At 56.2% G+C, this 141,219-nt stretch overlaps 2 protein-coding genes across 5 annotated transcripts; both read right to left on the bottom strand.

Moving 5' to 3' along the window:
• Nucleotides 1-21,550: 21,550 nt before the first annotated feature.
• RIPK4 (receptor interacting serine/threonine kinase 4) lies at nt 21,551-50,233 on the bottom strand. Of its 3 annotated transcripts, none has more exons than XM_072739960.1 (8): nt 50,012-50,233; nt 37,986-38,277; nt 32,799-32,947; nt 31,238-31,287; nt 28,878-29,036; nt 28,006-28,109; nt 25,474-25,735; nt 21,551-24,082 (listed from the first exon to the last, which is right to left on the bottom strand). In XM_072739960.1, the coding sequence occupies exons 2-8, from the start codon at nt 38,241-38,243 to the stop codon at nt 22,923-22,925; spliced, it is 2,142 nt and encodes a 713-aa protein (XP_072596061.1). In that variant the 5' UTR covers nt 38,244-38,277; nt 50,012-50,233; the 3' UTR covers nt 21,551-22,922. The 3 variants fall into 3 exon arrangements, with proteins under 3 accessions (XP_072596061.1, XP_072596062.1, XP_025839162.2); XM_072739961.1 differs by having other exon boundaries at nt 49,969-50,195; XM_025983377.2 differs by lacking the exon at nt 50,012-50,233 and adding an exon at nt 49,399-49,655.
• Nucleotides 50,234-73,390: 23,157 nt separating this feature from the next.
• On the bottom strand, nt 73,391-138,920 carry PRDM15 (PR/SET domain 15). Of its 2 annotated transcripts, none has more exons than XM_072739959.1 (24): nt 138,838-138,920; nt 118,937-118,982; nt 118,128-118,221; nt 116,170-116,323; nt 113,949-114,201; nt 108,407-108,508; nt 106,840-107,064; nt 104,877-105,006; nt 102,813-102,994; nt 102,589-102,683; nt 102,154-102,241; nt 99,305-99,472; nt 96,597-96,691; nt 94,507-94,638; nt 92,767-92,901; nt 91,992-92,155; nt 91,026-91,105; nt 90,654-90,773; nt 83,966-84,097; nt 83,420-83,503; nt 82,771-82,946; nt 79,259-79,339; nt 78,003-78,212; nt 73,391-76,901 (listed from the first exon to the last, which is right to left on the bottom strand). In XM_072739959.1, the coding sequence occupies exons 2-24, from the start codon at nt 118,971-118,973 to the stop codon at nt 76,422-76,424; spliced, it is 3,417 nt and encodes a 1,138-aa protein (XP_072596060.1). In that variant the 5' UTR covers nt 118,974-118,982; nt 138,838-138,920; the 3' UTR covers nt 73,391-76,421. The 2 variants fall into 2 exon arrangements, with proteins under 2 accessions (XP_072596060.1, XP_072596059.1); XM_072739958.1 differs by having other exon boundaries at nt 138,842-138,913.
• Nucleotides 138,921-141,219: the final 2,299 nt, after the last annotated feature.

Here is a 141,219-nt window from a genome sequence, read left to right as displayed (position 1 = left end):
TTTAAATCTTTACCTCTGCATTTTTAACTAACTTAGCCTAACATACTTAGCCTATGATTTCTTGGTTTTTTAGTTTAAATTCACTTTCACCACCCTCCACACACACTCTCAACCTCCTTCACCCTGTCCACCATCTTCATAATTTACTTATATCACAATCTTTGACCAAATCAACAATTAGTGTCGGCATGACTATGACTCCATAAATATTGCTGTGAATCAGCCAGTTAGAATACTCAAATGGCCTTTTCCTTTTTTGTGCAACCTTTTTGTTTTTCCTGGACTTCACTATTGCTTCTTTTTTTTTTCATACACTTGACTATTTATGTACTACTTACCAATTATTCCCAGAAATTATTTGATAAATCTGAAAAGCTCCTCTCAACAAAGTCACACACATCAGGTAATCATTCAGTTTTGGTTTTTTGTTTTTTGTTTTTCCCATAGAGATATCCCCTCTGGAGACCTCTGCCCTCCTGTATGTATCTGGACTGGTTCATCTCTTAGCTTGTGGCACACAGCTTCCCCCCTCAGAACTCCCTTCAGCTTTAGCAAGACCCTTTTCTTACTTCTCCATGTTAGCTATAGCATGTCTTGTGCCCTTTGTCTTTTTCTTTCTGGATTTACTTTCTTGCTCAAGTGGAGAATATCCTCCAGGAACTTCCTGGAAAAGGATGCATGCAGGGTAGAAATTTTAAATCTCATCTACCTCCAAACATCTTTGATTGTGTGTAGCGACACCCTATCAATGGCTCAACCAAACAGCATTTTAATTGTCTTACCAAAAATAAGCAATCCATGGCTATTACAGAGGCCCATGATGTTAGCACTGTCCTGAGCTCCTTCTATCTTTCTGCTCTACCATGCTTCTTAGGTGCCTCCCATCCTCAGAGTGGTTTCATGGTCACAAGACAGTCCCCTGCACTCCAGCCTCATGTCCACATTCCAAGTCAAGAGAAAGAAAGAAAGAAGAAGAAAGAAAGAAAGAAAGAAAGAAAGAAAGAAAGAAAGAAAGAAAGAAAGAAAAAGGAGTGACATTCCCCCCCCCCCCCCATATCAGGAATAGGATTTTCCTAGAGTCTCCAGCAGACTTCTGTTTACACGGAGTCATGTGGACATCCTTAGGCACGAGGGGTGGAGGGAAACAAGTTAATTAGAACACTATCGCCCCTACTGAAATTGGGATGCTGTAGGCAAGGAGGAAGAGGGAGTTTGGGGAGGCCATTGGTGTGGTCTATCACAGGCCGGTAGTCCTGACTATAGGAATTTTCGTGGACAGCCCTTGCCTGTTGCCTCCTGTCCCTTCCCTTTGTTCTGATGCGTTGACTTCTGACTTTTCTAGTGCTGGTGTTTTACAGGATTTCTTTTGAAGGATCAGAAATCAATGTGTACATTCCATCTACCATGTTTAATCTGAAGCCCAGGAAAGATCAAGGGACATGGAGCTAATCTGTTTCCTCGAAAGTGGGGATACTTCATATCTTGAGTCGAGGAGAAGGCGCAATCTCACTCAGTTACTTTGGGTTTTATTCTTCCTCTCTGTTCAAGGAAGAGAGCCTCCTACCAGAGCTGAGAGTGAGTTCTCAACCCAGCTGTGCTGCTACTGAGCAACTTCTAACACGTGACACGACCTCTTTGGACCTGACTTTCCTCTTCATCTTTAAAGTGAAGAGACTGGGTGAGGAAAACATTTTCCATGGGATACTCCAGCAAAAAACAAAAACAAAAACAAAAAAAGCAAAACAGGTGCTCCTGGAAAAGATGAACAAGCAGCAAAGAGGCTCAGGAAAAGACGCTCAATCATTAATTATTAGAGAAATTCAAATTAAAACCACGGTGAGATCCTACTACACACCCAGACAAAGAAAAAGAAGAAGAAGGAGGAGGAGGAGGAGGAGGCGGAGGAGGAGGAGGAGGAAGAGAAGAATCTCACAAAACCAAGCACTGGCAGAGCAAATGAATGACTCGTCAGTAAGAACGCAAAGTGGCACAGCCCCGTCGGACAACAGGTTGGCAGCTTCTTACAAAGCTGAACATATATTTAACTGAATGACCCAGAAATTCTAATCCTAGGCATTGACCCGAGAAATCCGAACTAGTGTTTACGCCAAAACGTGTAGCCAAGTGTTCATGGCAGCTATGCTCATAATCGCCCCCAACTGGAGACAACCCATATACCCGTGAACCGGTAGCTGAATAAGGGGACTACGGTAATTCCAGTGATGGATATTATTCAGCAGGAAGCAACAAGCTACAGGTACACACAACAGCGTGGATAAAACTCCGACGCGTGTGGCTGAATGAAAGAGGCCAGACACTATACGACTCTGTTGAGACGTCATTCTGGAAAAGGCAAAGTGGGGGAGACCCGGAACCAATCGGTGGCTGCCGGGGGCTGGGGCACAGCGGGGTGGGGGCACTCTGGGGCCGAGAGCTGGCTTCTGTGTCTAGCCGGCGGGAGCGGTTCCCCAGTACGTGCCTCCGTCAAACCTCACAGAGCAGGACACTGAAGAGAAGGAGTCCGGCTCGGCGTGAATTACGTCTCCGTAAACCTGACTCTTAAAAATAAGTTGAAGTCAGATCCACCCGGGAAATGCTCACGGCTCACCGAGGCCCTGAGCGCGTGGGCACGGCCAAGGCCCGGGGAGGTCCCGCAGACCGTTTAACCAAGACGATTCATCCTCCAAACCCTTTTCCGAATGACAGGCTTTGGCGAAACTTCCAGGGAATGATGCGGAGCCCCTCGGTGAAGTAGTCAGTGACCCGGGGGCGCTTAGGACCCACGTCCTCCCTGCGGGTGACTCCGGGAAGTGGTCTTCGGGCTGGGCATTTAGGTCTCTTTGAAGACGGCCACCTCCTCTACGCTTTCACGCGGCCTCTCCTGCAGCCCCCCAAAGGGGAAGCAGGGTGGGCCATTTGTGGATCCACACCCTCTAGGAGAGGGGAGGGATGCTGAGACCAGGCCTGGGGACAGTGCTTGTGGCCAGCCAGGGGACGGTGGCCCCATCAGAACGGCGAACGCTGGCTGGCCAGTCACACGTGGCCTAGGACACTGGGTGCCCGCTGCGCGTGACCCCCTTGAAGGAGGTGTGGCCCCTCACCGCCTGCCTTGAGGCCTCCTCGGGGCTCAGAGCCCAGCACCAGCCAGGCCAGAACCATCTTCTCCAACAACGCAGATCTTTGTGCCGTCCTTGCTCGCCCCCAAGCAGCCACCCCAGGGGGCAGAAGGAAACTTTGAAAACTGGATGGTAGGCACCAGAACTCACACGGTGGCTCCCAGAGCAAGGACGGCCAAGGTTATGGTATCAACCAAGTCCTGGGACAGGGACTGACCTCATGCACTTTTTTTTTTTTAAATGCCGTAACATTTAAACAACGAACATGAGTTTGTTGTTTCTGAGCAAAGCAAGCCGGTGACAATATAGATAAAATAAGTGTATCCAGGTGATCTGCAAAGAGGTTCTTTCTTTTGCAAGACAAGTTCTTTTTTTTTTTTTTTTAATTATGTCTTTTTTTTTTAAGATTTTATTTATTTATTCCTGAGAGACACTCAGAGAGAAGCAGAGAGACAGGTAGGGGGAGAAGCAGGCTACCTGCAGGGACCCTGATGCAGGACTCGATCCCAGGACAACGGGGTCATGACCTGAGCTCAACCACCAAGCCACCCAGGAGCAATGTGGGTGATGGGACACTGCACCCAGGGTGCATAAAAGTTGACCAGCACCCCACTCACCCCAGCCCGCTGCTCTCACTGGGTCTTCCCCCTCCACCATCTGCATCTGCACTGGGGGGCTCCTTCCCGTTGCACCTTGGGGTCCCTCGCCGTCCTGACTGGCACCACCCAGGACAGCAGCTGGTCACTTCAGGCTGACAGCGACGGCCTCTTGCCCGCCGCCTCCCCCCAGGGCCCCTGCAGCAGCACCCCCTGCTCACCAGTGCCCCAGATGACTTGGCTGAGCAGAATCCATCCCTCCCTGAGGTCACAGATGACCCAGGCCTGTGCCCTGGAGTCATCGACTGACCCCCTGACATTCCATGAGAGGAGCTTCCCACTCAGCTCTCCCAAACGAGCACCCACGCAGCCCGTGGTTACAAAGAATATGCACCATTATGCACCTGCTCGGGGCCCAAGACTCTTCACCCAGAATTCCACTCGTGCCGCCAGAACCCCTGCAATGTAGACATTTGCTAGCTCCAGTTTTGGAGGAAGACACAGGGGCTCGGGGGGCTGGCATCTCAGCATCTCACAAAGCCCACGGAGCTGGGCAGCGCGGGGCCGCTTCGGCACGCAGGGCTGTCTTCTTTCTCACAGCAGCAGATGGAGCCTTGACCTGGTTCTCTGTGCCCTGTCAACACCTGCCAGGACCCGCAGGGGGAATGCTCCAGACGGATGCTCCTGTGTGTGTGTGGACGTGTGTGCACTCTACCTATGTGCACGCATCCGTGAGTGTGTGAGCTCTATGTGGGTGCCCCTGGGGATGCTGTCCCTGGGCTCCTCTCCCCCTCGCATGGCCAGATTTATGGAGGGAGAATGATGCCCCCTTACATTTGAGCTTGAGTTTCAGATATTGAGTATTGAGTATTGAGTGGGATATACTTATACTAAAATACTCCTGGGGCGCCCAGGTGGTTCAGCGGATGAGCGTCTGCCTTCAGCCCAGGGCGTGATCCTGGGGTCCTGGGATCGAGTCCCACATCGGGCTCCCCGCAGGGAGCCTGCTTCTCCCTCTGCCTGTGTCTCTGCCTCTCTCTGTGTCTCTCATGAATAAATAAATAAAATCCTCCCCAAAACCCCACTCTTTGTGGTTGATCTGGAATTCACATATAACTAGACGTCCTAAGCTGCCCCTGGCGTCTTACAGCCGCTGCTTCTGCTGCTTGCTCTTGGGCCGTTAGGAAACGCATGAACTGCACCACGTGCTGAACATGGAGAGAGGCCTCGAGGTCCTCGTGGGGACACTGGACACACACACGCGGAACGTTAATGGCCTTTGTCTCCCGTTAGTGGGCTTGCAGGTCGTTTTCACTTCCTCCTTGGTCCTTGCCCGCGGTGGCTAACGGGAGGTTACAGTACCAGCTGCTCCCTCCTCCTTGGCTCCGGAGTCTCAAAGGGCAGCGTCTGCGAGCTTGGGGGCGGGGACGGGGGGTGGACTTTGGCAGCTGTGGGTCCCAGGGCCACGTGAATAATTAACCCTCGTGGGAGGCCTCGGGGGGCCCATGAGGACCTGGCACCCACAGGGATCAGAGGTCAGGCCGTGCCGGCAGCCGCTCCAGGGCTCATGGGGTCACGCTGTGCCCCGGGTCTGAGACTGGTCTGTGAGCAGGTAGCGAGCCCCACCCCCTGGTTCTGTCTGCACCCACCTTTCCAAGGCCACCTCGCAGGGTGCTGGTGGTCACGGTCACTGGGGTCACGTGCAAACCTAGCCCCTGACTGTTTGTGCAGCCAGACGCATCCCCACCCACCCACCCACCGGCCACTCTGGCGTCCCCTCCAGGACCCTCCACAGGGAGGGCCCCTGCCCAGCTCCTCAAGGCCCCGCACCCCTCCCACCGGAGCTGGGGTGGGACCTCCCCGCGGGAACTGGGGACACTTCTGATTTTCTATAGCTGACCCCACTCTACCCAAGGGAACAAAACGGGACAGAAATGCACCGAACCCTCCGCAGCCCACATCTCGGGCTCCTGGGCTTAGAGGACGTTTCTGGGATATTCACTGCAGACATTGGAGCTTCAGGAAGCCCCCGACCCTGCTCCTGTTTCTTTAAAGGGCTTGAATGTCCAGCAGGGGCTCTGGGACTAGCTGGCCGGCGAGCAGGAGGGCTTTGAGTTCTGGAGGGTTAGAATTTTTTAGGAAGCACCAAACACACACGTGTGTACGCACGCACAGGCACACACACACACACAGCATCCTCCCTTCCCGCTCCTCAACGAATGTGAAAGTCTGCTCAAAACAGTCTGCGTGAACGTCCCCTGCCCTGGCTCTACCCCCAGGCCCCGGGCACCTGATACCTCCATCTGCCTGGCACCTGCCGGAAAGAAAAAGACCCGTCTCCCGCTGGGAGGTGGCCCCGCTGTGGGATTCTTTGGTGCTTTGGGGGAGAAATGTCCAGGAGGACGACTCGCTGGTTCCTCCGGCGCAGACATGTGGGAAAGTGCAATCAGGTGACCAAGTAGAGCCTCCTATAGGGTCCGATGTGGGGACAGGACACACCTGGGCATGGGGTGGGGAGGCTTCCTGGAGAAAGTGGCCGTGCCGGTCCAGGAGGAAGGTGGGTGGGGCTGCAGGCCGGGCCGGATGCACCAGGAGGAGGGGATGGATGTGGGAGCTGCCCTCCACCCCGGGGCTGGGATGGAGGGCGGGGGACGTGACCAGGGGGCAGGTTAGAGGAAGGGGGCCTTCATGGGGCAAAGAGGTTTGCAGGGGCCTCGGGCCTGGGAGCGAGAGTCCAGTTCCTTTAGGGTCTGCTGGTCGCTGTGGGGCGGGGGGGGACAGACCCAGAGGGGTGAGACAGAGGGATGCCTGGAGCCTGTGAACCTCTCCGAGGGACCGTCCTGACACCCTCAGGAGCTGAGTTCCCGCAGGGCCCCAAGCAGATACCCCTGGCCAGCAGCTAACAGGAGCCAAGTGCTCGCTGCTGGCTTATGTTATCCAGCACACTTCGCACCCAGGACCCCATGGGACCCTGCCGACACTCTGGCAGAGTCCATCCTCACCTCCTCTCGCCCTCTCCTGGCCCATCGGCCACGTGGTCAGGCTCAGGCCCGGGGTCCCTTCCCAGTGATCTCTGGCAGCCTCTGCACACAGGGGCCACGTCTCCTCGGACCCCATCGCATTGACAGCACCCCCAGAGTCCTCAGCCCGGGGTGGCCAAAGATAGGAACAAGCCACTAAGGGACTTAGCATTTTTTTAAAAAGATTTATTTATATTAGAGAGAGAGAGAGAGTGAGCGGGGACGGGGAGGGCAGGGAGAGGGAGAAGCAGGCTCCCGCTGGGCAGGATCCCAGGACCCCGGGGACCATGAGCTGAGCCACAGGCAGATGCTTAACCAGCTGAGCCACCCAGGCGCCCTGAGACTTAACATTTTGGAAAGAATCCTGATCCCCTCATTTTATGCCCATTTTTGCAAGTAACGAAGAATGCATTCCTCGTAATGTAGGTAACGTAACTTCTTTGCTCACACAGTTATCCTAGGTGTGTGGGTTACGGCGAAGCCTGTAGCATAAACCTCCTTGGAAGAAATCCACATTCTGGAGCACTTAAAAACAAAGCGTTAATACTTTTCAAATCACCAAGCGTTGCTGCGAACATGTTGTATAAATAAAGTGGCCAGATAAACCACGAGGCGCCCAGTTAAATATGAATTTCAGATAAAAAAACGATTGTCAGCATAAGCATTCGTAAATAATAAAACTACAGGTATAAACTCTGAATACTCATAAGCTAGTTAGAAACTTTGAGAAGTCCCATGCAACATTGGGGATATACTTATGCTTAAAATTATGAATAATTTTTAGGACAAATTTCAGATAAGATGTTAGTAGAAACAAGAGTTTTCAGTTTTTTTTTTTTTTTTTTGAGTTTTCAGTTTTAATAAAAATTAACTATTTTTACGCATGACTTTCTGATATTGTCTTATGCAACATGTAGGACATACGTACAACTAAAAAATGATTCATCATTTACCCAAAATTCAAACGTAAACCGGGCACCCTGTACTCTTTCCCGTCCTGTGTTTTTATTTGCTCGGCCCCCAAGGAGCTTTACCAGGCCAGGGATGCTTGGGGACGGGCCTGCCCTTTGTAAGGACCGGGTGCGTCTTGCCACCTGCCGCTCACACATTCCCATGGGGTGTGCAAGACGACCCAGTGGCCAAGCGCTGGACGACGCCACCGGAGAGTGGTGGTCGGCTGGTGGCAGGTGGACGGAGCTCTGTCCAGGCTCTGGGCCTTGGGCTTTGGCCTCACTCTTCTATGGCCTTGGTGTCAGCACCTCTAAGGTGGGGGCACCGGTTCCCTCCCGGGCTCGCTCCCCACACTCCCATCTGCATCCCCCACATGCAGATCGGTCAGGAGCTGTCCCAATGGGAGAAGGGTATGAGGTGGAGCTGTGCACCCCGGGGGAGGCAGCCCCGGACGTGCCACGTCTTGATGCTGGGGAGACACCAGCGGGTCCTGTCCCTTCGGGCGGGGGGGGGGTGCTTCCTTCCGTGACCAAATGCCTAGCATGCCGGCCACGGCTCACGGCCAGTCTGAGTCTGTTTTCCAACCCAGCACCCTTCCTCGTGATGCATGCTGTTCTTTCCAGAGGCTTCTGGAGCTCAGAATTGCTTTCCTCAGTTTCCCTAAAAGCCCGTGTTGAACTGGCCACATCAGAGGCATCGTGGAGGAGGGGGGCGTCTCTAGGCCAGGGCTGCCCGGCAGCCAGATGTCGGGGCTCCGTGGGCCTCCCTCCCTGCACAGAGCAGGGTCCTCAGCAGCCCAGCCAGGGCCTCCCCAGAGGAGTCGCTCCCCTCTCCAGGGGCGGAAGGGCCCCCACCTGAGAGCGGAGCTGGGAGCCCAGCGGACCCGCCGTGATGACATGGTTACATCCGTCCCCCCAATTCCGAGAATGAAACAGCCCTGCGCATGTGGTCCGAGCCCCATGCCTTCCCTCCCGCTCGCCTCCCCTCTCCCTCCCTCCATCTCCCTGCCTCCCCCCTCCGCTGCTTCTTCTCTTCCCTTTCCTCTGTTTCCTTTCTTTCTTTCCAAATGTAACCACGGCAAGAAGCAGAGTGAGATTCCGTGCCCTAGAGAAGGCCTGGCGGAAAGCCGAGGGCTGGTGCCAGAAGTTAAGCCTCAGAGGGGCAGGAGGGCGAGGCCGAGGGAGGTTGCAGGGGTCCTAGCCTGGGCGGGGAGGAAGAGGCAGGTGTGCGGGGAAGGGAGGCCGGGAGACCAGCACAGCGGACGGCCCTCCACGGGGTCCCGTGTGCCACATGGGAGTAGCCCCGGGGCTCCCCAGCACCCGGCCCCATGCCCTTGACCGCAGTCCTCCCTGTGTGTGAGGAGCCGAGGCACACTCAGCCTCCCAGGTGGGGTCAGACAGGGGGCCCTCCCAGGGGACGAGGGGTGGCACCGGCGTCAGGGCAAGGTGGCCCCCGGCTGGACTGCCCTGACTCTGGCGGGAGCTCGGAGGCTTCCCTCCAGGGGAGGTGGGACCCCGGGGAGCCCTCCCCCTGGGTGGACAGTGCAGAGAGGCTGGCCGTGAGGACGCTGGGGAGGCCACCAGAAGGTTGAGGCCGGCCCGCCCCAGGAAAGCCTTGCTTGGGTAGGCCGGGGTGACAGCTTCCTGTGACAGGTCCCAACAGGCCACCGCCAGCTTTGATAAATGACGGAAAAATGTGCCCAGATAAGTAGAAGCGGTTCTGGTGACTTGCATCCCCAGCAGCTGCGTGGTTATCGGCATCCACCCCTCCCTCCTAATGCTCCCCCGCAGGTGGGAGGCGTGGCCCAGCACCAAGTGGGGCCACCCAGTCACCCCACGTCCCCGGGGCAGCCGGGCCCCTTGGCCCCCTTGGTCCCCTTGGTCTCCTGGGCTCACCAGGATGCCAAGTGAGGACAATGACGTTCATCCAGTGGTGGGGAGGGGGATGCCCAGGAGGAGCCTGGGTGGAGTATTTAGCCATCCCGGGCCACCCTCAGCACCCAGGGCTGCTCCTGAGGGTCAGGGGAACGGGACTGTTAATCGTACATGTCAGCTTGGCTGGGCCGGACTGCCCAAACATTCGGTCAGACGTTATTCCGGATGTTACTGCGAGGGTGCTTTGGGATGAGATAGGTGAACATTTAAATTGATGGACTTTGAGTCAAGCAGATTGCCCTCCATAACGTGGGTGGGCCTCGTCCAATCAGTGGAAGGACTTAATGGCACTAAAACTGATTCCCCTGAAGAAGAGGCCACGCTGCCCGCAGAGGACCTTCAGACTTGAACTGCGGGCTCCCCTTGCCGCTGTGGGACACGCCAGCCACCACACTTGTGTGAACCGAGTCCTTAAACTGAACCTCTAAATATTTATATATCCATCTCCTCTTGTGCTGTTTCTTTGGAAATCCCCAACAAACAGGGAGTCTCAGGCCGGCTGAGCGGCTCCTTCCCCCACGACCAGGAGGGAGGCCACGCCCTCGGCACTGTTGGTGACAAGCATCAGAAGACCCCCTCCTTCCTCCCCCAAATTGGCCAGGGCCCTCCATCCTCAACATCTCCACGGCCGGAGTGTGGGGACCATGACTGTCACTGCTCCTCGTCACCAAGCCCCTTGCAGCCACACTGTGCTTCCCACCCCCCCAGGGCTCCGTGCCAGTCTCCTCTGCTTCCCTGGGAGTATTTCTGTTTTTCTGTTTCAGAAGCACTCCCACAAAAGGTGTGGTTTGGGGCACAACTACCTGAGCTCCCCCTTTCCCGGAGACGAAGGTCCCATCATGGGGTTTGCCTGGGTGGAGACAGCAGGAGCGCAGGCGGGGGACGGGGAGACCTGAACAGCCACCTTGGTGGGAGCCCATCCCTCCAGCCCAGAGAAGCCGGGTCCTAGGAGCTTATTGACCGGTTGGGGAGAGTCCAGAAAGGGCCAGGAGGCTCCCTCCTCATGGACACCCCATTCATATGCTGGAGCCAAAAGAGGGGACGGTGTTCTCAGCCACTGCCCGGCTGCTCCAGGAAGGGTCCAGGATCTGCTCTGGGGGTGACCCCAGGCTGCTCCCATTCCCCACCAGCAGCAAGGTGAGACCCACAGCCTGGCCCCGACACACCCCAGCATGCCGGCCTCCCAGGACCACCAGCCAGCGGCCACCCGAAGTCTCACTCTCCAGGTTGGGGACCTCCGGCTTCCTCCATTTGCTCCCCCCCCCACCCTTGAGGCCAGCTCTCTCCATTACCCACTGTCCTTCAGAAAGTGGACAGAGGGATGGGGAAGGCAGTGGGGCTTGGCTGCACTGCCCTTTATAACCAAGAGGTCAGGAAATGACCCACAGTGCTCAACAGGAACACAGTCCTGTGCGACAGACACCTATCCAAGGACAGAGGACATGCATGATGAGTGAAGGCTCCAGTCCGGCTCCTTCCTCCTGCATAGCTGGGGTTCTGTGGCTTTAACACGCCTGTAAAAGCAACTGGGCAAATCATAAAAACAAGAAGAAAGTCTATGCAAGAAATGGGAGCACCCGAGCTCCGTGCCTGGTGAGCCGCTTCACCACCCACTTTGTTAGCGGGCTGGCGAGAGGGACGTGAACCACGGTGTCCTCCGACTTGCCTCTGGTGAGGAGCCGACGTACATTGCTTTAATTTATCGAGGTGAAGTGCACACCGCATTTCCAGGTGAACCATCGGGGCAGCACATTCACAACTTCGGGTTACCACGGCCCCGTCTAGCTCCCACATCTCCGTCCCCCAACGTGACACCCTCCACCCATCCAATGGTTTCTCCCCCTTCCCCCTCCGCCGGTGCCTGCCAGCCGCTGGTCCATCTCACAGATCTGCCCATTCTGGACATTTCACGTACATCGAATTGTATAATATGTGACCTTTCAGCAGGACTCCGCTTCTTTTATAGCTGATAATATGCCAGCGTACGGATGGAGCACATTTGTCTATCCCTCCACCCACGGATAGACGTCTGCTTGTTACCTCCTCTGGGCTGTTATGGGCGGTGCTATGGTGTACGGGAGCTTATTTAAGTCCCTATTTGCAATTCTTCCAAGGTACGGACCACCAGTGGTGTTTCACACTTCATCAAATTTCAGACCTGCTCAGTTTTCAGGCATCACGACCTGATCAAGGACACCGGTCAGGCATGGTGGGGCCAGGCCTGGGACTCAGCTGTCCTGACCGAGCGCCGTGCTTTCTCTCTGTGGCAGCCACCTTCATGATAAAGGTCCTCGTGCAAGGAAATGGGAGGTGTGTTTTACCTGCCTTAGTAGGTTGGCCTAACAGCCACCAGGTCGGCCACAGGCATTGTCATCAAATGCCAGCCCCGTGGCCTTCCACCGCCCACCAAGGCCACGTGAAGTAGCTGGGTTTGCCCACACGCCAGAGCAACTGGAAGAGCCCTGGTTGGGGCCTGAGTGCAGGATCCCATGGTCCGAGGCAAAGGCCTGTGCTTCCTTGGGAGGCTAATCCTGAGTCTGGGTGGAGGGAGGCAAGCAGGAGGAACGAGCTTATGAGGGAAGCCCCACCCAGTTACTCAGCGCCAAGTAAACATCTATTATTCCCACTCGGGGCTAAAGGGATGAGAAGGAAAGTTTCCTGGTCATGCTGCCTTCCCAAGAAGCCACTGTGAGCCTTTGAGGCTTATCTGCAGGGAGAGGGAAAGCGCGTGTGGATTAATCACAAGACCAGGCGACCAGTTCTAAATCAATGGGGCAGGTCTTGGGGTCAATTGCGATGCACATCAATGAGGGCTTCATGGTTGTGCACCCTCCCTTCTCCCGCATGATAGCGCTGAAGCTCTCCATGCCTGCCCCAGTTGTTGGCGCTGGGGGAAGCGAGAGAAAGCTCGATGCGTGGATGGTGAAAGTCATGGCAACTGCCCTAAAAGGTGAAAGCAGATCGCCTTGATTCTGGTACATCGAGACCCCACAGGGAGAAGGTGTCCCCTGCTCATGGCTGGCCCACCCCACACCAGCTCTCTCACGTAGTCAGCTGTGGTCAAATCTTGCCCCCGTTTCTTCTAGGGCTTGTTCATCACATGTTTACCCCTCTGTTGGTTTGCTTCTCCTGTTTGATATTTTAGGCATTAGTTTCCAACTGTGGAAGATGGAGATTTAGCTTGTTCACAACAACCTCGCCCATGCCCACAGCCACTCGGTGAGTCATACCGCCACTTACAATGAAAGCAAAATTCACTGTTTGTACATCACTGTGATGGTCAATACGATGAGACCTGCCCCTTGCCCATATGGGCACAAATGAGAACTTTCCTACCACACAGTGAGGAAGGTCGGATAACAAGTGGGTCTCCTTTTACGTGATGCTTGGGTTGAGCATCTCAGAGGCAGGAGGTAAGGCCTGGCCCATGGCTGGTGGTGAAACCCTTAAAGGCCCCCCAAGCAGCAAAGGAACAACACCCAAGAGCATATTGATCTTGGCCGGTGCTGTGAATGGAAAAAAAAAAATCCCCCTTGAGAGTTGGTGGGGTTGGGCCTGGCCCCTTCCCAGCCCTGAACTCAGCACAAGGCTGATCCCAGGCTGACAGGACAACCCCAAGTCTGACAACCACGAATCCTCAGCCCAGGCACCACAGGTTCCCACGGTCACCGCTCTGCCAAACATGAGCTCACAATCCAAAATTACAACGCACAAGGAGGACGATCCCCCTGCAGGTCCGGTAAAGAGGGAAATGAGATTCCTAAGAATCTCAGGAAGTCAGATGATTGGGTAACAGCTTTAGGTTAAACACGTCTACAGTGATCACAGATGTAAAACAGGGAGTTGGAGACAACTTTTGAGGACTTTTAGGAATTAAATGCACAGGGACTGAGAGAAAAGTGCTGGTGGGCAGGCTAGCTGCAGATTAGACGCAGCCTCCTCACGGCCGGGTCAGATCCACTCAGCGACGAGAAGGTTCGGCCCCTGTGTGGCCGGCGGTGCAGACAGTAGCACGGGGAGGTGGGAGGTGGGAATGCGGCCGGGATGCTGAGATTTAAGGAGAAAATTAGAGCACTGTCCTCAGAATGTCGATGATACCAGTGGCTGTTTGCTGGCTTGTCCTTTTCTGTCTAGAAGTCTGACGCAGTGGATTTATCCCCCAGCCCCCGGGGCTGTCAGGTTGGCCCCTGAGCCCCGCCCTGCTGTTCCAGGGCACCGTGGGTGGTAGGCGCTGTGCTGCCCATGGCGCTCTGTGCACCTGCTGCAGCCTCCACTGCGGACCCCTGACCTTCAGCTTGCCCTCTGTTGCTGGGACGCCTGTCACGGGGATGTTGGGCCACCTGGCATGATTCTGACCTTCCTTCCTTCTTTTAAGAGTTTTATTTCTCTCATCACATTTCCGAAGTTTCCCATTTCTGCTGTGTAGATGTCGATAGGCACATGTGCACATGCAAACTCCCGTTCTGCTTGCCATTTATTTAAAGTGTCCTGTTTTGGGGCACCTGGGTGGCTCAGCAGTTGGGCACCTGCCTTCGGCTCAGGGGTCCTGGGATTGAGTCCCGCATCGGGCTTCCTGTGAGGAGCCTGCTTCTCCCTCTGCCTGTGTCTCTGCCTCTTTCTGTGCGTGTCTCATGAATAAATAAAGAAATCTTAAAATAAATAAAGTGACCTGTTTTCTCGCTAAAATCATTGTAGATTTTTAAGAACTTTTCTCCTGGTCCTTCATCTGCACTTTTTTCCTCCCTGCTTGTTGGTGGGTTGGGGTGGTGTCTCTCTCCTGCTGTGAGGGAACATTCTTTGCATCTAGTGAGCTCCCTGCCTATCTGGCAGATGCGAGTCAGTGACTGAGGCCCTGGAGACCCTGTGTCCTGGTCTCTGCAGGATGGTGGGGGCGGGGCCTCTACCTTGTCCAGGCTGCAATCACCTCCCCCTGGAGGAGCTGGGTGCTGAGACAGGGAAGAGGGCTGGAGAGCCAGCTGGAGAGCAGGCTGGCGGGTCCCCACCTTCTGGAACCGATCTGATCTTCACCGAGCCCCATCCCCAGCCCCTCTCCAGATGTCATCGGGTCCAGGCACCTCCAGTTCGAGCTGGTCCCGTCTTAGGAGCGGGCAGGGAGAGAGCCGGCGGCGGCAGTGCAGGGCAGGGTGGGCAGAGGCTTAGTAAACCGCTCCCCGACAGCTGGTTGGCAGCCCCCACCCCCGCCCCGGGCTTCTCCTCGACCTCCAGAAGCCGGTGCCCTCACCCCTGAAAACCCCCTACTCTTGCCGGGTGCAGCGGTCACACGACTGCTCCATCACCCGGCTCCACGTTTCCTAAGTGCTCGTTCTCAGGCTCTGGGCCTGTCTCTGTGGACTGGGAAGGCCGAGCTTGCAGACCACGCCGCCGGCAGATGGATCGATGCCATCTCCACGTGGCGTCGCCTGGCCCGTGGTGTCACCTGGCCCGTGGCGGGTCTGCCGGTGACAGCATCCAGGCCCCGGCTGGGATGTGCTTCCCCGGGCGGAGCAGGTGGTTCTCGAGACAGACACATGGGTCTCCTTTGTGTTGAAAACACACCTGGTGCTTCGAAGCTCCTTTCTTGAGGTGTATCCATTGCTTCCCCCTCCTCCCGCCCCGATCCTACCTTCAGGAGGAAAGCCTCTGCTCCCCACCATTCCTTCCCACCCGCCGTGGAAAGTCCAGCTCAGGCTGGCTCCTGTCTCCCTCTCTGAGCTCACAGAGCCGGTGCACTGGGGCCACACCACCTTGCACGGGGCCACACCGCCCTCCACGCCTCTCCGTCCCCCACGGGATTGCCACTGCCCTGGGGGCAGGGAGGGGCCCCCCACTCTGTGCCCTTCCAAGGCCCAAGCAGCAGCCCCCACAGCGAGTCCCTCCTCCTCTCCTGGCTTTGAGGTGGGGGAGGGGTGGGGGAGGGTGGGAGTGGGGGGGCAGGGGCTCTCTCCTGGGGAGCTGGTTGGCCCTCATGAATTAGCAGGGCTTCCACCGTGTGCCAGCCTCTTTCCCCCAGCCATCCAAGAAAGACAGAAAAACCAGGTCCCGTGGCCCAGCCACCCTGTGATCCACGTTCTGTCCAAGGGCCACCTCCGCGCCGACCCCACTCGCAGTCCCCTCCAGGTGCCCCCTCACCTGGCCTCGTTTTCCAGTGGCACAGCTGGTCCAGGCAGGGAGGAGGAAGAGGGTCACCTGCAGGGAGACCTCAGTCTTCTTGTTTGTCACAGAGGGGACAGAGGCTTGATGAAACCTCCAGGCCCCATCCCAAGTGGCAAGGTCTGACCTAGATGCTGTCATATAAAAAGCGGGGTGCCCCCAGCACCCCGGGTCCCCACTCTCTGGGGCAGCACCACTCACACTTGAGGAAAAACCACACACAACTCTATCTGCGTTGTTTTAACTGTGCATAGCCCTGCGTGGGGGTGACGAGCAGACAACACCCCTGCCCCGCAGCCTGGTTCCTCCCCCAGCATCAAAACACTTTCTTAAAATTTGTGCTTACTTCTTTTAGTGCATTTTTAATATAGATTTTAGCACTTTTCATTGTTCGGGGAGACAACTTACTCTGTGTTGGTCTTTTCATCATCATGACCCATGGCAGCTACCAACCCAGGAGGCTCCAGAATGTTCTTTCCCTCCTGCGCTCGGTGGAGTGGTTGCCCTGAGCAAGGGAACTGTTCCTAAAGCCTTTCCCCCTTATTCAGTGGCTTTGTCCCTCCAGTTAGGTGGGTGATCTTTTAGGTGCTGCTGGGGTTGGGAACACTACCCCCCGCCCCCTGCCCCCCACCCACTCATGCCCCCATTGGGCAGCCTGGCTCCTGCAGGGATGCTGGCTCTGTGCCTCCCCTTCCAGGCAGAGCTCAGTGGCTAAAGAGAACTCTCTTCCCCATCTAGATGTCATTTGGGGGCTCCCCTGAGCACTGGCCCCCGGATCTCTTCCCCCATTTCTGATGCATCTAGCAGGTGATCCCAGATTCTCTCTCTCTGACCCACTTGCTGCACCTTCAAAGCCATTGGGCAGTGGCTCTGCTGCCTGACTCCCAGAAATAGCTTTCCAGAACATGCACTGTCCTTCTAGCAGGGTTCTGAGGGGGAGTGCTCTGGATCGGGGAGCCTACTATCTGTTTTCCTGAGAAAATGCAAACACACACACCCCGCACAACTCCAAGCACTCATAGGTGGCTCCAGGTGTTCTGTGGACTCTCCACAGAGGGTCCCCCCATGTGGCTGTCACTCCCCAGCCCTCAGTCCACCTTTTACAGTGAGAACATCCTGATTTTCCTTCAGGAAACTGCCAATCCCACGTTTAGGGGTAAGACCAACCAGCCTGACCCACCCCACCCGGTTGACCAGAACATTCTCTTCCCCTGGCTGTCATGCTGGAGTTTAAGGACGGGCACAGCCAGGGCAGATGGGCCACCACCTTGCAAAAATTCTGAGACACCAACAAGTTGTAAAATGTACCATTATCTCAAGCATCTCCAAAGGAGAAAATACACTGCCAAGTTCAAGTGTAAGAAGCCCTCATCTCTCACAGTTGTTAAAACATGGGGGTGATGGGGGAAGGGTGGCTAAGAATCTAGGAATTATGTTCCATCCGGCCTTTGGGAAAACCAAACTATTGGAAGAAAAAGTTTCTCTATTGGAATCCTTGAGCCAAGATTGTTCAAGGTTGGAGATGTCAGATCATGTTCTGCTCATTAATAAAGCCAACATCAAGGTAAGGTGACACTGGGAACATCTGGAACCAGCCATTCCTGACACTGGCCTTTCATGAGGTAGTACACTGTCTGCCAGGGCGCCTAAATCAGTGACTAGTGCCATTTCATGGAAGGGACTGCTCATCCGGTGCTTCTCCTCATGTCATAATCACTGTCGGTGCCACCGTGCGCCTCTTCTCAGATGTTAGTGCACAGAAAGCAGAAGGCCTAGAGCTCTCACACCTGAGAGCATCCAGTGCAGGGCCTGTGAACTCCTGACTTCACAATGATAATTAATAATCAAGGGAGGTAGGGAGACAGGGAGGGCAGGAAGCAAGGAGAAGGAGGGGAGGAAAACCCGTCCAGGGGTCCAGGGTTAGGAGCCACTGTTTCCAAGAACCGGCCACCAAAGTGTAAGCTTAGGGGCAAGGATTCTCTCTCCTCTGAATGGCATCTCCTACAATCGCCCGCTCCCTTTCCGCCGCGGTGTCAACAGGAGGCCTTCATAACACCGCCCGCCACACCCACGCCTCTGAAATAAGCAGCTAGAGCTGGGCACGGTGAAATGCCTCCGGCAATCAGAGTCCCTGAAGAACTGGATTCAGGTTCAGTGACCTGGATAAAGACGGTGACTCTTGGCTAATCAGCGCCGGGAGTGGGGCAGGCAAGTGGTGAGCCAGTTGTTTGCTGAGGAAGCCCGGTGCCCAACCTCTCCGGGGCTTCCGGTGCACATCAAGAAAGGAGATCCGCTGGCAGGAAAGTCACGATGCACCTGAGCCCAGAGGCCCGCACCTCTCATCCGGCTGGAGGTGAGCAGGGGCAGGCATGGGAAGAAAGTGGTGCTCGGACTAGGGTCCTCTGTGCCCGGCTCTGCAGAGTGGGAACCATGGCAGCTCTGAACCCAAGGCTGGGGTTGAGGCCTCTGCTACCACTACTTGCCAGGTAGTCCCCAACCTGGATATCTTGGCCAGTAACAAGAAAATATCTGGTGCCCTGTCCCCCTTCTCCTAGTTCTGACATCATCCCAGGGTGCTGTGGGTGGGAGTCTGTGAACCTAAATGTCAGGGCATGAGGGTGCTGCCCTGTACCTGCTCCAGCCAGGGGCGAACCACTTCTCTTCCAGAACCTACTACCATCTCCATGTCCCAGAGCTGCTGAAGAAAGGTTGGCATGTGTTTCTGATGCTGCTCAGGGGTAGGGTGCAGGAGGGACCAGCTGGGGGTGCCCTAAGGGACCCTCGGTCCTAGAGCAACAGCAGAACACACGAAATAGAAGACTCCCCTTTGGGTCCTCCCAGGATCAAAGGGGTAGCTTCTTCTTACAGCAGAAGGTCTAAAAGATTCACGCAGTCCTCAAACAGAAACAAGCTCCTAAATAAAAAAGCATGGGATAGGGATCAGAGGAAACAGGGGAAAATGCTCAAGTTCTCTGAGAAGCAAAGAAGGAAACATGTAATGTTGTTAAACTATCACTGCCTCAAGGCAGGACCTGAAATGACGTGCGTACCTAGGGAAAAGAGGAAGGAAAGTTAAGCCCAGTGGCAGTCTTAGTAAGTAAGGGTTCCTAAGTCTTGATCCCTGGCATAAAACACTTTTAAAAGAATCCTCTGCCTATGTCTCCACCCCCCTCTGTGTCTCTCACAAATGGATTTTTTTTAAAGGGGGAATCCAGGGATCCCTGTATGGCTCAGTGATTTTGGTGCCTGCCTTTGGCCCAGGGTGTGATCCTGGAGTCACATCGGGCTCCCTGCATCGGGAGCCTGCTTCTCCCTCTGCCTATGTCTTTCTCTGTCTCTCATGAATAAATAAATAAAATTTTTTAAAAGGGGGGAATCCTCATTTTAACCCTCATTTCTGCAGGGCCAGAGAACTTGGCTGATGCACCATCTCTGCGTGGGACTGAGTGAATCCTGACTGGCTGAGCCCAGGGGAACGGGCACAGGCTGAGGCAGCAGCCAGCATGGCAGGGAGGTTTGTCACACAGGCAGGGGCTGAGCACAAGTGCACATGCGTTCAGGACAATGGGAACTAACCTTCTCACCATCCAGGAAGTAGACACAAATACAGATGAAACCCGGGGATGTTGGATTAGAATTGAAGGCACTGACACGAAACCACGCTCCCTAATAGGATACAGAGATTTGTGTGTGTGTGTATATGTATGTGGGTTACATCCACTGTTTTCCAGATCTGTCTGCTGAAGCCCAGAGGTAATGACAGCCCTGGAACAATGAGCCCATCTAAGCCCCAGATCTTGGTATCTAAACACCACTGACTGAAAGAAGCCACCTTCCTTGGAGAACTGACTGCATCTGAGGCTGGGGTGGAGGAAGGACAAGATGAGTCTGAACTGCCATTGTGTCAGAAAAGAAGAAGAGCTCAAAGGACAACAGGGACGCATGAAAGGGACACAAGAGTCAGCATGGAGGCACTGTAATTGGCCAAATTGGGAATCATTTGAACATAAAAATAAATGACCATAATGGACTAGAACCCACTGATTAAGTGGGACTCCATGACTGCACACTGATATAATATAAATTAAAATTAAAAAGAGGAAAGGAACAGCTACCCTTTATATCCCATATCATGTCTGTGTTATTTGTGCCAAAAATATATAACAAAAGCAAATCGTGAGAATTAAGGCAAACCTATATTGAGGGCATTCTACAGAATAATTGACTGTGTTTCCCCCTCAAAAGGCAAAGTTATAAAAGATAAAAGAAGACCGAGGAACAGAGTCCTGAAGACTCTAGAGTCAGGACAATAAAACACGGTGGGGTCCTGAGCCAGAGAGGGGAAAGGAAGATTCACTTGTTGGTAGTTTTTTTCTATAAAGAACATTTTTGAGACAGTCAACAAAATTTGAAAGGGATTTGTGGATTAGATGGTAGTATTTGCAGCAACGTCAATTTCCTGATTCTGATGGATACACTATGGCTATATAGTAGACCATCCTTATTTTTGGGAAATACATATTGAAGTATTTAGGGGTCATGGGGCATACTCTGTTCAACCTACTCAGACAGATGGATGGGTGGACAGGAGATGGGTGGATGGGTGGATGGATGGATGGATGGATGGATAGATGGATGGGTGAGTGGACAGGTCAATGGAAGAATGAGTAAATGGGTGGGTGAATGGATAGGTGGATGGATGGATGGATGGATGGATGGATGGATGGATGGATAAGTCAATGGATGGATAAGTGGATGGGTAAATGGGCAGGTGAATGGATGGGTAAATGGGTGGATGGGCAGGTGGATGGATGGATGATGGATGGATGGATGGATGGATGGATGGATGAGTGGACAGGTCAATGGATGAATGAGTAAATGTGCGGGTGAATGGATAGGTGGATCGGTGGATGGATGGGCAGGTAGGTGAATGGACAGATGGATGGATGGATGGACAGGTCGATGGATGAATGAGTAAATGGGGAGGTGGACGGATGGATGGATGAATGGATGGAAGGATGGATGGATGGATGGATGGATGGATGGATGGATGGATGAATAGATGGATGGATGGATGGATGGACAAGTCAATGGATGGATAGGTGGATGGGTAAATGGGCAGGTGAACAGATGGGTGGATGGGCAGATGGATGGATGGACAGACAAGTCAATGGATGGAGATAGGTGGATGGGCAGATGGATGGATGGACAGACAAGTCAATGGATGGAGATAGGTGGATGGGTAAATGGGCAGGTGAATGGATGGGTGGATGGGCAGGTGGGTGGATGGGTAGATGGGTAGGTAGGTGAGTAGACAGACGGATGGATAAATAGGTACTTGGGTAGGTGTGAAAGAAAAGAGAATGATCAGGCTAATGAGGTAAACATAAATGAACAGGGATGCTAGGTAACAGGTACACCACAGATCTATGTATTATGACTTCCCTGTAACTATTTCAAAACCGAAGTTTAACACGTAAAATAAGAATTGTAAGCTCTTAAAAAGGCATAAAAAACACTGGTGTGAGGAGCTTCCTCTGGGAAGGTTATGTCATCTCTGCTGGTTCACACACGGGGAAGGGCCTAGCTGAGGGGCCGGGAAACCTGGGGCCACCCCTCCCCTACCTTAGTCCCCTCCTCATGTCACAGGTTAATTCAGTGCCCCCAGACTACCCTTCCGGAAGGTCACCTCCAACCACATGACTGACCGAAATCTCTGGTTTTCAAAAATCAGATTATTCGTATTCTTTCATAAAAAAATAATAATAATAAATCTCGCTGACTCCCAAAAAGGTAGAAGGGGGCTTCGTTTTATTGACATCAAACAGAACTATTCGTCTTCCACACATCCTATATACAACGGTGGTACAGTGTAGTGAAAGCACGAGGCATATTAAAACATAGCCAGTTCTAAGCAGTGTGGATATTTCCTGTCATAGAAAAGAAGTATCCTGTCCACAGATTCACATTAACATACACGGTACATTAATATCAATCTCTGTATTGTACACCAGGCCACGGGGTGTGTCTGCGCACAGGGTCATGTCCCGCAGCAAACCTACTTAGAGGACCGCATCAGGGGGCGCCACGCGGGACACACGAGCCAAGGAAGGAACGGGGGTAAAAATCAGTCTTTCGTATCCAAGAGTGTGCTGCCCCGGGGGCTACACCCCAAAAGCCCAAGGCTCCCCCGACGGAGTAGGTGCTCGTCCGGCAGCTCAGAAAAGCCCCGGAACCCCAGGACGGCAGTGCTCTGCACAAATAAGCACCTCAGCAAACCTCAGGGCTGGAAGGAGACCACCACGGACGGTGGCCCATCTGGCCGGGAACGCGGATGGCCGTCCAAAACTGAAACGAGCAGAGTCTGAGGTTTTTAATGACTCTTAATCCATTTTGCTCTGGAGTTCAAAAACCATCTCGGGCAAGCTAGAGGTGAGCAAGAGCTGACACTGGTGTCAGGGCACGTGTGCGGCCTCCTGCACGAGCACCGAACCACCAGAGGACAAACAAATTTGGGTATAAAAGAACTGGTTGGATGACCGTCCGCTTGCTTTTAAAAACCAACCTTCTTACTTTACACTCGATCTTCACAGACTACACGGCCCAATGACGTGAACGTTCTTGACAAGTTTAAAGCAACTGTGGATCCCATGTTCATCCATGAAAGACACGCTGTCAAACAAGAATTCCACTAAAATGTTCCGAAACAGGCTTTTTGCAGCCTGCCGCCGGATACGAAGATAGAAGACACAGCCCCTTCCGCACCTGCTGCCCCACGCGGCTGTGCTCCGGGCCATCACGGGCAGCGTGGCTCACGGCAGGGCGAACTCGCTCCCGTCCACGTCAGGGGCAAGGAGCCCAGAGAAATGATTCCGACCCATCGTCCCTCTGAGAGCGGGCATGCCGATCGGGGGAATGGGTCGACTGCCAAGTGCATCCTAACCAACTGCCTCCGGAGAGTAACACGCCCACGCGGATGCCACGCACACAAAGAGTCAGCAGCCACCTGCCTCTTGCTGGCCCTTGGTCACTGTTCCGCCAGGCCACGGACCAGGCAAGTGGAGCCGACCAGCACAGCATCATTCTGTCCCCACAGCAGAACGCGACAACGGAACAAGAACCCCACGCGGGCCCCCCATCCCCACGGGCAGTGGGCTAGGTCTTGCTTCGCCGGAGGAGCGCGGCATCGGGGCTGCGGCCCCCCTGGAACTTGAGGCTCTGCAGGTTGACATGCGCCCCGTGTTTGAGCAGCGTCTCCACGGTCTTGGTATGCTTGCCCTGGGCCGCCAGGTGCAGCGCGCTGAGCCCCTGCTCGTCGGACAGGTCGAGGGCATCGGCACTGACCAACTCCTCCACCACCTCCGAGTGCCCGCGGGCAGCCGCCAGGTGCAGCGCTGTCTGGTTCCGGGGCCCCCGGGCCAGCACATCAGCCTTCTCCTCCACGAGCAGCTTGACGGTCGCCAGGTGCCCGTTCCGGGAAGCCAGGTGCAAGGCGGTATAGCCCTCGGCCGTCACGGCCTCCTTGTCAGCGCCCCGGTGCAGGAGCAGCCTGGCGGTGCTCGTGTGGCCCGTCTCTGCAGCCACGTGCAGGGGCGTCTGCGAGAGCAGGCTGCAGACGTTGACGTCGGAGCGCAGGTCGATGAGGACACGGGCCACGCGGTAGTGCCCCCGCTGGGCGGCCAGGTGCAGCGGCGTCCTCCCGTCCAGCGTCTGCGCGTTCACACTCACCCCCGGCTGCTTGGCCAGCAGCCTGACGATGGGCAGGTGACCCTGCCAGGCCGCATAGTGCAGCGGCACCCAGGCATCCTTCCCCCGCAGGCTCACGTCGACGCCACGGCGCAGCAGGATGCGCACGATGCCCTCCTGGCCGTGCTGGCAGGCCACGTGCATGGGCGTCCGGCCCTCGCAGTCCACCTCGCTCACGGAGGCATGCTTCTCCAGCAGCAGCCGGGTGCTGCACTCGTCCCCGTTCTGGGCCGCAAAGTGCAGGGCCGTCCACTGGTCCTCGTCCGCAGCGTTGACGCTGATCTTGCGAGCCAGCAAGAGCTCCACGACGCCGCGTACCCTCTTCTCCACGGCCACGTGCAGGGGGGTGGAGCCCTTCCTGTTGGTCAGGTTGGGGTTGGCATTATTGAGGAGCAGCCACTTGACACACTCCTCCTGGCCGGCTTCCACGGCCAGGTGCAGCAGGCTGGCGCCGCCGTCCAGGACCAGGTCGACGTCCTGCGGCTGCAGGATCTTCATCAGTCTGCTGGTGTCCCCGCTCACAATGGCGTCCACGAGCTTCTTCTTCTGGATGTCGGTCGTGCCGAGGTCTGTGGGGAGAGAGAGGTGGGGATCAGGCCGCTGGCCACTCCCGAGGCCTGGCAGGCGCCCGGCATTGACCCACGCCTCCCCGGAGGCCCCCGGGGTCGCCGTGTGCCTGAAATCACTCAAGAGTCACCTGATACAGATGACACTATAGTGTCTGGGTTCTGGCTTGCATGGAGCAGGACCCCTCGCTCACATGAAATGCTCTCAAGGGGACTTGCATTTGGGGAGCAGGGGGTTACAGGTGGAATTCCAGAAGATACAATCCTCCCAATCTACGTGAGTGTCTCTACACAGGCTTCAGAGCTGAGCCAGGAACTGGTCGCCTGCAAGCACAAGGCCATCTGAGAGCATCAGACCGAGAGAGAGTTCTAGAACATGTTTCTCCCCGGAGACGGGGTTTCTCTTTCCTGTTCAATCTCATCGCCCTGTCAAGCTCTCCACATGGGCCTTCCCCACCGACGTGTCTTTTTGAGCCATCTCCTTAACCCAATATGCCCTCTTTTGCCCCAAATATTCCTCTCTAAAAATCCCAGGAGGCTCACAGCCTGTAGGAGGAGGCTTCCTTTCCAGAAGGAATTCCCTGACCCACCAGGAAAAGCCAACTTCCCATCCTCCTGGCATCTGCACCCTTCCCACAGCCCTCTGGCACTCACCACCCCTCTGCCACCGCTGCCCTGAGCGTGAACATCCCTATTTTCCTCATGGGGCTGCAGCGAGCACCAGCTGCACCCAGGGACCAGCATTTGGGGGTACAGGCAGGGAAGAAGCCGCTTCCAAAGGAAAACCCATCAAAATTAACATAAAGATAGAAGGTGACCTGAGAAGGACCCCACGCCAGCAGGTGGTAGAGATGGGACCAGTGTGTTAAATTGTCTAGGGATAACTCACGCATTACAACGCATGGCTCAAATAAACGGGGGGGAGGGGGGGAGGTTCACAAAAGGGAAAGGGATTCGGAGAAAGGGGCTATGGGGTTGGCCTCTACAGAGACAGAGCTCGAGGTGCGGGGTTCCATTCACCTGCTGGACTCACTTGATGAACTCAGGGTTTCAATCTGCAAACCTGAGGTCAGACCCACCACCTGGGGTTGGCACAGGTAGGACTATTCCTCCACAGCCAGGTAGCCCGGCCCGGCCCCCTTACTCTGAAGTGACACCGCACGGAGCCCCTTGGCCGGCCACTCAGCGAGTACACCTCTCCAGACCTGCGCTCAGTGAGCTAGCTATGCTCTGACGCCCCAAAACAATTGGGTACATGATACAGGAATGAAGAATTGGGGCCAGAAGCTGGGTGCCTGGTCCCTTCGGGTACACGCGGACTTCTACACACACTGCCTGCCCCCCAGCCCCGTGATTAAGGGCCTCACTTCCCAGGGTTTGGGGGCCTCGCTTACCTCCTGTCGAAGGCTCCCGCTCAAAGGACAAAGACAGCGACCCCCTGGAGGAGAAGGCAGAGTCGACCGAGGACACCCCCGAGAGCCTCTTGCCGCTGCTGGCCGACGGCAGCCTGGATTCCGAGCAGCTGCGGCTCAGCTCCTCCGGGCCGTCCAGGGTCTGAGAGGTACCCGAGTCCAGCTGGGACAGGAGCTCCGAGAGGCTGTAGTCACTGTCGAAGGTCGGCGCGGAGGCTCGCTTGAGGGGTGTGCACACAGGCTTCTGCAAACGGAGCAGAGTGGGGTAGATGAGACCCACCCAGGGCACAGGGGGTACAGGCGGAGGGCAAAGGGTGTGCGGTGCCAGGACAGCCACACGGGGCACTCTGTCCAATGCCACGGATACAGCACCAGGGCAGCCCAAAGCCAGGAGACAAAGATGGATCGTGAGCCAATGCAGACCATCGTGAGCCAACGCTGACCATTGTGGGCCAATGCTGACCATTGTGAGCCAACGCTGGGCATCACAAGCCAACACTGACCATTGTGAGCCAACGCTGACCATCGCGAGTCAACACTAGCCATTGCGAGCCAACGTTGACCACCATGAGCCAACGGTGACCATTGTGAGCCAAGGCTGACGATGGTGAGCCAAGGCTGACGATGGTGAGCCAATGCCGCCATCATGAGCCAACGCTGACCATCGCAAGCCAATGCTGGCCATCGTGAGCCAACATTGACCATCGTGAGCCAAGGCTGACCATTGTGAGCCAATGCTGGCCACTGTGAGCCAACACCGACCATAGTGAGCCAACACTGGCCATTGTGAGCCAATGCTGACCATAGTGAGCCAACGCTGGCCATTGTGAGCCAACACCAACCATAGTGAGCCAACACCGACCATAGTGAGCCAACGCTGACCATTGTGAGCCAATACTGACCATTGTGAGCCAACGCCAACCATGGTGAGCCAACGCTGGCCATTGTGAGCCAACGTCGACCATAGTGAGCCAACGCTGGCCATTGTGAGCCAACGCTGACCATTGTGAGCCAACGCTGACCATAGTGAGCCAACGCTGGCCATTGTGAGCCAACGCTGGCCATTGTGAGCCAACGCTGGCCATTGTGAGCCAACACCGATCATCGTGAGCAAACACCGGTCATCATGAGCCAACGTTGGCTATCATGAGCCAACGCCAACCATGTGAGCCAACGCTTGCCAGATGAACATGGGAAGCCTGGCACCATGCTGCCCTCGCCCATTGCTAGAGTGGCACGAGCAGCGTCACCTAGATAACAGGCAGGACGTGAGGGTGCCGGGAGGGTGTGAAGCCTGAGTGCTGGGCCATGCCCACCCTGGCAGGCCAGTGTGGTAAGAAACGAAGGAAGGACATGCGACTGGGACTGGGGCTGGGCCCCCTCCTGCCAACCACCTACACCCCCTCCTTCTAGCCATGCGAATCGGGCCGGGGGGCTGTGTGGGGGCCACACGAGGGGCGGCCCTGGCAGGCCAGTGTTGGTAAGAAACGAAGGAAGGACATGCGACTGGGACTGGGGCTGGGCCCCCTCCTGCCAACCACCTACACCCCCTCCTTCTAGCCATGTGAATCGGGCCGGGGGGCTGTGTGGGGGCCACACGAGGGGCGGCCCAGCTGCAGCGACAAAGGGGCACTCCAATATAATGTGCGCCAATGCGGCCTCTCCCAGGGCCTCCCTCACGGGCCTCCAGGAAGGCAGACTTCTGGTGAATGATTAAGCCCCAGGTGGCCTCCGACTCTCCCCGACCCAAGCCCACGTGCTCCCATCCTCCCTTCTCCTTGGGAACTGCAGATCTGCTCTGATTTGGTGGCTCGGTGCAGAGTCACACCCGTGCACTGGGTGCCTGGCTCTTCCTCACCAGGTTCCTCACCCCGGGCACCTTTGCCCCCCAGCCTCACACACACACCCCTCTATGTTCAGACAGCAGGCGCGCCTTAAACAATGACTTATCTCCTAGCCTTACGCGGCCGGCAGCCGGGGCTAAACCGCCCGATAGCAGATAACACATTGGGCTTCGCCTCACATGTCTGCCACAGCCCCGTCACCCCGTGGCCTTGGTGAGCCCCAGCCTTTGGAGTTAGTTATTGCACCTTACATAACCCATGTGGCCCTCCCAGAACAAATCATTTATGGGCAGCGGTTGGCAAGTGGCAACCCAGTCAGGGGAGCAGAGAGAGCTGGACCAGCAGAGCCCACATGGGCCTTGTATCCCCCCAGCTCCCAGAGCATCCAGCCAGCGGGCCCACGCTGTCCACTCTTAACCACAGACAGGAGGTGGGGACAGGATGCAGCTGGACAGGATAGACACCTGGCGCTGCGACAGCTGGCCACCGACCTGCCCTCCTACTCTGGGACACAGGACCCTGTGGCTGGCTCCGGGACACGAGGCCAACCGACCTGGGACAGGCCTCTCTCCGTGTGGGGGTGACCCCAGGGCCTGGACCAGGCTGGCAGGCCAGTCTGCAGGAGGGGAAGGGCCCCCCAAGAAATGGCCTCCAGGAAGGTCGCTCTTACCGGGCTCTTGGGCTCGGGGGGCTGCTTCGTGTCCAGATCTTGTGTCGTCTCCTTCACGTCACTGTCGGGCTTCTCACACAGGTCCTCGGTTTCACAGGTAATTTCTTTTGGGGAGAAAACAAAACAGGGCAGGTCACTCGGACGATGACCTCCACACCCACTCCTCACACGTGTAGACCTCAGGCAGGGACAGAAGAGGCAGCAGCCGGGGCGGCTGCACCCCAGGGGACTGGCCAGCACCCGACTTCCCAGGCTGCTGGCTCGGCGGCGCTCGCAGAGGATCCCCCGCAGCCTCCACGTGGGCCACTCTGGGGCGTCCTGTTAGCCACCATTTGCAGTGTCTTGCAGACGCCAGGCAAGGCCCACAGCATTCCAGTTTCCCAGAGAAGCCCTCCCCGGGGGGAGCCCCGTGCCCACGACGGCCCCGGGTGGCTGGCACTGGGCAGGGGAGGCTCCTATCGTCTCCTCCGTGTGTCTTCAATATAACGACAAATTCTGATTTCATCAGAATCACTTTCCTACCCCGAGGATACATCCATCCGAGGCGGACAAGACCCCAAGAGAGATGCAAAGACAGCCTCGGGCGAGCGGTCTCATCAGACCCCCAGTGAGGCACCGCCGTACCTGAACTTGCAGGACGGCAGCACATACTCCTCCGGGGAGCAAGGTGGCCCTGGACTGGAGCTGGGGCAGGCGTTGCCACCGACCCCTGAGCGCCAGTCGCCCATCCCAGCCCTGGGTGCTGGAGGGCCACGGGCACCTGTGTCTGCACCGCCTGCCCCATCTGGGCAGCTGCCCCCCCTGTCCTGCTCATCAAGCCTTCCCCGTGCCCCCAGCGGCACAGTCGAGCAGCAGGTCCCCTGGGCACTCACCCTGGAAGGTGGGCCGCTCCCGGGGATCTCCGTGCCAGCACCTCTGCATGAGGCGCAGGAGGGCCCCGCAGGCCCGCGGCCGGGCTCTGCACACGGGCGGCAGCTCCGGGCGGTGGCCCTTCACCACCTTCACCATGATGTGCAGGATGTTCTTCTCATCTGCAAAGGAGAAGTGCGCAAGTCAGGGCAGCTCCGCAGGGCCGGGGTGGGGGGGCCATGGTTTTCACCCTCCGGGGGAGGGGCACGCGTCACCCACACCGTCCACACAGCGTCACTGGGGGGCCACCTCGCTTCCTTTGCAAAGCACAGAGCTCTCTCTAATCCTTATCCTTGCGGGGCATGTCCGCGCTCCCTTTTCCGGGTTTTACAAACGCCCTGCGATGCACCAAATGGAACCAGCGCGCCCTATCACAGGGCGGATCTTTCGGGGCCTCAAACTCAAAGGAAAACAGGGTTCAAAGAAGAAAAGGATCTGATGAGACATGTTCCCAAGTGTCCCGTGCGTGCCAAAGAGAGGCAACACGTATAAATCACGAAGTCACGTGGTGCAGCCTCCAAGTGAACCCAAATCTCCCTGTGATGACGCAAAACCCTTCCTAAATTCTGATCTGGACACTGAAGCGCAGGCCCTGGGGGGCCCCGAGTGGGGAGCGGCCACCGCCAGCACCGGCCGGGACGCCTGGCCTCCTCCACACGGGCTCAGGCCTGGGCTGTGTAAACGGGGGATTTTTTTCTGGCAAATTCATAACGTGGGGCCCTGCCTGTCATCCTTGGCGACCTTCATAAGCATGACGGACCCATGACCAGCATCATCATCATCTTGCTCACAGACCAAGAGGCCCAAGGTGACCCCCTGGGAGGCAGACTTGCCCCCCTCCCCCGACTCAGCCTGACACCACAATGTCCCATTGGGCTGGACCCCGAGCTCCATGTTCCCAGGCCCCTCGCCCCGCCCCGCAGTTCCCAACATGCCCACGGCCAGGGAGCTGTGCAGAGGCAGCTGCCACATGTCGGCAGGTGTGGAACTTTGGCCCAAAGTCCCCGCCGCCCACCAGGATGCGACTGTGTCGCTCCGACCTGCCTTCCCGTTAAGTCTTGTGCAACCGCTGTCCCAGGGAGCCACACGTGACTTCCACAGCACAGACTTCCAAACCCCAGCAGGCCCTCCCAATAAGAGGCAAGTAAACACCAGGAGGATTTTCTGCTGCCAAACAGATGGAAAAAATGCAAAAAACACCTTCCACTCCCATACCTTGAACTCCCTACGTCCCCAGCAATAAAACACGTGGGCGTCGGCTCTTGACATTTATGTCATATACCTGCCTCGGGCGTCGGGACTGTGGGACAATCTCAGGTCAGAGTGACACGCTGCCACACCACGGAGGCTTCAGACCACAGCCTCCATGGAAAAGGAGGAGGAGGAGGAGGAGGAGGAGGAGGAGGAGGGGCCAGGGAGACCAACAACACAGACACAGACCCACGCTGGCTCCCACTCGGAGCCTCAACCAGAAGGGGATCCCTGACCTGGGGCCACGCGCCAACTCTGCTCTGAATTTTCAGATTTTTCTGATCAAACCACAGAATAGCGTGAATGACCCACACATGCCTGTAGAGGTCAAGGCATTGGCACTTTGAGGACAGACGTCAGGACAGCGGGTGTGTGAAGGAGGAAGAGACGTCACAGCCCTCGAGCGGGGTGCTGGTGACCTGGGTGCCCAGAGCTGTGCCAAAATCCAACCAGATTTTGGAGAATGGTTGCACAGCCGTGTGCATGTGCGTCACACCACTGAGCTATATGTTTTAAAATGGAGAAGATGGTCCATTTCATATTTTACCATATTTAAATTAAAAAAAAAAAAGAATTGGCTGGAAATATCCACAGTTGGCAAAGCCTAAAAAGGGGAAAGGAGCCAGGTAGTCGTCAGGGGCTGGGGTGGGGGTAAGGGGGAGGAACTGCTGCGTGGGCCTGGGGTTTCCTTGCAGGGAGATGAGAATGTGCTGGTACCAGGCAGTGGTAGCGACTATACGACGGCCGATGCACTTGATGCCACCGAATTATACACTTTAAATGGACACGAGGGTTCATTTCATGTCGTGTATAAGATCACAAACATGCAAGAATTAGCTGGCACCTAAGGAAAGAAATCCCCTGAACAGACCCCTTCAGAACGCCGCTTTTCTTGTGCGTGAATGACGCTGCAAGGGGCTCTGTGGGGACCACCCGCAGGATGGTCCCGTCAGCTTCACGGCCCAGAGCCACCGTGGGAACACAGATCGCAGGCACAGCTTGGACCCCAGATACCGCCCTCCCTTGCTCCGGGACACACGGATGCTCGACCCTCAAGCACAAGCCCACTCACCTGCAAATGGCTTCTTCTGGGTCAGCACACCCCAGATCACGATGGCAAAGCTGGAAGGAAAATGGGCCAGGTTAGTGTCTGTGAGCCTCACCCTCCAACAAAGCCGGACGCTCTCCCACACAGCAACAAGCTTGAAGAAAACCAGGGCCTTCCAAAGAAGGGGCGCGAGGGGGCGAGGGGACCCCTAGATGTTTTTTGTGGATTTGTTAAACGGGCGCTGCTCATGGGGAGCACGTCAGGGAGGTAGCTGAGATGTCACAAACAGACATGACCCTGCTGCCCGGGCTCATGCAAGCTCAGACAGCACCGGGGGGAGTGGGGGTGGGGAAGGGGAAGGATCGCCCCTCTGCTGCCGGACCCCAGCTCACGGGGAGAAGCGCCTGCGTGCTGGCAGGTGCAGGGCCCCCCGCTCCGGCGGGCCGCGTGCTTGCTCGCTGAGATGCCCCAGAAGGCCGGGCCGAGGACACGCGGGCCGGGCCGGTCCAGCCGACCTTCCCGGGGACCTTATAGGGTTGTTGGAAATTACACATTCACTTTCTTTTCTCTCTCTCTCTTTCTCTGTAGTGTATAGAGTTACTCTGAAGACACCCCAGAAAAGCATAATCTAATACATTAAAAAAAAAAACAAAAAACAAAACCAGGAGCCCAAACACTGAGCTGCCCCCGCATGGAGTGGAGAGCGGCTACCGACAGAGACGCAAGACTTCTCCGTTGAAAATGTACTGAAGTCTGCAAGTTCAAAAGTGGAAGCTCTCAGCTCCAAAACAAACACGGGAGTGACCTTATTCTCCTCCGCAAGCCCTACAAGCCGTGACTGGCCTCCAAAGTGCCACCCGGCAGGGACGGACAGCTCAGAGCCCGGCTGAGCGCACGCACGACGGTCACTGTCAAACCAGTCTGCCAGGCCGCCAGGCGCTGCGCTGCGGGTCACAGTCATCATGCATAAGAGCCACAATGAGGGGCTTAGGTGCACACCCCCCCTACCCTCCGCCCTCCTCTCTTCTCCTCCAACAGGTCTGTGTGATTAAGACTTTTGCAATTCGGAAAAGGCAGGCACCAATGACTTGGGGATTATTCTTGAGCACAAAAATCCCGCTGACACTCATTTGAGAACGGCTCCTGGCGTGTCTGTGCTCCTCGGTCACACATAAGAGACATTTGGAGGCCTAAGCAGCTGGGCTGGAGGGGCCTGGGTCAGGAGCCCACGTCCACCCACGTAGAGAGACATGGAGCACTTAGAGCAGCAGGCTCCTGCAGCAGACGAGCTATGAAAATCCCAATTTCATAAAAAACCCCGGAGTCCTTCCAGCACAGGGCTGCCAGCCTGGTCCCATCACTGTGTCTGACGGGCCCCAACCACTGCCATTCTCCACCCGCGGCTGACCGCGCTCGCAGGGGACAACTGCCTTGTGCACCCAGGGTGGCCTGCACCTACCAGCTAGAGACCCCAAGCCCTTTCATCTGGACCGAACCTCATCTCTGACGGCACCACTCGGAGCACGGAGAATCAAGGTGCAGAGCCCCTGCGCGGCCCGCACGCACGCCTGTCACTCTCACACACCTGTACACGTCGTGCTTGGTGTCGAAGAGCCGGCTCTTCTCCCGGATGCGCTCTGGAGGGAGGTAGGCGATGGTGCCAAACAGGCCGTCCATGCTGAGGTCATGGGAGTGGGACAGCCCGTTGCACTTGGCCAGCCCAAAATCGGAAATCTGCAACACAGCAATCACACGGGGCTCAGCGGGCTTCCTGGGGCCTCGCCCGCTGACGCACAGCGAGTGAGGGCTGCCTTCCAGAAGCTGGAGCAACACCTCCCCTCTGCCGTGTTGCACGGCTCCGTCCCAACCCTGCTGTGCAGCCACATCCGGGGACCTGCACCCGAGAGCCGGGTCCTGTGCTCCTCGGGGTGGAGGGGGGTACGCAGGGAGGCACAGCCCGGGGCCACAGGGAGCCTGCTGGGCAGGGGAAAGATGATGCTCCGAGGAAGGAATTCGCCGGGAGAAGTTTTACAATCTCAGTCCTGGCAGGTGGCACCTCCGCCACTGGGGACGGCCCGAGTCGGCCCGAAGGGGAAAAGCGATCCTCGGAGTCTACAGGTTTTCAGATGACACATGAAAAGTGAGGCCCGGTGCTAAGGGTTATGCTGTGGCCCAGCCGGGGAGGCGGGCAAGTGGCAGCAGGTTCTTTAAAGGGAAATATGCCTTCAGACGCCCTTTAAAGCAAATAAAACACACACCGCGCAACCTCGAGGGGGATCTGCCTTCCACCTGGGACGGCGGTGATAAACAGGCACTGGCTGCTCCTTCGCCGAACACCAGGCACCCCCACGAGGTGTGCGTCACACCTCCTCCGTGTGCAGGGCCCACCCACCTGCAGGAGCACCTGGACCCCAGCTCCGCAGGCCCCACAGCTCTGCCTCCTGCTTGCCTCTGGCCCGATGGGTCCAGAAAGCTCTCGAAGCTCACTGAGCCCCATGGTGAGGGAGGGAAAGGCATCACAGCACCCCCCACCAGCTGCTCCCCAGCTCTGGGGTCAATTGGGATCCTCAGAAGCTGGAGGAAGGGCTGTGTGTAGGCTTAGGCCACGCTCTGGGGCCGTAAGGGTCCCGGGAACCACGGGGAAAAACTCCTTTATGTTCTCTTTCAAGGCTTAGGTATCATTTTGACTCCAGGGCTGCTCCTCAAACCAAGGATGGAGGGACAGGGACCCGGGCTGAGTGGGGCTGCCTTCTGGGCTCCCCGTGCCCTCGAGGGGAGCCCACAGGCTGATGTCCTCACTGCTGACACAGGGAGACTTTATGACTGTGACCCGGTCCTTGCAGGGCTCTCCGGCCACGGCTGCAGGGAGCTGGTGGGACAAAGCCCACGGGACGGGCCCAGGCCTCCCTCGCTGCAGCGGGCCGGCCAGGACGGCACAGGTCACGCCAGGAGGGCCGGCCTGTCCGTTCCCGGGCCCCCAGCTGCTCGCACTGCCGTCTGGCATCACCCGGCCCTGCAGATCCACGAGCGGCTCAGGGCCGGGACAGAGCCATGCGTGGCACCCCGCCAACAAGTCGATGAGGGCAAGTGTTTCTGTCCAAACTCAGCAGCTTCAAACTTTGAGGTCGAGGAAGTGGAGACCGACTGGGGGACGGGGGTCTCACCCCACACCTCCCACCCGCTCACAGCCTTTCCCTTCATGTCTGCTGTTTGCAGGTGCAGCCAGCTGGCTCAAAATGTGGGTGAAAAGGGGATCCCTGGGTGGCTCAGCAATTGAGCGTCTGCCTTTGGCCCAGGGCATGACCCCGGGGTCCTGGGATCGAGTCCCGCATTGGGCTCCCTGCTTCTCCCTCTGCCTGTGTCTCTGCCTCTCTCTCTGTGTCTCTCATGAATAAATAAATAAAATCTTTAAAAAAAAAAAAAAAAGTGGGGAAAAAAAAGAGCTTGAATTCCACATAAAAGCTACGGCATCAAAACGCAAATCCGAAATCCAAATTCTCTGGTGGCCTCTGACCCTCCGCCCCGCCGGGTTTCTCCTCCTGCCCTTTCCCACTTGTCCTGCCCTGATCTGGACACTGCGGCCCTGGCAGTCCCAGCGGATACGGCGCACACAGCAGACGCCCTAGAATCTGCAAACAGGCTTTCGCGTTCAGCATCCGCCTCAGTACGGTGCTCACAGGTGCCCCCGGGGTCATGGGTCCCTTCACCTTCCAGGCCCAGCTAGACAAGACCAAGGAAGGGCCCAGCCTGGCCACAGAACAGGGTCCCTCTGGATCCAGCCTGGTCTGGGCGAACTGGACCAGAAGCAGCCTGAGATTTTAAACTAAACCATTTTGAGGGTGGTGTGGGGTGGGGGCACCTGGCTGCTCAGCGGATGGAGTATAGGACTCTTGATCTCCATCATGAGTTCAAGCCCCAGGCTGGGTGTGGTGTCTATTTAAAAAAAAAAAAAAATACAGCAACAATAAACTAAGCCCCTTTTCACCTTGAAATGGGCTTTTACTCCATTGGTATTTAACTTAGTTAATACTGACATCAAGTATTGCTTTATTATTAAGTCTCTTTGATACTCTTTGCAAAGTAGGGGGTTGCTCTGAGATTCTGAGCTCCGCTCACCCTTGCTGCGTACAGAGAGGGAGACCTGAGGGGCCCAAGGGACTTAGGATCTCATTGCAAGATCCCAGATTACAGTTTCGTTGCTCCAAACAACCGCAGACTGCACAGCGGCCGGGAATCCAGAGGCCAAGCAATCAGCACGGAGCTTCCAGCCAACTTGGACCCAGCACTGCCCTCCACACCCCGTCTCTGAGAATAAGGAAATGTGCGATGGAAGTATGTTCTCTGTTTGTTTGGGGTCACAGAAAAGGGCCCCACCAGGGCCTTTGGGGGCGCTGGGGGTGTCACTGCGCTTCCCGTCTGCCGAGACCGGTCCCTGGGCTTCAGCACAGCCCCCTCCTCAGCCGCCCCAGGCTCCTTGAGACCCACTGGGATCTTCACCAGGAATCTTCACCCGTTTCCTAAAACTGCCATGAGCGCCAGGGCCGCAGGGCCGGGTGTGCATAAGGAGAGGGAGCTCAGAGCCAAAGCGGGATGAGCCACCGAGAAAGCAAGTCCCCAGCGTGTCACGCGGCACTCGCTTCCCTAGCGAGCAAATAGTGAGTGTCTACTGTGGATCTAGCACGCGAGATGCTCCCTGGGTGGAGGGCAATGTCCCCGGTGTGCAAAACACGGCTATCTGGCCACGAAGCACCAACTCCGATGGCCCCAGTGGCACTTCATCATCACCTTTGGCCCCTCCCAACAACACAGAGATACGACCCCCACCCCCCAGGTGATGGAGCCGGGGGTGGGGCTGTGCCCTAATATCCACATCCGTCGTGCACACCCACCAGCGGCCCTCCCTCAGAACGGTGTGTTCCCGGCAGCCTCTAGCACTACAGCTTTCCAGCACCCCCTCCCCTAGTCCAGCTCAGCCTCCTGCTCTTCCTCCCGCTAAGAAATCTAGAATTTTCCGCGACTCTTCTGTCTGTGGGCCCCCCCCCCACCTCCTGACAGCTGCAAAGCCTGATCTTCCCCGAAGAACCCAGTCCCACCCAGCAGCACCCCCACCGGCAGCTGGAGTGACTCCTCCCCCACCCCACCCATGGGTGGCCTGCAGGACACCTGCCCCCCGATGCCTCTCCCACCCTCATGTGACACCCCTGTGCCACCTACTGTGTTTGCGAGCATCTCGTGCCCAGCACAGAACCCGGATGTCCCCTCAGCTGGGTGACCTACGGCTGGGCCACCCTGGCCGCTGGTTTCACCCCTCTGAGCCGCAGCTTAGCAGGAACCAGGCCACCACCCAGGGGCCCTCATCCACAGGCGGGACCTCTAGCACCCACAGGGTCTGCTGTTGCCACCTCTTCCTTGTGTGTATTCAAGCCCAAGCTTAAAAGCTTCCCTCTTCACTTAGTGCCCAGAGGACCGCAAACTCCTCAACAACCCTGTAGCGTCGGTGGGGGCAGCAGGTCCACGCGGGAAGCCAAACACCAGCCAGAAAAAAACTGGGGACCCCATGGCACTCATTCAAACCAGACCTGCGGTGAGCAGGAGAGGACTCCCATCTGCCCGCTATGACCTGATTTCTGGGCGACACCCATTCAAGGGACATTTGCAGTCAGGGTCCAATGTGGAAATCGGTCTCCCCGTCGGCCTCAGGTTGGCCGGGCCTGCTGCTGAGCTGGGGCACAAGGAGCTGCCTGCAGGTGTGTGTCACCTGGTCGCACCTCTCCTTCCGGACAGAGCCCGGGGGGCTGGGGAGGGCTAAACTCAGGCCCCTCCTAACCCTCACCCAGCAGGGGAGGGGGTCCCTCGAGTGCTGTGCAACCATCCGGGAACAGCCAAGTGTCGGAGCACCAGGTGAGTCCCTTCCCGGCTCCCACGGGGGGAAGGGACTCAGGGCACTGCTTGTGGGTCCTTCTCACTCCCTCCTGGGCTGGGTGGGGGGAAGGGAGGTGGCAAGGGCATCCTGCCCTGGGCCTCCCCAGCGAGCGTGTGTGTGCCTCACATGGAGAAAACCCATGACATGTGTCCCACACACACCAGTGTCAACCACGGGACCCAGGACACGAAGGCAGTCCAAAGGAGAGACTTATTCAAAGAAATACAAACCGGACAATCTTACTATTTATAATTCCACATGGCTGGTGCTTGGTTTTTAGCTATTATTCCTCATGCTTTTCTGTTTTATAAACTTATCCCCCCCCCCCAAAAAAAAAAGAAAAGACGATCTCAGAGGCCTCACATGGTGAGGACAGAATGAGCCCTTCGGAGCCTCTTTCCGTGGAGCCTCCGTCTTGGAACATCCACCTGTCCCACCACCGCCATGCCCAAGACCACCGATGGGGACGCAGCCATAACCATGGGGCCCGAGGCCCCCCAGGGACAGCCCACCCACCGCCCACCCACGCGGTCTGACTCCCAAGCGGATTTCCTGCGACATCCAGCAAGACCGGGATCCGCAAACCCGTAAGCTCTTTTGTTCCCAGGGTGCCCCGAATTTAGATTCCTGCTCCGGGATCTAGAGGAGTGAGCCGTGCGCATAAAGGTCCATGTCCCAGCGACACGCTCCGTGGGGCTTCTCCCGACCCCAACAAGCCTGGGGGTCGCTGGAGCCCCTAAGCTGAAGGAGGCCTTGGCTTCGAGTGCCTTCCCCCAAGAACCGTCCCCTGTCCGCCCTGCGCCACCCCGGCCGCCTGGACCCCTGCATGTGGTGCCGGGCGAGCCCCACCTTGACGTGGTAGTGGGCGTCCAGCAAGATGTTTGCGGGCTTGAGGTCCAGGTGGAGGAGAGGTGGGGCCATGCAGTGCAGGAAGTTCATGCCCACGGCCGTCTCGTGGATGATGCGGAAGCGCAGATCCCACGGCAGCGGCTCGGATGCCAGCAGCTTCTCCAGCGAGCCCGTCTCCATGTACTCCATGACCAGGCCCACGGGCTCCTGGCAAATGCCGTACACGGGCAGGATATAGCGGAACTTGGCCATCTCCATCTTCTTGGCTTCTTCCAGAAGCTCCACACGCTCCCTGAAAAAGTTGGGAGACATGAGATGTGGGCGGGGCTCAGCCAGGCAATGACACAAAGCACCACAACCAGGGGCCACCGGAGAAAACCACCCCCACGCACTCGCATGATCCTATTTGGGGTCTCTCCAGGTCAGCAGCCCTATAGCTAACCAGACACTTCTGTGCACCCTGGGTCTGTTTGTTTTTTTTAAAAGATTTTATTTATTTATTCATGAGAGACACACAGAGAGAGGCAGAGACACTGGCAGAGGGAGAAGCAGGCTCCCTGTAGGGACGTGGGACTCGATCCCAAATCTCCAGGATCACGCCCTGGGCTGGGGGCAGATGCTCAACCGCTGAGCCACCCAGGTGCTCATATGCAGGGAGGAGAGAAATCCTAATCATCATCTGAAAACCCAGGAGCATCCATAAGCCAATGCCCTCTGGGGTCCGCGAGTGACACTGGCGACCCCTTCTCCTGGGACGAGGGAGGAGAGAAGTCTCTGTGTGATGGACGCTGTAACAAAGCATCCGTCCGAAGAACCCCGGTCACCTTCTTCGTGAAGGCCGACGCTCCATCTGGCCCAGCTGTCCCTGAACCCAGCCGACACGTACGTATGTTGGCGAATGTCAGCCGGCGAGGCCGGAGTCTGCAGGCTGCTGCCCGCCTTCTTCTAACCATTAGTTTAGTTGTAGTAAAATGTACATAACATGGGACCCCCGGGTGGCTCAGCGGTTAGCATCTGCCTTTGGCCCAGGGCATGATCCTGGGGTCCTGGGATCAAGTCTTGCATCGGGTTCCCTGCCGGGAGCCTGCTTCTCCAACAGCCTGTGTCTCTGCCTTTCTCTCTGTCTCTCATGAATAAATAAATAAAATCTTTTAAAAAATATACATAACAGAGTTTTTATTTTAACCATCAGTAAGCATAAAATTCTAAGGCATCGCGTGCACTCCTGGGGCTGTACGACCATCCCCACACTCTACACCCAAACCTCGTCCATCGCCCCAACAGGGACTCTGTCCCCGCTCAACTGGAGCCCCTTCCTCTCACTCACTCACCCCTGGGCTACCTGCCGTCTGCATGAACGTGTCTACGCACCTCACATAGGTACAATCACCCAGTGTGTGTCCTTCCGTGACTGGCTTCTTTCTGACTCAGCATCTCAGCATAACGTGTTTGTGATTTAGCCGTGTTGAAGTGTGTGTGCAACCTCATTCCTTTTTGTGGCTGAGTGATATTCCATTGTATGAACACGTCGCATCTTAGGTACCCAGTCATCTGAGGAGGGCCACCCGGGCTGTTGCCCCCTTTGGGCTACTGTGAATGATGCTGAACATCTGTGCACACTGGTGCACAAATATCCGTCCACGTCCCTGTTTTTGACCCTTTGGGCTGGACACCCAGGACTAGGATGGCTGGTCACGTGCTAGTTCTATGTCCAGCGTTTTCAGAAACACCAACCACTGTGCACAGCCCACCCTTGGTTCCTTTGTTCAGGCCGCATGACCTGACGGTTTTCCCACTCAACACAGAGACCAGCCGCCGTGGCACAGAGGCTACAGCCTGCGGGGCCGTCCACAGGTGATGCGCCGACCCTGGTCCAAGGTCACAGCCTGGTGCAGCTGCGGACTCACAGGTTAGCATCCCTGTATCCTGGTCTGTGTTAGCCTCGTGGGGCAAAAGTCCCAGCGTGCATCCAGGAAAGAGGGCTGAGTCGCATAAGAACGGGGCCTGACCAGGTGCCATTTGGGTCAGTGGTTGTCAAAACCAGACAATGTCAAAAGCATCCAGAAAGCTGGCTGAGATGAAGACTCCCGGGCCCCGTACCCATGTGGGCAACAGGTGCTCCAGCAGGATCTCAGCCCCTCTGCCCATACATCCAACCACTGTGGTTGGGAGTCTCAGGTGAGCACAGGCCAAGTAGCTGTACAGTGGGGGTCTCGGGGAGAGGATCCCTGAGTGTGGATCAGTGATTCTCACATAGGGGCAGCTGTGCCCTCAGGGACCCTGAGCAGCGTCTGGGATGTGTTGGGCATCACGTCTCGGGGCTGCTCCTGGCATCCGGTGGGTAGAGGCCAGGGATGTTGCTCAGCATCCCACAACGCATACGAGAGCTCCCAAGGCAAAGAATTATGCAGCCCCAAATGTGAATAGCACCAAGTCTGAGAACCCCAGGTATAGAGTGAGCTAGGTGCATCTCAGTCAAATTTAAAATAAACCACTACAGTCTGGGAATTGCCCACTTAAGTACTCCCAGCATATATTTTTAAAAGATTTTATTTATTTATTCATGAGAGAGACACAGAGAGAGGTAGAGACACAGTCAGAGGGAAAAAGCAGGCTCCCTGTGGGGAGCCCGATGCAGGACTCGATCCCAGGACCCTGGCGTCACGTACTGAGTCAAAGGCAGAGACGCTCAACCACTGAGCCACCCAGGTGGCCCCTCCCAACATTTATATTAATTTTACTCTGTTTCTATGGTCAACTAATATTCAACAAGGAAGCCACAAGCACCCAATACGGACAGGGCAGTCTTCTTGATAAATGGTGCTTGGAAAACTGGAGAAACACAGGCAGGACAATGATGCAACCCTGTCTCACATCGCTCACAAAAATTAACTCAAAATGGATCAAAATCTTAAAAATAAGATCTGCCACAGTAAAACTAGAAGAAAACATTGGAAGAAGCTCATTATTATCCATCTTGGTGATGATCTTTTGGACACGATACCAAAAGCACCACCAACAAAAGCCGAAATCAGCTAACGGGACTACATTCAACTGCAAAGCTTCTACACAGCAAAGGAAACAAGAAACAAAATAAAAGCCTACAGGATGGGAGAACAATTCTGCAAACCACATAATGGATAAGAGCTTAATATCCGAGGTAGGTAACCAATGAACACAACTTGGGACCCTTGGGTGGCTCAGTGGTTGAGCATCTACATTTGGCTCAGGTCGTGATCCCGGGGTCCTGGGATGGAGTCCCCATTGGGCCCCCTGCAGGGAGCCTGCTTCTCCCTCTGCCTGTGTCTCTGCCTCTCTCTGCGTGTCTCTCACGAATTCAAAAAAAAAAAAAAAAAAGAACACAACCTAAAGAAAAAAATCTGATTTAAAAATGGGCAGGAGAACTAAATAGACATTTGTCCAAAGAGGACATCATAATGGTCAACAGGCACATGAGAAGATGCTAAAAATTGTGAAAATTGCCAGCCATCAGGGAACTGCAAATGCAAACCTCAATGAGCTCTCACCTCACACCTGTCGGAAGGGCTAACATCAAGAAGAGAAAAATGGGCTGGCGAGGCCGCGGGGAGGAAAGGGCAATCCTTATGCGCTCTTGGTGGGAATGTAAACTGACTCAACCACGATGGGAAACAAAATGAGCGTTCCTCCAAAAAGTGAAAATAGAACTGTCACGCAAGGCAGCAATCCTCCATCAGGGTATAGTACACCCAAAGGCCACGGAAACAACATTTCCAGAAAATCGCTGCGCACCCGTGTTTATCACAGCGTTATTCACAATAGCCAAGGTACGGAAACAACCCCAATGCCCATCAATGGATGAGTGGATTTAAAAAAAAAAAAAAGTGTGGAACGTACACACAATGGACAATTATTCAGCCGTGAGAAAGGAGGATATCCTAGCAGTGGCAACAACAGAGATGGGCCTCGAGGACACTGTGCTCAGTGAGGTAAGCCAGATGGAGAAAGTACTGTACGGTCCCGTTTTTGTCTAAAAAAGAATTAAATGGTGGTGACCCCGGGGAAGGAGGATGGGGAGGTAAGACTGAGGTCGTTTAAGGGCACAAACTTGTAACAAGAGCTGACACAGCCACACGCAGTCGAATAAATGTGTAGTTTATTCTACACAGACAGTAAGTCCGCGCTGTGAGAAATATCCGCCCAATGGCACCACATCGCAATATAGAAACAGATCAGAGTTACACACCGTAAAGGTGCACAATGTCAAACTTATCCAATGAAAAAAAAAAGTGAATCTGTTTTTTCCTGGAGAATGGGTTCCAGGTGCATGCAGGGGAACATGCTTTCTAACCAACCCCTAAAGGAAGGGTCCAGAACTGCAGGCCAGACATGCCCTACTGCAGCTGGGGACTGAGCTGAGATCCAGCATCTGCATGCTGCGTGCAGGCAGCAGGCTGGGGTGGCCTCAGGGACTCCCCCAAAAATGCAGGTTCCAGCACAAGCGGTCCTGCCCAGAACCCTTCTGCAGGGGCTCTTCTGGAGCTCGCGTGTTCCTGCACCTGCGCTCGTTTGCTAGCCTGATGCGGAGTCAACACTGTACCAACCAAACAAGTCCATCTCTTACAGACCTCGGCTCCGAGACCTCAGGCCGCCACGCGTCCCGTACACGTACGGAAGCACTTCCCAGGGAGGAGGGCCCGCTGGCAAAGAGGAACCTCAGATTACACTGTTCATCAGACCGCAGCACCCAAACTCCACCTGCATGGAGCACCTCTGCCCCAGCTCTTAGCCACAGCTCTAGGTGGGGCGGGGCGGGGCGGGGGGGTGGGGAAACAGGGCAGACGCAGGGCACATTCTAAAGAAGAATCAATGAGACTTGATGATTGATAGGGATGGAGGAGAGAGAGGTAGCAAGGATGCCCCCATCTCCAGTGGGAGTCAGCGGGCGGCTCCTCACCTGTGCTGGGGGGGAACACCTCAAAGAAGGTGGAGAATTTGTTGTGGGGGTGGGTTTTTGGTTGGGTATTTTTGTTGTTGTTGTTGTTTTTGGTTTTTTTGAGAATTTGGTTTTGAACAAACTCAAGGAGCAAAGACTCCCAACTGGCCTCAGGAGCAAGTGAAACATGTATCAGGAATGAAGAATGAAATTATTATAAAGCAAACCTGAGGGGATCCCTGGGTGGCTCAGCGGTTTAGCACCTGCCTTTGGCCCAGGGTGTGATCCTGGAGTCCCAGGATCAAGTCCCACATCGGGCTCCCTGCATGGAGCCTGCTTCTCCCTCTGCCTGTGTCTCTGCCTCTCTCTCCCCCTATGTCTATCATGAATAAATAAATAAAATCTTAAAAAAAAAAAAAGGCAGCAAACCTGAGCTTGGCATGGCTTTGCTTTCTTAGCCCTCTGGTTACATGGCCCCTGAATGGAAAGCAAAATGCCCACCAGAGTGCAATGGTGCCTGTGGGGTGGTCCCTACAGGGGCGGGGGGTTGGGGGGGTGCCGAGGAGCTGCTCCCTCCCTCCGGTGGAAACTGTAGCCACAGGTTCTGGTGCCAGCCCAGGGCAGCCAGCCCCTCCCACACAGAGGCAGACACCCCCCCCACCCCCTGCGCCTGGTCTCCAGGGGCATCTAAGGGAGGAAGCGGCTGGATGCCAGCATGGAGCATCATGAGAAGAGAAGACCGGTCATTTAAAAGAGAGAGAAAAACGATCCCCCTGGGCTCTTCTTGTCTTCTGTCCTCCTCCTGGGAAGACCTAATTATCTGCACTAAACCAGGACAACCAGCACTTCTAACACTCCCCACTACCACTGGCTACGGCTTCTAACAGGATTCACGCCTAAGCTCTGGCAAGTGGACCCAGCACCAGCACCGGCGGCCGCTTCTGTTTCCTGTTTGGTGACGAATCAGTGTTAGAACTTGTCTGTTCCTACCCCTTTTATTTTCCTTTAATAAAGGCTTGTCGCCCCGGGCCTCCCCGTGTGCGTCCTCGGAGGGCACTGCGTCCACGGGCCCCCGTGTCCCGCCCCCGGGATGTGCAGAGGCCCACCTGCAGCGGGCAAGGCTCGGGGACTACAGGCTGGACGGTGACGAGGGAGGGTCACCTTCCTGCCCGAGACCCCCTGAGATGAGGCCTCCACCCCAAGCCTGACAGATAACAAATGCAGATTCTGAGAACAAAGCCAATTACATCAAGGCGCAGTTTCTCATTAACTGGAAGCTCCGAGCTACTCGGCAAATAAAATGTTTTCTTCCATTTGCCCAAAGGGCACAATGCAGAAAACCAGGGTGACTTCTGATTGTGGAGCTCATTAGAGACTTCACAGCCTGGTTGGCAGCAGATCACTCACTCCTGCTTCCCCACGGCCCCGGGGAGTTCAGCAGGTTCACAGCTCCCCCTGCCGCAGGCCCTTCCCACTGAATAGAGACCCCCAAGTACCTGAATTCAAAAAAAAAAAAAGTCAAAAAGGGCTCCCAGCGCTGGCTTGCTCCCAAATGCTGATCACAGCTTGAATGTTCCAGGAGCCCCAAGCCCTCTGTGAAGGAACACCAGGCGGGCTTTGCACAACTGACCACACAGGTAAGGACATTTCATCAAGGAAAACCAGCTGGCCTGGAAAATAAGTCTGTTTCCAAAGACAAATGTTCTTCAGGGGACCCCAGCCGTCACCACACGTCCCCCACACGTCCCCGGGGCAACGAAGGGGGTCCCGGGGCAGCCCCAGGGAGGTCTGAGGGCACAAGGAGAGGACACTCCTTGCAGGGGTCTGGGGAGTGGGGCTGACCGGAGCCCCCTAAGCTCTAGCACTGGTTCTGCTCAGAAGCATTGGCACAAAAATGCTTTACTATCTACTCAGGTCTCAGCCCAAATTCAAATGACCCCAACCTCTCAGCTTTTCTTTATTTGCCCCAGGGACACCCCCACCCCCAAACTTAGCCCCAGCAGGAGCCATGGGCTTAGGGAAGCTACACCCCTAGCCCAGCTGGCTAACCCTGGAGGCATGTGCAATGCAACGCACCTGAAATCAGGCCTCTCAGGGAGCCACCAGACAGGGCGCTCCTCACACAGAAAGAAACCACCAGTTGTTTTTTTGTCAACAGCAATTATTTATTTTAAATACGCTTTCCCTCCAAGCTGTGTTTCTGGCTTCCGTGGACGACGGAGAAACTCTAGATCCAGGGCTGGGTGCACTAGTGCTCCCGGAGGAGCCAGGCCCGTGGGACTTCAGCCTCCGCCTCCACCTCCACCTCCACCCGGGTCACCGTCCGCACCAGCAAATCCCTTTCCTGGGATGTCAGGAGTCAAGTTCGAGGCCCCCCGAATCCCCTGGCACCAGCCTCCGTTAAAGCATCCCAAGAATTGTGATGCACTAACAGTGTCTAAAACCAGGCACCGTTCAGCAGGGCTGGCGTCACCCTTCCCTCCTGTGATCATTTCAAAACCGGCCCCTTTTCTTCGCCACTTGAGGCAGGAATGGACAAAGCGCCCCCATCCCCAGGACCTCTTCTTGGTCCTCCGTGGAAAATCTCTGGGCATTACCAGGGCCAAGCTGGGGTTCAATGTGTCCAATACCCTTTTTCTCAATAGAACTTATATTAACTTCATTTTTTTTTTCCTCATTTAGGGCATCTGGACAGGGGGAAATACCAGAAATAGCATCAGACCATTTCTAAAAAGCCAGGGGCTCTCCTCACAGTTCAATCAGAAATTCCAAAGACAGGTCGTGGGGGAGGGACACCAAGGCTTCTCTTTCTGGAGCCATTTACTGGGGAAAAGAGGAAGGAACGGGACAAAATGGTTTTGGTCTTTTAAAAAACAAAAAAATATATATTTTATTTATTTATTCATGAGAGACACAGAGAGAAAGAGGCAGAGACACAGGCAGAGGGAGAAGCAGGGTCCCTTCGGGGAGCCCGATGCAGGACTCGATCCCAAAACCCCGGGATCATGCCCTGGGGCATGATCAGACGCTCAACCGCTCAGCCACCCAGGCCACCAGGTAGTGGGATCTCTTGATGGCAGGGGAGCAGTCACTGCAGGAGGAGAGGAAGGACGGGGTGTGGTGAAAGGGGGCCAGGACCCAGGAGCCAGCTTTGGGAAAGGCAGCAGAGAAAATGGGTGCTTTAATCATGTGTTAGCTGGTGCCTCTGGGCTAGGCCTTCCCATGGCGCAGGGGCCGGAGTCAGCTCCCAGGGAGCCTCCGAGGGTTCCCACACTGCTATTTTTAAAACTGACAAGAAACGGGCTTGTCAGATTGTCAGCTCTGTAGCTGCAAACCCGGGGTTTGCTCGGGCTCGTCCGGGCTAGCCAGTGCCGATGGCACATTAGCTGCCGGGGCCAGCACCCGGACCGGGCGCTCTGTTATTCAGGGCTTCCTCTTAGCCCAAGGGAGGGGTGTGGGCTGAAAAATGGGGCCTTTGGGGTCACTTGTGCTCGTCTAAATAGTAACCTGTCCATCCCTGAATTCCACCCGAGCCCTCATGACCCCCTAATCAGGGTGAGCCAGGGAGACCACCCATCTCCCCAAAGCCACCAGACATGCCCATAAGGAGTGGGAAACACAGATCAATAGGGTATCACTTGTGAAATCCCTGAAGACCCCCTTGGAAGCTCCTCTGGCAGGTGCTTCTCTGCCCCCGCGGACCTTCGAGGGTTGTCTGGGGCCCCTGACCTCCCCTGCACAGAAGTCCATGCCCACAGGCCTGAGGCAGCCTGCTGCTCCGAGGGGCGTGGGGCGGGTGCTGGGGTGGCCCCAGCAGCGGTGAGGGCTGCACCCAGAACCCCATGAAAATCCTATTCCCCACTTCAAGGGACATCTTGCAAATAGCAGGGTGGGGATGGGAGGCAGTTCATCAAAAGAGGAGAGGCCGACCTGCCAAAATTTGGCAGGACACGTCACACAGCCACCATTTCGAGGCCTAGACGCAACTCTGCAGGCCTGAGCACACCCGGCTCCTGCAGCACCACTGCGGGAGGGGATGCAAATTCCTGCCCAGAACCTGGAGCTGAGGCGGGGAGCCGGCTGCACCGAGAGCAGGCCTCAGCCATCTCCTCAGTCGGAGGAATCCGCCACTGCTGCAAATACAGAAGAACTCCAGCCTGCCCTACCGGGCCGGCAGAGTGCAAGAGGTGAATCTCTTCCTGTTGGGCGATGCTGACCTCGGCCTGGCCGCCCAGGACATGCCACCACCTGCCCGCTTCGGGCCGGGCAGGAAAGGCTTCCAGTTAAAAGACAAAACACTTTTCACCCAGGCTCTGCAATATCCTCAGTGATCCGCCTCAAGTGGAGAAACCCTACCTCCAGCTGGGCCACCCAGGGAACCAGGGCCTGGTGGCTGGAAATCACAGATTCTGCGGATGCAGGCTGATGAGTCAGCCCGGGGACGGGCTTGTGTACTTTTTGTTTGCTCTCCCGACACAAGAAGCCGGTGTGAAAAGCACTGCTGATGAATAAAGCTCGCTTTCATGAGCAGATTCCCTGTCAGTCACATGTCCCCAAGAGCACAAAAAGGCCTCTAGGGCGAGGGTCTTGCCTTTCAGGCTCTAACCCTGGGCTGCTATTCAAAGTGGTTTGGATTTTATCAAAATAACCACAGCGCCCCTCCCGGCCTGAGAAGTTCCCAGGCTCCCCAGCAAAGAAGGGAGGAGGGCCTTGCACACCACCTCACCTTTGTTGGTGCTATTTTTCCGGCACTTGTCACCACTCTACGGAGGTTTCCCAGGAACGCTGGGTCTGAGGCTTAGAGCAAGGAGCCCCCACGGGCTGCACTGTCTAAGCTCCTAGGCCGGGACACAAACAGCGCAGCGAGCACCCAGGGCCCATTTGCTACTGTAGGGTGCCGCCGAAAGCACTGCAATCCTTCTACCTTAGTCCTGGGGACCCAAACAGCCCCGAGAAAAGAGAGCATTGCCGCCAACCAGGCCACCGGTTCCGAGGCCCCAACATTCAATAAGCCAAGGATTAAAAACCAGGTGTCTGAAACAGCAAAGGCTATGTGGGGTTTAAAAGGAGGCGTTTGGGATCCCTGGGTGGCTCAGTGGTTTAGCGTCTGCCTTCAGCCCAGGGCGTGATCCTGGAGTCCCAGGTTGGGCTCCCTGCATGGAGCCTGCTTCTCCCTCCTCCTGTGTCTCTGCTTCTCTCTCTCTCTCTCTGCATTTCTCATAAATAAATAAAATATAATAAAGTAAGGGCAGCCCCGATGGCCCAGCAGTTTGGCGCCGCCTTCGGCCCAGGATGTGATCCTGGAGACCTTGGGATCGAGTCCCATGTCCGGATCCCTGCATGGAGCCTGCTTCCCCCTCTGCCTGTCTCTGCCTCCTGCCTCTCTCTCTTTCTGTGTATGTCATGAATAAATAAATAAAATCTTTAAATATATATATATATAATAAAGTAAAAGGAGGCGTTTGGGGGTCACCTGGGTGGCTCAGTGGTTGAGCGACTACCTTCAGCTCAGGTCAGGTTGTGATGGGGGGTGGGGGGGTCCTGGGATCAAGTCTCACATGCGGGGGAGGGAGCCTACATCTGCCTCCTGCCTCTCTCACGAATAAATAAAATCCTAAATAAATAAACAAGCTGACTTCCTTACGGCTGTGCGATCGCGGCTGACTCTGTAAGGAAGGGCAATCTCCACAGAGAATATTAACAGACAGGACTTCCACCGCCCGCCCGTGTAGAAAGCGAACTTTCACCAAATGAGCATTTGAATGGGCTCCGCCGGAGCTTACACGGAAATGACTAAAATGCAAACGTAAAAGGTGGAACAACAAAAGAGCTGCTGCTCCACACCTGCTTCTCCCACCTCCACCCCCCCCAAAATGATGCACAGATCTCAATGCAGCGACTGGGTTCAAGTGGTGGTGGAGGGGGCGGGGAGGGCACCCCTGAGCACCCCTGTTCTGGGGCAGCCGCTCTGCTGTGGCTTTGGGACCGGGGCGCGGGGGCGCAGGGGGTCACAGGGCAGGCCCCTCCCCGGAGGCTCCGGCTGCAGCGTGTGGCCAGGAGGAGCTGGGGGCCCGCGACCCCCGGGCCCAGCCCGAGCCCGCGGCGCCGGGGAAGCCCGGCCAAGCCACGCCAGGGCTTCCGACCGAAATAATTACCGTCTTACACCAATTTGTGCTCCGGCGTAAATTACTAAGTGAGTCGAGCGGAGCCCAACTCGCTCACAAAGCCCGGATCCCCACACGGCAATTTTTCTAAGCCGAGCGCAGACCGCAGCCCAGGGAGCAGCCCCCGGGGCGCCCCGCAAGGCTGACCCCCGGCGCGACCCCTCGGGGGATGTGCCCGGGGGCCCCGGAGGTGGCCCGGCCTCCGCGGACCCGGCCGGGGGCGCCCCGCTCGCCCTCCGCGCGCACCTGCGGCGACCCAGGTGGCGAGGGGACCCCCCTGCGCTGCACCCCCGCGGGGCCCGCCCGCCCCAGCGCCCCCGCCCGGGCGGCTCACCTGTCGTCGACGTGCAGGCTGGGCGAGCACTTGATGGCGAGCCACGTCTTCCAGTGCACATGGCGCACCTTGTACACCTGCCCGAAGCCGCCCGAGCCCACCTTCTCCCAGCCCGCGAACTCGCCCGCCTCGAAGGTGCGCAGCAGCCCCAAGGCCCACGGGCGCCCGCTCTCGCCCTCCATCGCGCGCGTCTCGCAGCCGCCCCGCGCCGCCGCGGCCGCCCAGGTGCCCAGGTGTGCGCCCCGCCCGCTGACGCCACTTCCGCCGCCCGCCGGCCCCGCCCCCCCGCGCCCGACCCACCCCCACCCCCCACCCCCCACCCGGGCCGGCCCGGGGCCCCCGCGGGAGTCCCCGGGGCGCGCGTGGGGTCCCCGCGTTCCGCGCGGGGCGCGCGCACCTGCAGGCCGGACCGGGCAGGTGCGTGGGCTCAGGTGGCAGGAGGGTCCTGCGCGGTGGTAAGAAGCGGGCGGCTGGGGCCGGTTCCCCCGCGGCCACCACCACTGGGCACAGCTTTGCCAAAAAAAGGGAAAAGGTAGCCAACCCCCCCCCCCCCATCCCCCGGAGACTGACCTTCCCACCGTCACGGATCCTGCCGGGAGGTCCCCGGGCTCACCTCTTCTCTCATCAGGGGGCCTTCAGCTCTGCACCTGCCGAAGCTCCCGGACCTGCCACCGCTGTCCAGATGGAGAACTGGTCCACCACCGAAGGACCCCTCCTGCACCCCTCTTTAGAGCTGAACCCCCCGAGCCCTGGCCCTCACGCGTCTTTTTCCTCTATTTCTAAAATGGTGTTATTTCGAAATATGTTAGGTGTTTGCACACAGGAATCACACAGCGAGGGATCTTTTGCAACTGGATTTTTTTTTTATTATTAAGATTTGATTTATTCATGAGAGACACACAGACAGACAGAGGCAGAGACACAGACAGAGGGAGAAGGCTTCCCTGCGAGGAGCCTGATGCAGGACTGGATCTGGGGACCCTGGGGTCACACCCTGAGCAGAAGGCAGATAGATGCACAGCCCCTGAGCCACCCAAGTGCCCCTGGAACTCGCTTTTTTTTTTTTTTTTTCACGAAGCATAACTCCCTGGAAATTAGTTGATTAGTTGTCTTGCTTTTTTCTACACAGAAGGTTCCGCGTTGGACGTAACTTTTTTTCTTTTTTTAATCACCCCAACAGCAAATCTAAAGCGTGCTTGAAAGACAGTAGGGTTCCTGCATCCTTTACCAGAGAACAGTATCTTTTGTACACGTGGAATAAATCGGAAGGAAAGATGTGTTTTTTTCCACCATTGGGAGAAAAAAAAAAAAAGTCCCCAGCCCTGAATGAGCTGATATCTGAGTCAGAGGTCAAGCAGTGTGACTGCAAACTTCCAGCCTAAAAACCACTGTACATTCAGTCCTGCAGGAGTATAGAGTGAGGGGAGGTTTGTTCTGGGCCGGATGAGGTGAAGAATGGAGGTAGGACCGGAGAGGGGGTCAAGGAGGGGGTACTCTAATGCACTATTTTTGTGTTACCCAAAGAAGGAGAACCTCGCTGGAGTGTGGAAGCCTCAAACTTATTTCTATGGGTTTTACCTTCCACGGGGCATATGCTTGTCTTATTTTACAGCCAGTAATGGAACTCTGGGGCTGCAGACTGCCCCCTCCCTGACAGGGGTGCTCTTCGGAGAGTGCTGGCCCCTCCAGCACACCCCCACACCCTCCCACCCACCGTGGGCCCAGGCCCACTCCTCCTTCTCCCCATGATCTTAAACTCAGGATTGATCTCCCGGAGGAGACTGGAGCGGCCAGTGGCTATGGATTGTAGCAAATGTAACTAAACATTTACACTCACATCTTAAAAATAATTGGGATTTTAAAGACACCAAGATCACGTGAAAGTAAACATAGTGGTTGTTTTGGTGGAGAAAAACAATGAATCGACAACCAGAAAATGAGTCACTTGGCGACATTGTTTCCGGAACTCAGCTAGAGGCACCTTTCTCCAGACTTCCTGTGCTCTAGAATCTTCCTGCAAGAGGTTCAGCAGCATAAGTGACTAACCGCCCACACCGTTCTAGTAATAAAATACAGCAATTTCATTTATTTAATCATCTGGTGCTTCACTTAACAAATATTTATGGAGTGGCTGCTGCAGGCCCCGCGCTGGGTCCCTGGGCCGACACCTGGAGCCCGCAGCAGCCTGGGTAGCCGGTCCCCAGCAGCAAGCCGACAGGTACAAAGATCAAGGCCAGAGTTGGGTGGGCCCGGCTGGCTCCTCCTTGGACTTGGCCGCGTTCCTCACGCAGGCCACTCACCCCAGTAGGAAGTTCAGTATTTTAATCTGTAAAAGGAAAATAAAGTAGCTTGCAGGATTGTGAACAGAGCCCAGGCTCTAGAGCCTATGGGATTATAGGGGAGTGTTGTTTATGGTAACGGTCGCTGGTCACAGGCTAGAAGGCTGGCATTTCTGAGTATAAAAGTAACTTTTATACTTTTATAAAAGTAACAGTTTCAAAAATTTAATGATTATTTTACTATTGTGTATTTTATAATGTGAGGAGACGAGCCTTGGTGGCTGCTCTGTGCCCATCGAAGAAAACCCCAAAGATAGTTGAGAAGTAGAAAATATCTTACCATTTTTGACAGAAAAAAAAAAAAACTTGCTTTATACTGAGGTATGGTGACACTCCAGTGCTTAAAGAGAATAAATATTTAGTTTTATTTTGTTGTGCAGATATTTAACACAAAAACATAGCAAGTACAAGTGACAGGTAAAAAGATCTAAAATGAACACGGCAAATCAATTAGTTGAGGTGCTCTAAATCACTGAAAGGACACAATAGAAAGATCGTCATTTTTGAGTGTTCTATCACTTAGAAGCTTTAAAAAATTAATACTAACATATCATTTTGGGTATGAGATTAAGCATAAACACATTGGAATTTAAAGCTTTTAACTTAGCTTTAAAATACAGTAAGTCGGGATCCCTGGGTGGCGCAGCGGTTTGGCGGCTGCCTTTGGCCCAGGGCACGATCCTGGAGACCCGGGATCAAATCCCACATCAGGCTCCCGGGGCATGGAGCCTGCTTCTCCCTCTGCCTGTGTCTCTGCCTCTCTCTCTCTCTCTGTGACTATCATAAATAAATAAAAAATTAAAAAAAAAAAAAAACATTAAAAAAAAATAAAAATAAAATAAAATACAGTAAGTCATCAAAATATTATTAAATAAGACAAAAACGTATATTAAGGTGAATTTTCCATCTTAATGAGGGGTAGCAATTTTCATCATCAAAAGGGAAAGCTTATCCGTAATTCCGTCCGCACACCTATTCTCCGAAATGATTGAATCCACTACGCGGTCAATGAAAACCTGTCAGCAAGGCATATAATATATTTGCCTCGCTTCTAATATATTTTAGGGAAAAATAGAAATGGACTGACAAATATGTGAGTGCACGTTTTGCAGCCCAGACTTGGAAGTGCCCCTGGGGAGGGTTAGTGGCCAAGGCTGCGCACAGCCCGGTGGCCCCCGCGCCCCCAAGAACTCAGCGCACAAGTGGGACCCCCCCCTCCCGGGGCTCCAGGGCGGGGGAGGGGGGGAGGGGAGCCCCCGGGGAAGTGACAGCGACCTGTCCCGGAGCTCGGGCGGCCGAGGCGGGCAGGGCCCTGGGAGGGAAGGGCGAGCCCCGGGACCCAGCGGCCCTTCCCCGACCGAGTGGCAAGGCTGCGGCGTCCTACCTCGGGGGCCTTGCAGCGCGAGGGGCGCCCCCCAGCCCCGTCCAGGGCCCCGGGGTGCCCGGAGGCCGGAGGTCCCCTTCTCCCCCTCGGGGGGAACCCGCCGACCCCGCCGCCCCGCAGCAGGCAGGTGCCGCGCTGTCCTGAGACCGCGGGAGGCGCTGCCGCCCTGGCCCCGCCGAGGGGGGCCCCTGCCTCGGGTGGCCGCGGGGCTGGGGGGGGGGGGCGCAGGGCGTGGGCCGGGTGCTGGCTCCCCTCTCCCACCCCTGCCCCCGCCCCCGCCCCTTCCCGGCTCCCGGGACGCTCCCCCGGGTCCCGCCCTCTGCTCGCCTCTCCCCTCCCCCTCCCCCGCCCCTCGCCCACTCCCCGGGAGGCTCCCCCAGGTCCCACCCCTCCCGCTGCTCGCCTCTCCCCGCCCCTGCCCCCCTCCCCCGCCCGCCCCTCTCCATCTCCTGTGCTGCCCCCCATGCTCGCCTCTCCTCTCCCACCCTCCCCTCCCCCAATCCCCGGGAGGCTCCCCAGGTCCCGTCCCCACCATGCTCACCTCTCCCCGCCCCTGCCTCCGCCCCCCTCTCCCCCCCGCCCCTCTCCATCTCCTGTGCTGCCCCCCATGCTCGCCTCTCCTCTCCCCTCCCCCTCCCCCGCCCCTCGCCCACTCCCCGGGAGGCTCCCCCAGGTCCCACCCCTCCCGCTGCTCGCCTCCCCCCGCCCCTGCCCCCCTCCCCCGCCCGCCCTCTCCATCTCCTGTGCTGCCCCCCATGCTCACCTCTCCCCTCCCCTTCCCCGCCCCCGCCCCCGCCCCCGCCCCTCCCCCACTCCCGAGGAGGCTCCCCCAGGTCCCGCCCCTCCCCATGCTCGCCTCTCCCCGCCCCTGCCCCCGCCCGCGCCCCGCCCCCTCTCCCCCGCCCCTCTCCATCTCCCGGGGGGCTCCCCCAGGTCCCGTCCCCACCATGCTCACCTCTCCCCGTCCCCGCCCCGCCCCTCCCCCACACCCCGGGAGGCTCCCCTGGCCCCGCCCCCACCATGCTCGCCTCTCCCCGCCCCCGCCCCGCCCCTCGCCCACTCCTCGGGAGGCTCCCCTGGCCCCGCCCCCACCATGCTCACCTCTCCCCTCCCCCGCCCCTTCCCCCTCCCCCGGTCCCCTCCCCCCCTCCCCCCTCCCCCCGTCCCCTCCCCCCGGGCTCCCCCAGGTCCCGCCCCGCCCGCCGTGCAGGCTCCGCCCCAGGAAGGTGGCCCCGCGCGCCTCCTGCTGCGACTTGCTCGGCTGTTCCTGAGAACTCCGGGCAGGATCTGGATGTTACTGGCTCAAGAGCAGGACTCGGTCCCCGCCGCCTTCCGTGTTCCTGGCTTGTGAGGGCCCCGGAGCCAGATCGCGCGCCCCCGCCCCCCCGCGCCCCCGTGGCCACCGCCGCACCCGACCTCCAGCTCCCAGCCCTCACCCAGTGCTGTCCTTGCTCTTAGTGGGAGCGCGGTGACACACGACGTTGCGTTCCAGGGTAGGCCGCGGTGATTCACCATCTCTGCAGGTCCTGCTGCGCTCAGCACAAGTGCAGCCACCAGCTGTCACCAGGCCACGCGGTGACAGTACCATTAGCTATATTCCTGTGCTGTGCGCTCAGCCCCTGACTCACCCGCCCGGGCTGGGCGCCTGGACCTCCTGCCCCCCTTCACCCATGTGTCCACCCCCTCCCCGTGCACCCCGGGCCCTGGCTGGCAACCACCAGTTTGTTCTCTATTTCAGCGTCTTTTTCTGCTTTTTGTTCCCCTGCTCATTTATGTTTTATTTTTTAGATCATATAAGTGAAATCATATGGTATCCGTCTTTGTTGACCTCATGCCCTCTAAGTCTATCCACGGTGTCACACGCGGCAAGAGCTCATTCTTTGTCAGGGCTGAGTAATATTTCATCGTGTGTGCACCCCACTTCTGTATCCAATCATCGGCACTGGGCACGGGGCCTGCGTCCATACCCTCCTGTCGTAAATACTGCTGCAATGAACACACGGGTGCTGGATCCCTTCGAAGTAGTGTTTTGGGGTAAATACCCAGGAGTGGAGTTACTGGATCATAGGGTAATGCTCTTTTTAACTTCTTGAGGAACCTCCGTACTATTTCCCACGGTGGCTGCACCAGCTTGCAGTGCACGAGGGTTCCTTTTTCCCAACATCTTTGCCAACAGTTGTCGTTGCTTGTGCTGTTGATTTTGGTCATTGTGACAGGTGGGAGGGAGCTTCGCAGTGTAGTTTGGATTTGCATTTCCCTGATGCCACGAGATGTTGAGCATCTTTTCATGTGTCTGTTGGCCATCTGGATGTCTTCTTCAGAGAAATGTCTGTTCGTGTCTTCTGCCCGTTTTTAGTTGGATTATTTGGGCTTTTGGTGTTGAGTTATATCAGTTCTTTATATGTTTTGGATGTTCTTTTTAAGTTTTTTTAGATTTAATTTATTTATGCATGAGAGACACAGAGAGAGAGGCAGAGACACAGGCAGAGGGAGAAGCAGGCTCCATGCAGGGAGCCCGATGCGGGACTCAATGCCACGACACCAGGATCATGCTCTGAGCCGAAGGCAGACGCTCAACCACTGAGCCACCCAGGCGTCCCATCGTCTTAGGGTGGAAATGGCCTGCCTCTCTAGGTTCAACCTCTGGAGTCTGCTGCTCTCAGCTCTCTGGCTGTTGCCCCCACCCCAAGTCATCTGACTCAAGCTCCACAGGGCCTTTGCACCAGCTGTCCTGCCAGTCAGGAAAGTTCAGCTGATGCCTGGTTTACTCCCACTCAGCCCACCTCAGTCAGATTCCTCCGTGACAAGCTCATGGGGCACGTAGCTGGGCGTATCAGCGTGTTTATTGGGTCTGCTGATGAATACCTGGCTCCTCCACTCTGGGCCGCTCCTCGGGCAGAAGCTCTTGTATGACACCCATCCCCTGTCCCTCCACTGCCGGCTGTCCGGGTTCAACACTGACCATCACACTTCCCAGTCCTGGCCACACCAGCCTTTTCGTTCGTCCACAACTTGAGCACACTCCTGCAGCTCCCCTCCGGGGATATGCTGGCACTCACCCCCAGGGGGCCTCACCTGCCTTCCCCTCTTTTGTGCAATGTCACCACCTCCCCCAGGCCTTCCCAGGTGACCCATCTAAAAAGCACCCATCCAGCCCAATTTGATGCCACACCTTGGAGCCTCTCGGAGGTTGGGAGGTTATTCTCTTTCTGTTCACAGCATCCTGAAATGCATGGCTGCTCCATTACTCCGGGCTGGGTGCTGGGTGGTCACTGAGACAGCGTCCCCAGGGCCTGGGCCAGCAGGATCAAGCTTTGTACCTCTAGGATCTTTCTACAGCAGCCCCGGGGACAAAGAAATGCCCAGCACTTCCGTTTATTAGGTAGTTCAGATCGAACAACTTTAGGGGGGCCTGGGTGGCTCAGCAGTTGAGCATCTACCTGCAGCTCAGGGTGTGATCCCAGGGTCCTGGGATCGAGTCCCGGCTGCTTCTCCCTCTGCCTGTGTCTCTGCCTCTCATGAAAAAATAAATAAATCTTGAAAAGAAAAGAAAAGAAAAGAAAGAAAAGAAAAGAAAAGAAAAGAAAAGGATTCATGGGAAAACAGCGTGGCGGTTCCTTAACAAGTGAAGCGGAGAAGGCCCACCTGACGCAGCCACCTCCCCTAGGTGCATACCCAAAAGACAGGAATTCAAACAAAACTTTGCGCACAAGCGTCCCTAGCAGCATTATTCATGGGAGTTGAGACAACCCAAGTGTCCCCCCGGGGCCGGATGGGTGAGAGGAGGTAGGGAAGGCGCCCGGCGGGAGGAAGCGGCCTGCATCTGCGTGGTCACAGGTGTGTCCCGCAGAGGGTTTCACTTCCCAGGTTATCACCGGCCTGGAGCTGAGAGCGGGAGATGAAGCTGTCGGCTCTGGGCTGTAAAGATCGGAACCAGATCTCGTGTCAGAAATGGTGATGATCTCAGCGGCGAAGCAGCGACTGGACCCGTCTTATCTACGGCTGGCGAGAGGCCCTGGGTCGGGGTGGGGGGTCCAGAATCGCAGCCAAACGGTCCTTTCCAGCAGCTGGATGCCTATCTCGAGCAGTTTTGCAAAGGCCCAACTGATTTCAAAAAGCAGGTCGGCAGAGCCCAGCAGCGGACTGGGACCGGAAAGTGACCCTGGTTTATTTTTACTGGACACGCGGGGGACGTCTGCACAGTTACACCACCCACTGGGGAGAGCTGGTGGGCCTCCTGCTGAGCTCACAGCCTCGGGGGCCAGGTGGTCTCTGATGATGAACTGGCCTGAGCCGTGGGGAAGGGCCTACCTGCGGGGGCCAGGCCTTCAGGAGGGGGGCCCTGTGGGGAATAGGTTCAAGGCCAGCAAACACAGCCCGGAGACTGAGCAGAGCTTGGCGAGCCGGGTCCCCCGACTGATTCCCGGACCCGGGGACACAGAGCTGAAAGGAACGGGGCAGCCCCCCATGTTTCATCGGCATTGTCTTAAAGCTGCGAGCTGTCTGTGGGGTCCTCAGAGCTGTTTCCAGGACGTTGGTGGCCGAACCAGCACACAGGTCTGCAGGGACCCGATGATGGAGGCAGGGAGCATGGCCCAGACCCCAAGACTCTCCCACAAAGACCCACTGTGCTCCTAAATGCGGAGGTGACATTATTTCTAAATAGGGTCTTTGCAGATGGTCAAGTGATGATGAGGTCATGGGGGTCGGGGGGAGGCTACTGCAGCGTGACTGGTGTCCCTACAACAAGGGGACATTTCCACCCATATGCACGAAGGACAGGTGATGGGAAGATGCACAGGGAGAAGGCGGCCATGTGACTGCAGTGACGCATCTGGAAGCCAACAGGAGCTGGCAAACGCCAGGAGCTGGAAGGGGCAGGAAGGATGTTCCCTAGAGCCTTCACAGGGGGCCTGGCCCTGCCGACGCCTGGACCTCACGCTTCTGGGAGAGAACAACATTCTGTATGGCTAAGGCCCCGGTGCCTGGCGCTTGAGTACAGCAGCCTCGGGAGGCTGACAGAGCCAGCCCCATCCACGTGTCTAAGGATCCTTTATTTTATCCAAAAACAAGAGATATTAAATTTCTCTGCGTTCACTCTGGGCTGACCGTAGCTGGTCAATAAGTCATCTCAGGGGGTGCGGGAGGGGGGGGGGAATGTGTGGTTAATTCTATGTGTCACCCTACTGGCCCACAGGGTGGTCAGACATTCTGGGTGTGTCTGTGAAGTGTTTTCAATAAGACTAACTTTGGGATCGCTGGATCAACTAGGGCAGATTTCTGTCCCCACACCTGTGGGTGAGCTTCATCTAATCAGGCAAAGGCCTGAAAAGAAAAAGGAAGTAAGAACATTCCTCTGGCCTGACGGCCTTTGAAACATCAGCCCTCCCAGGGTCTGGAGCTCACCTCACGGCCTGCAGATCTCGGGGTTTGTGAACCTCCAAAATCATGTGAGCTGGTTCCTAATGATAAATCTCTGCATCTGTAAGACTGAACCCAGGGGTTCCGCTCCCCCGAAGAGCCCCAGTTCAGGCAGGGCCTTGCAGCTTCCCGTTTAACTTCAATCCTGTTTGCTGAAGCAAGGCCAGTCTTCTCGTTGGCCCAAATGGTAGCCTCACATTTCTGCAAGCTGTTTTGTAATTTTTTTTTAAGATTTTTAAAATTTATTTATTTGAGAGAGTAAGAGAGAGGGAGAGAGAGAATTCCAGGCAGACTCTGCCTGCTGAGGAGTCTCATGACCCTGAGATCATGACCTGAGCCAGAACCAAGAGTCAGACACGTAGCTGGGGGAGCCACCCAGGCACCCCTATTTTGTTTTTTGTTTTTTGTTTTTTTGAAGTCATTTCTAAGCCTCTGCAGTGAAGCTTCATGCTACCGGTAGTTCAAGGTCAGTGAAATGAGCAGTCAGGGCAGGAAACTTCACTTGTCTGGGCACATCCTCTGACAAAAAGAGGCAGGGAAGTCAGGGGCTGTCGTTCGGAAGCCGAACCAGCCCTACTGAAAGGATCCTAACACAAGGCGTCTGACGGTCGGCCAGCCGCCGGGCTCTGCTGAGCTTTCCCACCGCCCTGGGCCAGGATGGGGCTGCCCTCCCCCCCAACATCCACGTGAGTCACGCCCACCCCAGGGCTGTGAGCCCTGCACGCGTGTGGCTCTGCCAGCGGGGTCTCTCCTATCGCGGCTCCCCATCAGACATCACCAGCCAAGACTCTTCTCCCCAAGACATCTATTTGGAAAGGAATGCTCCTCGGGTACTATTTCTCACACACACCCTGGTGGCCGTGCCAGATTCTCAAGGGAGCGTTTCCACGAGGTGGCCATCTGCCATCTGCGGATGGAGCGTGGGAACTGCAGCCGGGCGGCCGGGGAATCCGTGGAGGAGCCACGCGGTCTTTTATTCACTTGACCAATATTTGCGGTGCACCTGCTGTAGGCCCAGGCGCTGCCCTCGGGACAAGGGATGAGGGACGAGTGATGGTGGCCTGGCTCTGCCCTCCTGGGTCTCTCCATCCAGGCCTCCGTGAAATCCCAGGCATCCAGCCCGAAGGAGGCAGCAGCATGACCTACCGATGGCGAAGTGGGCTCTCTTGCCTCAGTTTCTCCCTCTGTAGAATGAGAAGGTGGAACCGAGGGTCCCTACCTCACAGTGCTGTGGGGATTAATAAATGAACATGTTCCCGGCACAGTGTCTGCATGCCCTGGGCCCTAGGCCAGCATTGCCTTGACTGTCTTCCCTCTTGGGTGGGCTTTCAGGGCTGCTCTGAGGCCGTGCAATCTCCCACTAAGCCCATCAACGTGGACAAATACAATGATACCAAAATGTATTCCGTGAAAGAGCAAGTTGCAGCCATTTCCAAAATGAGACCCATTTCTGTTAAAATACCATATAATTTGCAAAAGCAGAATAGAAAAGCAGCCAGCTATCTATCATCCATCCATCCATCCATCTACAATTTATCGACTCTCTATCATCTTTCTTCTATGTATTTGTCACCTCTTCATCTGCTTCTATTTTAAAAATAAGAGTGGGGGTGCCTGGGTGGCTCAGTGGTGGAGCGTCTGCCTGTGGCTCAGGGCGTGATCTGGGGTCCCGGGATCGAGTCCCACGTTGGGCTCCCCTCAGGGAGCCTGCTTCTCCCTCTGCCTGTGTCTCTGCCTCTCTGTGTGTTTCTTTCATGAATAAAAAAATAAATAAAATCTTAAAAAAATTGGGAGTGGGAGAAAAATCCATAAGCATTTTTGGAGGTTATCCATTTTTGAAGGGTGTGGGATGGAGATAAAACTTCTTTGTATGCACCTTGTCTTATAGATGGGACTTGAGGACCATGTAAATATCTCACATGCTTATAAAACAAAATGAACTTTTTAAGTTAAATAATTAATTAATTTTAAAGATTTTATTTATTCATGAGAGACACACAGAGAGAGGCAGAGACACAGGCAGAGGGAGAAGCAGGCTCCTTGCGGGGAGCCCGATGCGGGACTTGATCCCAGGACCCCGGGATCACGCCGTGAGCCAAAGCAGATGGTCAACTGCTGAGCTACCCAGGCACTCCCCAAAATTAACTTTTAAAAAGCAAAAACGTATCAAGTCTGTCAGAAGCATATCGAAATCTATCAGAAATAAAATAAGAGGAGCCGAGTGTGTAACCACGCGCTGGGTGGCCTCACCAACCAGAGGGAGCTGCTCCAAGTGCATTGACAACGTGGAGGTGAGAAAGTTCTTCTAGGAAAAGACATGACAAAGACAAAAGAACTATGAAAAACCAAGAGCAACCTTGGACCTTTCCCAGTAGTTATGCTGTGGGTGTGATTATGCCGGGACTGGTATGTGTTGAGGGATAAAGCAAATGTGATGCCCAGACTCTATCATCACCTGTGTCACGGGGAACGGAGATATTTGATGTGAGAACAGAAGGTTAGGAGCCCCGAATTCGTCATGGAAATAGCACAGAATAATAAGCAAAATTAATTTAAAAAACATGCCAAAAAAAAAAAAAAAACATGCCAACATGCTGTGAATCGGGCCAGTTATCCATCGAAGTGTGAATCTGCATCTGGGGGGTCGGCTGGTTCCTCCAACAGCAGTGCATCCTCTCTTCTCCCTCTGCTCCTCCTGCCAACTGATTTTATATAAACAGGAAACTCCCATTTCTACCCTAATGAGCTGCGTTGATTTAGTGTAGTGAAACTTTAGGGCCTTCTGAGAACACAAGGTGAAAGACATCCATCTGTAAGCAATGGGGAGATTGTCGGACTTTATGTTCCCTATTGATGGGGGAGCCCAGAGAAAATATATTCACTTTTCTATAATAATCTATTGCTTAAAAGTTACGAGACGAGTAGGTCCACGTTACACACGCGACTGTGCGGAATGGGCTCTGCAGGAATTGGGATTCGCCTGCTTTCCGTGACCAGTTCCCGTTCTGAGCCCTGATGAGAAGGTCTGGGAGGTGCGGGCGGTACAACCACCCCCATCCTGTCCCAGGGGACGGGCTACGCTATGCGCTCGGACGCGCTCGCTCGTGGTCCTACAGCTGGAGGGGCTCAGAGGAAAGCGACTTCAGTTATGTGATCTTTCAGTTATTTTGCAGCACAACCCCGCTTTGCGACGACTGATTTCGTGTGTACTTTAAAGCTTAAACAAACGGTGCGTCATTTAAATGTTCGTTTTGAATTTGTTGAGAGAAAAGCCAATATTTATTTTTCCAGAAAATGACTCAAATGTGAAACCTGTGTCGTCGGAAGCAGGAAGAGATCAAAGGAACGACTGTAGAGTACATGAAAAAAGTGACTTATGCAAAACTTTATCTGTAGACGGCCTCCCTCCTGTGGTCAGATGGACTTTACCCTGTGTGTGCGTGCGTGTGTAAGTGTGTGTATGTGTGTGCATGCATGTGCATGCGTATGCATGTATGCACGTGCGTGAGTGTACACACACATCCACATGTGTGCACGTCTAAGTGCGTGCCCATGCATAAGCATATGCATGTGTATCTGCACGAGTCCATGTGTGTGCACACATGTGCATGAGTGCACTGTGCACATGTGCACATTTGTACACATGTGTGCGTGCCCGTGTGTGCATGCGTGCACATGTGTGTGAGCCTGAGCCAGTCTCCCCTCTCGGCCGCACGGGACCCCCAGGCCAGCTCACAGCCGGGAGAGCCCCACAGCCAGCACCCGCCACACGGCAGCCCCGCACATCCCTCATCCCACATCTGGGGGTGCTCTGGGGAAGTGAGTGTGGAAGCACCTTGCTCGGCCAGCTTATGTGTCCCCCAGGAACCTTCGGGACCCGGGGATTCGGGGAGCTCCTCCAGCGTGAGAGGGAGAAAGCAATCAGGAAAGCAGAGGGGGAGACACCATGCAGACACGGGCTGGAGGGCTGGCGTCCTGGTTCCAGAAGCCCTGTGACCCTGGGGAGGAGATGCGGCACCAGCAGCACTGGGACACGGCGGTGGGAAGAGAGAGGACTCCCAAAGCAGAAAGAAGTCTCAGGAATTGGCAGATGACAGCCAACCCTGGAACCTGGAAAGGCCGAGGCCTCGCTGCGGACACCGAGAGAGCCAGAGGGGAGGTGCCGACGTGCGGGCCTGGCTCGGAGGGAGGGGGCCGTGGCTCGGTCCTGAGTGACGCTCCCAGCCCCTCTGGCCCACGCTGTGTGCTGCTGTCCGGACCCGACCTGGCCTTGGGGACGAGAAGGCAGCGCCGCACCCCTGCCTTCCCATGCCCTCGCTCCACGCGCCTTCGGGGGGCCCGCAGTGTGCCTGCATCCCCCACCCCGGGGGAACCCGGCCGCAGGGCTCGGCTGCAGGGGGAGACGTGCGGGTCACTCACAGACCCTCAGGGCGCCCGGCCCTTCTGGCCACCCACGGATGCTTGGCACAGACATATGCACGTCCACACACACGCTTATACACACACACCCACAGGCATATACATACATGTACATGTATGCACACACATGCGTGCACACGTGTATGTCTGCATATATATCCATACCTTTATTATTTTTTTATATCCATATCTTTAAAATGATTGCTTTTTAACAAAACAGCACACCTCATTTTCAGAGCAGGTTTTTGTTTTAAGAGATTTTATTTATTTATTCATGAGAAACCCAGAGAGAGGCAGAGACACAGGCAGAGGGAGGAGCAGGGGAGCCCGATGTGGGACTCGATCCCGGGACCCCGGGGTCACGCCCTGGGCTGAAGGCAGACGCTCAACCGCTGACCCACCGGGGCGTCCCTCTCTCAGAGCGGTTTCAAAATGGTTTTTGTTGTGATGTTTTAGAAACGGGACGCAGAAAGCACAGGATTCCCATCTACCCTTGGTCCCTGGCTCCCTCGCCGTCGCCCAGGGCCCGGCCTTACTGGCATCTGGCGTGAATGCGGTACTTCGTCCCCAGTTATGAAGCAGCACCGATCATTGACCCTTGGCTCAGAAATTTTCATTAACGTTTAAACTAACAAACCATTTTAAATACGTGAATGACTTTTCTGAAGGCTCTCCTTTCTCCGCGCTTGTAGATCAGGGTTTAAGAACTTTCACTTTCTGTGGAGGGAATGTTCCCGAAACTAGCAAGCATCTGTGGGCGAGCGCAGGGAAGGGCAGAGGCGTTCTGGGGAGAAGGAGGCCGGGTGCACACGACCAGGGCTGGCGCCTGCGGAGCTGCATAGCCAGGTAGACGCAGGCCAGGGAGTGGGGACGCAGGCCCCGGGGAGAGGCCCAGGACGCGGAGCCTGCCCTCCTGGCCCGTGAAGGCAGATGCTTAGCTGCTGAGCCATCCAGGGATCCCCTTACTCATATTTAACACTCACTTGCAAAGACAAATTAAATAAATATTTAAGCCACACAGGTTTAGTGCCACCTTCGGCCCAGGGCGTGATGCTGGAGCCCTGGGACGGAGTCCAACGTCGGGCTCCCTGCATGGAGCCTGCTTCTCCCTCTGCCTGTGTCTCTGCCTCTCTCTCTGTGTCTCTCATGAATAAAAAAATAAAATCTTAAAAAAAAAATCTATTCTAAAATGCTAATCGAGGGGCGCCTGGCTGGCTCAGTCCATTGAGCACAAGACTCTTGATCTCGGGGTCATAAGTTTGAGCCCCACATTGAGCATGGAGATTATTTAAGTCAATGAATAAAATAAAATTTGAAAAAAATAAAATAAAATGCTAACCGAAAATCTTAGAACGTGGATTGAATTTGTGAATCAGTGTGTGTGTGTGTGTGTGTGTGTGTGTGTGTGTTTGAGAGACTGCACAGAAGAAGATGTTTTATTTCAACTGACATTTCCCACGAGAAAAGCTACTGTGAACAGGGCCTCGAATTTGGAAAATATCATTAGTCGGACAGCAGATTTTATTTTGGGTCATGCGAGCCCAGCCACATGCTGCCTGATCTTAAAATGTGCCGACACGCGTGCTTCCCATTCGGAAGTGGAGCGATTGAGGACCTTCTGACCTGTTCTAATTCATCAGAGATGCTCAGGACCTAAGTGGTTTGTAAGTGGACGAGGCGGGGACCATCAGCTCCCCACATCAATACAAAATTAGGGGGCGTTCCAGAAAAGAAGAAGAAGGCTAAATTCTCCCCTTGCTGCTGTACCCAGACAGCAGGATCACCCTGATTCCACACAAACTCTGAGGCCGCCCCGAATCTGTCAAGCCCGCAAAAGTCTGTGTCACCCAAAATTATAAGATTTGAAGACGGATACTGTTAAAGGCACTTTAGCTTTTTGGTAAATGGCTTTTCCTTAACCTGACACCCTGGAAGAGTTCTGCAGTAACAGAAAGATGTCAAGGAATCTCTGAGTGAGGATGAAGCAGTTCGTTGGGTGGGTATTTTTTTTTTAAATAAATTAATTTTTTATTGGTGTTCAATTTTGTTGGGTGGGTATTGAAAAGTAAATGCATTTGACTCCTAGAGGAAAAAAAAGACCAATTCCTTTAAACAAGTAAAAACAGCACCTATAATAAAATATGCCATTCTCCCTAAAAAATTATAAACCCTTCTAAAACCTCCAATTTCTGAGCTTCCATCCCCACCCCCCATCTTAACAGCAGGTAATCCATTTTCTAGACCTTTCTTTTTTTTTAAAAAAGATTTATTTATTTATTCATGATAGACATAGGGAGAGAGAGAAACAGAGACAGAGACATAGGAGAAGGGAGAAGCAGGCTCCATGCCAGGAGCCCGACGCGGGACTCGATCCCGGGACTCCAGGATCGCGCACCCTGGACCAAAGGCAGGTGCTAAACCACTGAGCCACCCAGGGATCCCCTGGACCTTTCTTAATAGAATTTCAAATCAAAATATAATTAACGTCAAAAAGAACATCCTACTAAACCCGCTGCACAGTGTTTTCCCAGGGGTAGCTGGGAGGAAGGCAAGGCTGTGAACGTGACCTTGGAGGGCTCCCCCTGCCCGCCACCCCCAGCCCATCCCAGGCCGGACCCACTCAGCAGTCTGACACTTCCCTTAGAGGAAGGACGTGATGCTGAGGTGATGCTGACGACATGCTGATGACATGCTGACGACAGGCTGGCGTCACCGCCCTGCCAGTCCAGGTCACCTCTGGAAGACGTTACTCAAGACCTACTGTGGGGCAATGATTAATTGGGAATTACCTGCCAATCCGTCCAGACAGCTGTGCGTCCTCTACACGCAGTCATCCTCTGCCTCCAGATTCAAAAGGAAGTGCCGAGGTAAATCACAGTACACAGGTGATTCAGAAACCTTCCAAACGCCATACTTTGAACGTCCTAATTAAATCCGGACCACAGAAGACATATTTTGCAAGGGTATTTCATTTGTTAACAAGAAGAGGGGAAAAAAGCGATTGACTTTACTGTGTTCTGGAATCTGTTGTTTCTCAAGATCAAAAACTCAACCATTTTGGAAAACATTCTTGGACAAGAAGGACAAGCCAGAGCGTCCTCCTGTGGGTATGTCCCCCACCCTAAAGGCATGTCCTGTGGATTATTACAAAACCTCCTCTGCCTGGGTGATTTCCTGGCTGTGACTCGGGTACCATTACTCTTTGCAAGACATTCTAAAAGTGAAAGGAAGATTATTAACAAGAGCAACGTTTACAGCCTTCGCCTAGTGGAGCACTCTGTGCGCGTCGAGGTGAAGGGGAGACGCAAGGTGAGGCGTTTGTGAACCAGAGTACAGCGCGAGCTGCAGAACCTGGGAAGCTTCATGTCCCGCCCGGTCACGATGGGACACTAACAAACTTTAATATCTTTACACACTTACTGTCTGAAGTTTGTGAAATGCAGCATTCAGATTTGATGTAACCTCAGTGCTTTGGATGCCGGATAGGTCCAAAATTTAAACTCCCCTGGAGAATTGAGCGGTGAAGGAATCAAGCTCAAATATGTATGGAGCTGCATGCCTAGAAAGAAAAGCAAAAAAAACCCAACCAAACAAACAAACAAAAAACAAAAAACAAAAAACAAAAAAAAAAGGAAAGAAAAGCAAGCCACGGAAATGCACAATGATGGACCAGTTCTTTGTTAGAACAAGAGATGGTGCGCAGCCTGCGGAACCGCGAGCTTATTATTTGTGCACATGAGAAAATGGAGCATATGGTGCCCCTCAGCCCCGCCGTCACACCGGGTATGGGGGCGTAGGTAAGGGCTCTGCATCTGAGCAACGCTCCTTGCACAGATGTCTCGGCCGCCGCGCCTCCTGCCCGGGCCGCACAGACTCACGCCGCCGCGGTGGTTCAAACGTGTTCGGTTTCCCTGCGTCAGGGGGAAGGGGGTGCGGACTCATCGTGGTTTTATCCCTCCTGGGAAAGTGGGGACTTTAAAAACGTTATCATCTCAGCCGTCTGTGAGCCTTATTGCCAGACACAGGACCATAGTCAATATGCTCTAGGAACTCTCCGTGCACTTGTCACGTTTAAATGAAATGATTCAGTTTCTAGGTCGTCGCACCTCGACGACGCGCACGGCCCTCGTCGGGAAGACCCTCCAGCTAGAACACGTGAAATGATCATTTAGACTTGACCATCAATATGTGGAACCCCTGAGGCTTCAGAGGAGAGTCAGAGAGGAGAGCACGTCTGGAGACAATGCGGAAGGATGAGGCCCGGCTGGGGAGTGAGTTAGTTGGTGGGTTTACAAAGTGAGAGGTTAGGAGACATGGACTACACTCGGCTCTCCTTGACCTTCAGTGAGGACGGAGGAGGACATACCCTCCACTATCCTACATGAAGATGTCTGGGGACAAGGAACACTTAGACGGTTGCGTGACACTGTGCAATCTCTTCCAACTTACTTCGTGCATAAAATAAATCACGTCCGGGGTGGCTTAGCCACATTTCTGTTGTTGGTTGGAAATAATGGTGCCCAACTGCAGCCAAAGGCTGTAAAACTTGATTGGGTCCCAAGTTGAGGAGAAAGACGCTCGGCTCAGCCCTGAGTCACTGGAGCCAGGGATGAGCTGTCCACCAAACAGAAGTTCTCACAGCAATTTGCATTGTAAACTAGAGGTGCCGGCAAGCCCCGGAGTGTCAGAAGTCTGACTGTGGCTGGGGAGCAACCGGTTGAAATATTTAGGCTTTGACTCCACTTGGAGGCAAGGGTGGGGTCAGGGGTTAATTATAGCCAGAGTGAGAAAGCTCGCATATGGGAGCCATCGATGACCAACAGGAGCCAGTAAAGTCATTTAATTCTTGTTGTAGCCTCTAAAATTAAAAAGGAAAAAAAAATAGGCCTCTAGTTTTTTAAAAAAAAAGTCTCTGTATGATCAGGTGTTGCATTCAGATGCTGGTTACTTCGGGAGCATTCTGATAAATCCCGGTGGGAGGCTCTTAATCGGGAGCCCAGAGATGTCAGCCTAGTGTGGGTTATCTCCACCGCCGTTACTCTTTTCTTTTCATTTTCTAAGATTTTATTTATTTATTCACGAGAAACCCACACAGAGAGGCAGAGACACAGGCAGAGGGAGAAGCAGGCTCCCTGCAGGGAGCCTGATGTGGGACTCGATCCCAGGACCCCAGGATCATGCCCTGAGCCAAAGGCCAATGCTCAACCACTGTGCCACCCAGGCGTCCCTGCTCTTTTCTTAAAAGGACTTATTTGGCCCAAGGAGGGAGCTGGCAGCTCTTCTCAAACCACAATTTCTCCAAAAGTATCGATGCTATTCTACATTCAGGGGAAGAAACCCGATTCCGCAGATATGGCAGTACAGGGACACTGAGAAAATGCTCCAATGGCATTTCACATGCAAGGGGGTGTACCCTGTGGTTGAGAAACCCCGCGTCATCTCAGGACGAGATGACGGTTATCTTAGAAGGTCACAATGTGGCAGGTGGCAGGGGGCAGGGGGTGGTTAACTGAGCTCACGTTCACAGAGCCCCTGCCCAAGCAAGAGTCTGTACCACAGACTCTTGCCCTAAACTGGTATTCTGGATAGTTAAGTTCATTTCAGTTACATATTTTTACTGGTGCTTACAGGATGTGCATAAAAACTAAAAATCTAATGACACACATTTCAGCTCTCTGCTTCTCAAGAAGTAGAAAAATCCATGTCCAGGCCACTAAAAGGATAACCCTCTGCAGAGAAAAATCTTTACTTGGGATCTGGAGAGACTAAGAACAGGAGGCATGGGTATTTTTTTTCACTATGGTATTGATGGGAAACTTCCACTATCTTTCCTTTCATCCATCAGGAGTCTCCAATAGCCCCTGACAGGGAAGATACTAGAAAGCTGAACAACAGTGATTGGGATGTGTGGAGGCAGTCCAAGGAATAGGACTTTTTTAAACCAAATCCTACACAGGCTTGTATATTTGAACACTGATATGTACCTCAGGGTCTTCAACAATGTACCGGAACATTAGGCATTAGAGTTACATGACTGTGTCACATAAATCTTTTTTTTTTTTTTTTTTTGCATTTCCATTATGTGATCATTTAACATAACATAACAAAGATCTCTTGTCCACCAGTGTCTCCCTGCTGCTTCTTTTTGGCTTGCTGTAGTTTGAGTCTGCTGTGCCTCACTCTTCATCCTCTCTGGGTTTGAAAAAGTCATTCTGTAGCCACCTCTTTTTTTGGGGGGAGGGGTATTTTTGCTGGGTATAAAATTTATGTTGACCTGGGGCACGTGGGTGGCTCCGTGGGGTAAGCGTCCAACTCTTGACTTTGGCTCAGGTCATGATCTCAGGGTTGTGAGATCAAGCCCCATGTCAGGCTCTGTGCTCAGTGGGGAGTCTGCTTGAGAGTCTCTCTCTCTCCCTCTGTCCCTCCCCTGCTCATGCTCTGACTCTCTCTCTCTCAAATAAATAAATAGATCTTAAAAAAAAAAAAAAAACAAGAATTTACGTTGACTATTTCCTTCAATACTTCAAGGATACCATTCGCCCCACTTCTGGCTGGCAACGCATTGAAGTCGTCAGTCAACATTGTCTTTGTTCCCTGTATGTCATGTGTCTTTTTCCTCTGGATGCTCTTAGGGTTTTTTTTTTTTCCATATCACTGGTCTTAAGCAGTTGGGTTATCCTATGCCTTGAGGTGCTTTTCTTCATGATCTTGTGCTTGGGATTCATTGAGCTTCTTGAATCTGTGGGTTTATAGTTTTCCTCCAATTTGGAAAAATTAGGGTCATTGTTCTTCAGATATTTTCCCAGTCTCTCTTCACTCCCCTCTAAGGACTCTTCAGGGCCTTGAACATCACATATATTGGGCTGCTTGAAGTCACCCTACAGCTCACCGGTGCTTGCTCAGTTTCCCCCAAGTGCCTTTTCTGCGGATTTCCTTTTGGATACATTTTATGGCTGAAAGTTCACTGATCCTTCCTTGTGCTGAGTCTGACCTTCTGTTAACACCATCTGGTATACTTTCCATTGTCATCACTGAAGTTTTGCCCCTAACAGGTCAATTAGGTCTGTCTTAAAAAACACATCTTCCGTGCCTCTAACATGAGCAATTCTCCTTCTAGCTTTCTGAACACATGGAAAACAGTTGAATTCACTCTTTTAATGTCTCGTAATTCTATAGCTTCTGAGCTGGGTTGTATTAGTTAATTTTGCTCCTTATCATGGGTCCTATTTTCCTAATTCTTCGTGGCCTGGTAATTTCTGATCAGCTGCCCTCATGAATGTTACATTCATGGGACGTGTTACACCCCCTGGGACGGGGGTGGCTCCTATAAAAATATGCATCGGGGTGCCTAGGTGGCTCAGTCTACTAAGCATCTGATGTTGGCTCAGGTCATGAGCTTGGGGTCCCGGGATTGAGCCTCACACCAGGCTCCACACTCATCGGGGAATCTGCTTCTCCCTCTGCCTATCCTTCTCCCCACCCCCTTGGCTTTCTCTCAAATAAACAAACAAAAGCTTAAAAAATGCTTCGGCTTTGTTCAGGGAGTCCGTTAAGAATCTTGGAAACAGCTTGATTTTGTTTTTAAGTTTGGTTTTGCTTTAAGGTCTGTTAGGTGGGACCGGGGCAGAGCTGAGAGCCGAGTTCCCATGACCTTTATTCTGCCCCAAGTTCCCCAAATCATGAGGCTTCTCGCTCTGCACGGTGGGAGTAGTGACCTTCATCACACATGTGCCCTGACAGTCCCCGCTGAGGATGCAACAGGGATGGATGCTCTGCTGATCTCTGGGTTTTCTCTCTGTCCAGCTCTCCTGTCTCGGGTCCTCTGGCTGCCTTGACCTTCCCGCACCTCCAGGTCCAACCCCTCGGTCCAGAGACTGCTGTCCTCTGCCTGGGTTCCCTCTCCCTGCAGCCTGGAAACCCCCAGCTAAATGCTGGGCAACCACAGGACTGGCCTCGCTGGCTTTTCATCTCTCGGAGACTGCTGTCCTTCACTCCTGATGCCAAGGGCTTGAGTTCCTGGCGTGTCATGTGTTTCGCTTGGCTTCTTAGTTTTCATATAGGAGGGTAAAGCCAGTCCCTGGTCCCCCTCGGCCAGAAGCAGGAGCGCTCAGCTCAGAGACCTGACTGCATGTGTGGGACCCCAGAGTTGTTCTTTTTCCCCTTTGGCAGGACAACCAGCAACACACGACTGGTGGGGGTGAGGGGCTGTTCTCTCAGTGACTGAGGAAGGCGCCTCCAGGAGTCATAGAGCTTTAGCAGTGAGGATGTTTGCTGTTTTAAGTCGCTGAGCTTTTAGGGTTGCTACTGCATCATGACACAGCCCCTGACCGAACAGGGTTTTCTTTTTTCTTTTTCTTTTTTAACATTTTATTTATTTATTCATGAGAGACACACAGAGAGAGGCAGAGACACAGGCAGAGGGAGAAGCAGGCTCCATGCTGGAAGTCCGATGTGGGACTCGATCCCAGGACTCCAGGATCAAGTCCCGAGCCAAAGGCAGATGCCCAACCACTGACCCACCCAGGTGTCCCTGAACAGGGTTTTCTAAGTATGACGTGAGTGTATGAAGAGAACATCAGATGTGACGGGTACAGAGTGGAGGAAGAGGATGTAGCATAGCACTCGGTCCCCAGCAAGTCCAATGAAACCACACCAACCAGACGGCAAGCGTTCATCCGACCACCGTCGGATGGAATCTAGGCTGTGCACTGGCTTCACTGGGCTGGGCGGACTCGGGGGAAAATGACACGAAGAAGGAAACAGCCCAGGCCCTTTCTTCGGGAGCTTCACTGAGCAGCAGGGAAGCGCAAAGAGGGACAATCAAGCTCCCTGGTGTATAGTCAAGGCCACTGCCACCTGGTGAGGGCTGTGCCGAAAACATGCAGCTTGCTATCAGCGTGGGACACGTTAGCTTCTGGAGGATCCGGGAAGGCTGCTCTGAGGAAGGGACACCTGAGCCGGGATCTGAAGGACAAGCAGGCACTAACCAGGTGCAGGGACCCGGGGAGGGGAGCAGCTGGAGGGAGGCGGGGCCAGGCCCTGCAGGCCTCGAGCCACAGAGATGATCCAGTTGTGTCCAGAGAGCACTTAGAACCCATCGGAGGGCAGCCTGGGTGGCTCAGGGTTGAGCATCTGCCTTCGGCTCAGGTCGTGATCACGGGGTCCCAGGATCGAGTCCCATATCGGACTCCCTGCATGGAGTCTGCTTCTCCCTCTGCCTGTGTCTCTGCCTCTCTCTGTGTGTCTCTCATGAATAAATAAAATAATAAAAGAAAAAGAACCCACTGGAGGACACTGGATTTGGTGCATGGATGACACAATAGAAGGCATCTTTGCAAGGGCCATCGAGGTGGCCCAGAGAACAGACTCCTGGGGATGGGAGTTGGGCAGAGGGGCTGGGCGGCTCCTGAGGGGCTGTCAGCCAGACAGTTGGAGCGGGGGACAGTCATGGTTATGGGGAAACCGGACAGGTCCCTAACCGCTCAGATGTCAATGGGGGATGCAGGGACACGTCCAGGTTGGCTCTGGGTGATGAGATGCACGACAGGGCTGTGGCTTTAGTGGGCACGGTGGGTGAGGGTCAGCTTGGGGGCCGAGGGTCATAATCCCCAGGGGTTGGACGTGCCGGGCTTGATGCCGAGACGTCCAGGTGGACAGGAGCAGCCAGCGTCCCCACTCGTCACCCTCATCGGCCCCCACGGCATCGCTGGGATAGCACATAGTGCAGCCCTGCTAAGTTAGAGATGGTTCCCTCCCCTCCTTCCCCCATCACGCTCCTGCTCGACTTTGTGGCTAACACTCGGGAGGGGAAAGAGGCTGGGGAGTCAGGCCAAGCTCCAGACAGTCACCCAAGCGGTGACCCTCCGGCCCTCGGGAGCTGAACAGCCTGCACGCACGGAGGCAGGTGCATGAGCCCTGCCCACCCGCAGAACCGCTGCTACCAGAAGCTTCGGAAAACATGATACAGGATGTAAGACTAGGCTCTGGTGCTCGAACCCCTGGAAGAGTGGACGGCGCTTCAGGCGCTTCGTGCCTTTAAAATGACCACTCCTCACAGATGGGGACAGATCATTAAATATTTGACCAATAAAGGAAGGGATCATTCCAGGCTCCCGGGTCAAAGACACGTGCTGCTTTGGTTTTTCCCTCTCTGGCCGCTCCTCTGTCTCGTGTCCATTCTCCCCTGATCTAAGAATTCTGCAAAAAAACCATCGCACGTGCCCTCTTCGTTGCCTTCTTAAAAAACCCGTGAGAGCTCTTGATGCCTCAGTATCCCCGGGACCGTTTCAAACACCCCAAACACTGTATAGGGTGTGGGCTGGGGGCAGAAATCGAGATGCAGTTGGCCGCAGGAACCACCACCGTTCTCAAACTACGCCAAGCACGTCAACTACGTGGGAACAGGTAGTTTGAGCAGAGGGGCCAGCAATTGAAAAACACAGGTCACCGCACCTTTTATTTGTCATTACACAAAACCGATGGGACACGAAATACACGCAACTTCTCAAAAACAGTCCTAGCGCCTTTCCAAATCCGACGGGAGGTCACCGATGAGCCGAGAAGCCAGGAGCTTCACGCCTTCGGACACCGTGGCTGGAAGGAACGCGAAGGTGCGTGGCTCTGCCTCCCACACCCAGAATTCTCCAAGGTGGGGTCCTCTCGGACCCAGCGAGGCGGCGCCGGGCACAGGGAACACGTCCCCCACGAGGTGCCCGTTTTGAGCGTGCAACTCCCGTCAAGCCGCTGCGGTCTGGGATCCAGCAAGATTCACGCCCCGAGCGGGGCACAGGACCACACAGCTGTACGAATCCACAGGTCACCACAGTTAAGTTCTTAGAGTAACCCACAGGGACCCCCGGGGCTCGGTGGCCACGATGGCTTGCTCTCATCTGCTCCTGTGAATACAGCCGCGCACCCGGGATCGGTTGGAGAATTAAACACTTCCCATCAGCACGCAGCGACGGCTGCGCAGAACCGTCTACAGCCGAGGACTCTCTTGGCTGAGCGGCACCTTTTTTTTTTTTTTTTCCTCTCTGGTCTCTCGTATGCAAATTCATAGCATCGGTTTTGAGACGCCACGGATCTGTTTTCACCTCCGACAGTGACCCTTAGTAAGACCAAGTGTGTCTACGGACAACTCAGGAGCGAGTCTGATTTTCATTCCGAGGTTCTAACTGATTATTACAGGAAGGCTCATCCCACAGGTGTGTGTGTGTGTGTGTGTGTGTGTGTGTGTGTGTGTGTGTGTGTGAATGAGCGTGGGGAGGGCACCGGGGCCACACAGCCTACACTGGGTCCTTTAAAAACATCTGCTGCATCCTTACTCCGGGCACAAAAACAACATCTTTAAAAAAATAAAACTGATTTAAAAGGCCTTTATTTCACAGGGAGGAGGAGTAAAGAGATAAAGGCTACGAGATGGTGAATCACGTTTGTATTTTCACTTGGTCGTTCATCCTTTATGTGCCGCAAAAGCAAAAAAAAAAAACAAAACAAAACCAAAAAAAAAAAAAAACCAAAAAAACAAACAAAAAACTGTGATTTTTTTTTTTTTTTTTTTAAATATGCTAGGAACCTTGGTGCTCTTGATCCCAGACTGTTTTATGTTTGGAAAACGAAGACAATATTTTAGAAAATATATTGCTCCTAGCCCAAGTTCATTTGATGAAACTATTGTGTATAAAGCAGTTAATTATATACATAAATAACATAAAAATAATTATCATAAATTAAAAAGTCGAATAAATCTCCCACTGTGAAGTCAGCTGCCGAGTGGCGGACGGGAAGGTGACTGAGCTGGGTCTGGAGACCCTCTCGCGAAGGGCGCGTGCGAAGCGTCTCGGTGGTTCTGAAGGCAAGCGTTGCCCTACCCTCAGAATCCTGCGACTCGGAATAAAGTGAAGTGCTGAGAAACTTTGCATTTTGCAGAACTAATCGTCCTTAGCTTCACTTCCCTCCCTGCCTGTTTATCCACCACTGACTCCTCGTCGTTCTTTCTTCAGCGCGGATCTCCCGAGTAACACAGGACGCGTGACAAAGAGTGATCGAGGCCAGAGTAAGGCAAACGTTATCATTGCAAGGTGGACGGCGCTACCGGGAGAGGAAACGCCGTGCCTCGGTTTCCCTGTCTGAGCAGCAGGTGGCGGGAGCCTGGCCCCCACCTCCGACAGGCGTGCAGGTGCGTGAAAGCGGGTGTCCCGGGGACACAGACGTGGCTCTTGCTTGGCACGTTCGTTCACGAAGGCCATTCACGCTTCTCCTCGCGAACTAACCTCTTCTGCTTTCATTGCTGCCTGGCAGGCGGCGGCAGGGTCTCCGTTATTTCAGAAAAACCTGTAGTTTTTCCACCGTGAAGAGCCAAGCTCGTTCAACATTTTTTTTTTTTTTTATACAACATTGGTCTTGAGACACATCAACCTTTGGAATTCAGTTGAAACAGAAAGAAAACGTGAATTTCTTCCCTGTTCTTCGGTGGGTTTGGCTGAGCCTCGGCGGTAATAAATATATTTGGCTGGCAGAGGGTCCCGAGACAGCCCTGCAGGAGCTGCCAGGAGGGACAGCCTGAGGCCGACGGGTCGCACACAGTGACGTGTCCCTTGCGCTCAGGCAGCCGTGTGCAGAGCTGCGCCCGGACCGTCATTCCTACAGTGCAAACGACTTTAGCATGTTAAAAATCAACAGGACGTGGCCACGACAGTCTTGAATACATAATACAGGCTTGGAATAAAGTTAAAAAAAAAAAAGAAGAAGAAGAAAAAAGGAAAAAAAAAAAAGGAAACCGATACAAAAAATCGATCCTTGTGTTATGTTACAAAGAGGCCTCGGAGGCCCGAGTCAGGGACCCCTGGGACCCCCCACCCCTGCACCTGATGGAGGCTGATGGAGGCCGGAGGGTCATCCGCGGCCACAGGACGCCTTCTCATACGTCTTTGGCCCAAAGTCGTGGAACGCATTTGACTCGACTCAAACTTCCGAGAAGAAAATAAACGTGACTTTAACTTCTAACCACTCACTCGCCAAGAACACCCAGAAGGGAGGAGAACGTGGAGTTTCCTCGCGGCGTGCCGCCCCGTGGGAATCCTGTTTCCGCGCAGTCGCTACGCCCTGAAGGAAGCAGGCGAGTCGTCGACGTGCCTCCGGACAAGAGCACTCGCCTGTCTGCTCCCGCTTGTCCCGCGTCCCCACGCCCCGTGACCCCCAGACCGAGTTCTGCTGGGGTTGGCGGGGGCGGGGGGGGTGGCCGGGCGCAGGCCGAGCGGCTCACCGGTGCGGCCACCTGCCGGGGCCGACAGACAACTGGCGGGGGATTCGGAGAGAATCCTGCAAAGCTAAGTCAACCTTACTTACGCTGCAATAACAATTTTTCTTTTTCCTCTGTTTGGTATCCAGCAAACAAATCTCAAAAATAAAAAAGCACCCAGCCATCTGCAGGTCTCCCTCTGAGCTCTCGGCCCCGCGCCTCAGTAGCTGTACATCTGCTGCTGCTGCTCGGCCTGCACCTGCGGCGGGGGCGCCTGGGGCGGGGGCGCCTGCGGCTGGGGCGGCGGCAGGACGTCCGTCTGGGGCACCGCCCGCCACGTGAGCGGGTGCTGGTCCCCGAGCTGGTTCCCCAGGGGCGTGATCGAGTTGACCAGGGTGGTCAGGTTGATGAAGTGGGCCACGGACTGCGGGTTCGAGGCTTCCGGCTGCGGGTGGATCTGGATGTCGTTCTGGCGGTTGTGCAACATAGCCGAGCCACTGACGGTGTCAAAGGTCACGGTCAGGATGGAGTTGTCCAGCTGCAGCTGGCGTTCCGGGGTGGTCAGGTGGCCGACAGCCACGGGCTGGAGGTTGGTGAACTGAGTCCCGGCTGCGGTGGTGATAGGGGTCACGGTGATGTTGGTCAGGCCCACGGAGCTCGACGGAGTGGTCACATTTGGGTCGCCCAGGGTCACGACCACCTGCAAGAGTCACACACAGCGTAAGACGGTTACTAGTCTGCAAAGCGGCCCACAGCCGAACCCTCGGGGCAGCTTTGGACAGTCATCGAGCAGCGCAGACCCAACACCTGGCCCCGCCTCGCCCGAAGGAAGAGAGGCAAACGCCTTTCGGTGAAGGATTAAACCAAGTGACTTCTGTCCCCAGGAAAATAATTTTAGTAAAAAAGGGCAGTAAGATGCAGGGTTAAACCGGCTAGAAAAAGACAAAGTACCAGTGAGGAGGACAGAGGTGTGCTCCTCTCACACGCCTTCCCGCTGGCAAACAAAAACCCCAATTCTGAAGCTAAAAAGAACCCCCAGGGCACCTGGGTGGCTCAGTGGTTCAGCGTCTGCCTTCAGCTCAGGGCATGACCTCAGGGTCCTGGGATCGAGTCCCCCATCGGGCTCCCTGCAGGGAGCCTGCTTCTCTCTCTGCCTGTGTCTTTGCTTCTGTCTCTATGTCTCTTGTGGATAAATAAATAAAATCTTAAAAAAATAAATAAAATAAATAAATAAAAAGAGCAAGCCCCAAATCTGGGGCACCAGGAGTGAGGAAACACAGAATCAGCAGAGGAAACACAAAACTCCACGGAGAGGAATGCAGCCAAATAAATGCAGAAATGTCTGCTGTTATGCTTCACGTCTAAACCCCAGTGAGGTTCGTGAGCCTCAAAACCAAACGACGATGCCGAGCCAATCGGAAGCTTCTGTTAAAAGCAGCACACGGGCTGGCCACGTGCATCCCTGCCTCCGCCGACCCTCCCGGGACCTTACAGGGGGAGGCAGGTGCACCGGGCCCACTTCCACGATAAAGGGATGCACTTGGGCCATTTTTAACGTCCCAGTAACGACCCGATTCCCAAGCAGGTGGGGGCGGCTGGCCCTCACGTCCGCAACGGTCAAGCCGCTGCTCAGTGACACGTGTGACCTCTAGGTCCAAGCTAGGAAGTGCACAGTGACTGGGCTTATGGGAGAAATGCCTCCGTGTGCCGCCTGCCACCGCCGGGGCCCAGGCCAGCATGGGCGTGTTCCCAGGGGCACACGCAGGGTCCCCGCGCCCCAGAGCCGGCAGGGAGGGACAACCTGCTGGATGCTCTGCACCGCGGAGTCGGTTTCGTCCCCCACGCCGGACAGCACGGGCTCCTTCTCCGAGTACTCGCTGAACGGGGCCTCCTCGGGCACCGGGGCTCCCGCCGCCTCTGCCTCTGGCTTCTGCTTCCTCTTGTGGGCCCTCCTGGCAGCTTTCACGTGCTTCCCCTCAGCCAGGTCCTCCTGCTCCAGGCTCAGCTCAGGCTGTGGGAACAGAAGTTTCGGCAACGTCTGGGTCACCGGGCTGTGTCCCCATGGTGGTCCCAGCAGGGTCCCCGGACACACCCCCAGGAAGCCAAGTGACCCTGGCGTGTCTGCTCGCTTGTGCTTCCAGGGACTGGGGCATGTTCTTGTTGGTTTCACTTTCTTTTAAAAAGCGAAGGGAAATTACACGTAAGTCGTGTTTTTTAGACCACGGCTCCAAGCGCTGTTTCAGATATAGAGGTGTGACCGTGGTTTTAGAGCGATCGATAGCGTGGCACGTTCCGCGTACAATAAAACGCCATTTTTATGAAGGCGTTGGCTTAAAGTTTCTTTAAAAAACTAAGTTCACGTGATCAAATTATTTTAGTTACAACAGTCTCATGCCAAGCTCTTACGGAAGCCATCTGGGACAGTTAGTTTTACATGTCAGCGTGGCTGGACTACGGTACCCACGTGTCTGGTTGCCCAGCAAAGACGCTGCAGAGGTATTTTTTGGATGAGATTAACATATCAGGGGACTCCAAGCAGAGCAGATCACCCTCCATAATGCGGGTGGGCCTCATCCAATCAGTCGAGGGCCGTAAGAGGAAAGCCCGAGGTCCCTGAGGAAGGGGAATTCTGGTTCCCGACAGCCTTTGAACTCAAGCTGCAACATCAGCTCTCCCCTGGGCCTCCCGCCTTCCAGCCCCCACCGGAAGGTTTAGGATTACCAGCTGCCACCATCACGTAAACCAACTCCTAAAAATAAATCTAATTTTCTCTCTACGCAGACACGCGCACAACCCTACTGACTGTGTTTCTCCGGAGAACTTGAATGTACCATCTGTTCTCCAAAATGAGATTCGTCAGTATTCAGAAAACGGAGGTTCTAGAAATGTTTGTTACAGAGACTAGGAGACATCCTGAGAGGCCTTGGGAGAGAAAACCAACCGAAAAACCCGAGTGAGATGCCCACGGAACGCCAGGTAGAGTCGGGGGCCCGCCCAACGGCTCCGTGCAGCACCTGAGCCGCCCCGCCCCAGCCCGTGGGCCTGCTCCGTGCCTACCTGCACGATGCCTATGGAGGAGGCATCGATGGTGGTGGTCTCCGGGAGGTGGTCCAGGTCATCGATCCTCACGGCCAGGACCTGCGGGCGAGTGCAGGTGGGTAGGTCGGGGATGCTGCGCGGCCACCGACTCCGGTCATCCCTCACGGGCATCCTCGTGTCCCCGACCCGGCTCTCCCTTCCCTCATCCCATCGTCCAACTGTGTTTCACGTTTCCGTGATGCTCGTCCGCACAGGGGCGGGAGGGGGTGCTCCTGTCTGCGTCACCTCACACCCACTTCCGCCCAAGGGCGCAGACTGTTTTCTGCCTCTTTGCCCCTATACTACAGCGCTCTCAATACTAGGGTTTTCTGTGAATCTTGTTATTTCAAACCGCGAGCGGAGCAGGATCAGATACAGAACAGTAAACCTATCCTACGAGGAATCACCAAAAATGACATGTTTCTACCTTAAACACTATTTTTTAACTCGACACAGACACAGGATCTTTCACTCGGTCGATTCTGTGATGAGGGGACCCCACCCCCGCCTTCCCTCCAAGGGGCCGCGCTGCAGACCCTCACACCGCCACTGGCTCCCCCGGGGCCGCCGTCGGTCCACCGTTCAGGGGTGTCCTGCCGCTGATTGTCATCCACGAGCCAGGTCACTAGCCACTGTGGTGACGTGCGGGATTAAATCGTATGTGGGGACAGCGCAGCATGAGTGCGGAGAGAACGCGGTCCCCGGGAAGGTGAGATCTGAACAGGAACGGGCACGGGGGGGCTACGTAAGCTCAGGGAACCATCGAAGTCCGTCTTAAGGGTTCTTCACCCAGACAGCTCTGCAAGCGTCTCTCCCCAGCTACGGAAAATAGAAGTGGGAGATGGAGACTCCACACGGCAGAGGTGGTTACGCAAGACAGACCGCAGGGACTTGAGTTCAAAGACCAGGGCCGGCCCTTCTCTGGAAGGACGGCAACAGAGGTGCCCGTGCGTGGGTACGTGAACGCAAACACCGACGGCGGCTCTGAGGACCAGGGGGACTCGCGTTGGCACTGCCCACAGACCGGCACAGGGATGCTCGCAGAGGACTTGGAGGGAAAGCAGCGGGTGCCACTGATGTGATCTCGACCACTGTCACCGGCACCTCACCTCCACCTCCATCGTCACTGTGACAACCACAACCACCACCATCACCACCTCCATCACCACCCCTCCCCTCCTCCACCTGCACCACCTCCTCTACCACCACCACCATCACCACCTCCACCATCATCATCACCTCCATCACTACCACCACCACCACCACCACAAACACAACCTCCACCATCACCACCTCCACTATCACCACCTCCATTACCACCACCTCCTCTACTACCACCATCATCACCACCTCCATCACCACCACCTCCATCACCACCATCACCTCCATTACCACCACCTCCTCCTCCACCACTACCATCACCACCACCTCCACCATCATCATCACCACCACTACCACTACCACCACCACCTCCTCCACCACCACCACCACCACTGCTATCACTACCACCACCATCACCACCTCCACCATCACCACCTCCATTACCACCACCTCTTCTACTACCACCATCACCACCACCTCCATCACCACCATTACCACTACCTCCTCTACCACCACCAACACCACCTCCACCATCATCATCACCTCCATCACTACCACCACCACCACCTCCACCACCACCACTACCTCCTCCTCCACCACCACCACCACCACCACTCCTATCACTACCACCACCTCCTCCTCCTCTACCACCATTACCATCACTACCTCCGTCATCACCACCACCTCCTCCTCCACCACTACCATCACCACCACCTCCACCATCATCATCACCACCACTACCACTACCACCACCACCTCCTCCACCACCACCACCACCACTATCACTACCACCACCATCACCACCTCCACCATCACCACCTCCATTACCACCACCTCCTCTACTACCACCATCATCACCACCTCCATCACCACCACCTCCATCACCACCACCTCCATCACCACCATTACCACTACCTCCTCTACCACCACCAACACCACCTCCACCATCATCATCACCTCCATCACTACCACCACCACCACCACCTCCACCACCACCACTACCTCCTCCTCCACCACCACCACCACCACTCCTATCACTACCACCACCTCCTCCTCCTCTACCACCATTACCATCACTACCTCCGTCATCACCACCACCTCCTCCTCCACCACTACCATCACCACCACCTCCACCATCATCATCACCACCACTACCACTACCACCACCACCACCTCCTCCACCACCACCTCCTCCACTACCACCTCCTCCACTACCACCATCACATTCATACAACCAGGCCTCAGTGGCAGCACGAACAACCGCAGCAGAGCCCACCCAAGTATCCTTCCCACCCCTCTGTTTGCCGCCTTCTCTGCTGTCCAGGGTCACCTCCACGACATCTAACATGTTCCTTGTAACTACTGTATCTCTCGTCTACCTCCTATTCCCCCCACCCCCCACCCTGGACTGTGAAGTCCAGGAGGGTGAGACGCGTCCCGTATGGCTGGCTCCCCAGGGCTCACCACCAGCAGGAGCTTAGCCTGTGTGTGTCTGAACGACACAGGATGAAACAAGGGTGAAACGGTCCAAAGGAACGGCCCCAGGAGAAGAGACTGAAGCCTCGAGAAACAGGAGCCGAGAGCTAAAGAGCCCCCGCCACGCTCCCTCTACCCCTGGTCCGAGAGCCTCCCCCTTCCAGCACGCTTGCTCTGCCCCGCGTGGGATTCGGCGAGACTGCGTGCTTTCTGGATTTTCACCTTGTACGTCTCCTGTCCACGCGAAAGCTCTGTCCTTGGAGCCTTCCCACGGAAGCGCTGTCGGCCTTCGTAGCTGCTGCCGACAGTAGCACCGCTCACATGCTCCCAGGCTGCCCCCCGCTACCCGCTGCACCTGCACAAGTCCTGAGCGGGGTGCTTCTTTCCAGGCAGATCCACGACGTTTTCCTTTGCGACCTCTTACACTGATTTTACACTTACAAAGTCTTCCCCCAAAGTGATCTGAGAGCTACCGACCCTCATTTTCTCCTACTTTTGTTTCTCACTTTGCCTCTCTATAAGGTACGCGAATTATTTAACACCCCAGACCCTCTCCGGAACGTGCGGCCAGGTGGGCCGGGTGGGCAGCGCTCAAAGGAGCCTCGGCCCCCAGCCCCCGGGAGGCCCGCGGCTCTGCACCCTGCCTCGGGAAGAGTGGAGGGAGGGGGCAGGGCTGCACTTGCCTTGCTGGGATCCGGTGAGCACATAACCTATAACCCCAGCAGAGTATGCTTGAGGCCCTCGGTTCACTCGTGCACTCACTCGTGCATTCACTGGGCGTCTCTCAGGGGCAGGGGGAGTGTCAGGCACGCAGGCCTCTAGGAGTTCTGGGCCTGCAGGGGGGCTCCGGGAGCCAGGGCGGTGGGGGCGGGGAGGGGGGTGGGAGGGGCCGCGCCCGCCCGCCCCAGGCTCACCTCCGGGTGCTTACGCCGCATGTGTCTGCTCATGGAGGCCCGGGTGGACACCTTGGTCCCGCACAGCTGGCAGCTCTGGGCCTCCACCTTGTCGTGGGTGAGCTGCACGTGCTTCTGCAGCATGTACTCGGTGACGTACTTCTTGTCGCACACGGAGCACGTCCACTGCTTGCCCACTTCTCGCACATAAGGAGGGAGGGGAGACAAGCCCGGGTCACAAGCGGGGTCACCTCACGGCTCATGGGGCAGGCGAGGGACGTCGGTCAGGTCAGGAGGGGACAGGCAGTGAGGCCGAGACGAGCAGGACAGCAGCCCTCTCCCTCCCGGAGCGTGGAGCAAGACGCTGCTCGGGCATTTGGAAATCGCAGAGTGGGTATTTGCAGGTCTGGGTGGGCTGATCTTTAAGGGGCGAGGGGCCACCGTGGAGGGAGGGTGCGCCAACACTGAAAAAGCCTGCGCCACCGGGTAGGTGGACAGGACAGCTGTCCCAGCCCTGCACACCTGGTGGGGGGTGGGCACCGGGGACCTCGGTGAGCACCACCTGCTGCCCCCTCACCTCCCCGCCCCGCACACCCCCCCACTGCGGCCCCCGCCGCCCTGCCTGCCAATCCCACCCCCGCCGCCGCCCCAGCCCTGCCGCCCCGCTTACCTGTGTGGATGAGCTTGTGGGTCTCCATCGTGTTCCTCTCGCTGAAGGTCTTCCCGCACAGCTCGCACATGAAATCTTTAATCCCTGCAAGAAGAGGACGCTACCCTCAGCGGCTCCAGGGGGCTCTAACCTGACCCCCTGGCCGAGGGTCTCCGCGCGTGTGTGTGTGCAGAGTCTGCGGGGAAGGGGGCCGGCCGGCAGACCACAGCCAGCAGTCATTTGCTCTCACAACCAGGGAGTGAGTTGGTGGCTGAGTGAGCGCCTCCTGGGCGGTGGGGGCGGCGAGGCCACTGCGGGGCAGGGACGCTGAGCAACGGGCGGATCTTGCTGGATGCCCGGACAGTGAGCCACGTGGGAACCTGGGTCCCGCATGTGTGGGCAGCCACACGTGTGACATGTGCTGGCAGGGAGGGGGCGGTCTCTGAGAGACGGGGCCACTTCCCCAGCCCCCGAGAACCCTGCCCAGGTGACTCCCCGAACTACAGAAAGTGGGAAGCCACGAGGCAGCGCCCTCTGCCCGCCGGGCCTCCGGGGCCGCGCTCTCACCCGTGTGCCGCTTGTAGTGCTTGAGCATGTTGACCTTCTGCGCGAACTTGCGGTGGCACTCCTTGCACTCGTACTCCTTGATGCCCTTGTGCAGCTTCATGTGGTGGCGCAGCGCGTGCTTCGTCTTCATGCCTGCCCACGGAGGCGCGGGGTGAGCTGGCCTGCTGCACCCTGTGCCCGCACCCACAGGGCAGGTGCCCCAGACCCTACGGTGCCTGCCTTCAGGACCCCCAGTGTCTGCACTTAGGACCCCTTACGGTGCCCACACCCCTAGATAGCCCCATGATGCCCACCTTCAGGACCCCCAGTATCTGTACCTAGGACCCCTCACGGTGCCTGCACCCCTAGATACCCCCATGATGCCTGCCTCCAGGACCCCCAGTATCTGTACCTAGGACCTCTCACTGTGCCCACACCCCTGATACCCCACGGTGCCTGCCTCCGGGACCCCCAGTGTCTGCACTTAGGACCCCGTATGGTGCCCACACCCCTAGATACCCCCATGATGCCCGCCTCCAGGACCCCCAGTATCTGTACCTAGGACCCCTCACGGTGCCCACACCCCTAGATAGCCCCATGATGCCCACCTTCAGGACCCCCAGTATCTGTACCTAGGACCCCTCACTGTGCCCACACCCCTGATACCCCGCGGTGCCTGCCTCCGGGACCCCCAGTGTCTGCACTTAGGACTCCTCACGGTGCCTGCACCCCTAGATACCCCCATGATGCCCGCCTCCAGGACCCCCAGTACCTGCACCTAGGACCCCTCATAGTGCCTGTATCCCCATTATCCCTAAAGTGCCCACTTCTCTGACCTGCAATAGTGTCTGCCCCCACCCTGGGCTAGGACACCCCCCTACAGTGCCCACACTCCTCATCCTATACCTGGACCCCTCACAGTGCCCACATGGATCCCCCCACTGCAGTCGTGACCTGGACCCTTGGGTGGGCACCGGTCTTACTGGGTGTCCAACAAGAGAAGGGGGAGGTCAGGGTGGGGGTGAACCTCCTAGAGGACACCCCTCCACCAGTGGCAAGATGGGCCCTTAGCCCTCAGAGGCCCTCAGGGATTTACAGTCCCTGTCTGCACAGCTCTTGTTTTCAGGGGCCTGCCCAGACCTGAGGGTCACTGCTCGGACCTGCTGAGGGATGGGCCAGCCTGCCCGCGGGCTCCTGTGGATCTAGGAGGGGTGGATGCGGAGCCCTGTGGGCATCGGACGCTGTCTGCGGTGGGGGGTCCTGGTATGGGGTGTGAATCCGTGGTGGGGGTCCTGGTACAGGGTGTGAGTCATAGGTGGGGGGTCCTGGCATGGGGTGTGAGTCACGGGGGGGGGGGTCCTGGTACAGGGCACCCACTAGGTGGGCAGTGCTGCGTGGGAAGGGCCAGCGGGGCCACGGAGGCCATGGACAAGGGGCTGTGCTAAGCAGGTGGGTGGTGGCTCGCAAGCATGAGGCTGACTGTATCCAAGCCTGCTGGCCACGACTGAGCCAGCCAGTGGCAAGTGACAGGTCATTGCTAACTGACCACCACAAAGAAAATGGCCTGGAGGAGCTACAGGGTGGGGCAGAGGCAGACCACTGCTAGTACTGCCCTGGGTAACGGCACTGAAAGGGTTGCCATGCCTGAGCAGAGCCCCCACTGGGTCACCTGGGAAACTCCCCATCCTGCTAATGCAGGGGTGAGCCTTAGCCAGTTCTGGCCACTATGAAACCCAGCCTGGCTGAACCCTAGCCTGCAGGAGCCCCAGGCCTAGCTGACCTGGGCCTGCAGGAGCCCCAGGCCTGGCTGACCTGGGCCTGCAGGAACCCTAGGCCTGGCTGACCTGGGCCTGCAGGAGCCCCAGGCCTGGCTGACCTGGGCCTGCAGGAACCCTAGGCCTGGCTGACCTGGGCGTACATGAACCCCAGGCCTGGCTGACCCTGGTCTGCAGGAACCCCGGGCCTGGCTGACCCGGGCCTGCAGGAACCCTGGGCCTGGCTGACCCGGGCCTGTATGAACCCCAGGCCTGGCTGACCTGGACCTGCATGAACCCCAGGCCTGGCTGACCCCGGCCTGTATGAACCCCAGGCCTGGCTGACCTGGGCCTGCATGAACCCCAGGCCTGGCTGACCTGGGCCTGCATGAATCCCAGGCCTGGCTGACCCCGGTCTGCAGGAACCCCAGGCCTAGCTATGCTGTGAGAAGCCATGAGGACAGGCCGGCCTGGGCCAGCAGAAGCACCCAGGAGTCTATGAAGTGATGGGCCCCTGAAAAGGCTTCCCAGGCTATAGGGTGGGAAGACACGGGTGGGCTAGTGCTGACTTCAGAACAGTGTTTTCTCCTTAAAAAAATATTTTTAACTTTTTGATTTAAAAAAAAAAAAAAAAACCCAAGCTCAGTGAAAAAGCTACAGGCTATAAGAGTTTCGCCTGAGGAGGGCACTTGCAGTCCTGCCTGGCCAGGTCACACGGACACCCAGGGACGATGCTGAGTGCATTGGGTCATGCAGGACGGCCCCTCCACTGTGCGGTCACCCGTCTGTGCTGCCATTTGATGCCGCCTCCACATCTGGCCCGGCCCGTGCAAACCGACCACCACGGGGCTCTGAGCAGCAAGTACACCCACAGCAGGTAGGTGTCCGTTACCAGACACCTGCCACACCAGCGCCTGCCACGGGACCAGCTCTGCTGCAGGTGCCAGAGGCTGGGCTGTGAGCTGAGCCAGGTCCCCGCTCTCAGGGAGAGGGCCAAGCAAAGGCCACGTGCCGCGTGGGAAAGGGAGGAGGAAAAGCAGGATGAAGCAGGGACACAACAGAGAGGACGGAAGTGGCCCAGAAGCTGGTCCATCACACGGGATGAAAGGGGATCCCCTCAGGGGACGCATCTGAAAAGTGATCCGAAGAAGCGTGGAAGGGGCCCAGCACTACTTGGGGGGGGGGGTCAGCATTTCTGGTGGAGGGAACAGCCAGCGCAAGGGCCCTGAGGCCAACGGAAACAGTCGCTCAGTGTTTCAAGCTGCTCTCCGCGTTACCTGTAAGCTGCCAGTAGATCTTTGTGCCAGAATCAAACAAGATACATTTCTAAGTGCAGCCACCAGCGCCCAACAGCTCACCCCCACCCGACCCAAGTCACGCTCCCACTCAGAGTCCGCGGGTGTGCCTGTGGCTGCCCTTCGCCAGCACCTGCTGCTCCCCCAGGCTGTGCCGGGCACAGTGGCACCCGGGACGAGAACCAATCCTTGTTCTGTCCCACACCGGGCACTTCTCTCCCACTCGCGTCTAAAATCAACCAACTCTACGCCACAAAATAGCGCACGGTTCACAGAAGGAAAGCGGACAGAAGGAAAGACATGACAAAGGTCACCTCCCCGTTCTGACCTCCCGTCGCAGCCCACGTCAGTGACAATCCGTGCGTCTCCTTCCGTTTGAAAGAAGATGTGCGAACGGCTTTGACATAAACGTGACCGGGGCACCTGGGGGGGTCAGTGGTCGAGCGTCTGCCTTCAGCTCAGGGCATGACCCCCCGGGGTCCCGGGATCGAGTCCCGCATCGGGCTCCCCGCAGGGAGCCTGCTTCTCCCTCTGCCTGTGTCTCTGCCTCTCTCTCTCTCACTCTGGGTCTCTCATGAATAAATAAAGTCCTTACGAATAATAATAATCATGATAATAAAAATAAAATAAATAAATACGACCTCCACACAGTGGAAATTTTAAGCCTCTTTCTATTGGGACTTGGATTCATTCTGCATCACATTTGCCACTTACTCTGGGGCCAGCTGCTATCTGTTTACATGGACAGACTTCCCAAATCTGGAATGGGGCCGGGTCTTTTTTTTTTTAATTTTTTAAAATTTTTTTTAAAAATTTTTTTAAATTTTTAAATTTTTTATTGAAACAGTTTGCTTATTTTTATTTTAGAGTGTAATGGAGTAGAGACATTTATAAAACATTTTCTAGCTAAAACTTCTATTTGATTCCACTACGTTATAACTACATCCTTATCTACGTTTCTATACGTACATATACACACACACGCAGACGTCATACGTATACTCACATGATTACAACACATGCGGACTCCGCAGAGAGATAAACTATCTTCAATTTTATACCGTTGACAAATGTCATTAAACCTAAATAATTAGGAGACACACTGTTCAATTTATAAGCTTCTTGCTGCTGCTACTTCACTATCTCCCTGGAAGGTATCGTGCTGAATGAAATCGGTCAGTCGGAGAAGGACCAAGCATCATATGGTCTCACTCGTACGGGGAATATAAGAAAGAGTGAAAGGGATTATAAGGGAAAGGAGGGGAACTGAGTGGGAAAAATCAGAGAGGGAGACAAACCATCAGAGACGCCTAGCCCTCTTTACATCTTTCTTTTTTTAATTTTTTTTAGATTTTTTTTTTTTTCATAAGAGACAGAGAGTCAGAGACACAGGCGGAGGGAGAAGCAGGCTCCATGCAGGGAGCCTGATGTGGGACTCGATCCCGGGGCCCCAGGATCACACTCTGGGCTGAAGGCAGGTGCTAAACCACTGAGCCACCCAGGGATGCCCCCTCTTTACATCTTTCAATGCCTGGTGGCTCTCTTGACGCAGGCCACGCAGCTGCCTCCCCGAGGCCCGCCCCAAGCATTGCACGGCACACCGAGGGATTCTGAACAAGGCATTTTCTGTGTATGCTGACTCCTCCCGCTGCTCACCGAAACTGCTGCGGGGCCGGGTCTCACGCCACTCCTAACAGTCTCTCCCCTGAATAAATCCCAGGCAGGCCTAGGATTCTCAGGAAAAAATACAAAATAACGCTATGCCATTGTGATGATAAAAGACTACAGGCCAACAAGCCCCTAATATATTAAATAACAGGGTCTGGTTACGGGAGTCTGCAGGATGGAACCCTAGCCGGGTTCTGAGAGCTAAATTAAGGCAATTTCACTTATCCCGACGTGAAAAGTCTCTAAGACGAATTTCCAAGTAAATAAAAAGCAAGGTACGGATGGAAAAAAAAAAAAAAAGCAAACAACACAAGCATTTGCTTGTACGCGGTAATGACTGTAATCTGAACGCAAAGTGACCACACCAATAATTTAGTGTGTGTGAAATAACGTGTTAGCCCAGGTTCCAACACCAGCATTTATGAAAGTATTCAGGATTTGTGGCAAAAAAAAAAAAAAAAAAAAAGATCACGCACCTAAATATTAAACACACCTGTACTACGTGACGAGGTACGTAACACTGTGAGATGCGGCTCGGCCCTGTGCGGCGGCGTCCCCGGGGGACCCAGGGGTGGCTTCTCTTTGCCCTCCCCCTGGGGGGGGGGCGGGGGGACGGCCCCACAGGGTCGGCCTCGGCCCCTCCCCGTCTTTTTTCCTGCCCAACACCGTCCCTGCCGATAAGTGGGGAAGGGGGCTGGGAGAGGCAGGGCACCGCTCACGCCAGTGCAGAAACCTCTAGAATGTTCCTACAAGAGTGTGACAGTGGTTCCTTTGAAGAGCGTCACAGGTCTGAGGCGGGAGCAACGACGTTGCCATGCAGGCCGGTTGGCGTGACCGCAAGGAAGAAGTGTTGGTGGGTGAGGTGCCTGCATTCCCTCTCCAACGAGGGAGTCCGCGCGCTGCCCTGGTGCACGGTTACTTTGGGGCCCAGACGGGAAACCATCTGTCCCACCTCGGGAGACTGCGGGCCACTCTCACACGTCGTCATCCTATTTCACGTGTGCTAACGGGGGAGGGCTAGTGAGTGGCATGATGAGACGTTTGTGTTCTCTTCGCTCTTTTCTGTTTAATTTTTTTTTTAAACAAATAAAGCGAAAGGACGGCCTTAATAAAAATATCAAACTTTTGGGCAGCCCGGGTGGCTCAGCGGTTTAGCGCCGCCTTCGGCCCAGGATATGATCCTGGGGTCCTGGGATCGAGTCCCATGTCAGGCTCCCTGCATGGAGCCTGCTTCTCCCTCTGCCTGTGTCTCTCTATGTCTCTCATGAATAAATAAATAAAATCGTTAAAAAAAAAAAACTTTTAAAAGATCTGATGGGCCCCACATCCGCATGGGGACAGTCCGTCGCCGGAGACAGCGGGTGGCCGCTGGCCACAGCCGGAGAAACTCCGCGCTCGCTCCACCTCTTCTGCACGGTTTGGTTTTGTTTACACAGAAATGGGCTCAAAATTTATCACGTACTGACTGGGATGACCTTTTCTCCTCTCGTTTTAATCACGGAGATGGGATATGTTTTGTAAGATGTCTCTGATCGTTCAACTAACTTCTCCCGATCGAAATGAAAGTCACAGTCGTCGCTGGCCACAATGAACCACTATTTAAGACATAGTTGGTTCCGGGCAGCAGGCGGGAAGCGCCGCGGACTGTGCACAGATGCGCAGATCACACGGTCGTTCTTACAACTATTTGGTGCTGCAAACAATGCTCGGTGGCGCGGCTTCCCCCACATTAAAAGCGATTTATTTGTGCCTTGAACGCGTCATGTCCTCTGCCTTTTGGACCCAGCCTGTTCCCCTCTATCCCCTCGTTTCAGACACTCCCCTTGCACCCTGTCTGTGACACAAATGACTGGACTCTGCACCCCTGCCCCCCTCCCATCACCTCAGGCAGGTGTTTCCAGGCTCCAACAAGCCGGCTGCACCTGCAGGTGACCACCCACACCTTCCACCCACAGGTGACCACCCACACCTGCCCGGCTCCAGCCTACGTACCTTTCCCGCACTCGGCACACAGGTACTCGCGGATGTTGTCGTGCACACGCATGTGCTCCTTCAGCATGTCCTTCCGGGCAAAGGACTTCCCACACTGCTCACAGGCATGGCTCTTCACACCTGAACAAGCACGTCGGAATTTTAACCTGCGGATCCACCTCCGTGACGGAGAAGCATGGCTGGAAGCACAGCACGACGCAGCCGGCGCTCCAGCAGCCTCTGCAGCAGCAAGGTCCCCAGGACCCGGGGCCACGGGGGCAGGGGCTCGAGCTGGGACGGAAGCGGTGGCAAGGACAGAGGGGGCGAGCGTGGGTGCTGGAGCGGGAAGCACGGGGGCCCCGGGGCTGGCCCGGCCCCGACGGCAGGCACTACCTGTGTGGATGAGTTTGTGCCGTTCCAAGTTCCCGATGCTGTTGAAGATGCGCCCGCAGACCTCGCACGGGTGAATGTACCTGCAGGCAGACGGCAGCCTCAGGACGGGCCCGGCCGCGGCGGAGTCCACCCTCCCCGGGCCCTTCCTCAGCAAAGGGGAGGCAAAAAAGAGGCTTCGTGGAGGCAAGAGGCACAGAGATTTTCACCTCCAAGAGGCCTGAAGGGCCTCAAAATCCACAGGCTGGCGTCCCGCCTCTCGGTACCTCAGACTCTGACCGTGGTTGGAAACGGGGTCCTTACAGAGGGATTAGGTGAACGGTCAGGTCACGGGGGTGGGTGGGGCTGCGTGACTGGTGTCCTTATAAGAAGCAGAAACCAGTACCTAGGCGCCCACAGCTGGAAGTCCACGTGAGGACACGGCGGGAGGCAGCCTCTACCAGCCAGGAGGGAGGCCCAGGGCACCTGCTCCCTCCAGAAGGAACCAGCCCTACCGACCCCTCGGCCTAGGACCTCCGGCCTCCAGAACTGAGATGATACATCTCGTTGTCGGGCTGCCCTGTGGCCTGTGTTATGGCAGCCCGAGCCGGCCACGCCGCCTCTACGCAGGACACCTCCCTCGCTTGCTCTTGTGCCCAGCGCGGACGGTGGGCTACAGCCAGGTGCAGGGCTGGCCCTCATGCAACCTAACTACAGACGGAAAAAGGGGTCTCTGCTGGTTTTATAGGCAGGCCGAGAACCACACCGTTACTCTGTGATGTGGCCGACCTGCGCCAGGAGGCCGGGAGGGGAGGGAGGCAGGACCCCTGAAGTGCAGGATGAACGAGGCGAGCATGCTTCCCTCGGGACCCGGCCACCGGAGAGGAGAGGACTCGCCCGTCAGAGCCCCTGCCTCCCCGCAGGGGACGTGCACCCCGCTGCCGAAGCATCATGCTAGACCCTGGAGCCCCCAGCCCCAGGAGGCCTCACTTCTGCACGTTGGGGTCCGGCAGGTTCTCGCGGTGGATGACCATGTGGGCGTGGTAGGTGGCCTTCAGGGCGAAGCGCCGGTTGCAGATGCTACAGCCGTAGCCCTTCTCTTTGTGCACCTCCATGATGTGCTTCAGGTACTCCTTCCCCCGGCCGAAGGTGAGCTGCCAACAGACACACCGTTCACACGCGGCCAGTAGGCTCCCATCCCCGAGCCGACGACGGCAGCGCTGTGCACCAGGGCGCTGTGAGCACCCACCACCCGGGCCAGACGGAAAAGGACGCCAAAGGGCAGGGCTGGCACCCGGCCAAAGTGCATATTGGGGGGGGAGTGCAAGAGGTGGACGCCAGCTGACCAGCCTGCACTCAGGCCCTCTCCTGCTCCCCACCCACCTGAGCACCCCGCCTCGGTCTCTCACCCACACCTGCTGGCCCTGCTGGGTACACGACCAGGTGCTCCGATGAGCGCATAGCCGCCAACCCTTATGCACAATGAGGGACCCTCACTCAACAGGGAGTGAACCCCGTCTTTCCCTACGGCAGGGACCACTGCTCACACAGCAAGCTGCCAGCTGCCTGAATCGTGCAGCACGACCTCCAGCCAGGGGTCCCCCACCCGGGTCGGCCATTTGGCAGCCTGCAGACCAGTCACCAGCCTGAGACAGTAGTCGTGCAAAGGGAACCACGCCGCCCACCCCCTGGGCCGGCCTCCCAGGCCTCTGGGTGTGGGACGAGCCTCCCCACAAGCCCGGGCACAGAGGCGGCTGGCGAGTACCTGGCACCGCTTGCAGCTGTACTTGTGAGGCTCCGAGTCTGCGCTCGTGTCTGAGTTGTCATCGTTCTCTTCCGAGGAGATGCCGATCTTGCCGATAAACTCCTCCCTCTGGTGGTCGTCCATCAGCGCAATGTCCTGGGACGCAGGAAGCGTGGACGGGTTAGTCATGCCCCAGCAGTAAGGGGACCGGCCCACGTGGGGAAGCCAGCACCTCTTGGCCGCACGGAAGTCCCTCCCAGGTCCTGTGTCCTCCCTGCGCCCCCGGCGGCTCCCTCCGACCCCCGTGCACCCCACGGGAATCCCACCAGGGCCCCGTCTGCATCCAGATGATCCAGCAGATGTGGGGCTGGCACCCTCAGTGGGGTGAGGGCAGGGGGCAGCCAAGCCGACCAAAACTCTGCCCTGCGTCCCCGGGTTCGAGCCTGGGGCTGCCTGGACTTGGGAATGCCTAGTGTCCCCGGCCACGATGGCGGCGTCTGCCCCCGGGATGGGATCGGTGGTCCCAAGGTCTCTTTCCGTGTGACCTGCCGAGGACCACCCTATGGTTCTGTTTACTTCTCTGAAAAAGGCTGCAAGAAACACGTCACCAGGCACGTCATGGGCTAGAAAAGCCCCAGATGAGCAGCGAGCAGGGAAGCCGCTGCGAGTCAGCGGCCAGGCGGGGGGCGGAGGAGGCCGTGCTTGGCTCTCCGTCTTAGCTGTTCCCCTGACGGCCGCAGTGGACCTGTGGCCCACTCCCCTCGCCACTGCCCGTTTCCCCGCAGAGGCCACCACGGTGCGCACCACTGCCGGCCGAGTTTCATTTTTAAACAAAACCCAGGCTTCTGAGCAGGGTCGGCAGGTTTCCTTTGGACGGTGCACCACCCTATCTGCCCTCCTGCTCCTCCTGACCAGAGGGGAGGTGTTCACAAGGGTCTACTGTCCTATTTCTTACTCAAGGTCCCTCTATTTTCCTTTAGCAAAGAACAGCAGCACCGTCTGGAGGAGCGCTGCCTGAGCACGAGCACCTGACAGGCGCCATGTCCCGCCGGGGGGCTGACACCGGCCAGGCCCCTCACCTCCGCTGGGTCTAGCTGTATCCCCAGGAGACCCTCCTGGCACGGCAGGTCTCAGGGCTCCCAGTTCCAAGACAGAGACATGGAGGCTCAGGCGGGTGCGGATGAGCACCCTGGGTCCCAGGGAGGTCTGAGTGCCGCCCACACCCCGGCTGAGGCTCCCGGACGCTCTCGGGCCCTTCCTCCCACCCTAGCTTGGTCCATGCAGTTCTGCACCTGCACTGGGGGGGCCTCCTGCACTCCTGCCTCACCCCCTGCCTTGGGGTCCCACCTGCCCAGCAAAACCCCAAGCCACACCCGGGGTTGGAGCTCCCAAGGAACAGTCACTGTGGCGGGCGGGTGGGTGTGTGCCTCCAGGGCACACGCTCACCATCTTCCTCTGGCCTTGGCACCACCTAGGATTTCCCTGTTGGCTCCCTGGACTGGCCCTTCTGCCCTTATTGATGACCCCTGAGGCCTCGCTGCGCCCCCGGCTCCCACCACCTCCTCACTGCTCTCATCAGAAGGCGCCCAGCATGGACGGGTGTTCCTGCGAGCCCTGCGGCCGGGGCTGGAGATGCAGCAGGTCAGGGGACTCCCCCCACACCGTGAGGAGCAGCCACGGGGCCAAGCGGACAAGCATCTCCATGTGCCGACAGCGAGGGCCGGCCACGCCGCCACGTGAGCTCGCCGGGAAGGGCGGTACCTTAAAGTGGACATGGATGTGGTCCCTGAGCACGTCCACGCGGAAGAATTTGCGGCCGCAGATCTCGCAGGTGTACTTCTTGTCGCCGTGGGTCAGTAGATGTTTGTTCATGTTGCTTCTGCAGGAGAACACCTGCGGGCAGAGGCGCGGGACCTGACAAGCCGTACCGGGCGCGAGAACACGGTACGCGGGCCCAGTCCCCACCCGGATGGCAGGGTCACCAGCGAGCGAGCGAGCGTCTACATGCGAACCTACGTCCTCACAGAGAACTAACTGTCCTCTCGTCTCCACTCCCAGTGGGACCCGGCTCAGGTTTATTCGCTCGCTTAAATATTTCACTAGGGGGGGCCTTTCGAGGAGCCAGAGAATCACAGACAGAGCTGTGGTCTTCGGAAAACCAAAGAAGAGTGCCACCCTCGGTCTCTGCACCGGGTTTCATGCACATTCATGCCCATTCCCCCGTCGCGCCGTTTCTGGTCCAGCGCGATGGGTGTGGAGGCTCAAGCAGGGCCCCGTGCTCGTCCTGCTGGGGCCGGGCTGGGATGCTGTGGCCCCGAGGCCTCTGGCACGGAGCTCAGGGGATGAGGCAGCAGCAGAGGCCACCCGCAGGCCCCAGCGTCTCCGTGTGGACAGTAGTCCTGAGGGCCACGTACCCCAGACAGCAGGTCTCCTACAGCCTGACCCCACACGCTCCAGGGGGGAACACGGGGGACGAATGATGGGGAATGATGCACGAGTAATGGGAGGCTGATGTCTTCATGGGACATCGCTCTGCAAGATCTGCAGGTGACCCGGGGCCTGCCACCCTGACCACAGCTCTGGGTGCTGGGTGGAAGCGGGCTGCACAGGTAGGGCTGGGCCTGGCTGCCGGGGCTCACGTGAACATCCCGCCGCCCCAGCTCGCGCTCCCTCGCTAGCCTGCACAGCTCCGGGGCAGAGGGGCTCACAGGCCGTACCGCCCTGCCAACCTGCCCGCTTTGTGGTTTGAAAAAGGTCAGGAAATGTCACACAGAAACACAGATTCCCATTTTCTCTCCGGGAAAGTCAAAAGATGCGGCACTGTTGCCATGTGGCCGCAGGCTGGGCTGTCAGGGCTGGCCACCTGCTGGCAGCCTTCACTTCTCCAGCGTCCAGACCCGGAGGAGGCTGGGGGATGGCGTGGCCCCGGGGCCCCAGCACCCCGTGCTCTCGGGGAGACTGCGCGGCTGAGACGCAGCCACAGAGCAACAGCGCCCGAGCGCGGGCTGCCGGTCACACACCGCCCCCTTGTGGCGGCACAGAGCCCCGGGGAACCCTCTGCGGCAGGTGCCAGGCATACACGGGGGACTGGAGCTGCGGTCCCGGGGACACGGGGGATCTTTGCAAACTCCTGAGTCACGGGACGTGAGTCTGAGGAACAAGCAACCACACTTCCGTCCAGACCAAGGCGCTTGCTCACAAAGAACGGCACCGTTTTACGGGCGACCTGACGTGGCCTGGGTGGCAGTGCCAGGACGGGGTCCCCAGGAGAGCTGAGGGATGGCCGCACTGCTGGATGTGGCCTGGGGGGCTCCTCCGATGGGCACGGAGGCCTAGCATCTCTGCTGGGGGGTCAGCCCTCGGACGGCCCATGTCGGAGGCACCTGCCCCTGAGGATGGTGTCCCGCTTCGCTCACTCGGGGAGCGGACGTCCACTGAGCGTGCCCCAAGCGCCCGCGGCCCTGGGGCGGGTCAGTGCTCTCACTCACAAATGCCAGAGGGGAGACCAGCTCTGACAGGGCAAAGCCAAGGCCTGGGGACTCCCTGCCTGCTGGGCGCACTGGGCTCTGGCCTGCCACCAGCGGGATGCATGTCAGGGACACTAAAGAGAAGGGCTTAGGGGGGAAATCGTGCCAAGGGGAAAGCAAGCAGTGGAGGGGAGACACTTAGCTCATTCACTGGACATGCATCTCAGCAGCACATAACATGGGCGGCCGCCGGGGCTGCCCCGAGTCCCTGCTGTCACCCTAAGGAACCTCTCCCTTGACGCCCCAGGAGGAGAGCTCTGAGCTTGCACCGCTCAGCAGGGTGGGGCTCATGCTGGGATTCCAGAAGGGAGCACGGCGCGTTACCTTGCCGCACACGGGGCATCCCGAGGGCTCCTTCTTGTAGCGGACCAGGTTCTCGCCGCCGGTGTCCGGGTCTTCCCTCTTCACCCGCCGCACTCCTGGAATGCCCGCCCCCCCGAGCGACAGAGTGAATACACGCGGAGTACACACGCCGGGCCCCCGCCATCCAGCCAGCGGGGACAGGCTGGGCGGCCCCAGTGAACACATCGGGGACAACCCGGCACAGGACACAACTGTGCCAACCGCCACTCCCCCGGGCTCCGGGAACGATGGGCTGTGCCTGCCCCCGGGCAACAGTAACACGGTTCGCGCATCTGAAACGTGTGAAAACACGAGGGCAGCGGGGGTTTTGGACTTTTACGACGTAGAAGAGCTGCGCTGAGCTAACGCGGAAGGAGGGAATTTCGTTCGATCCAAGGGCAAGGTTCCTAGAGATGCCTTTTTTTTTTTTTAATTAAAAAGATCCCTATGTTCACTGTTGCAAACTAAATCGGTTAATAATTAGGACCAGGGAGAAAAGCCAAAAGGCAATGAACCCCTTATGGTTTTAAGACAGAAATCTTTATAACTGGGATCCAATCAGATTTTTAGAAGCCCACATGTAATGGGGACTCTCAGTGGAAGCGAGAAATTCACGGCCACAGTCCCTTTCCGCACAGCTGACCCGCTCTGGAACATTCCCGCATCCCGCGGTGTGAATGCAGAGCAAGACATGAGAACACCCAGCAAACCGGAGTGAGGCCACATCCTTCTCCAAAAGGCTCCCGGGAGCACAAAGCGCTCCAGAGCTGAAGCAGTGGTTTAGACTCTGCTCCGATGTGAAAGGAAAAACCACGGGACACGTTAGCTGATTCCCGCAGAAGATGATCTGACCCGGGTGTCAGCTGTAAAATGTAAGATAAGGTTGTGAAGCGCAGCCCAGGGGCCTGTCGGTCAGGAGACTCGGACGTCCGGCAGGACTGTCAGCAGCTGGCACTTTTAGGGCTTATGGCTCCACCAGCAGGGACTGGCTCAGCCCCCCACCAGCTTAGGGGGGGGAAACTGAGGCACAGTGTCCTTCCTGGGGCCACGCAGTCACTGAGTGAGCCCCAGGCTTGGCTGGCGAGGCCCAAGTGCACCACCCGACGGGTCACAGAGGAAAAAGTGGTGGGTTTCACAAAGCCACGTGAACAGCAGCCAGGTAGAAACGTGGAGCGCAGAACCTAAATGGGATGGGACTCGTCGTATTCTGAAAAGGCAGGATGATGATCTGTGTACATGCGCGCTGCACGCATGCAGCTTCGCTTTTGTTTTCAACAAGCATGTCCTTTGTAATTCTTTATCAAATTATTCTTTTCGGGGCGCCTGGGAGGTTCAGTCGGTGAAGCATCTGCCTTGGGCTCAGGTCATGATCTCGGGGTCCTGGGATCAAGCTCCGCATCGGGCTCCCTGCTCAGTGGGGAGTCAGCTTCTCCCTCTCTCTCTCTGCCCCTCCCCCTGCTTGTGCTCTCTCTGGGTCAAATAAATAAAATATCTTTAAGAAAAATGATTCTTTTCAAACTTTTATAAAAAGGTGCTCTGGTTGGGCAGCCCGGGGGGCTCAGTGGTTTAGTGCTGCCTTCGGCCCAGGGCATGATCCTGGAGACCCGGGATCGAGTCCCATGTCGGGCTCCCTGCATGATGGAGCCTGCTTCTCCCTCTGCCTGCGTCTCTGCCTCTGTCTCTGTGTGTGTCTCTCATGAATAAAAAAGTAAAATCTTAAAAAAAAAAAAAAAAGGTGCTCTGGTTTGTAATAATCGGGATTATTACAACTGAAATGCCAATTTATTTATTTATTTTTAAGATTTTATTTATTAATGAGACACAGAGAGAGAGAGAGACACAGGCAGAGGGAGAAGCAGGCTCCCTGCAGGGAGCCCAATGCGAAACTCAATCCCAGGACCCCGGGGTCACGACCTGAGCCGAGGGCAGATGCTCAGTCACTGAGCCACCAGGGTGCCCCTGAAATGCCAATTTTCAGAGGGTCTGTCTGGGCCGGTTCTTTAAGAAAGTCTGGGCGGAGGCGCTCAGCACACACCTGCAGCCCTGGCACCTCCCTGCTCCTGGTGTCTGCACCTTCCACTTCCACTCGGGGGTCGGAGCCGCTGGGAGTCTGTGCAGCACGCCCCTCCTCCCCATTTCCCCCCACCCCCTCACGGCACGGCCCCCTCATCCCGCTCTGCACCTGACCCCACTGACACCCGTCTTCCTCTTGCAGCTGGCTTCCTGTCAGCCCACCACACAGACGGGGAGCTCCCCGGTACCCCCCTGCAGACAGCACGGGCCATCTGAGGCACGGCGTCTGCCCAGAACATTCCACTCCGCACACAACGCTGAAAGTATTCTCCAAACCCAATTGCATGCACTTTTTTCTCCCTACTTTCTAGTCACATCAAAGGCATTTTCTCAAGATAGCAAAAGGTTTTGAGAAAAACGTGTTCCATCCTACAGTGAGTTGGGTTTCCTTAACCCCCTCCCCACCGTGGAGCATTCAGGATGCTTCCAAGGGTTCCTGCTAGCACACGACAGTGTTCAGCCCCGCCAGCACGTCTCCATGCCTGAGCCGAACTCCATCCCAGGGTGGCATCGCCGGCACCTGCGCAGCCCCCCGCCCCCCGTCCCCTGGCTGTCCCCCCCCAGCCCCACCGTCCCCACTGCAGGAGCTGGTGCCCAGGGCGGCCGGCCACGCTCACCTTCCAGATGCCTCCGCTGGTGGTCCAGCATGACGTCCTTGCGGTAGAACATTTTGTTGCAGACCTCACAAGCAAACTTCTTGTCCCCGTGCTTCTTCTTGTGCTTGGAAAGGTTACTGTTGGTGGAGAAGAATCTGAAACACATCTCACATTGGAACGTCTTGTCATCTGTCCGGAGAGCAAGCAGACACACGGCAGCTTTTAGGTAAGTGACACTGAATACAGGATCGGCATCCTGGCCGTGGGAGCGGCACCCCGGCCCCGGGGAAGGCAGGGCCCACACTGGGCCGCCCTGGGCCGGGCACCGGGGCACACAGCATACAAGGTGCCCCCGGAGCCAGCCGGTCCTCAGCGTGGGGAGCGACACCAGCCCTTCTGCTGGCAGCACCAGGCCCCACCCCTGTCCCCCATGCCTCCACGTCTGGGGATGATTCCTCGAAAGCAGACGGGCCTGAACTATCGCTGGTCTGGGCCCTCACCCTGCACCCAACCTGACTGCTGCCCCAACCCCCGGTCTCAGGAAGCTGTGGCTCCCCTCGCCCAAGGCTCCACCCCCACCTGTCACCTGTCTCTGCTCTGCCCCGCTCCTGTCCCACATGCACAAATGCCCAGGTTCTCCCACCGTCCACATTACTGTCTTGTTCTAGGTCCCTCTTTAACAGGCACACCCCCCCATGCTCTCATACACACCCTCACCCTCACACCTCCACTCACACCCCACACTTCCATTCTCACACACACCTACACTCACACACACACCCATACATCACACATGCACACACCCCACATGCTCCACACTCCCACACACCCCCACACTCACATGCCCCTCGGACATCTCATACACCCACACATGCACACCCGCACACCCTGCACACTCACACGCCCCTGCTGGGCTGGTACTAAACAGCACAGGTGCACCTCCCACCAGGCAGGTGGCCCGAGTCCCGGGGCTTCAGCCTTCTCTGTCACGAGTGCCAGCAAGTGCCTACAGAGAACCCGCTTCCACCCGTTCCCAAGGGCTCAGCCATCCGGGACCAGTCGGCCACACCATGGGTGGCCTCCCTGCCGTGGCTCACATGCATTTATGTTTCAATAAAATGCAGAACTAAGAGCAAACACCTGTTACTCAGGACTGGTGGAGGGGCAGGGACCCTGGGAGAGGGGACAGTGGGTTTTGGGGGGAGCCGGGCTGCACGGGAGGCTGACAGACGCTTGGCTGGAGGGCTTGGACGTGAGCCTGTGCCGCTCTCCGGCACCGCCTGGACAGCCACGGGCAGTACGAGGACCGCCTGGATGAGCCACCAGGACCGGTCCTGCCGAGCAAACCCCTGAGCAAAACCCATCAGTCCCCACATTTCAAAAAGCTTCTCCCTGTGTCAGAGAAATCCTCAGTTTAACGGTCTACAGGGGACAAGTTCTTAACATCAATGCTACGGAAAAGTGTAACAGGATGCAAATGACACGTGACACAGAGGAGCTCAGTTCCAGGTTTATTTTCTGTTTTCCACCTGAAACTTCTAACCTTGGAAATTAGAAAATATATTTTAATTCACCGTGGCCCTGTTATTTCTATATAATGAAAAGAAAACTAACGCCTGCTTTCACAGGACCATAGGCTGACGGGCAGTGGTGGCTGCTCTCTGATGTCTTTTATCACTTTGTTTCATTTGCATCCAGAGAAACTGAGGTAAGAAGACAACCGGAGTGTACCTCACCGAGCAGCCGGGGGCACAGGGTTGGCATTGGGCCGTGCACCTGCAGAACGGGGCGCCGTCCCCACTCCGGCCACGGGCACAGCCGGGCATCCAGACAGACCCTCCGCTAATGGAAATAGCAGGTGGATGTCCCCCAGATTTGAGGGAGCTCTGGGGGTGCAAAGCTCAGAATGCAGGTGGTGCAGCACATGGCCAGTTCACCTGGAAGCTTCCGAGGCCACGACTTGGTGCCAAGGCCATGGACGCTGCAGGGTGGTTAGAGCTCAGAAAAAACGAGCCTCGCCTGCCACTCAGAGGAGCCCTGTCGTGGGAGCGAGGCGCCGTGAAGAGACAAGCCATGGCTTCAAACAGGAGCCCTCCGACCCGAACACAGGGGCACGGGCAGCGGAGGGTTAGCTAATGCTGGTTAAGGGGTCTCTGAGAGATGGGGGGGCAAGAACCAACATAGACGTCCATGTGACGCACACACAGGACTCAACGGGACAGGAGCTGGGAGCCAAGGGCCAACCTGGCAGGTCTCTAAGCCGACACAGGGCCCGGCCTCTCCGGCCAAGCTAGGGCTCCCTGCCCTGCCCCCTGCCAGCACTCCAGCGACTCCCTGCTGGGGGGAGCGTGACCCCAACCCCGGCTCAGAGGCCCCCCGTTGGCCGCAGGCCTGCCCCAACCCACAAGGAGCTTTCCAAGACTGGTGGACAGAAGCGGGCTCAGAGCCAAACTGGTCTCTGCAGGGTGGCAGCTGCGGCCTGTCCCGGGCACTGCCAGGACAACTGCTAACGGAGAGCTGATGGTCAAGGGGGCCCTTCCGTGCGCGGCGCAGAGCTCCCCTCCCAGGTCACCTCCCACCTCCACGGGCTTCTCACGTGGCCCTAGCACAATGCCACACCTCTGCTCCCCCTGCTTGACGGCAGCCTCGGATGGGGGGACACGGACAGCGACCCCCGGACACTAAGAAGAAGTGAGACGGTACCCTCCCCGCACACGAAGCTTCCCCCTGTGTCTCCTGCAGGTGACAAGTAATAGCTGCTTGGAAGTAGATCGAATGGAGGGACAGGACAGCGGTGAGGCGGTCTGGTTGGAAGCGCTGCAGACTCGGGGCGGCCACGGGGGCACTGACGCGGCGCGGCGTCCGCTCACCTGTCCTGCAATTGTGGAACTCCAGCGCGCTCTCGATGCGGAAGGTCTTCTCACAGGTGCCGCATCGGTACCGGTACTCGCTGTCCACCTGGCGACGGGGAGCACCGTCAGCGAGGGGCAAGAGGAGCCCCGCGTCCGCCTCCCCCTGTGTGTCTGCCCCTCTCCCTCGCAATTCCGGGCACAGGAGCAAGTTTTCACTCTGACCACCCAGTTGCCCCGGAAGAAGGCCCCGCTCAGGGCCCGCGGGGCAAAAGCCAGCCCACGGGAGCCCTCCTCCCTCCTCCTGCCGCCCGTCTTCGCCCAGCCCTGCACCCACACCCTCCCCTCCTCCCCTTCCTCCTCCTCCCTCGAGACAGGGTCCTCCTTCCCAGCTGCCCATCCTGTCCGTGGCCTGCGTCCAGCCCCATGCCAGCCGAGAACCCGGGTTCCACCCACCTCGTTCCTGCTGTGCTTGTAGGAGACGTGCTGCTTCAGACTCTCCTTGCGGCTGAACAACTTGGCACATTCCTCACATTTAAAGAGCTTGTCACCTAAGAGCCAACCGATAATGAGCCGGTTCAGGGCTCTGGGCAGGTACCGGAGCTGCACACGCCACCTCTGGACCCGTCCTGGGCCAGGGCAGCACCTCACTGACTCCACGGTGGGTGGGGAGGACTCACCGTGTGAGCGCACGTGCCTGCTCAGGTTGCTGCTGTTCTGGAAGATCTTGCTGCAGATGCTGCACTGGTAGACTCGCCGGTGCTCCCCCAGCTGCCGGACGAGCTTCCTCCGGATGCCGTGCCGGCTCGACAGGATTAAGCTCCTCTTGAGGGTGATGGTGGTGCTCTGATGGTGCGGGAACCTGCCAGGGCAGACACACACCCGGTAAGGCAGGGGGCGGACCACGTCGTTGGAGAGAGAGTTCAAGGTTATGGTCATCTGGGAAAGAGCTCCTTGCAAACCTTCCTGGCTCGGTGGGACAAAGGAGGGAGGGTACTGGGCATCATCCCTGCTTCGGGGGCACGTGCACGGGGCAAACACCTCGAACGCATGACGGCCTCAGTGTTTTCTGTGTGGCCACGCACCCGACTGCATGGTCACGGGCCCCCAGGAAGCCCAAGGCTCAGGCTGTCCCGAGAATAACCCTGGTTGTGTTTCTCACTCGGTCTGGCCTCTTCTCTGCTTTATGCTTTCTCTGACCCCAAGTTTTAAAATTTCTTCTCCCTACTGAAGGTATTTCTGACAGTAAGCCACAGAAATCCTCCGGGCAAGAAGACAGAGTAGAGTGATCAACAGGTGGCACCACGGCCTCTGACAGCACGTCGGTCCCCGTTGTCAGGATCTGCATGGTTCCAGGAGGAATAGGACCAGGTACATTGTGAGAAGTGTAAGGGGCACTCCAAAAAGGGGCCCCCCCAAATTACCACTAACCTATTCAACGTCAGAGCAAAGATTTACCCAAAAATGATAACTGAAATACAAAATATTGGGGCGCGTGGGTGGCTCAGTGGTTGAGCAACTGCCTTCAGCTCAGGGCATGATCCCGGGTCCTGGGATCGAGTCCCACATTGGGCTCCCTGCATGGAGCCTGCTTCTCCCTCTGCCTATGTCTCTGTCTCTCTGTGTGTGTCTTCTAGTGAATAAATAAAATATTTTTTAAAAAATAAAATACAAAATATTTTCCCTGTTTGCAAAAAAAAAAACATAGAGCAAGGTGTTAAATTTACAGAAATTCAAATACAAAATTGCTTTATAATAGCAGCACTGTTCACAGCAGCCAACAGGTGGAAGCCACCCAGGTGTCCACTGATGATTACGCAAAATAGGGTCTCTCTCTTTCTCTCTATAAATAAATATATATATAGATAGATAGATAGATAGATAGATATAGATATAGATATAGATATAGATATAGATATAGATACAGGTTTGTGTGATGGAATAATACCCTAAAACAGAAGGTCAGTCCAGCGGCTGCTCCAACAGGGGTGAGGCTCGAGGACACCACGCTGAGTGACACAGCCAGGCACCAAAGGACAAATACTGTACGGCTGCAGTCATACGAGGAAGCCAGAGACACAGCTACCTCCTAGAAGGGACCTCCGTCTTCACAGAGACAGAGATAGGGCGGGGAAGTGGGGGGGAGGGAAATGCGGAGTTAATGAGGACAGAGCTTCAATTTGGCAAGATGGAAATGCTCTGCAGATGGACGGTGGTGAAGGTCATGCAGCTCCGGCAAGGTTAACGTCACAAAATCGGTCACTCAATAGTGCTCAAGATAATGAATTTTTTTTAAAGATTTTATTTTATTTTTTTTTTAAAGATTTTATTTATTTATTCATGAGAGGCACAGAGAGAGAGAGGAAGAGACACAGGCAGAGGGAGAAGCAGGCTCCATGCAGGGAGCCCGACGTGGGACTCGATCCCGGGTCTCCAGGATCACGGCCTGGGCTGAAGGCAGTGCTAGACCGATGGGCCACTGGGCTGCCCAGATAGTAAATTTTATGTGATGTGTGTTTCACTACAAAAAAAAAAATAAATAAATAAAAATAAAAAATTTGTCTTTAACCACTTTCACAGAGAACCTACTCCTCCGCTCCTGAGTTCCGGAACAATCCTGCTGCTCCCCAAGGACACCCAAGGCCCCGCACCAGGAGTGAGCCAGTCTCCCTGCTGGGGGCACCGTCCCGCCCGGACGGAGCGGCCGTCCACACTGGAGCCCCAAGGGCTGGGGCAGGACTTACTTTGGCACTGAACTGGCGTCGCTGGTGGTGGTGGCCAGCTTCCCCAGCACCAGCTCCATGATCCGCTCATCTGGCGCCGCGGCCACGGGCTCGTCCGGCGGGACCTCGGTAATGATCTCGGCCACTTGCTCTGTGTGAAGGGGATGTGACAGGCCGTGTTATCGCCGGGGCGGGGGACAGAACACAACCGGGCCGGGAGGACGCACCCAAGCGCATGGCAGCCCGGCCAAAGTCGTAGGCATGGGTTGCAAGATACACAGAGAAGAAAGAAGACAGACCAGGGATATTTGGAATCCACACTTTTACCTGTTTAGAAAAGCAAAATGTTATCCTTAACGCTGAAGTTAAAGTGTGTGACTCTTTCCTGAAACCACAGCAGTTAAAACACTATTTCGGTCCCTTTTCCTACCAGCCCAAACCAAAGCATTTTGATACACGGCGGGATCTTTTCACATACTCGATTACTCCCAACGGGGAGCTGGGAATACCGACGTTTAACATCAGACATGCCAGCGTACGTTCAAAAGCAGATAATCATTCTGTATGAGAGTCAGATGCCAAATAACTGCGGTAACGGGGATCCTGGCCTGAAACATGGGAAGATAACACGAAAACCTTTAGGCGCTGGTTTCCACCACTTCGCCGCTTGCTATGTGTGTTCCTAATGCAACTAATAATTAGGGAAAGAATCACTTCAGCTTTCGGCTTCCCTCGCCTCTTCTCTGCCTGGGTAGAGAGAAGTAGGGATGTGGCTCGGACGGGGGTGGGGGTTGACGTCACTTGTCCGTCTATGGGCTCTGAGCAGAACACGAACTCGTAGCCGGCTGCAGGAGAGGGTGAGGCCCAGAGTCGCCCAGAGTGTTATGTGAATGCTGCTCCTCTGAGTTCCTTTTCATTCCAGAAAAGAATACACTTGGGAAAAGAAACAAGGGCTGTGCAGGCAGCGAAGTGCCCAGTGGCCACTAGGAAGACAGTGAGGGGACCCCGCCCTCAGCGTCCCACCTGGTTCTGATACCTGAGACCAAGGGAGGGTGCTGGCACCAGGCAGTGCTGGCAGAGGCCACATGAGGACCGAGCAGCCATGGGCCCCGCACACCCAACACCCAAGACACTGGGTCACGGTCCCTCCAAACTCAACTGAGGATATGATCGCAATGGGCCCAGCCACGGCCTGGATGCAAGGTGATGGGGGAGTGCACGGTGGGGCATGTGCATGGTGAACCAACGCCGCTCGCAGCAGAGGACGAGCGGCCGGAAACACAGCGTGGGGAACTCTCGCTCCACCGGCCGCGAGCAAGGTGCTGGGCCTGGAGAGAGGGATTCACGAGAAGCCCCAGGGTGGGCAGGACTGATGCATGCAAAGGCAGGGAGGGAAGCCTGGGGCGATGGCAGTGCTCTCTGTCCTGACGGGGCCCAGGGGACACACGGGGAAGCTGGCCAGTGAGCACATGCTGTGTACTGCCCACTGGGTCACACGGGAACTGGGCTCTACAGTGACGTAGCGGCAAAGGGAAGGCTGGTTCCATCTCCACCTGGACGCTCTAGACTAGTTTTCCCACTGGTAAGGCTTCCAGCCCAGGACCACCCCCACCTGCCGGCCCCTCCCCAGGACCAGCCCTCTCCCCCCACCTGCTCCTCCCTCAGGACCACCCTCTCCACCTCCTGGCCCCTCCCCCAGGACCACCCTCTCCACCTGCCGGCTCCTCCCCCAGGACCACCCTCTCCACCTGCCGGCCCCTCCCCCAGGACCACCCTCTCCACCTGCCGGCCCCTCCCCCAGGACCACCCTTTCCACCTGCCGGCTCCTCCCCTAGGACCACCTTCTCCACCTGCCGGCTCCTCCCCTAGGACCACCTTCTCCACCTGCCAGCCCCTCCCCCAGGACCACCCTCTCCACCTGCCGGCCCCTCCCGCAGGACCACCCTCTCCACCTGCCGGCCCCTCCCCCAGGACCAGCCCTCACCTGCAGGCTCCTTGCCTTCTATGATATCTAGTGGCTGCTCAGGTTTTGATGCTTTGGGTTTTCTCCCTCTTCGAGGCTTTTTCTTCTGCTCTTTGGTGGCACTGACACTCTTGGGAGCCGCAGGAGGCTCCCCTCGGGGCACTTCTGGTTCCTTCTCAGGAGTTGCTTCGTGCTGGCTGGCTGGGGGAAGGCTTTTGGCTTGTTCCAAGTGGCCCAACAGGTGCTCTGCAGCAGAGGGAAGCAAATGCACAGGGACATGAGGCAGCCCGTCCGTGTGCCCACTGCCTTCCCCATTTTGTCTGTTTTTAACTTCATTTGCCAACAATGGGAGCTTCCACAGGCAAATAAACTTTATTTCCACTGCTTTTGAAAATTAAAGCACTTTTACTGCACCAAACAGGACTACTATTTCAAAAGCTAAATTAAGTGATAAAACCAGGGCTGGCTCAAAGTGCACACCGTTTTATAAAAAGTACAAGCACGTATACACGTGTCTGTGCAAGGAAAAACTGCAGAAGGGCGGGCGTCCCAACACGGCACTGCGGCTCTCTCCAGACGCTGGCACTACAACACTCATTTTCTTCTTCATACCTACTTATATTTTCCAACGTTCGTGATGAATTTATACCACAATTACTTAAAAATGTAGCCTCTACAGAGAAACAGTGAGAAATAGTCACCTTGTGAGAAACAATATTGTCTTTAAAAAAAAAAAATACTGCACAAAGGCAAAAACCCTCTTGTTCCACTTTCAACTGAAGAAGGCCCCTCCAAGGCCCCCCCAAAGGAATGATAACTACAAAGCCACAGGAGCCAGGCAGGCAGGGATGGGTACCGAGTTCAAGAGACGAGTGCCCTTCAATGAAGGCCTGCAGGGCACCAGGAAGGAGGAGGTGGGGACGACCCACAGGCCAGGTGGGGAGCAACACTCAAAGGACCGACGGCACCGGTGCGCACATTGAGGCCAAGGGCCGGTCCTCCCCATTGAGAATCTTAACCGGCTCACACAAGTACTCAGCACGAAGGGGCTGTTACTTCTTCATTTGTTGCATATTTAGGGTCATTGGGGTGGGGTAAGTGCCCTCTAGGAGCTGGATCCAGGGAGGGAAAGAAAATGCAAAAGCAGACACAGCATAATGTGCCACGTGTCCTGGGAAGGGCTTGGCAGTTCAGCCACACAGCAGAACAAGCCATCGCTGAGCCCACCTGCCTGACAACACCTGGAAAGGCTGGATCAAACACAGAGCCTGGCCGCCCCCACCGCGGAGCCTAAAGAGAAAGAAGGTGCGCAGCAGGAACCTCGTTCAAGGCCAAGTGTAAAGGCAGGAGCTGACGGAGGTCCCGGTGTAGGGCCTGGGGTGCTCACACGTGAGCAGCTCTGGGGAACACGGCTGGGGTCTACACAGCGGCCCACCCAAAGTCAGGGAACATCCGGCCGACCGTGCGTTGCCACCTGTGCAAAGGGACGGCGTGGAAACGACAGCGCCGCTTGGAGCACACGCGGGAGCGCGCCTTGCCTGGACTTTTCAATTGCACTTGGCAACCCCGCGGGCACGCCGGCGCTTACCATTCAAGAGCTGCAGCTCCAGGAAGGTGGCGGAACACACTTTACACACCCACTGGCTGGGCTCTGACTCCACGGCGGCGCTGCTTTCTGGGGTGCCTGCAGCTTCAAAAGAGCGGAGGAAAGGGTGATGCACAGCAGCGCGTCCCCCCGCCCCCCGAAGCCCAGCGCCCGGGGGCCCGCGCTATCAAGGCAGTAACCACAGCTCCCCTCTCCGTGTTGCTCCCGGGGCTTCGCACGCGTGGACACCTCGGGTCCCCAGGGACGTCCCCGTTTCACAGGTGAGGAAACTGATCACAGAGAGGTGGAGCTGGAGCAGCCCAGTGCGGGGTCTGTCCCCAGTCCCAGAAACGGGACTTCCTCCAAGACGCCGGGCGGGTGGGACCAGACGCATCCCCTTTCACAACTTCAAGAAAAAAAAAAAAAAACCACAACCCTGCAGACCAAGCGGCATTCCTCAATCTCTCTCTGGTTCACATAAGATACGGTAAAACCCGACAGAGGCTGTCAGTGGGCCTGTGCCCGATGTGGCCGCGGCTCTTGTCCTGTGTTGTCCAATGGAACTTTCTGCGATGACACAACCGCTCTGAAAACACTGCGCCATCTGGGGTGGCAGCCGCGGTGGCTAGTGCCCCTAAGCAATCGAGGTTTTAATTTTGTTTCATTTGCATTAAAATTGAAGTGGCGACCCCAGAGCAGGGGACCCCGGTGCAGGGCCAGGCTCTGAGCCCCTCTTCCCTACACCCCAAAGAAGTCTGGGCAGGGTTCATGCAACAGGGGGGACCCTGGCTGTGCAGAGGGGACCTGCAGCCACCTTCGATAAGAAAATATAACTAATGCTCCTGCAGGATCTAAAAATTGGGGGTGAGCGTTCTCAGGGAGCCTCCGTTTGTGATCTCCTGGTCCAGCCCCGTCCGGCTCCATCCGACAGCTCCCGCCCCGAGCCCTCGCCACCGCGTCCACTCGGCCACTGCACAGCCTGTGTTGACACTCGCGCCCCATCACAAGCAACACTCCAGGGGTCACTCATTCCACAAACTCCTGCGTCCTTAGAAAAATCACCCAGGATTGCAATTGCCCGGCGCACTCGATACCGGTACCAGGACAAAGCGCAGGTCCCTGACAAGACTTTCCGTATCAGATGCTAGCAACAAGGTTGCAAAGGCTGGAAGAACAAGGTGCAGGCACCACCACAGCTGTTTGTGTCTCTTCTGAGCCTCCGGAGTTGATGATGAGGGGAAAATAAGAGTGTGACGCGAAATGCTCGGTTCTACTAACAGCCAGAGCAGGAGGGGTCCGGAGCGGGTGCCGTGGGGGGCAGCACGGTTAGGGGATGCTCCAGCCAGCCGGCCGGCCCTCTCCTCTCCTCGCCCCCCGAGAATCCGCTGCATGAAGATCATCAGGACGCGATCATGGATGAATGGGAGCCGGGGCCCCCAATTCCCGCTTCTCGCTCACCTTCTCAAACAGGCACGGCCCTAGAGAGCGAGGAGACCCTCGCACGTGACGGGTTCAGAAGGGATGACGAGTGGGTTAGCCAGAAGGACACCAGCGAATCCAGGTCATTTCTTCAGGTCCCACTGGGCTGCCTGCCGTCTCCAGCAGGATGGTCCCCACCCGCCGCGAATGGGATTCAAACTAACCTGACACTACAGGAAGCCTCGTCAACCGGCGATCTGAGGCTCGTCGACGGAACCAGCTAGAAGAACCAGTCGTGAGCCCTGTCCCCTCGTCAAGGGAAGAACTCTATCTTCCAAAAATTATCTTTAAAGGACCAGGATTTTTTTTTTTTTTAAGAACAGCAATGAGTCGACAGTCAGAAGGCGATTATTATTATTATTATTATTTTTTAGAAGGCGATTCTTGATGGCCAATCGCAGACACATCCGGCAGAAGAGAAGCGTCAAAGCAAGAGAAACGCCATGTGGCCACAGATGATGCCACAGGCGGAGCGGCAGCAGGTGAATACTTAAGACTGCAGAGAGTCACGGAAATGGGGATCTAATGTGGTCCCCACAAACGTGTTCACGTTTTATCGCTTTCATTAGAAAAGTGGTTTTGAAAATCTGTTGACGGCACCTGCTGACAAGAGCCGATGCGAACCCCTTGCCATGCTTCCTGGGCCCGTCCTTCAATGGTCAACGCCAGGCCCTCAGTGCAAAGAAAGAAAATCAACTTAGATGCGAGGTCAAAGCAAAAAAAGAAAAAGAGAGAGAGAGAGAGAGAGAGAGAACTGCAAATTTCCGACCCGGAAAAAAATTGTAAGAGGTCTTTTTTTTTTTGAGGATGTGTCTGCTCCCCCGACTTTGCTGTGTGTTTCGAGGTCAGCTCTGCCACCTGCGTATTGGCTGATTTCTAGAACAAAGATGGATTTCGGAGCAAATGTGAAAAAGAGACGGAATGAAGGTAATTGAGCCTCCGCAGTTCTGATGCTCACCAAGAAAGATTCTGAGTCATGTATGGGAAGACAGCTCCTGGTCCACCCCCCCACCCCACCCCACCCCCACACACAATTCTTCTAGAACACAGTGGTGGTCCCCAAGGCCTGCCCACCTTGCCCTGTCCCACGGCCCTGGCCCCAAGGCACAGTGATGGCCACAAGAGGGCCCCTTCCCTCCACTCACTGCTGGGGTCTCAAGGACATGCAGACCTGAGGTCTCATCACGGGGAAGGAGAGGTAAGCCCTCTCCCGACCTGTCCTGACCTGTCGGATCCAGGTCATCAGAATGACGCAGAGGACCAGTTTTCTGTCCAGGTAACAGTGTCAAGAACTTTCACGGCAGTTCTATGAAATACTTTTGGGCTATTTCTCCCCAAAAACAGTGAAAAAAAACCCTACAAAGTATTTCTAAAATTTCAGAGTGCCTTATTTGCTCTCCTGATTCAAATTGTCATTTAGGGGGATGGTGCCTTCTAGCGGATGGGGACGTGATGACCAGTCGTGTCCCCCGTTCTTGGAAGGAACACACACAGGACGAATGACAGCCAACTCAGGACTCCCCAGGAGGGTGGCTGGGGGGACACAAGGAGGCGGCTGTACTGGTCGACACAGTCCAGGCTAAATTCATGAAAATCTACCTTCTCACACTCAGCTTCAGGTTCGAGTTCTCCTGTAGGCAAAAGCAAGCAGAACAACAACCTTGTTCCGACGTGGCCCTGGAGTGTCGTGGGCCGTGAGACCCCGCGCAGGACCCAGCTGACGAGGTCAGCCTCTCCTACCCTGACCCCAGTGTGCAGTCTGGCCGGTCCCGGGGGCACACGCGCATCAGCTGGAGGGCCCGAAGGGATCCTGCCCGTGACAAAGCCCAGTCAGGAAGATCCAGGAGATCTTGCACAGCTCCCGTGAGCACAGCCACACCACGCTCAAAAGTGAAGCCTGGCCCAGCAGGACGCGCCACTGCCTCCCTGGGGCCAGACCAGGCACCTGCTTTCAGCAAATCCTAAAGGATGGGCTTAGGAGACTCCGGGTGTGGGTCTCTCCAAATCCCTCCTGTCCCCTTCACCCCACAAAGCTCCTGGTCTCCCTCTGAGTATCCCCGCAAAGGTGGCAAGCTCCTCTGCCAGCAGAGCCACGGGGCAGGCCTTGAGGCCAGCTGGCTCCCCGCCCACATTCCCCGAGGGCACCCTCGTGGCTCACACTCCACCTCTCAGCCCCCCAGCTCATAGTGGATACAAGAGGCATCCCCCCAAAATTCACATCTGCCTGCCATCTTTGGACAGAGTCTTTGCAGATATCTTTAAGATGGGGTCATACGTGTAGGGCAGACCCTTGATCCAGTGACTGGTGTCCCTATAAGAGAGAACACAGAGACACAGCAGCGAGAAAGCCACACGAGGGCAGGGCCAGGGATCAGGGTGATGCCACCTATAAGTCAAGGGCTGCTGGCAGCACCTGAAGCTGCGAGAGGCCTCTAGGAGGAACCGGCCCTGCCAACACCAGAGCCTGGACTTCAGGCTCCGCGGCTGGGAGAGCCTTCTGCGGCTCGAGCCTGCTGAAGGTCTGCTTGGTTCGGGCAGCCGCCTGGACTCCTCTCACATCACCGGCACAGGGACGGCCGGGAGGGCTCCCCGGGGCGGCAGGCCACAAAGCTGCAACCACACGGGACAGGCCGCAGCCTTCCAGAGCTGCTTTATATCACATCGGGCTCACACTAAAAAGGAAACCCATCTTCTTGTCAGAATCCCGCAGCGTGGGCGCGCGTCCGAGAGAAAGAGGGTTATCTATGCCCCCTGAGCAAGTAACTGTGCCAACAACAGGTGCGACCGCCCCTGGCGGCCTCAGGCGAGGATATGAACCACTGTGCACGCCAAAGACGAGGCCTGGCGGCGGCGACGACCTCATGTGGTCTCAGGTTGAGGCGCAAGGACTCACGATGGGGACGGGGCAGGACGGATCTAAGCTCCACGGGCCCCCTTCCCATGGTGATGCCCCACACCCTGGGGTGGCAGGACACAAAGCTGGGGGTGCTTTTCCAACGGGAACGGTAGATTTGGGCAAATCACACATATGACCTTCACTGGGTCTTTCCTGGAACATGTGTGCTCACACATGCACACGTGAGCACAGATGCACACACGCATGCATACACACCTGTACACACCTGAGCACATACATACACACATCCTCACATGCACACGTGAGCACAGATGCACACACGCATGCATACACACCTGAGCACACCTGAGCACATACATACACACATCCTCACATGCACACATGAGCACAGATGCACACACGCATGCATACACACCTGAGCACACCTGAGCACATACATACACACATCCTCACATGCACACGTGAGCACAGATGCACACACGCATGCATACACACCTGTACACACCTGAGCACATACATACACACATCCTCACATGCACACGTGAGCAGATGCACACATGCATGCATACACACCTGAGCACATGCATACACACATCCTCACATGCACACGTGAGCATAGATGCAGACGCACTTGCACACACATGCATACACATCTGCACACACCTGAGCACGTACATAGGCACACACACACACATGTGAGCACAGGTACACACACGAGCACACCTGCACACACACACAGGCACACACACACAGGCACACACATGCGTCCTTGAGCACACCCCAAATCTAGAGGAGGCTGCCACAGGGTAGAGAGCCCCAGCCTGGAGCCAGATTCCAGGTTGAATCCCGACTCCTCCGTCTCCTGCTCTGTGACTCAGGGCAGGCTCCCTAACCTCTCTGCACTCCATTTCCTCTGCCCCCAAAACAGAGATAATCGCCCCACCTTGCAGGATGGTGGGTGCAGAGGAATTATAGCGTAGAAAGCCCTGCGGGCAGAGCTGAGTATCAGCCTGCTGTGTCCTAGCACCCGAGTTCCCATGGGACACTTCCCACCAGCCAGTGTCGGGCTCAGGGGTGAGCCCAGACATTTAACTAGCAGTACGACAGACCCGACCCCGGGGGGTCAAGGGCAGCCGCCCCTCCTCCCCACACCACACCGGCCTGCCAGCATTGTCCCCCCCGGACACCGGGCACAGGGGCAGCACGTACCATGGGCACCAGGGCAGGCCTGCTTCAGCATGGGCTTGTCCATCTTCTTGGCGTAGAAGGCCGCGTACCACACGCGCAGCTCAGCGCCGGGGGGGATGTCCCTCGAGGTGGTGAAGTACACGTCATTGCCGTGCTGGTAGGCCGTCAGGTTCTGGTGCTCAGGCCCCACCGCTGGCCGCACAAGCATCATCCAGTTGCAGTCGTCCTCATTGGAGGTGTCGAAGCACACGGGGTGCCCATCCTTCTGGAACACCTGAGGGTGGGCATGGCCACCAAGGGGCCAGGGAAGGAGCTGGTTACCTGACGTCTGCAGGTCAGCGTGGGGAGGGGGCGCCAACCAGCCCACACCGGGCTGCACCAGAGGCCAGATCAGGCTCCACACAGAACCTGATTCAGGGCTCATCGGGGGACCTGAGTTCTGTGCACAGCCCAGGTAGGAACGGAGAAGTCTTAGGTCTAACCATGGTCCAGGTACAGAGGGTGGACACTCAAGCACTCATCAGGTTCCAAGTGGGCCCAGTGACACCTGAGTTCTACTCCTGGTGCAGGTGTCACCCAACACCTGGATGCAGTGCATGGCCCAGCTGGGAAGGAGGCTGCCTAAGGTCTGCCGCGTGGTCTGGGTGGGCACCAGGACACCCGCGCTCTTCCCCACTCTCACAGGTGTGTCTGCTGAGTCCAGCCAGCCCTCAGAGGCTGCGCCCTTGCCTGTAACACTGCGCTGCTGCTTAATCGATGGCAGCAGCGAGGAATGTCAACATTCTGGGGTTGGGGTAACCACATGAGTAGAGGGGGGTCTGGGGCTCTCTCAGCTTTTCCTGCACGGGCTCCCCACGCCGACGAGCCAGAGGCCCCCTCTGAGGCGGGAGCGCTTGATGGCAGCTGGTGTGGGCTGTGCTCCCGGGAGCCTCTGCCTCACCACGGTGGGCAGAGAGCCCCCCACCCCCCAGGGCACATGGGCGCTCAATGCTGAGGGCACTGAGAACAAGTTGGTGTCAGACCTCAAGAACCGAGTCACTGAAGGAAGCCAAAATGGGCACAAAGGACTCTTCCCAAGGGGCCTCGTCCCAACCACGTACCCACAGCAACCACGTGCATTCAAGGGCCCTGGGTCCTGCGAAGGATGGCAGCCAATAGCCTTTGCGGGGCTTGGCTTCAGGCTTCTTTATTCCTTCACATAAAACAGACTTTCCTGGGACGCCTGGATGGCTCAGCAGTTGAGCGTCTGCCTTCAGCTCAGGTCGTGACCCCAGGGTCCTGGGTTCGAGTCCCACATTGAGCTCCCCACAGGGACCCTGCTCCTGCCTCTGCCTATGTCTCTTTCTGTGTCTCTCATGAATAAACAAAATGTTAAAAAATTTTTTTCTTTCATTTCTTTTGTTTGCAAACAAATCAAATAGCTTTCCTTCCTCCCCATTTTGCTGAAGTCTGCCCTGTGAGCTCAACTTTTCCAAGAACTGCCCGAAGCTACCCATTTCATGTCTGTCCTGGAACACGCGGGTCTCTGCCTAGGGCTGCTAGGAAAAACTCTCTCTGTGGGTCACTGCAGCAGGACCAGCGCCCTGGTCCTCACTGTTCATTCACAGACGTTTCTGGAGGCGTATCTGGCCCGGGCACATGCTCGGGACAGGGACAGAACCGGAGTCTCCTGGCCTCACGACGCTTCCATACGTCTTCCTTCGAGAACTCAAAGCCTTCCTGCAACTTACATCCATCCTGTTAAGCTCAATTTCACACAAAATTTGTCTTTTCTCAGTCCAATGTGCTTTCCTAGAGCTGATAAACTTTGCACTGGTGTCTCTTCACTGCTTAAAGGAAACCCCTTCCTTTTGAAAGCACTTTGTGAGTACCCATCGCCTGGCTCTGGTGTGAGAGCGGCTGTGCCTACACGGCCCCAGGAGGTGCAGGCAGCGGCCCCCAGAGGCTGTACCCAGCCCAGGCCGTGAGGGAAGTAAAGGCGGCGCTGTGGTCTTGCACACATTTGCCACACGCTGTCTTCGGTGGTTGGCAACGTTGCAAAGTGCAAATTGCTTGCTTAACTTTAACGCTTTTGTGATACAAAAACAAACTAAAATCAAACACGAACCAGAGGCTTGGAAGAAAGCGGGACTAGGGTCTCTGAAGCGGCTGAAGTCACAGATCGGTCAGCTGAACGCGTGGCTCCCCTTGCCCGGGTAGCAGGCCTCACCCATCCCCGAGCCCCCACGGGCCCTGCCTTTACCTTCAGTGGAAACGCAGATTCCTTCTCCCATTTGGCAACCCTCCTTGACTCAAATGGACCAAACTGTGTTCTCTTGACGAGCTGAGTCACGGCAAACACTCCTTCGGCCCCGTCTTCCAGTCTCCTGATCTCCAGGTTGGAAGGGAGGGATGACCTAGTAATGGAATAGGAGGCCCTCAGCTCTGAGCACTGCCGGCCGAGGACAGCCCCCCATGGCAGGGACAGTTGGTTAAGAAGGCCCCAAAGCTCATTCTTGCTGCAATGCCATCCTCGGGGGTGACCAAGAGCTTCCTACTGGGGACAGAGGTGGTGAGGGCCCAGTGGCAAGTGTGCACCCAGCTCTGGACTGGCCCCAGGGACTTCACAGGACTCACCCAGAGCACACAAGGAGGAAAGGGCCATTGACTAAAGGCTGTGTTTGAAATCCCCACCCAGGGGACCAACCACCACTTCGCCATCAGGGGTGGGCTGCGACAGCAGAGATGCATGGGACCGAGCTCTGGTCCCCGGAGCCACACAGCCTGGGGAGAGGTGGGGAGCTCCACGATGAGGCACCACGGGCAAAGCACCACGAGAAAGGAGAAAGTGCCGCGGCATTCCCAGGAGTGGAACAGGGTTTCCAGGCAGGCTGAATGGGCCAGCAGAGGACGCTTTTACCTAAACTATGAGAGTGTCAAGGACAGGGCACTGGAGGAGGAAGGCCTGTGAGCTAGGACCCCGACATGAGCTAAGGCTGGGGACAAGCCAGCGCTTCCTTGGAAGCCGTGATGGCTCTGCCTGCTCCCTGCACTCACCACCCTGGGTCCCACCTTTGCCCACAGTGGGCATCTGTCAGGCCCAGATCCGGGCTGCCGGGAAAACTGAATGAGCCAACTTGCAGCCTTGGCCCGCCGGCTCTTCACGGCTGCCCTGCTGTGTCTCGGCCAGCTTGGCCCCGAGGGACTCTGAACTAGAGCAAGACATTCGCTCCGAAGCCTTCGAAACGTGTGTTGGCTCATGCCGGTGGCTGGCTACTCCATTCACAGTGGGATGGAAATGACAGATGCCCTCTGGAACCTGAGGGCAGGCAGGCACCAAGCCCCGCCTTCTCCTTTTGCGGTTTCCTCCTGTGACATCATGATTTCTAAGAAATATACATTTGGTCATTCAGATGGCCAAAGACACTTCTCAGACCTAAGTGCTCCACCCACAGTTCCTGAAAACACTTCAGAGCCATAAAAGGGAAATAGGTGTCTGGTCACTAATGGTGACTTCTGGCCCCCTACCCCAGGGCGGGTGCTGTGCCCGGAGGGCCGGCCACGTGGGTGCAGGATTGGAGCTTCCGGTCCCGCCTTCACCCCAACCTCCAGGGTGGGAGAGGGGCTGGAGGCTGGGTCACCCAGTGGCCCATGACTCAGTCAGTCCTGCCTGTGTAATGAAGGCTCCGTGAAACCCAAAAGGACTCGGTAGGGAGCTTCTAGGTCGGTGAGCTTGTAGGGGCGGGGGGTGGGTGCAGGGGAGGGCAGGGGAGCTCCCCGTCCTTTCCTGGGACCCCCACCCCCTTCACGTCTCTCCATCTGGCTGTTCGTTCATATACATCATCGATCACATCCTTTAGCAGGCTGGTTACTAAGCGCTGCCCGGGGTTCTGTGAGCCGCTCCAGCAACGTGGAAGCAGGAGGCCGAGGAGCTCCAATCTGTGGCGTGGGGCAGAGGCTCATGTGGGAGCCAGGGGCGTGCGGCCGGCATTGGGAGGGGGGTGCAGAGCGGGCTCGGGTGACTGGGCCCTGCACGTGGGGTCCGATGCCGTCTCCGGGCAGACAGGGTCGGAGCTGAGCCCTGCCGGTGTCTGAGAACTGCCTGGGCTTGCAGGGGGAGCCCCCATGTCGAAACCGGACCCGGGGAACCCGAAAAGGAGTAGAGCTCAACTCTGTCGGACAGGAAGGACTATAAACAAACAGCTCAAGGCAGCCACTCACCGCGCCCTGCTTAACACAAAGGAGTCTTTGACCATGACCACAGGGCCCAGCTCAGGACATTCAGAGTCGTGGTACTGGCTGCAGTCCTCGCACCCTGCAACAGACACGAGAGCATCAGAGGGGACACAGTGCTGGGAGGGGGGCCCCCCAAGGACACCGCAGGCTCCCTGCCCGACGGGGGTGATCGACGGTGCCCCCCCACAAATATAACAACGGTGCAAACACAGGATGTGGCCCCCAAGGAAAAGATCTTGCCTGATGGCACATTTCAACGTATGTGGTTACTCTGTGGGGACAAAGAACTAGATCTTCCCAAGGAACGAGAATAAATGGAAATTCACCTATTTAACCTGTTTACCATAAATCTAACACACCATAAATCTCTTTTTAAACCCCTGGCATACTTTTCTGAATCAAGTGCCACCCCCTGCAAAGTCCCCTTTGCTCAGAGTTCTGAGAAAGATGATCCTTTTAACACCACACTCTGGCAGCGCATTTCTCGCGCAATAAACTTGTTTCTTTTTATTTTTAACGTTAAATTCAATTTGCCAACATACAGTGTGACGCCCAGCGCTCATCCCATCAGGTGCCCCTCCTCAATGCCCGTCACCCGGGTACCCCGTCCCCCCCCACTCACCTCCCCTCCAGCCACTGTGTATTTTAAATTTGTTTCTTAAAGCAAGCAAAGTCATTTAAATTTAAAAAGAAACAGCTTTTCTGTGATATAAAAACAAAACGTGGATGTGGCTTTGCTGGGACAGTAAGTGGCGCGGCCATCTGTGCTCAAGGACAGGCCAGGGGCTACTTACAAATGAACATGATCTCCTCGCTCCCGTCTTCGGCCATTTCTGACACCTGCCAGGAAACAAGGGCCTGTTGTTAGTGACGAGCTTTTTTGCCAGAGCAATCTGTAAGGACGATTCCTGTGAAAGGCTCCTCGAAGGACCTTACGTGGGGTTTTAAAGGCGTCGTGCAGGGGCCTCCCCTTTATTGTGATGAGGCTGGGGGCGCTGAGACGTTTTCTCACCTAAAAAATGTCGTTTTTTATTAAAAGCAAGTGATTTGAGGAGCACCTGGGTGGCTCAGTGGCTGAGCGTTGCTCTTTGGCCCAGGGCGTGACCCCGGGGTCCTGGGATCGAGTCCTGCATTGGGCTCCCTGCATGGAGCCTGCTTCTCCCTCTGCCTGTGTCTCTGCCTCTCTCTGTGCGTGTCTCTCATGAATAAGTAAGTCATCTTAAAAAAAAAAAAAAAAAAGAAATGATTTGAATGCCCGCTAGATTAGAAAGTCTTTATGAGCTCAGACTTTCATCTTTCTATATTAGTCACTGGGTTCCATTTGTAAAATAAACACATCACCGTGTTTAAAAGTCGGTTTCCTACTGTGACTTCCGGTTCTCTTTCCTCTGTCACTGGACTGTGAACTCCTCTCCAGGGCAATCATGTCTAGTACAACCTCTATCTTCTTTCAGCTGCTACCTTGTGTCTGACACCCAGTGCACACCCATGTCTCCTGGGAACCAGAGCAACTCACGGCATCGTGGAGCCGAGTGCTCGCCACATAAAACACTATCAGATCAGTCACTTCTGTTTTCGACTGATCCTGTGAGGTTAGAACCCCCCACACTTATTTAAGGGGTGACCTGGACATGTTAATTCTGGGGCGCTGATTCTTTGACCTATAAAATGGAAATAAAAATGCTCACCTAATTCAAAGACCTATACTCTGAACACCAGAAAACTCTGGTGAAAGAAACTGAAGATGCTGCAAACAAATGGAAAGACATCCCATGCTCATGGATCTGAATAACAAGTATCGTTCAAGTGTCTATACCACCCAAAGCATTCTACACACTTAATGTGATCCCTATCAAAGCACCAACAGCATTTTTCACAGAACTAAAACAAACAATCCTAAAATGTGCATGGAACCACAAAACACCCCAAATTGACAACGCAACCTAGAAAAAAGGTAAAACTGGAGACATCACAATCCCAGATTTCAAGATACACTACAAAGCTGGAGTGATCAAAACAGTATGGTACTGGCACAAAAACAGACACACAGATCAGTGGAAAAGGATAGAGATCCCAGAAATAAATACATGATTATACGGTCAATTTATCTTCAACAAATGAGGCAAGAATATGCAACAGGAAAAAGACAAATAGTGTTGGCAACACTGATCAGCCATCTGCAGAAGAATGAAACTGGACCACTTTCTTACACCAAACACAAAATAAACTCAAAATGGATTAAAGACCTAAAAGTAAGACCTGAAACCATAGAAATCCTAGAGGAGAGCACAGGCAGTAATTTCTCTGACATCGGCCATAGCAACATGTTTCTAGGAATGTCTCCTAAAGCAAAGAAAATAAAAGCAAAAATGAACTATCGGGAAGCTTCTGCACAGTAAAGGAAAACAATCAACAAAACAAAAAGACAACTTACTGAATGGGAGAAGATATTTGTAAATGACATACCCGATAAAGAGTCATTGAAAAGAACTGCTACTACAACTCAACATCCAAAAAACCAGATAATCCAACTAAAAAATGGGCAGAAGACGTGAACAGACATTTCTCTAAAGAGGGTATCCAGACGGCCAACAGACACGTGTGAAGATATCTGTTCATCATCACTTATCATCAACCAGGAAATCACCCCTCACCTGTCGGGATGGCCAAACACAACAATACAAGAAACAACAGGTGTTGGCAAGAATGTGGAGAAGGGGGAACCCTCGTGTGCTGTTGGTGGGAATGCAAGCTGGGGCAGCCACTGTGGAAAAGGTATGGAGGTTCCTCAAAAAGTTAAGAATAGAGCTACCCTATGATCCAGTAATTCCATTACTATTTACCCAAAGAATATGAAAATACTAATTCAAGGGAATGCATACACTCTGTTTACAGCATTATCTACGATAGCCAAGATGTGGGAACAGCCTAAGTGTCCATCAACTGATATGGGGATGCCTGGGTGGTTCAGTGGTTGAGCGCCTGCCTTCGGCTCAGGTCGTGATCCCGGGGTCCTGGGATCAAGTCCCGCATCAGGCTCCCTGCATGGAGCCTGCTTCTCCCTCTGCCTCTGCCTCTCTATGTCTCTCATGAATAAATAAATAAACATCTTTACATAAAAACTTGATGAATGGATAAAGAAGATGTGACATATATGTATATATACGTATGCATATACACATATATGTATATATACACACACGTATGCACCTGTATGTAAACATATATTATATGTGTATATACAGACACACAATGGAATATTACTAATGCCATAGAAAGAATGAAATCTTGCCATTTGCCACAACATGGACGGGTCTACAGGGTATAATGCTAAGTGAGATAAGTCAGAGAAAAACAAATACCACATGATTTCATCCATATGTGGAATTTAAGAAACAAGCAAAGAAAAAAAAAAGAGACAAACCAAAACGCAGATTCCTAAGTACAGAGAACACACTGCGGTCACCAGAGGGGATGTGGGCGGGAGGATGGGTGAGACAGGTGATGGGGAGTAAGAGGTACACCTGCCACGATGAGCACCGGGCGATGTGTGAAGCGCTGAATCACCACATTGCACACCTAAAACTATCATAACACTGTATGTTAACCATAGTGGAATTAAAATAGGGTGTTTTTTTTTTAATGCTCACTTCATATAGTTTTAGGGGGAACATAAAGTATAAAGTACCATACACCCAGCCTGCACTAAAAATAATAATTCCTCCTCTCTCTCACTTGCTCTATCGCCCAAGGAAGCCGACCTGGCACAGCCTTCCTGCACCCCACCTCTCGTCGGAGCCCCTCTATATTGCTAGGTTCTTTTTTGGGAAAGTATGCAGGTTGGCTACCTCCTGAATGCTGATTTCACAAGGCCTCTGTCCCCATTCCATCCCCAGCAGCAGCCTGAAGAATGAAAAGCAGACAATGCAGAGTCCAAATGAAAACTCAGATTCCCCGAACACGTTTATGTGAGCAGAGAAGAGAGAGTCACAGACTACACTGTGGAAGACTTGATTTAGCAACGAGGAGACAAGGCAGAGAGATGGGATTTCCAATCTGCCTTGAAAGTGCCAAGGAGAGATCCTGGGTGGCTCAGCGGTTTGGCACCTGCCTTCGGCCCAGGGCGTGATCCCGGAGTCCTGCGATTGAGTCCCGCATCGGGCTCCCTGCATGGGGCCTGCATCTCCCTCTGCCTGTGTCTCTGCCTCTCTCTGTGTGTCTCTCATGAATGAAAGAATGAATGAATGAATGAATGAATGAATAAAATTTTAAAAAAAAGTGCCAAGGACCGGGGCATCTGGTGGCTCCGTCAGTTAGGCATCCTACTCTTGATTTCAGCTCAGGTCATGACCTCAGGGTCCTGGGACCAAGCCCTGCATCAGGCGAGAAGCCTGCTAAGTTTCTCTCTCTCCCTCTCTCTCTCTGCCTTCCCCACATCTCCTTCAAAAAAAAAGAAAAAAAAGTATTAAAGATCAATAACCAGGGTGTTTACTTTTCTAAACACAGCCCACTATTTTTCTGGAACATCTACTTAAGTTAAAAGGTATCTCATGTGGCTGTGAGTTGAGCTGTGGTTTAACTTAAGGCTTCCTGGCAGATGGGTACCAGGGGTGTGGTCAGGGGCCAATCTGGGATGGGGACAGGAGCAGGTCCCCGAGCAGAAGGCGAAGAGGGGCAAAGAGGCAGAAGGAACATGTGGAAACCTGCTTTCATGAGTTGCTGAAGTGCCCCGAGGAGCCTGAGAACCATCTACCTGCCGGCACGAACCCTTCCACCTGCCGGCACTGCCTCCCAATGATGAGGGTCCTGCCAAGGCAAGAGCAGGCTCTGAAGAGGCTGCCCAGAGCTGCAGGCTCGGGGCAGACAGAGTGTGGGGTCCCTATAGCACCTGCGAGCATGGGACTGTGCAGACAAGGTCAACAGCCTCAAGTATTCTTGAGGCCCGCCGAGCCCTGGGGGCTGCCTCTTTCCTGGCAGCACCTGCCTCTGCTCTGCACCCCTCGGCAAGGGGTGGGGGGCGTGAATCTGAGTCTCCTGCCCCTGGAGTGGCCCCCAAAGAAGCGGCTCCTCCAAGCACACAGCTGGGGCAGGAAACACAGGCGACTTGGTTTTCACTGTGGCCACGGAAAGAATATGAGAACAGCAGGAAACAGCGGGAGGCTCAGGCCTTTTTACCACCAGCGCTGTCGGTATACCGAAATGTCAGTCCCGGGAAAGAACATTCCTTATTAGAAGCCTCCGATCCCTGAAACACGGGCTCCACAATGGTTCTCTGCAGCCCAGGAAACAGATCACAGCCACCCTGGACAGCGAGCGGGTCAGGCCTGAAGGGAGGGGGCACCTGGACCTCCGTGCCCTTTGCAAAATCCCCTTCGCGCTCAGGAGGGAAGCCCTGTCTCCAGACGTTCATGGTGCGTAACAAATCCCAGGATGGGAGATTACAGGTAGCATTTTAGGGAAAATAAGCAAAAAAGACAGTAGGTGTGAGAGCTGGCCATTTTAACCACCCATCTGGGAACATTTATGCCAGTGGTTCTCAAAGTGGGGTCCCTGGACCACCACCAGCAGCTCCTGAGAATCAATCAGAAATGCCAGGTTCTCGGGCCCCTCCCCAGACCTGCTGAAGCAGAGACTCCCTGGGATGGGTCCTGGCACTCTGTGCTCAAGAACCCCCAGGTCTGAGCACGGCTGCCGACCCGCACATCTCTCCAGCACACATATGGTCTCTGCTACAGGGAACCAGCGAACCACGGCTGGGGTCACTGGGAGACCACCCAACTGCATCGGGAAACCACATTTATCATGAAACCACATTTATCATGAAACCACCTTTATCAGCTGGGATCAAACAGGGACTACCTGCGTGTCAGCTGGGGGGCCATGGGGACGAGGGCGATCCCAGACGAATGTTCTCTGTGGGAGCTCACAGGCAGGCCCCACCGATGTGGGCTGTGAAAATCAGCCTTGGAAAAGAAGACTCCCGTGAGGACCCAGTCTACCCCATTTCAAGCCTCAGCCTAAGCCACAGTAAAGATGCTGCTGGTGATGGAGGGACAGACCCACAGGTCAACGGAAACCGAGAAACAGACCCAAACAAATACGCTCAACTGGTTTTCAGCGGATGCATACATAGAGCAACTCACGAAGGAAGGGCAGAGAGACGGCCTCTCGGCAAGCGGTGTTGGGGCAAGTGGACGAGGGAAAGGGGCCGTAATGAACCGTGATGTCACATCTCATACAGAAATTAACTCATAATGGATCCTAGACTCAAGACAGCATATAGCAACTTTTTTTTTTTTTTTAAGAAAAATATAAGAGACAATGGTTGAGATCTAGGGTAGGCAATTTTTAGACTTGTCACCAAAAGTGCAGTCTACAAACAGAGAACTAATTAGACTATATCAAAATTTAAAATTTTGCTCAACAGAGGACACTGTGACGAGGGGAAGAAGACCAGCTACAGGCCGGGAGGCATCTCTGCAAACCGCACATCCACACCCGGAAGGTGCAAAGGACTCTCAGAACTCAACAGTCACATACAAATTTATCCAATCAGTACATGGGCGGAAGACACGATGGGCATTTCTCCGGTGAACATATATAAATGACAAATGAGCACAGGAAAAGGTGCCCGACCCCATTTGCCGCCAGGGAAATGCGGTCACAGCACATCACTGAGATGCGGGCACACACCTGCTGGCACACACCTGCCGGCGTGGCGCAGTATGAGCACTCGTGTGTGGCTGGCGGGAGCGGAGACCGTGTGGCAGTTTCTGATGAAACCAACACGCACTTGGCCTCTGACCCGGCCACCGCGCTCGTGGGCACTTAGCCCAGAGAAAACGGCCATCCCCCCAAAAGCCTGAGCACAACTGTTCACAGCAGCCTTGTTCACGACAGCCCAGACTGGAAACAAACCCTGAGGCCCCCCAACGGGTGACCCAACCGTCTGGGGTCGACCCGCAGCCCGGAAGACTTATCTGCAATGAGAAGGAGCGAACTGGTGATACACACACGACGGGCGCTGGGGGATTCTCCAGGACGGTGCTGAGGGAAGGACGCCAATCCCAAAAGGTCACGCGCATAAGCTGACCCCATTTATGTAACCTCCCTGAAGCGACAATTCAGAGAGGGGGGACTAGAGTCGTGGCTGGTGGGGGTTCGGGTAGGACGGTAGGTGAGGCTGTGAGGGGGCGGGCAGCAGGAGGGACCCCCGTGGGGGTGGTGGGGCCCGCACCTGCACTGTGTCGCCGTCAGCATCCTGGGTGTGACCTCACGCTGGAGCTCTGCACGGTGTCACCAGCCCCGGGGACCCAGGCAGAGGGCACGGGAGATCACGTGGCAGTCTTTCTAATGACTGCAGGGAATCTATGACAATCTCAAACTTCAATTAAAGAAAAGACATGGAAAAAAAAGAAAAAAAAAAGAAAAGACATGGAGGACAGATCGACAGACCCGAAGTGACTGTGAGCCCAGGGCGGGGGTGGAAGCCGAGTGTGCGTGGCCGTCGCTGTGCAGCGGGAAATCCCAAAGCTGGGCGCCTGAGCTCGTTTAAGGAGGCGAGGGGATGCGGACACAGGAACTCAGGGCTGTGGCCAGGGCTGGCTTCCGCGCACAGCCAGCGGGGGCTCCCGGACGGGGACACACGGGGCACATCGGCCCGGGGACGGGGCGCCAGTCTCCAACTCTTCTACAATAAAATTACGTGTACACGGTGCCAACACACACTTGTCCCGTGTCTGTTCATCCATCTGCTTGCGAGTCCTTCTACCCGGCTGGCTTTGGACGCGTGTCCTTTTCTGTGCCTCACCTGACTGGTTGCCCGGGACACGGCCGACCACTGTCCACTCTTGTCCCCGTCCCCCAGTCGCCCTCCCAGGGGGATCCGTCCTCCACCCCACCCTAGTCCCGGCTCCCGTGGGGCACAGCCCCCATCCCTTGTCAGCACTCCCCAGGGGACATTCCCCCAGCAGCCACACCCACGTGCCTCTGAGATGCACCTGCGCTGCAGGTAATGCCCCACGGAGTCCCACACCTTCGCCTGGAGGCCACGAACCACTGAATGTGCAAGAAATGAGCACCTGACCTTTCCCGGCTTCCCTGCCCCACGGGGCCCTCCTGTGTCTCCCACATCTTGGAACGTGGGTGTCAGAGACCTGGGCTCGTCCTGCCCCGGGGTCCCTCCCCATGGCCTCCAGCACCTCCCCTGACCACACCCCCCCTCCCCCTCCCAGATGGCTGCTGGGGCCTCTGGCCTTCCTGCTCCCCGCTGGCCGGCCACCCCATTTCCCACACTGCCAAGGGGGCTGCTTCTGGAAACCGGAACCCAACCGTAGTAGCTGCCAGCCAGAAAGCCGACTGGCTTCCCACCGCCCCCGGGGAAGAAAACTCCAGCCCACCGGCCTCTTCTGCCCACCTGCCCCTCACTGAGCCTCTCGGGCCACAGTGGCCTCCTTTTCGTTCCCAGAAACACCAAGCACCCTCCTGCCTCCGGGCCACCCTCACGCGGTTCCCTCTGCCTGGAACCTCCCTCGGCTCTGCCGCTGGCTAACACCTACTCGTTCTTCACATCTTGGCTTAATTGGCACATCTCTGGGGAGGGGTTTCCTGGTCCACCTGCCCAAATTAAGGCCTTGGAACACTTTCTAAAAGCACCCTGCAATTTTCCTTGACCACGCTTTTGACCACTGTAATCACTTCCGCGTGTTATTTATCTCGTGACCCCACAGGGCCTACAGGGCAAGAGCCGTCAGCCTTGCTGGGCCCGGCAAGGGCCAGGCGTGCAGGGGGTGGGGGGGGGTGACATCTCCTAACAGAGCTGGCCACGTCTCCATGTACGTCCCTGCACTCCCCCTGCTGACCCCTAGTCATGGGCAGAGGTCCCCTCCTGGGGTCCGGCCTGCCTCCCGCACTTTGCTTCTCTGCCCCCCCACCACCCCGTCCTGCTTCCCCGGGAGCCACTCACCCCACATAAGTCCTTCTCTTTCAAGACAGAGCCCAGACTCACCCTCCAGACACCTTCCTCCCCGTCAACCAGTCTCCCTCCCGAAATCCCAAAATGAGGTTGACCCTGCCTATTAAACGGCGATCTCAAGCTGTCATCAATCACAGACGACGTCTGGGTTTTTCTTTTTTACTAGATTTCCAACGGAAGCTCGATCTTGATCTCTCTACTCACTCCCTTTTCAAATTCCTACGCCCTTTGTACGCCACGCTCCACAGACCGTAAGCTTGGGTATCTTTTCACTGGACTCCTCGGTACCTCCGGGTAATTAAGAGTTGGCTAGAAAGCTGGTTCAAAGGCTTCGTTTGTAAAACTTAGGCCAGGAGGTCCAGAAGTTTGCGTAGATTAGCGGTGAGACCTGCGAGAGATTCCTTACATTCCAATCAAGAGACTGTACGTGCTTATCTCACTTCCCCAGTATTTACAGAGCACCTGCTCCGGGCAAGGCTCCAGCACCAGGACTCGGGCTCGGCACCCGCCCCAGGGAGGTCCTTGTCCCGTGTGCCCTCCGCCCTCCAGGGGTAGCAGCTTGGGCCCGGCCTTGCTTTCATGCTCGCCCTCCACTTCCCGGGACGGTGCTTCCACCCCCCCAGGGAAAGCCTACACACTCCCTCTGGGTACAAAGGGGGAAAGGTCTAAGGAAGGTGCACCGGTTCCGCTGCGCTTACTGGGCAGCTGTGCCCCACTGGGGTCAATCCTAAGGTCACAGTCTGTATGGGGCCTTGGCACGGCTGTCGGAAAGCGCCGAGCCATGCGCGTGTCTCCGATGATGGCCCGTGGGTCACCCACCACCCCCGAGCCTGGCCGCCTTGTGCAGGTGGTGAGGGGACCAGGGTTCATTTCCACAGCTACGGTGTTTATCAGCCAGAACTCTGAGATGCGGGGAAGACGTCCCACCACCACCCTCAGCTCAGAAGGCCCAGAAACCTCAGTGGGACGGTTCTGAGCTTCGCAGGCGTGTTCTATCGAAACACAGCATGGTTCTACAGAACACCAGCCTTCGGGGCCTTCTACAACCTGCCGTGAGTCCAGCTGCGACCTGGAGAGGAAAGAAGCAGCCCTTGTGTTCCAGCACAGAGCGCACAATTCAAACATCCTCAGGAAGACACGTCGGTGTAAAGGGGCCTGGGAACGGGAAAGAAATCCAAGCAGATGAGGCGCCTGGGTGGGCTCAGGGGTTGAGCATCTGCCTTCGGCCCAGGGTGTGATCCGCAGGTCCTGGGATCGAGTCCCACATCAGGCTCCCTGCGTGGAGCCTGCTTCTCCCTCTGCCTGTGTGTCTGCCTCTCTCTGTGTCTCTCTGAATAAATACATAAACCTTAAAAAAATATATATATATACACACACATACACACACACACATATCTCCAAGCACTGGGCTCCTCTCTGGACATGGAGCCTACTTAAAAAAATAAATTAAAAAACAAAAAAAAAGAAAAAGAAACCCAAGCAGAGCCTCTGTATGACCTCGACAAAAGGTGTGGATGTTTTTTATAAAGATTATTTCGTGTGACTTTGACTACCGTAGGTCCCTCAGACGGGGGGATCCTACTGCATTTGTCCTTGGGCGTCTGTCTGGCCCATGTCACTAAGCACGGTGTCCGCGAGGTTCCTCCACAGGCCAAGAGGCCCTTCCTCTTCAAGCCTGAACACTCCTCCCTCGGACGGCGCAGACAGGCCGTCCACCCACTGATGGACACTTGCGTTGGCCCCACCGCTTGGCTATTGTGACCGATCCTGCTGTGAACGTGGATGTGCAAGTGTCTCTGCAAGTCCCTGCTTCCACTTCTCTGGGTGCAGACCGAGAGCTGGAATTGCCAGATCGCGTGGTGCCACGTTCCACGTTCTGAGGGGCCCCTCCCCCACGACGGTGCACGAGGCTTCCAGCTGCTCCCCATCCTCCCAACACCCGTTGTTTCGTTCCTTTGCTTTTATAGCCGCCATCCCGGTGAATATGAGGTGGAAAAAGATGATCTCTTAATGTGACCTCCAAAAGCACTGGTTCAGAAAAAGCAACCCGTGTTGAAACATTGCACAATGAACACATCACAATCTTAAAACACAGGCGGCCAAAAATAACTCAAAGAGAGAGGCGTTTGCAGCGGAGGCCGTTGACGTAAGTGTGAAATTAAGATTATCTCTCGCCTGCTGGCCTGGCTGGGCCTTCCCTGCCCCTCCCGGGACCATCGATGTGACAGGGGGACGGGCTCGGGAGCGAGATGACGGTGTCCTGGGGGTCTGTGACTGGCTGGGACGATGTACGAGATCCACCTCAGCAGCACAAGTCTAGGGTGAGCCGCACACGCAATATGCTGGGAGCTGTTTGTGCTACATTTTGAAATAATTATAGAATCGCAGGAAATTGCCGAAAGAGCATAGAGAGGCCCCAGTCACCCTTCACTCAGTTTTCCCCGACGGCTGGATCTTACGTAACCGTGGATAACATCACAATTCCTGGGAGCCCTCGGCGCGCTATCAACACCAGGAAGGTGACCTTGGCGAGTGTGTGTGTGCGTCGCTCGATGTCCTTCTATCACAGGGGCAGATCTGTGCAGCCACCTCCACGGTCAAGATGCAGGAGGAATGTCCCACTCGGAGAAGACCTGGCCGCTGTGGGCCCCTCTGCGGTCACACCCCCTCCCGACCCCCCACTCCTAACCGCCCCCCCTCCCGGCAACCACGCATCCGGTCTCCGTCCCTGTAATGCTCTCGTTTCAAAGATGTCGCATAGATGGAATCGTACGCGATGGGATCTTCGGAGATGGGCTTCCGTGTCACTCAGCAAGATGCCCCTGGGGTCCCTTCAGGTTGTCCCACGGATCCAGGGCAGCCCTTTGCACCGCCGAGTGATGCTCCGCAGTGTGAGCGCTATGCAGCCGGCTGAACCATTCACTCACCGAGGGACCCCTGGGCTTTCCCTCACTTGGGGCTTTTACACATAAAGCTGCAATGAACAAGCGTGCACGGGTTTCCCGTGGACGTAGCTGTCACTTCTCTGGGATGTATGCCCCCCAAGTGCAAGGGGTCCGCCCGGGTCACCTACTAAGTGCATGCTAAGGAGTTGTCACGGCATAGGAGAGGCCCACGCCTCCACGTCCTTGCCGGCATCTGGGGTTGTCACCGGGTTTGATTCCAGCCCCTCTCACAGATGGACACGGGCACCTCACCAGGGTTTCGCCTTGCACTTCCCTAATGGCTAACAATATCGGACACCTTTTCGTGTGCTGGTTTGCAAATCCTCACCAGTAGAGTGTCCCTCGTGTCCTCTGCCCATTTCCTCAGATTTGTCTTTTTTTTTTCCCCCAGTGTGTTCTGAAGTTCCCTGTGTATCCCGATCCTTCATCGGAAACGTGGCTCACAAGCATTTTCTCCCTCCCTTCGGCGCTGCTTTCCAGTCTTCCCAGTGAGGTCTCTGCAGAACGAAGGTTTTTAATTTGATCAAGTCCCACCCACGGATTTTCCCCTCTACGGATTATGCTTTCGGTGTCCTGTCCCGTGACCGGTGCGCCAAGCCCTAACTCCCCAAGTGTCCTCCTAGGTTTCATAGGAGAGTCTTGTACATTGACGTGTATTTCCCGTTTGAGTTAATGTTTGTGTAAGACGTGAGGTCAAGGTTCATCCCTGCCTACAGATGAGCAACTGTGTCAGCATCACCGAGCTGCTTTTGTGCGTCTGCCCCCAAACCAGCTCGCCCTGCATCTGGGTTCTCTTGGCGGGGATCCGTCCCCCATCCCCCGGCCAGCCCCACTCACGGTGGAGAGCACTCAATACCGTCTTAATTACCATAGTTTTGGAATAAATCTTCCAACTCGGGGGAGCACTTCCCTTTACTTTATTCTTCTTCAAAATGGTTTAAGCCATACTTGTTCCTTTACTCTCTACATAAATTCTAGAACAATCCCACCTCCGTCTACATGAAATCTTGCTGGAATTCACGCATGTAAATTTTGGTTACGCTTCAGTTAATATATCCCAAATATTATCATTTCAATATGATACAAAAAAAATTAATGAATTTTTTTCATACGTATACGCTTTCCTCACTCAGATCAGCCGTATCAAGCGCTCAGCCCTGGTCTGGAGGCTCAGGGACTTTTTTTTTTGAGCAAGGACATTTTCCTACATTTCCTACACTTGCTACACGTGCCGTGAAAATATTAAAAGCATTATGAGAAAAAAAAATCATGAGAAGGAAAGAGCAAACAGATGAGAGCTATCTTGACAAACGTGTGCTGCTAGAAAAGTTCCTGAAAAGATGGTCTGGGCGGGACCCCAGGGAAGTAAAGTAGCAGGTGGACAGAGCAGAATTTGTGAGATTCCCATCCTGAGGTCCTGATTCACAATGGCACAGTAAAAAGGCCCTGAGAAGTCCTGCAATTTAAAAAAAAAAAATCTCCTGGAATGTGTTTTTGATGCAGCTGTGCTTGAACTTACTTGGACGAGGACACTCGTGCACACGCTGTTTCACATGCTGGAGAACCTCAGCCCAGGGCACAGACTGAGTGCATCAGGGCAAGGCAAGGGCCTGGTCCTGCTGCAGGGCACCCGGGTGCGAGTCTGGCTCCGCCCTGTTCTGGATGTTAGACACCCCCGTATTAGTTACTTCCTCTCCGTGGGCTTCCGCGCGGCGTGTGTGCACCCGAGCACTGTTTATAAAGCCCCAGGCTGCCGTGCAATGCCACACCCCCTCTCCCTGAGCACTGAGAGCACCATGAGCACGGAGTTTGAGCGTGACAGGCGGCTGCGCCCGGCCTGGGCCTCAGTGACCACGTGGGGACCATCCCACGGCCTGGAGACTAGCTTCCGAGAGGCACTTCATCCACCCCGCTGGTTCTCGCTCCAGACTCTGCAGGCTGATAGATGCTCGTGGAAGCAGACACGGGAAGCCGGGTCTAAGTGGGATGGACACAGAACACGGGCCTCTGCCGCGGGCACACATGACCAGGTCAGCAGCTTCCTAACTTAGGGACGGCCTCAGCTCCCCGACAGGTACGTTTCCAGACCCAGGGCCCGGGGGGCAGGAGGGCCCCTGGGGGACGCAGCACATACCCACATGACCTTCGGGAAGGAAACTGGCCCCAGCCCCCAGCTCAAGCCACCTCTCCGGGCAGGGCCCTTGGATGACAGAGCAGCAGGACCTCTTACTCCCTCTTCTTTCTCTTTTTCATCTCAGGTCATTTCCTCTCTAATTAGAGGGAACAGCTACAGGGGCACCTGGGTGGTGCCGTCAGCTGGGCGTCCGACTCTTGACCTGGGCTCAGGTCATGATCTCAGGGTGTTGGGACTGAGCCCTGCACTGGGCTCCGTGCTCGGCGGGGAGTCTGCTAGAGATCCTCTCCCTCCCTCTGCCCTCCTGCCCCTGCTCGCTCTCTCTTGAATAAATAAAGAAATCTTTAAAAAAATAAAAGTGAATAGCCACAAACCAGACACGCACCGTGAAAGCCAAAAGGCAGCCCCTCTACCTCCCTGGTTTCCTATCTGGCCTCCCCGGGGGCCTCTCTCTAGTCTGCATCTTTCTGCTTCCACGACTGGTGAGCACAGGCTCCCACTGGGACCCCCCCGGTGGCTCCCCTCTGGGGGCTGCACCCTTCATGCTTGTGATGAATAGAGACGAATAGACAACTTGCCCACTGTCTCCCCCTGCCCGGCTTCCCCCAACGTAGATTTGGTTCAATCAGCAGATCCGATATCATGACTCTGAAAACACTACGGCCTGCTTGCTCGATCAAATTTATTATTGATACATTTCTAGTAAGACCTGTTAAAGGGTAATGATTTATTTTTTCTTATTAGTGCTTATTTCCTGCACATACTTTGTTGCTGGCTGTGTATATTAGATTTCGTTGTGTGATGTTGCATAGGGTAGGTCACGTTGGTTGTGTGTGGCCCTGGCGCAGTGAACAACCTTCGCGGAGGTGTGGGTTGTTTCGTGTAGGTCTCGTCTGGTTAGTCGACCTTTGTGTATCGTTTCGTGTCGACTTGGTGTGTGCGTAGATTCTGCTGCGTGCGTTGTTTCGTAGGTCCTGTTGCTGTTTATGTGCAGCTCTTGTCGTGGGATGTTTGCGGAGAGCTTGGGTTTGCAGATTTTGTGGACTTGTTTCACGGCGGTCTTACGTTGTTGTCGGTGCAGGCCTTGTGCGTGTTGGAGAGTAGATCGTGTTGTACTGTCTGTGTCTGCGTCTCTGTCGTGTGTGCATGTGCAGACGCTGTTGGTGGCGGATGTGGCAGTGTTAGGGTGACGTGCCCACGGCTACCTCTTCCCACATCCCGTAACCGCTCCTCCTCATGGTCTGTCTGCCCCACGGCCCTCCCGAGCCTGCCCTGGAGGCCTGACCTAGGCGCCCAGACTCCTGACTCCTGAGTGCCCTGGCCTCCATCCTGGGTCCACTCTCAATCAGGGGGCCCAGTGCCCTATGGTTTCCTCGGAGGGGTGCACAGAGGCACGTCTTTGGAGAAGACTTGCTGTGTTTGCAGACGTCTTTATTGGAGTCTCTGAATGGTTTGCAGGGCACACGGTCATGTTCACCCAGACCGAGAAGGCAGGACGCCACAGTCCCCCCCAGTGTCTAGCATTGCAGGGGAGGGCCGTCACCATCCTCGCTGGCGAGCCTCTGTCTGGGACTCCCTGCCTCCAGAAGCTTTCAGATCTTCTGTCTCCCTCTGTGTCCTCACACGTCCTCGACCTGCTTCAACCTGCTTCGGGGTTGAGCACTGCTGGGGCCCCCCTCCCACCTGCAGATTTTCTTGTGTTACTTCTTTTAGAGTTTCTCCTGCTTTCTCTTCCTGAACCCCTTTGTTTCACCAAAGATCACTTCCGTACCTCTGATGTTTCACGTCTGGTACTTTAAGAGGGTTGCTGAGTGATGATGGGGGACAGTGGTCTGCAGCCTGCCACCCTGAAAATGGCGCAAACCGAGGTCGTATGGACTTCCTCGTGCCGGTGAGAGCCCCACCTGACCGCTGTCTTTCTGCACACACACATTTATACAGGGGAGGGTGAGGCCTGCTTCTTAATAATGGGCCTTGCGGGACACTTTCAAACTGGGCCCCCTTGAGAGCTCCGGTGACGGGAAGACCCTCACACGTTCTCAGCAGAAACAGGGAGAGCTCCGTGGCCAGAACGCAGTCCAGGGAAGTCAGGGGTGCTGGGGGGGGAGGGACCCCAAGGGACGAGCAGAGACCGAGAACACAGGATCAACTAACAGGACAGAAGAGGCCGCTGGAGCCAGGGTCCCGTCACCCCCTGGGCCTACGTGGTGCCAAAGTCACACCTACGTTTGTGGTCACAATCAAAGGCAAACTTCCTATGCAACTACTTGGCACATTCGTCCTCAAACTTACAAAAGGTGAACCACACGGATGGCTCCTTCTCTAAGGTTCGGGTTCCCCTCCCCGGAGCATGGGAAGTGACAGCCCCGCCACAGCATCTCGAGCATTATCCTCGCATGGAGCGTGACTTAAGGACACCCCGACTCTCAAAGAGTTTGCCTCCCGCGGCACCAAGGGCAGAAGGCCGTTTGGTACCGGGGTTCTGCTGATACTGGCAACCCATCAAGGCTCGCAGGTCTGAGCTGGAGACACCGATCATGCCCAAGACCGAGAACAAGCCCAGTGGAGCCAGCGACATGCGGCACAGACCCGGCAAAGAAGGGCGTCATCTCGGAGAGCGCCAAGTTTCAGTTGTATGTGAGTCTGTGGAACTGCAAGCCTGCAGGCTCGGGAAGGCTCGGGGGAGGGCCCAGAGTTGGGTTTCTGTGGATTTTATTAGGATGAGAGGCCTCAGCCGGGCCCGCGCTGTGACCCCGAACTGCCCCCCGGCACCCCTCCAAGGGCTCCTCTGCGCCCCACATCATCCACGGCCAGTTTCCTGCCTCCGTGGCCCCTTCTCCTGGTTTCCTGTTCTGGAAATGCCCTCCCTGCATCTGTCAAAGTCCTACCCAGTCCTTAGGACCTCATCTAAGTGGCCCCTCCTGGGCAGTGCACTCCTGCCCTGCCCCACATGGGCAGGCCACGCCCACTTTCCCCTGGGGGGTCGGGTGCCACCCGCAGCCTCCTCAGTACACACCTCTAGCCTGGGAATGTTCACGTCAGCCTCAGCCCAAGCCCATGCGTTAAAGCAAACAGGAATGTTTTCCTTAACGTCACCTCCCCCATGGTTCTAGATCCCCGGTTCTTTCTATTGCAAAAGAACTGGCTTCCTCACCTCCTGCTCCCTCTTGCCTGGGAGGATGGGCCCCGGGGCTCCACCCAAGCACTGTCACCTCCCATGTCACCTCCCAGCCCGTGGAGCCAGCCCTCCATCAGCACTAGGCACCAGGTGGCACTCTGCAGGAGGCCCTCTGCCCCACCCCCGGGTCTCTCTGGGGGCTCCTTCCCAGCTTCTCTCCTGTCCAAAGCCACCCCCGGGGGAGGGGTGACCCAGGCTGCCCGGGGTCCTCTCTCCCTCTGGACGTGGCACCTGCGCCCACAGTCACCTCCCATCCCCGTGTCCCCAGTGCGGCCCTCGGGCCTGACCCCACCTGATGCCTGGCTCCAGGCTGACATTCCCTGCACTGGGGCCGACAGCTCAGACTGCTCGTCCTTAGTCTTAACAGCTGCGAGGGACGTAATTTCCAGCATATTATAAATATTGGCTTCTTAAAATAAAACCGTTAGGTCACTCTTCTAAACACGTCTATTGGAATCGAGCACAGCAGTGTGATATCTGGTGCCATCTGTTCGCAAGGCAGAGGAGCGAGCTCCCCCTCCACGGTCAGGAAATTCGGGGCGCGTCTCTGCCTGGGATCTCCAGCCCCCTCCCTGCGGACACCCTAAACCCTCTGCTCCGTGTTCGTGCCCGAAATGACTCTACTGCCCACCCTGCAAAGACGCGCGTCCATGTACGCCCATAAATCAAATTAGTCTTGATTTTCTGTGACCAGAGCGCGTGAGAATTCCTTCCGGGTTGAGTTAGCGCTGCGATAATTGGAACCCCACTGATCCCAACAAAACGCCAGCGCACGGCTCGATCAAGGGCCACCTAGCACAGAAGCCGCGCTGGCTGGGGCGGGAGGCCTCTCCGGGCGCTTCACCTGTCAGCAGACCTCCAGCCTCTTCCTGTTCGTTCCTCTGAACGTGAGCGTGAGCGCGGGAAGCCTCGTTCTGCAGACGAGTGACGAGATCGATCAGCAGCCTCTCCTGCGGCCACTAATCAGCGACCCCCGTGACCACCCACGGGTCCCCACCCCGCCTGTCCGGGCTAAGCCTGAGGTCTCCTACCTGCAGAGAAGCCACTCCCCCCGAAACCCACCTATCTGCGGGCATTCTGAGGTTCTGCACCCCAGGGCCACCGCCCACCCCAAGCCTGGAGATGGGGGTTGCTCTCTGCTGGACCCTTCCTCGGATCGGAGTGCATAGGGAAGGCGAGGACCCAGACGCCAGGCCCCCAGCAGGGGTCTCTCCCACCCCAGCAGCGGGGAGGCAGTCTGAAGATGCTGCTGCCTGCAGGGTCCTGACTCCCCCCGGTCACCACTCCCGCCTCCCCAGTCCGCACACACCTGTCACCTGCACCTGCTGTCCCCCACTGCACATTTCCCAACCAAACTGGTAGCAGGGCCTCCCGGCTCTGGGGATATACACTTTGTCCTCTTGCCTCCACCCTGTGTGTAATGGAATCTTGTCAGGCTTGGATTCCCCATGTGGCAACCACAGGGTCGTGTCCCACCCCTGCCCAAAGCCCCCTGTGGCACCCAGTGGCGCTCAGGATAAACTCGGGAACCACGGACAGTGTGTGCTGCCCTCCTGCACCCTCCCCACTGGGTCACACTCCCTTTCTCATCCTTGGGTATGCAAAGCTTCTTTTGCCCCAGGGCCTTTGCACTTGCTGCTCCTCTGCCTGTGACAGACTCACCCCTGCGCTGGTCTCAGCCCAGAGGTCCCCGGCTCTGTCCCCCTAACTGAATTCTACTGTTTCTTGTTAACGTCCCCCCCACTCCTGCCCTGCCACCCTCCCTCCAGAACATCATTAGGTCCAAGAGGCAGGGTCTTCTCTCTCGTTCCGTGCAGCGCACAGCACATGATAGGTCCACACTGAATAAATATTTGCCGGATGAATGGCCAAAGGGAGGAAAACACACACCCCTGAAGTGCTTGAGGTGAGCTGGGCAGCCACCACCCACCCGTCACGCACGTGCAAAGGAGACCGTGTCAGTCGTTGCTTGACAAACCTGCCCTCTGAAATCACGTGGACCAGAAACGTACCTTAAATCTCCCCTAAAGTCTGCGAAATGGGAGGCGCGTTCTCTTCCTTGGCTTTCTCCCCAGATAACGATATCAAAAGAATAATAACGAGGGAGGTACTCGCGGAGGCAAACAGAGATCTTTCCCAACTCTGATGACCCAGCCTTGTCACTGGGGGTTAATTTTTTTTTCTTGTGGTTAATATATGTACCTTCTAGGGGGTAAAAAAAAAAAAAAAAATCACCTTCCTTTGTGCTTCCACAACAAGACACAACCTTGTAGTATCGGGAACTTTTTCTCCTTTTTGCAAAAGTAGGAGTCGGAGATGTCACCAGGGGGGAAACTCCGTAAAGGAGAAATGTGGCTGGCTTCTCCCTTCCAAACCCCAAACTATAGGTCTCCGGCTGAACCACTGGCCATAAAGGCTGGTGATGTCAGGGAAATGCAGAGGAGCCCCGTGGAGCTGGGAAAACGTGGACAATGGGAAACCCTACAGATCTGACACAAAGTATCACTGGGGGGAGCGGGGGGGCTGCGGGGGGGGGCAGCTGTCCCCCCGCTGCCCTTTGAGGCTATCTCAGGGCCAGCGGCTGCTCCACGCTTTCATCCTGGGCAATACGACCTGGAACCGCCCCGGCTTCTCCGGACGTCTCCAGTGAATCTGGATTTTTAGGAAAGTGGCTTATGCAGACGGGGTGGCGCGCCGGCAGCCGTGCGTGCACCGAGGGGCCGCGTGCACGCGAGGTCCCACCTGCCCCTCCGCTGGCAGCGCCCCGGGGCGGGGCGGGGAGGTCGGGGAGGTCCGGGAGGTCCGGGAGGTCCGGGAGCCCCGGGCCGGGGGCTTCCGCAGGGTGGGCGCGTGCAGGGCGCTCCGGGGGTGTCCGCACGGCGACCCCGCCGCGCACCCGGCGAGCACCTCCACCTGCGCGCCCCGTGTCACCTGTCCCCGCCCCCCCCCCCGCGGGTCTGCAGACGCGGGCGCAGGGGGAGCCTCGGACGCCCCGCGCCGCTGACATCCCGCCGGGCGGGGGCGAGGGCGAGGGCGGCCGGGGGCGGGGACCGCGGGCCGGGGCCGGGGCCGGGGCCGGGGCCGGGGGCGGGGGCGGGGGAGCCCCGCGCCGCACCCCCGGGCGAGCGCGGCCCCGGGCGGGGCGGGGCGGGGCGGGGGCGGCGGCGGCGGCGGCCGGAGGCGGCGGGCCCGGAGCGCGGGGCGCGGGGCGCGGGGCGGCGGCGCGCAGGGCGATCCCGGAGCGGCTCCGGGAAATCCAGCCGGGTTTTGACTCCGATCGCCCACGGAGCCCGCAGCCGGCGAATGTAACAAAGAACAGGCGGCATGGCGGCTGGACCGGGGCGGGCGGCGGGCGGGCGGGGCCGGGCGCGGGGCGCGGGGCCGGGCGCGGGGCGCGGGCGCGGGCCGGGCGGGGCGGGGGCGGCGCGCGGGGGCGGCGGCGGGCGCGGGGCCCCGGGCTTTACCTGCCTGTGGAATGTGCAGAGCGGGCTCGGATCCGGACTCCGGGTTGCGATCCGCTCCGGAAACTGCGCAGCACCGGAAGCCGGGGGGCGGCGGCGGGGCATGCTGGGAGTTGTAGTCCGCGGGAGAGGCGCCGGCGCGGGCGGAGCGGGCGGAGCGGGCGGCGCGGACCCGCAGCAGCAAGCAAGGTCGCGGGCGGTGTGGACGGGGAGCGGGAGGGCGGGTGCTGTGGACCCGGGAGCGGGCGGCGTGGACGGGAACGGCGGGGCGCGGGCGGCGTGGACTCGCAACAGCAAGCGAGGTCGCAGGCGGTGTGGACGGGGAATGAGAAAGGCCGCGCGGACAGGGGACGGGACAGTGGGTGGTGTGGACCCGGGAGCGGGCGGCGTGGACCTGCAGCAAGCGGGTCGCGGGCGGTGTGGACGGGGAGCGGGAGGGCAGGTGGTGTGGACCCGGGAGCGGGCGGCGTGGACTCGCAACAGCAAGCAAGGTCTCAGTCGGTGTGGACGGGGAGTGAGAAAGGCCGTGTGGATGGGAGAGCGGGTGCTGGGGACCCGGGAGCCGGCGGCATGGACAGTAGAGTGGCGAGGGTGGTTGGGAGAGCAGAGGGCAAGGGCAGTGTAGACGGGGTGGGAGAGTGAGCGGTGTGGAACCGGGAGCGGGTGATGTGGATCGGATAGTGGAAGGGCGGGTGCTGTGGACCCGGGAGCGGGCGGCGTGGGCCTGCAGCAAGCAGGTCGCAGGCGGTGTGGACGGAAAGTGAGAAAAGCCATGCGGACAGGGGACGGGCCAGCGGGTGGTGTGGACCTGAGAGCGGGAGGCATGAACCTGCAGCAAGCAGGTCGCAGGAGGTGTGGACTGGGAGTGAGAAAGGCCGTGTGGATGGGAGACCAGGTGCTGGGGACCCGGGAGCGGGCAGCGTGGGCCTGCAGCAAGCGGGTTGCGGGCGGTGTGGACAGGAGCGGGAGGGCGGGTGCTGTGGACCCAGCAGCGGGTGGCGTGGACCTGCAGCAAGTGGGTCGCAGGCCGTGTGGACGGGAAGTGAGAAAAGCCTGCGGACAGGGGACAGGAGAGCGGGTGGTGTGGACCTGGGAGCGGGAGGCGTGAACCTGCAGCAAGCAGGTCGCAGGAGGTGTGGACAGGGAGTGAGAAAGGCCGTGTGGATGGGAGAGCGGGTGCTGGGGACCCAGGAGCCGGCGGCATGGACAGTAGAGTGGCGAGGGTGGTTGGGAGAGCAGAGGGCAAGGGCAGTGTAGACGGGGTGGGAGAGTGAGCGGTGTGGAACCGGGAGTGGGTGATGTGGATCGGATAGTGGAAGGGCGGGCGGTGTGGACAGGAGAGCAGCGGGCTGCAGATCCTGACTGGCCTGGGAGCCGCGGGGCTGGCTCTGCCGCCCCATCCTCGTGTGCCCCATCTTTGACCTCGAGGCTTGTCCGGTCCTGCGACCTGGCAGCCAAGGCCCCAGCAGCACCCCCCCCCCCCCGGGCCCTGTAAGTTTCTTCTGGGGGCCGCTGGAGCCCCACGTTCCCTTGCAAGTGGGGTGGAGGGCGGTCAGAGCAGGCTGAGGTTTGCTGCCAGGTCATGGGTGCTTCTGAACGCAGGGGATGGGGTGCTGCCTTCCTCTTAGTCCTCTGGGAACGCGCACAGGTGACTTAGCAGCCCGGAGAGGCTCGGCAGCAGACAGGGGCGGGCATCTGGACCCATCCGGGCAGGTGGGCTCCTGAAATCCACACCTGGACCAGAGCGAGGCTGCCATGTGGAAAGTTCCAGAAAAGCATCGCCCCGGTCAGGGCGGCTCTGAAGGCCAGGCTGCTCCCTGGAGGTGTCTCTGCCCCTCCCACACCCCAGGTCCTGGTGGCCTGTGTGGCCTCTTGACCCCCTACGTCAAATGTACCTGAGCCCACAAACTTACAAATAGAAGGGGCTAGAGGGGTCCTTTAGTCTGGGGGGTAGGGCCGGAGAACTGTTCTCTTTGTTCTGCTGTTCTGTTTTCTTTCCTAAGGTTCTCCAGCCGCATCTTTTCAGCATTCAGGCAGAAAGCTCCCCCACTGAAGTCCAAGAGGGGATGCACTGACGGGAAGTGATTGGAAATTGATGTCAGAAAGGACTCATATCCTTCCTACAGGGGAAGCTCCTAGGAATCAAGAGGAAAAAGTTAGAGAACCGCATAGAAAATGGAAAGTCCCCAGTAAGGGAAAGACAAGGGCTTTTAAGCATAAGCAAAGCTACTCAGCTATATATGGTCATGAGAGAAAAAGCAAAATTGCAATGCAGTCGTCTTTACCTGCTACATTAGCAAAGTTTTTTTTTTTTTTAAGCTTAATAGCATTATTTTGAAGATTGTAGAAAATAAGCTCTTTCATCCTTTCCTGGTGGGAGAATAA

Source organism: Vulpes vulpes, chromosome 15, assembly GCF_048418805.1.
Source record: "Vulpes vulpes isolate BD-2025 chromosome 15, VulVul3, whole genome shotgun sequence".
NCBI classification, from domain to species: domain Eukaryota; kingdom Metazoa; phylum Chordata; class Mammalia; order Carnivora; family Canidae; genus Vulpes; species Vulpes vulpes.
Note: the sequence above shows the minus strand (reverse complement) of the source record. Positions and strands in the feature narration are given on the sequence as shown.

What these genes read in the sequence shown, in the direction of transcription:
- RIPK4 (XM_025983377.2), bottom strand. Translation starts at nt 49,580, where the DNA reads ATGGAGGGCGAGAGCGGGCGCCCGTGGGCCTTGGGGCTGCTGCGCACC. An exon ending in ACCAAGCACGACGTGTACAG is followed by an intron (nt 31,288 to 32,798) that starts GTGTGTGAGAGT and finishes TTTTCCTTCCAG; the next exon opens with CTTTGCCATCGTGATCTGGG. An exon ending in GCGGGAGCCTTCGACAGGAG is followed by an intron (nt 24,083 to 25,473) that starts GTAAGCGAGGCC and finishes CTCTCCCCACAG; the next exon opens with ACCTCGGCACGACCGACATC.
- PRDM15 (XM_072739959.1), bottom strand. Translation starts at nt 118,973, where the DNA reads ATGGCCGAAGACGGGAGCGAGGAGATCATGTTCATTT. An exon ending in GGAGCTGCAGCTCTTGAATG is followed by an intron (nt 107,065 to 108,406) that starts GTAAGCGCCGGC and finishes CCTCTGCTGCAG; the next exon opens with AGCACCTGTTGGGCCACTTG. An exon ending in GTGTGCCGAGTGCGGGAAAG is followed by an intron (nt 84,098 to 90,653) that starts GTACGTAGGCTG and finishes CTCCGTGGGCAG; the next exon opens with GCATGAAGACGAAGCACGCG.